The 144,179-nt window shown below is 40.7% G+C and overlaps 2 protein-coding genes across 2 annotated transcripts; both read right to left on the minus strand.

The window, feature by feature from the left end:
* Positions 1-14,358: 14,358 nt before the first annotated feature.
* Positions 14,359-15,132, minus strand: LOC145415006 (uncharacterized). Its single transcript, XM_080284424.1, has one exon. The coding sequence runs from the start codon at positions 15,130-15,132 to the stop codon at positions 14,359-14,361; it is 774 nt and encodes a 257-aa protein (XP_080140550.1).
* Positions 15,133-15,521: 389 nt separating this feature from the next.
* Positions 15,522-106,449, minus strand: LOC145415007 (uncharacterized). Its single transcript, XM_080284425.1, has 2 exons — positions 106,411-106,449; positions 15,522-15,965 (listed from the first exon to the last, which is right to left on the minus strand). The coding sequence occupies exons 1-2, from the start codon at positions 106,447-106,449 to the stop codon at positions 15,522-15,524; spliced, it is 483 nt and encodes a 160-aa protein (XP_080140551.1).
* Between the last annotated feature and the right edge of the window lie 37,730 nt (positions 106,450-144,179).

Here is a 144,179-nt window from a genome sequence, read left to right on the forward strand (position 1 = left end):
TTTCGTGGAAAAGGTTGGGGGTGGACTTGTTCGGCAGAGACCTTGCATTGGCTGATGATGATGATTATATATATCTTCGTTCTTGGTCAGCACAGGATTAAAGTCTTGAATCAGTGCTCACCCCCTTTCAATCCTCGGCCTTCCTTCAGTGTGATGCTTCTCTGATGATGGAAAAGATATACTTCGATGCTGTATATAACTTTAACCATTCATCTGGCACAGTGGCAAGCACCAGGATGCTGAAACCGTGTTGCACGGTAAAGTACACCACCCAAGACAACAATGGACAGTTCTAGCAGTTCTCGATAATCATCTCGAGGTTGGCTTTCTTGCAACTGTTACATACAGATAGTTATGAGCTCAGCACATTTCTCGCTATTAATCACCGACATTTCCTCTTTGTCTTTCAAGATCTGAAAGCGTGTTGTGCCAATGGTGTTCCACTTAGCTTTGAACCACTTGAGTATGTGAATGTCGGGACCAGAGGACGGTCCAAGGCAAATGGTGAAGCCCTTTTGAACAAGGATCTCAAATATGTGATGCCGACAAGCCAGGTGGAGAAGATCCTTGTGCAACTTGTTGAATAAGGGTGCGTGTCCCTGCCCAAAATCCGGTATTGCTCACAGTGGTGTCGAATTCCATTCCTACCACACGTTCAGATATACCAGAGTCATTCAAGGTTTCAATGATGACACTGGCCATGGCTTTTCCTGTCCATGATTCCAAACTGGATATATTAAAAAAACATTGAATCTCCATCACCTGAGACTAGAATTGGAAAGCGTTCAGTGACATTTGCTCCTGTTACATCGGGAATTAGTTTTCTTCTCCCAGTGCACTACAAGTAGTACAGTTGGATGGAATGATTTCTTCAGCCATTCTGCAGATGCCCTCCGACTCTTGATTCGATCTCGGCGGATACTTTGCCTGCTGATAGTATACATTTTTGGCCCTTGTCCACAGGCAGAAATGGCCGCAGAAAGCAGATGGACCGCAGCACGGTCTAAAGTCTTGGTCCGATCTAGAGCAGCAGTAACTAAAGAAGTGACAACAGTTTTTCGTTCTTGCTGGCGTTTCAGGGTGGGAGCTGCAGCCGAAAAGGAAGGACCTGCTATAACGGTATAATCGTCACCTGTTTCGTCTCCATCATTTGTTGGGCTTTCCTCCATCTCCACTATTTCCTCGCTTACTGCTCGATGACATTCCTCACGCTGTCTCCTCTCTTGTTCAATCTGTTGTTACTCTCTCACTGTCTCTGTCTCTGTCTCTGTCTCTGTCTCTCTGTCTTCGTTCTTTCCGGTGAAGTTTGACATCAATACCCAGCATAGAGCCTCGCCTCCCTTTCTCCCTCTGAGCCATAGAAGCTCCTTATCCTCACGATTTTTGATGAAGAAGGCATTCGTGTGTAAAGTGTCAAAGAGATCATTCATCTGTTCTTGGAAGTTCTTTCTCTTCTACTTCTCTCTTTCTGTATTCCCGCTCTTACTTTTCTCCAACTTTCTCCATTCTTTAAAGAGATTAGATTTTGGTGATACGACTCCGTGGTTCAGATGCAGGAATGTAAGCCCTTTCCCAGAATCCCCCTAGTTCCTCAGACAGGACACATGCTGAATCCCTCACTGTTTGTGTCTCCGTTTGCATCAAGTAGAAAAGTTGCGCTAACACTTCTCCACAAGCAGGTAACTTACTTCCATGTACTCTTTCACTTGGTTGGGCAACAAGCTAAATCTTGGTTTTGCTCCTGCTTTTCGTCAATGGCGCTGACAATTTCTAATGTCAGAGTAAATAAGTGCTTAATAATAAAAGGAATTTTCAAAAAATAAAAATACAAAAAAAAAAATTATATATATATATATATATATATATATATATATATATATATATATATATATATATATGTGCATGAAAGTGTGTTTGTATATATGCATGAAAGAGTGTGTGTGTATATATATATATATATATATATATATATATATATATATCTATTGCCAGACGCCTCAATCCCGTTTGGGGTGGCCACAAACAAATCGCCCCCAAGTCGCCCTGTCCCCCGCCATTTCACTCCCCTGCTCCCAACTCACACCCCCCTCTCTCATATACCTCTCCACCCCATCTCTCCATCTCATCCTCGGCCTCCCCCTCCCTCTTTCCCCTTCCACCTCACTCACATACACTCTCTTCGTCAGTCTTTGACCCTCCATCCTCTCCACATGGCCAAACCACCTCAGTGTGTTCCTCATAACACTTCCTATCACATCCACATCAACACAACGCTCCTTTATATCCTCATTCGTCAGTCTGTCTCTCCATGTGGCTCCACAGGCTCCTCTTAAATAACTCATTTCCACTGCTCTCACTCTTGACTTGTGTCCTTCCAACAATGTCCAAGCTTCACTTCCATACGTTAGAGTTGGTATCACAATACTGTCATGTAGTAACTTTTTCACTTCCATGCTCACTTCCCTGTTCCTTATCACTGCTTTCAAAGAACCAGCAACCTTTCTTCCCTGCTGTATCCTTTCAAGCACTTCACCCTCCAAACCTCCATCCTTACTCATCACACTACCCAAGTACTTAAACGTACTCACATTTTCCAATTCCTCACCATCCAACCTCGCTGTACATTCACTGACTTCACCTCTCTCAAAGACCATCACTTTACTCTTCCCTACATTCACCTTTAGATTCCGTTTCTTACACACTCTCTCAAACTCATCCATCAAGCCTTGCAGCTCCCCTTCGTCTTCACTCAACAAGACGGTGTCATCTGCAAACAACAGTACAGGGAGTTTCCAAACACTCTCCTCTCTCACCGGGGCCACTCCAACATCCACTACCCTACCTTGTACCTCTTTTATTACCCCATCCATGTACAGATTGAACAACCATGGAGACATGACACATCCCTGTTTCAACCCAACTTTCAAAGAGAAAAATTCACTTAGTTCACCATCCACACGCACTGCAGCCTTCGCACCATCATACATACTCTTCACAGCATTCAACAACTTCCCATATATATATATATATATATATATATATATATATATATATATATATATATGCATGAAATTGTGTTTGTATATATGCATGAAAGAGTGTGAGTGTATGTATATATATATATATATATATATATATATATATATATATATATATATATATATATATATATATATATACGGCCTTAATGACCAGGGGCTTTGGGCCCAATGGTCGATAAGCCAAAAAAAAAAAAAGCAAAATCCCTGAAAAAAAGAAAAGAAAAAAGGATACAGGTATTACTAAAATGTAGCCTCCAGTGAAGTAGGCCTAAAGCAAACAATATTTTCAAACAAAAAACATTATCACAACAGTATTTTTGCGTATTAGACTCAAACTTTGGGTAAGATGCGGCATCAGTAAACATAATGGAATTCGGCAAAAACTTGATTTTTAAGGGGTTTACACCTAAACTCACAATATACACTTCCAACAAACAATATATTCCAGAATTAATTTTTCCCACTTAGTAACAAGGGCCACCCCAGTATATATATATATATATATATATATAGAGAGAGAGAGAGAGAGAGAGAGAGAGAGAGAGAGAGAGAGATGTATACCGGGTATGAGAGAGGAAGGAAATTTATGGGAAACATGTAGAAGTTTAATTGAGAGAAGGGGAAGAGTGGGGGTTAGAGAGGGTATAAGCGAGGAAAGGAGAGGAGGGAAGGGAACAGGAGGCGAGGGACGATTACGAAAGGAAGGAGGGAAAGAAAGTGGATGAGGGGAGGGAGTGCTGATTTATGAAGAAAAAAAAAATGATAGGCAAAGTAAGGTGAAGTAAGTGAGGGGGAGGGGAAGGGAGGTGTAGTGCTGGAGATGTGAATAAGTGGGATCAGTGATCGGGGTGAGGGAAAGGGGAGGGTATATATAAAAGTATGATCAGCGACTCGGGAAGCGGGAGGAGCTGTTTATTAAAGAGAGAGAGAGAGAGAGAGAGAGAGAGAGAGAGAGAGAGGACATGCAAGAAACATTAGCAGTGCCCTACGCTCTCTTATTTTTTTTTTTTTTTCATATTTCCTGCTACCTACAAACGATTTCATACATTTTAAATGAAGTTTTAGATGAGGAATGTATATGAACATAGCACCATTAACTTTTTCAGTGCGATTATGTTCTTTCACTTTAATCTTGCGATGCAGGCGATTTTATTCAACTTAAGTTAGGCGTTCCGTGGTGAAAGACTTAGGGAAAAGAGGCATAGAAAGAACAAGAAGAAGATGGAAAGTAAATTAGGGAGGGAGGTATGTCGTGAAAGAAGGAGGATGTTATTGAATAGTGAGAGTTTCGCACATGTATATTTATATGTCGGTCAGTCCTCACACGATGTACGAGTAGCATAACGATGAAGACAAACACAAACGCAAATAAATGAATACATTAGTTAATATAGACAATAAATGATTTACTGACACAAATAAAACCAGAAAGATATAGGTAGACTGCTAGAGACTGAGAAATGACAGTGGCAGAAAGATATGCAGATAAACAGGGAAAGTAATACCGTACGAGTATATCATGACTGGCAAGATAACTTCATGCTGTGTCGCTACAGTACTCGTTGCAGTGAAAGTCTGAATGAAAATCGTTATTAACCCTTTTGTTATTACGATGGGTTTCTCTTAATGTAAGTAAAACCATGCAGAATGAATAAAAAAATAAACTAGTACGTCATTGTAACATAGGGGCTAGGATGTGATGTATGATGGATGATGGTGGCTTTGATTTAGTCTTGATTTCCTTAATAGTCAAACTATCATCAGGGCAAATGATCACAATATTACAGGGTTTCAATCTCTGTCTGTCTGTCTGTTTGTCTGTCTGTCTGTTTGTCTGTCTGTGTCTGTCTGTCTGTCTGTCTGTCTTCAGTCTGTCTGTCTGTCTGTCTCTGTCTGTCTGTCTGTCTGTCTGTCTGTCTCTCTCTCTCTCTCTCTCTCTCTCTCTCTCTCATTAACAAAATATCACCCTGGCCTCCACATCTCACTCATCCATTATAGACTCAGCCACCTTCCCTGTACCTTCTCTCATATCTCCTGTATTAGGAAGTACTTATTCTAGGTCATGTCTGTTCAGTTCAGATGTTTTTTCTAGATAGAGTTGATATCGTGTATGGCATTCAAAGTTTTTGTTTGTTTGTTTGTTTGTGCTCGAATCCAGTGTTCTTAATTTTGTTATTGTACCATACTGCATTGGATGCCTGACGACTTTGAGATTAGAACACCCCAGTCTCATTCCGCTTACTTGTATCTACTCTCTGTTTATCTGTCTGTCTGTCTACTGACAGACTTTGTATTCTGTGAAAGCTAATCTCTGTAGAAGGATCTTCACAAGTCTGTCTCCGCTCCACAACGAGGCCTGTTCCCACGACATTCCATTCTGTCCTACCTTATCTTCATCTTATTCTTGAACTTTCTCTTATCCACCCAGCCACCACATCTCTGACACTCCGTCTTAGTCAGTCTCTCAATCTCCTAACATTTCTCTCCACCTTCTGCTTAGTCTTCCTTTCCTTCTCCTTCCATCTATGACAGTCTCGCACACTTTCATAATCTGTCGTTAAATATCCAACTTTATCTCTCTGTCTTGTTCTTGGTGTTCCTCTCTTCCTCTTCCAATTACCCCGCTCACACAATTGTTAGTCATTCTCAAGACTCTCCTATTTTATCAGTCTTGTTCGTGGTCGTCACATATCTCACACAACTTCGAGCCTTCTCGCACACCCTCCAACAGCTTCCCACGACACAACACACTTTCCTTAGACACATTCGTTTTAAGTTTTTCTCTCCTCCTTCCAGTCAGCCCTCTCTCACAAACCCTTTTAGCTTCACTTATCCTTCGCTTTGCAATATCTTGAAAATATTCTTAAAAGTTCACTTGTGAAGGGTAAGGCAAGAACCCAGTATCTGATGATGTATGGAACGTTTGTGGTTGTGATTTGACCAACTTGCGTACCATATTGCAGAATGCAAATCCAAGTAATAGAGAGAAGTTTATTCCGTTTGTCTTCGTCCTGCTCTGTAATAATTTCATTCATAAACTAAGATCTTGTCTTCCACTTCGTGGTATAACATCTTGAATCCGATTACATATTTTGTTCGTATACTCTTGAAATTTCTACACGACTGTATTCGGCTTAGCAGAGTTGTTCCAACTGGAGTGATTAGACAGTGGCTTAATCAACCCCCTCACTGTTAGAGATCTTTCCAAAGTTTAGCAGACTCATCTGGGGGTAGGAGGAACGAACAGCGAAATGACGAGACCGAAATGAAGGACTTAAAAAAGGGGATTTAATACTATGAGCTCTCTGTGCCACATTCTCTGCAACGAGCCATATTCTGTACTGTGCGTTATGTGTTTGCATATTGTACCGCAGGGCCATTCATTCGTTATTCAACCACCGGCCAGCTAATGAACAGAACAATTAATTGAGCCAAAGTCAGTTCCCCTAATGTTGAGAGAATTATATTTCATAATTTTTTTATTCATGGAATAGAAAAAATGCGTACAAAGTATTTTTTCATCAACATACATTTTTTTTTACATCCTAATTCTGTATCAAAATAAAAATATTGTGTTATTATCATTTCCACCAACTTTGGTTCCAGTCAGATCAGATCTTGAGTTGACCTTACCATGTACCCTTGGTTCAGAGATCCTTTAATTCTTGCCTTATCCTCAACACTCCCACAAAGATTGCTCTATATCGGATATAATCTGTTTAACTTGACCTTATCCTGTGACTGTGACCACTGACCTATTTTTCTATTAAAAAAAAAAAAAAAAAAAAAAAAAAAAAATTGGTTCAATTCTTGCCAGACCCTCAATTCATCCACGAACTTTGGCTAAAATCAGATCAAAACAATTTGAGTTACTTTGTATATATCATCCTCACGGTTCGAAATTTGATCTTCTTTTGCAGCCTTGGCCTTTGACTGACTGTTCTCAACTCTGGATTGTTTCATTTTTGCCTTACCGCCAATGGTTTCCCCAAGTTTAGTCTAAAGTGAATATAAATTGTTTAAGTTAATTTTGCTAGGTCGACGTTTGGCCCAACCCTCTGACATTATCCTTTAATCTAGTGTTAACAATAATATAGATTTATTCATGGGCTACCCCTCAATCTTTCCATCAGTTTTATTTATTTATTTTTTTTTTTGAAAAATTTTTAAAGAAACCTCACCCCCAACCACCCCCCACCCACACGCTGATAAAAAAGTAAATCCCGCTCTCAATTCGCTAGTCGCCGATGTAAACTTGCGTCTTTAAGCTGAAAGTTTACACGGAAATAGTTTGTAGGTCGAGCTAAAAAATAAATAAATAAATAAATAAATAAATAAATAAAAATCCGGAGGTACCGATCAGGAAAAATAGATGTTGTTTAACTGGAAAGGTTAACATATATAGTTTCTAACACTTTAAAAAGGGCCATCTCCAAAGCTGAATAAAATAGTCCTGTTGTAGGAACAACAGTATACAAGACACGTCACAATAGCTTAAGGAATTAGTGGACATGAGTTAATCGCCTTCATCGTCTGGAGTGCAAGACATAAATAACAGTTCCACGTGGTAGAAAAATAAACACTCAAAGAAAGTACTGAACCCGTTTAAGGGCCAAACAAGAACAAAGGGATTCAGCTTCTTATGCAACAAGGAAGGATCCAAAGGCCAGGAGTCCGCAAAGTTGTTCCCTCCAAGAAAAAGAATGAAAACAAGATAACAGAGAGCCAAATTCAAGATCCGCTCGTTTCGAGAAGCATGAACACACTGTTTTTGATGAACTGGAGATCATGGGCAGTAGGAAATACAGACAGAGGGAGACAGTGCCATAGTTTACCCGTTGCATAAATGAAAGACTGGGAGGAACGGTTGACTCTTGCATTAGAGAGTTGCACAGAAAAGAGATGAGAGTTTGTTGCTAGACTGAAACTATGCACCCGTGTAAAGGTGATGGGATGCAGCAGACAGTCCAGAGTAGCAGTGACCATTGAAGTAGCGATAGAAAATAGATACTTATACATAAAGATGCAACAATGTAGTGAAGAGACAGAGGTTGAAGAGAGCCAGTACGGTAACAGGAGGAGAGTTAATGAGACGAAAAGCCTTTGACTCCAAATTACTAAGAAGAGATGCATATGGGAAGCCCCACCCACACATAAGAGTTGTACTCTACAAAGGGGAGAATAAAACCCGTGTATAAAGTCAGCAACTGAGAAGGGTAAAGAAGGTACAGAGTCGGCTTAGCACACCTAATCTCCTGGAAGCAGATTTTACAAGAGAGGAAATATGATCTTTCCAAAATAAATCCCGAGAGAATGAAACCCATGTTATGTTTAAAGAAAATGCAGGATTGGGTTAAATATTGCTAAAAATTAGAGGATACACATTTAGAAGATTTTGTCGGGTTGAAAGATGTAAGAACCTAAGTTTTTGATGCATTAAAAGCATCAAGATTCCTTTTACCCCAGGCAGAGATAGCCATGTCAGACATTAGGTGTGCCATAGCCTCATCTCTGGTTTGTTGAAGTAATTGATGAGATGTATGCTGCGGGAACCAAATGGAATGGTGAAGGAGGGAGTCATCAGCATATGAGTGGATAGGGTTAGATGCACAGCTTAGGTCATTGAAGAATAGAAGGAAGAGAGTTGTTGATAGGACACAACCTTGAGGAACACCACTCTTCATAGCTCTTGGAGAAGACCGGTGGCCTTCTACAACAGCAGCTATAGAACAACCAGCAAAGAATCTAGAGGTAAAAGTAGAGATAGAAGGACAGAATCCGTAAGAGGGCAGTTTGGAAATTAAAGATTTATGCCAGGATCGTTCGAAAGCCTTTGAGATGTCAAGTGCAATGACAAAGCTTTGCCTAAACCCCCGAAAGGAGGATGACCAGGAGTCTGAAAAATAGCTGTGAGAATTGCCAGTGAAGCGTCCCTGGCGTAACCCATACTGATGTTTGGAAAGAAGGTTGTGATAGGGAAGGTGCTTTAAATTGTTTTTGTTAAAAATAGACTCAAAACCTTTTGAAATACACGATGTCAAAGCTATTGGACGATAGAGGGTTGGGAATGGTCACCCTTCTTTGGGACAGGCTGAATGAGAGCAAACTTCCAGCAAGAAGGAAAGATACAAGTTGATAAACAAAGGCGAAAGAGTTTACCTAGGCAGGGTGCAAGCATTGAAATACAGTTTTTGGGACAACAGGGGGACAACTCACTATGATGTAAGGAATATACTTAATTAAAGATTACACCAATATTATATACATATATATATATATATATATATATATATATATATATATATATATATATCGTTTCGTTTTCGTTTATAAAGGCTCCAACATGCTTGCATGTGTCGGCCTTGGTCACCTAATGGCGGCTCTCCACGCTGCACGATCCATTGCAGCCTCCCTGTTCAGTCCCTTAACCCTAAGGTCACACTTAATGACCTCGTCCCATGTTTTTCTCGGTCTACCCCTCATAACCCCACCCCCAGTATTAACACTTCTCACCTTCCTCACCCAATTATCATCCCCCATCCTCTCCACATGTCCAGACCACCTCAATGTACCTCTCCTCATCACAACACCAATACACTCCAGTCCCATCCTACGTCTCAACTCTTCCATTGTAAACCCAGCCCTTCCAGGCCTTGGACGCAGGGACGCACTGCACATCCACCTAATCATTGTCATTTCTGTACGTCTGAGCTGGCGAATATCTTCCTCCTTCACTGCCCAGGTCTCACTACCATACAGCATTACACTCCTAACACATGCTGCATACAAAGACCCCTTAGCACGTAGGGAGAGTCCTCTCAATGTCAGGAGAGGCAAGAGCTCCCTGAACTTCTTCCAACCACTTCTCACCCTAGCAACAGAGCTAGCTCCAGCCCCACCTCCAGCACACAACATGTCTCCCAGATAACAAAACTCTTCCACACACTCAAGAGATTCACCAGCAAGTTCAATCCTTTCACGTCTGACAATCTCCACCTGCTCACCCCGGCACGCCATTCGCATAAAATCAGCATTACCTCGCAGTCTACCTCTGATACCACTACATCTCTTATGCACCCATTTATCACACACACCGCACAAGATGGAATTACTTCCCACGCCCTTGTGGCAAACTGCACATGGCCACTCTCCCTCGTCTTTGACAGTACCGCCACCAACCTTAGATATCATCACTTTTGTTTTATCTGCATTTACCCTTAAACCCTTTTGCCCCATACCATCTCTCCACTTCCTAAACCTTTCCTCCGCCTCCCTTTCGTTCTTTGCAATCAACACCAAATCATCAGCATACATCAACTCCCACGGGAATCCGTTTCTAAAGTCACGTGAAAGGGGTTCAAGTACCATGATAAACAACATGGGACTCAAGACTGACCCCTGATGCACACCAACATTCACGGAAAACTCATCACTCAAATCTCCATTCACTCTCACCTGGGTGTGAGCACCCACATACATGGCCATAACCACCCTAACCAGCCACTCCTCCAAGCCAAGCTTTCTCATTGCCCACTTCACCACCTCTCTAGGGACTTTGTCAAAGGCCTTTTCCAAATCAACAAAAACAAAATAAAGATCCCTTCTCCTACCAATATATTTTTCCTGAAGCTGTCGAACAATGAATATGGCATCAGTGGTCCCCCTACCTGGCATAAACCCAAACTGCAGCTCATCAATATTCACTCTTTCTCTAATCATACCTTCTAAAACTCTCTCCATTACCTTCATTATCTGATCTAAAAGCTTTATACCTCTATAATTTCCTCTTTCCAGGGCATCACCCATCCCTTTATACACACTTACAATTACACTCTTCAGCCAATCATCTAGGACAACACACTCATAAATAATCCTATTTATCAGGTCAGTGACTAAACTCACCCCTATATCGCCTGAGGCCTTCAACATTTCGGCAGTCAACCCAGACACACCTGCTGCCTTCCCACCCTCATCCTGCCTATTGCCTCACTCACAGTAGCAGTATCAATCAAAGGCCAAGGGCCAGACACTGGATCTGCTGGCTCCAAACCTTCCCTGTCCCAGTCAAACTCCTCATTCAACAACCGGTTATAATGCTCTCTCCATGCATCTTTAATATCCTCACTGTTCACCACTACCCTTCATCATTCTTCACACACTGCTCACCTATAATATCCCGATTATCCCTCTTCACCTGACCTGCCACCCTAAATATATTTTTCCTTTCCCCATGATTTAGGTTATCAAGTAATTGTCACTGTGACTCAGACTTTGCCCTGTATACCTCTCTTCTAGCCCTACGCTTGGCAGCCAAATATTCCTCTTTGCTACCACCCTTCTACCATTCCCGGAAAAGCCTTCTTTTCTCCTTAACTGCAGCTTCTACACCCTCATCCCACCACCAAGTTACTTTATGTCTTGGTGGTCCTCTTGTCCAACCGCATGTTACATCAGTAACTCTCAAGAAATTGTTCTTGAGGGCTCTGTACTGTTCATCAACGTCTCTGTCTACAGCTTCCTGTTCAGCCACCACTCACTTCAACTCGCTATAGAAGGCATCCCTTACTACTTGGTTTTTCAGCTTCCATATTTTCCTCCTAGGTATATAAGTCCTCTTTTTCATCACTTGTTCTTTAAGCACGGTATCACAAATCAATAGTTTGTGCTGATATATATATATATATATATATATATATATATATATATATATATATATATGGTAGGTGGGGGCGCTCACCATCCACTCACTCGATGTAGTGCTGCTCTCGGATGTCTGCCGTTTCCTCTCCTCCATCCTTCTTTCCTTCCATCCTGTTCTGTCTTTCTTTCCTTCAGTCTTTCCTCGTCCTTCTGCCTATGGGTGACTACAATCCCTCTTCTGTCTTTCTTTCCTTCATGCTTTCCTTTTCCTTCTGCCTGAGGGTGACTCTACACTGAGTGACAAGCCAAATGGGTTCCTGTACACCAGGAAACCATTTACTACGCAGGGTGGTAACATATAACCAAAATTTGGCGCCTGGTGGTTTAGTGGGTAATTATTGCGCTCCAATCGGATTCAGCCGGTGAAGGTTTATATCTAAGGGGTGGTTGGGGTTTATTGCTCACGTAATGCCACTCAGGGATGACTGAGGCTGGTCACTCTCATCTTAAATGTCAGGACCAACTGCCTAGTCCCGGGCTCCTACGCTTCTCATGGGGCAACGTAGGATTGGATGATGGATGGATATATATATATATATATATATATATATATATATATATATATATATATATATCATTATATATATATATATATATATATATATATATATATATATATATATATATATATATATAAATACACGGTATATGTATTGTCTCAGGTGGCCAAGGCAGAACAGGGCTGTAGAGAAATTACCAGGATTCTTTCATGACATTTTATTCCTTCTAATACATCTTGATAATTTGTTCAATCCCAGTCATTCCTGTAAAACTGAAAAGTAATAATTTCTTTGTCTAAGAAACAAACTCATATGTTTAACTTCTTATTTTACATAATATCAGTAATCAAACCTGTTAGGTCTTCTTCAATTATGTCTTAACATTATGTTACATCATTCACATATTGTACTACAGGCACACATAACAGAATACTGTAGATATATTGAAATATGATACTGTACCTCGGTCACCTCTCAGCTTGGCCCCTGAGTCCGTGTTATGACGAGGTGGGCAGTCGCATAAGACAAATCAAAGCAGATCCAGATTTGTTTACAAACTGCAAACAATTGAAGTGACACCTTTTGCACAGTGTTACTAAACTACAAATGAAGACAGTGTTCTTAATATTAGTATATACTAAGTATACATATAATGGCATGCACATAATGAATATGACATTTTCATGGCTCCCCTATATTGTGAGAGCAATTCACCTTGTAATAAGTATAAAAGTAAAAAAGTTAATACTAATATAAATGTAGAAAATTAACACTAATACTATGAGGAAGAAAACACTTTGGCACAGTTTTGGCACATAGGTAGGCTCTTTGGTGGGGATAACCCGGTCTCACTCTGCTTCAACTAACAAAATGAGTTGTGAATTGGTCTTTCAATGAAGGTGATGGCTTGAGCACGTTTACCCTGGTTATTTAACTTTGAGTTTGACATCGTTACCTTTACTTTTCTTACATGACCATCTTCATCAGGAAGGCCTTCTACTATTTTTCCCAACTTCTAATTATTTCTTGCGAAAGTTTCTTCTTTTACAATAACAACCTCATTTACCTGCAAATTTCTATGTGGCTTTACCCATTTATTTCTCAACTGGAGAGACTGCAAGAACTCCCTTTTCCTTCTTGACCAAAACTCATCTGCTACGTACTGCACTCTACGCCAGCGCTTCCTTGAATTCACATATACCATGTCATAGCTGCCTGGAGGGGGTAGTACAACTTTAGATTTCATGGTCAATAACATATTGGGTGTCAGTGGTTCTATGTGCTCAGAAGAGTTCAATGTGTCTACAGTTAGAGCACGACCATTTACTATGGTCTCTGATTCTATCATGAAAGTTCTTAAGCAATACTGAAAGTATATTTCTCACTGTAAGTATTTGTCCGTCCCATACAGCACCCATATGACTTGCGTGTGGTACATTCATCTTGAATTCTATCCAGTCAATGATCTTTCAATAATTCACTTCTTATTTTCTCTTGATCCATTTCTTTTAAACATGTCAACAACTCATTCCTAGCACCAACAAAGTTTGTACCCTGATCTGATCTCAACTGAAGTACAGGTCCCCTCCGTCCTATGAAGCGACGGTAGGCACTGAAGAATGAGTCTATGTTCATAGTGTTGGCTGTTTCTAAGTGAATTGCACGCAAAGTCACGCAAGTAAACAATACACCATATCTTTTCAGTTCCTTACGTCCTTCCTTACTAAAAAGGGGTCCAAAGAAATCAACAGCAGAATAAGTAAAAGGAGCAGTAGGTTCTAATCTCTGTAGGAAGATCTGCCATCTTTTGCTCCTGTGTACTTCCTCTAACCTGTCTACAAATGGCATACCTGGAAATGTTTAGTTACTAGAGAAGATCCTCATATAATCCAATACCCAGACTCTCTAATATCATTTAGTGTGATGCCTCTACCTTGATGTTGTACTTTTTTATGGCAGTAACAAATCAACAAATCAGTTATGCGAGATTTCTTTGTTAATATGTATGGGTGCTTTCTGTCTTTGTGATACTTGGTCTTTTGATCCTTCCACCTACTCTGATGGTCCATATCTTCATATATGAATGGATCAAGCTTAGACATCTGACTTGATTTCTTTTAGACATTTTTCTTGTTTCTTCCAACACCACAAATCAACTCTTCCTTGTTAACTTTGCTCATCAATGCTCTTTTTTCTTCTGGGAATACTTGTGCCTGAAGTTGTTTTAATATCTCATTGTCAGCTTCTTTCAGTTCTGCTGCAGTCACAGGAACATACTCAGACTTGACAAAGTTTTGTTTAGTTGTTTTTACATTTTGTTTAATTTGTTCTTTGCCATTGATTTTTTTCTGAAGTCTGAGGCATACTGCAGTAGCTCTGGTTGCACGATGCCAATCTGAGAAATACTTCAGTCTGTCTAGGAATGATGATGGCTCTTGAGTTTCTGTGAGACATGATACAACTTTCTTCACTTCAGAGTCATCTTCTGCAACAACGAAGTCTTCTACTGACTCTTGAGGTGTGACATGCGATTGCCAAAGAAAGTCTGGTCCATTCCACCACTTAGAATTGTGGATCATGGCTCGTACCGGCATGCCTCGTGATGCGTAGTCAGCTGGGTTATTTTCTGTTTCAACATACATCCAGTGTGCTGCAGATGTTTCATCTCTTATTTGCTGAACTCTTTTTGCAACATACACATGGAATTGCGTAGCATCATTACTGATACAGTCTAGCACTACTTTGCCATCAGTCCAAAAGACTTCTTTGACATCTTGGTAATTCAGAAGTCTTCTCAGAACTGTGTGAACTCTCACTGGCACAACTGCTGCTGCAAGCTCTAACCTTGGAATAGTGATGGCTTTAAGGGGTGCTACTATTGAGTTTGCCATTACAAGTGCACAATGCATCTGACCTTTGTCATTAATGAATCTAATGTAAGAGCACTGTCCATAGCCTTCCTGACTAGCATCTGAAAAGTGATGAAACTCAACTGCTTTAATTTCTCCAAATGCTTCAGGTTTGTAACATCTTGGTATTTTCACTTGTTACAACAAGTGTAGCTCATTTCTCCACTGTTCCCACCTAGACTTCATGTTTTCTGGTACAACATCGTCCCAAGTTACCCCATTCTTATACAAATCTTGGAGTATTCTTTTCCATTTAGAGTGAAGGGAGATAATAAAACTAGGGGATCAAATATGGAGCTTACAGTTGATAAAATACCTCTTCTTGTTACAGGCTTACTACTTAAATTGATTCTGAACTGAAATGAGTCAGTTCAACACACTACTCCAAGTGTTCTCTCAATAGGCAGTGAGTCCTTGCTGACATTTAAGCTATTGATGCTTCCGACCATTTTTTCTGGACTGATTGCTGCCAGTACCTCCTTGCTGTTGGACAAGAACTTATGAAGCTTGGAGCCTTCATTCATGCACATTGCCTTACTGCTATTAATCAGTTGGATAGCTTCAGCTGCAGTAGGTACAGACTTTAACCCATCATCTACATAAATGTCATTCTTGACAAACTTAGCTGCATCAGATCCAAACTCATGCTCATTATCATCAGCTGTTTTCATTAATGTGAAAATTGCAACACTTGGCGATGAAGTAGCTCCAAACAAGAGCACAGTCATTCTATATTCGATCACTTCTTTGTCCAGATCTCCATTTTTCCACCACAAAAAGAGTAGCAAGTCTTTGTGTTCAGGAGACACATGCACCTGACGATACATTGCAGAAATAACACATACAAATGCTATCTCGCCTTGGTGAAATCTACATAACACTCCAATGAGACTGTTTGTGAGGTCTGGTCCTTGTAATAAGTGACTGTTTAGTGACTGTTTCTTGTAGCTAGCACTACAGTCAAATACTACCGTACTTTTAATTTCCCTGGTTTCTTTGGATGTTACACCCCGTGATGAGGTATGTACCCGACAAACCCATCTGCTCTTGCTACCTGCTTTGATGGAACAGCTTCTGCGTACCCATGGGTTATCATGTATTGCACAGACTTCACATAATCTTGATAATATTTCTTGTCATTTTTTAGCTTTCTTTTCAGTCTGTGTAGTCTGTAAACAGTTAAGTTTTTATTGTTTTCAAACTTGACAATTTCATTCTTGAGAGGAAGTGACATCTCATGCTGTTCTTCTTCTGGCTTGTATACTTCCTCTTTCAAATTTGTTATGAAAAGTTTGTCTTCATATGAGATGGGAACGTCATCTGTCTGACTGTCATTAAAGTCCACCTCAAACATTTTGTTGATTTGATGTGGGTTGACAACTTCCTTTACTCGAGTTTGAACAACTATGAAGCTAACTTTCCTTTCATTGTTAATGGTAACTTCTTGGGCCATAATTCTGTGTACCTGTACAATGCCATCCTCTGTGCTTCTGTCACCACAGACCTTTCCTATTATACCCCATCCTAACTCTGTCCTTCTAGCAAAGGGATCGTTTTCATTTCCTGGGATAATTTCCTTTGGCTTCAGTGCTTTAGTACAGCTAAGTCCTATGATGAGACAAATTTCTACGTTAGAGTCAAATGACATCAGTTTGTCTGCTATTCCTTTAAAATGTGGCCAATTGTTTGCAATCTATGGTCTTAGTATCTGATCTCGTCTGGCTGGTATGTTCTCTAGAGTATGTATAGGGAAGGAACAATTCTTTCTGTTCATAAACTCCCTTTACCACAAGCCCTTGTACTTTGGTACAAAGCACAGTATCTTCTCCCATCACTGTAGCTAATTGAAGATGTGCCTGTGGTCCTGTTGCTCTAAGTTTGTCTAAAGTAGGCCCTTTGATAAAGCAGATGTCAGACTGATTATCTAATGAAAACCAAGACTTTGATACATCACCGCTTTGGTACAGCCACACTGGAACAATCATGCTGTGTGTATCTCCTACGAATGACCTGTTGATTTTAATTCTATTGGAGACAGTATTGTCTTCTGTTGTCTTGGATTGTTGTGATTTCTCAGTTTCTCTTTGATTCTTTCAAGTATGGCCTCATGAGGAGATGTTGGATGACGTCTCTTACATACTGTACATACTTTCCTTCTTTTGCAGTTTTTCATGATGTGTCCATACTTTAGACAACCCCTGCAGATAAATGACTTCTGTACATATTCTACCTTTTCCTTATTGCTAAGCCCACTGAACCTTTTACATGTGTCTTGTTTATGTTCTTCTTTGCAGTAGATACAATATGGCCTTTTGATGTTTTGATTTTTGGCATCCTTGTCATTTTGGTTCTTTTGTTTCTTGTCACCCTTGTCCCTTTGATCCCTTTGTGCCTCTGTATCTTTCACTCCAGTTATGTTGGCTACAAGACTTTTTACCTCAAATCTATTTGTTTCTGCTTTACCTTCCTTCTTTCCTTTTGAAGCGGCTGTGTTATGCTTTTGACTCATTGCCATTACTGCACTATGATATTGGACCACAAGCTTTCTTTGCCTCATCTGCTACGAATTGACAAAAGTCATAAAATGGAGAGTATTCTAAGCGTTGGAGAACCAACTGTGGACTACCGAATTCCATCTATCACTTAAAGGTGGGGTAACTTCTGGAAGACTTTGCTATTTCCTTGAGGATCCTTTAAAACTAAGGAAATTTTGTTGAGTTCATTATTGTCAAGCAGTTCTGCAAGAAGTCAGATAATTTCTGTAGTGCTTGACCATCATTAATTGAGATCTTTGGCCACTCACTCAGTTTTCTTCTATAAGCATTTGCCACGATGAACTCATTACCAAATCCATCTTTCAGTATACTTTTAGCCTTACTGAAAGCTTCTTCATTATGGATACACAGAAGTCCTCTAATAGCTTTTTTGGCTTCCCCATCAGTATATCTTCCTAGGTAAAAAAGTTTCTCTGCTGCATCAGTGACTCGAGACTCTATGAATTTTTCAAAATTCTTTATCCAAGCTGGAAACTCTAATAAATCTCCTTTGAAAAACTCTGGCTCCGGGCAAGGCAATTCACTTGCGTTTTTGGATGACAAAATATCTACCACACTTCTTAATATATTCATGTCCACTAACTGACTTGGTTTATCATGCTTTCCTGATGACTGTGACTGTGTTAATTCTGATTCTAGTTCAAAACTCTTAGCATGTGGGTTAAGTTTTGGAATCACTTGCAAGAAAGTCTGATTTATTTTGGACACTTCTCTTTCTAATTCACCCATGCCAAAAACAGATGAATCATTGAAAGTCACTTGCGGTTCTGATACGCAAGGTCTGACTTTCTCACCTTCTGTCAGTCCTTGTGATTCAAAGAGTTTTTGAAGATGCTCTTCCTTACTGTCTAGTTCATCATCATTCTCAGGCAAATATAAGGGTTCTTCCAATGAATTTACAGCCTTTAGCTCGGCTTTAGTAGCAGCCAAATCTTTACTTAGAAGTAATCTCTTATACTCTATTTCCTTTTCTTGCAAGGATTTCTGGTATTCTATTTCCTTCTTTTGAAACTGCTGCTTAACTTTCAGCCTTGCTAGTTTAGCATTTAACTGTTCTCTCTTTGTTGTGCTTTAATATGATCTACTAGTGCAGTGAGAGTGCCTTGAAGTTTTAGTACTTTGTGACTGAACAGACTGTGAGCACTTGGGAGCTTTACTACTTTGTGACCTAGCAGACTGTGAGCACTTGGAAGCTTTACTACTTTGTGATCTAGCGGACTGTGAGCATTAGGGAGCTTTACTTACTGATTTTGTGTTCTGCATCAACTCATTCATTTTGTTGTCAATCCTTCTTATACAGGTGGTGTGCCCTTCTTCCTCTTCCACTAACTCCTGTGACAATTTTACTTGTAAGCTTGGATCTGCTTCCATTAACTTGCGAAATGCATTTACTACTTCATTAAACTGCAATTGCTCTGCATTTGCGTGATCTTTATGCTGATCCAAACTTACATCATTCATACCTGACAATATTTCCTTTACCACTTTTGCCCATGCTTGCCTTGATGATGATAACCTCTGTGCGCACTGTGTTATTTGGTACCTATGCCCATTCTCTGTTAAAGACCCTTGTCTGGTACTCTTCACTTTCTCATTTGCCTCAGTAGACTGGGGACAGTCATTTACGGCTTCCTCATTTGCCTCAGTTAACAGGGGCAGGTCACTTACAGCTTGTTCAGTATAACTCCTTGTTGCAACTGTTATTATACTGTACCTAATTTGAACTCAAGACTAAGTATACTTATTTGTAGTCGAAAGTTCCCTCTGGCTGTAGGTGAAGCTTCGAGAATGAAGAGTTTTCAGTGGTGAACACAGACCAGTTCTGCAGTGTCAGCAAATTGCACAAAGAAGTTCTAGAAATCACTGCCAGGTGCCAGGAGTGTTTTATTCTGCCTCAGAGATTGGCACATTCATCAGGAAAGTCTTTGGCACTTATCTGCTGCTTTTGTAGCTTGCAGGAATTCTTGTGGTCATCTCATTCTTTGTTCATACTGCATGCCCCCATGTGCTGCTAGCTTGCAGGTCGAATTTTACCTTGAGGCTGAGCCGAATCATACTATGGACCGAGTTTTACTATGAGGGCGAGTTTCAATGTCTCAGTTGTCCAAGGCAGAACGGGGCATTACAGGGAAATTACCAGGATTCTTTCTTGACATTTTATTTCTTCCATTATGTCATGATATTCTGTTCAGTCCTAATCATTCCTGTAAAACTTAAAAGTAATAAAGTCTTTGTCTAAGAAACAAAAACATTTAATACCTTATTTTGCATAATATCGGTAATCAAACATGTTAGGTCTTCTCCAGTTATGTCTTAACATTATGATGCATCATTCACATATTGTACTGCAAGCATACATAATCTAATATACTATAGCAGTAGCCGTGTGTGTGTGTGTGTGTGTGTGTGTGTGTGTGTGTATTTCGGGCAGCCAAAACTACACATTCAAATCGCACCAAAATTGGCATAAAAATCGCAAAAAATTCGCTAATGTAAAACAACTTGGTTCCATTACGATTGAAAAACTTTTACGATGTTTAATGAGCGATCACATTATGACCAAAAAACGCTGCTCCCGAAGCCCGGCATAGGATCTCCGTAGAATTGTTTGCCCAGAGGTAGAACTAATTAAACGTGGGTTTCATTCCCGAAGCTGCAAATAACACGATCAATTGGTTAGCTGCAAAAAATCGAAGTGACAACGTTACGCTAGAACAGCACATAAAAGCGAGAGCCCTTCGCAGGAGCAAGTGCGAGGGGCCTGAAGGGCCCACGAGCACTTGTAGAATACTATAGATATACTGATATGTGATACTGTACCTTCATCACCTCTCAGCTTGACCCCTGAGTCCGTGGTTGTGATGAGGTGGCCATTCACATAAGACAAATCAAAACAGATCCGGATTTGTTTACAAACTGCAAACGATTGAAATGACACCTTTTGCACAGTGTTACTAAACTACAAATGAAGACAGTGTTCTTAATATTAGTATATACTGAGTATACATATAATGACATGCACATAATGAATGATATTTACATATATATATATATATATATATATATATATATATATATACATATATATATATATATATATATATATATATATATATATATATTCGTTTTTAAAGGCTCCAACATGCTTGTATGCGTTGGCCTTGGTCACCTAATAGCGGCTCTCCATGCTGCACGATCCATTGCAGCCTCCCTGTTCAGTCCCTTAACCCTGAGGTCAAGTTTAATGACCTCGTCCCATGTCTTTCTCGGTCTACCCCTTGTAACCCCACTCCCAATATTAACACCTTCCTCACCCAATTATCATCCCCCATCCTCTCCACATGTCCAAACCATCTCAATCTACCTCTTATCACAACATCAATACACTCCAGTCCCATTCTACCTCTCAACTCTTCCATCGTGAACCCAGCCCCCCCAGACCTTGGACGCAGGGACGCACTACACATCCACCTAATCATTGTCATTTCTGTACGTCTGAGCCGGCGAATATCATCCTCCTTCACTGCCCAGGTCTCACTACCATACAACATTACACTCCTAACACATGCTGCATACAAAGACCCCTTAGCATGTAGGGAGAGTCCTCTCAATGTCAGGAAAGGCAAGAGCTCCCTGAACTTCTTCCAACCACTTCTCACCCTAGCCACAGAGCTAGCTCCAGCCACACCTCCAGCACACATGTCTCCCAAATAACAAAGTTCTTCCACACACTCAAGAGATTCACCAGCAAGTTCAATTCTTTCACGTCTGACAATCTCCACCTGCTCTCCCCGACACGCCGTACACATTTGAGTTTGTGTGTGTGTGTGTGTGTAAAATGAGCTGAAAGGATTTTTCTGATCCCTTCAGTTCAAATAGTCTCCCTTAAACTGCATAAAGTTGTTGAGAAATATGAATTAACTAGCACAGTGTAAAATTGTCCAACGACAATTTTTATATAGAAAAGTGTCCCACAGCCACTGCCTAGCCCTGTGGCCCCACTAGAAGCCGATCTATAAAGGGACCTTGAGGTCAAGGTCACTGATCTTGTGAATTTCACCTTAGATCACCACAGTCTATCAGTCCACCAAGTTTGAGGGATCTACCGGGTAGTTTTAATCTTTCATGGAAAATTAGGCGACATCCGCAATATCCGGAAAAGTCCCAAATTTTTATCCCAGGCGATCTAAGAGAATAATTAACCGGCTGGCACCATACACCTTTCTGCAAGGCAGCTGCCTTAAAACATCTGTAACCATGACCTCAAGATCAAGGTCAGCCATTATTGCATGTCACCTCAGGTCATCAAGGTCTATACATGCATTAAGTTTTGTGGCTCTAGCTTTGTAGTTACTTGTAGAGAAGTTATCTATTAGACTTGTGGACGAGCGGTTGTTATACTTGAGTTGTTTGTAAGTAGATAATCATGGTTTCCCTTTGTCATGCAATGACAGGAGAGGTAAAGAATAGTATGGGACTATTTATATTTGTCTTGGAAATATTAACAAAGTCTCTCACACACGAGTGAAGTTAAGTAGTCCCGCTAGCTACCTCCCTGTCTCTCTCTCTCTCTCTCTCTCTCTCTCTCTCTCTCTCTCTCTCTCTTCCAAGTTGCTAAGCCTTTCTCCCCACTACCTGCCGATTCTATGGCCTCTCTCCTTCTGAGCTCTTTTTCCTAAATTCTGATGAAACAGGGGTCGTGTCACGTGTGTTACACTGTGGTTGGAAAGTTCTAGAAGCCTGTGTGTGAGTATGTGTGTATGTGTGTGTATGGTCACGAGGCGCTGCCGTGTGCCTATAAAGCATTCCTTGAGTTAAGAGTGTGTAAGCATGTTTAGCATTGTTCGATTCTTGCAGACACAGTACCTTCTCATCATCTGACTTCCTGCTTCTATCTGTCTCTCTATCTATCTATTTATCTATTTATCTATTATGATTTGTAATTATAATATGGAGTCCTAACATATGCTTGGCACACGCCGCTGGAAGTCCTCCGACAGCAATCATCATTGACATATGCTAATCTATTAGTACATAATATTGATTATAATATTGTATACATATAACATTCATAGTAAATTGCCTTGATCTAGTAATAGTACATTTTAAACAAGTTGTATACATATTTGAATAAATGCAATGGTAATACTGCTAGGTTATACATTACATATTGAGTTATCCCTTTAGTAATGTCTAATATTTCACCTAACTTGTAAGATGATTCAGGTAATACAGAATTGTGGTATAATTGTATGACTTTACATAACATTGTAGTAATATTGTGGTAATACATAATTGTAACATTTTATGAATTGTTACATAATATTGTGGTAATGCATAATTGTGTTGGCCTTATAATTGTAGTTACATTTTGTTAATGCAACTGTTACATAATTGTGTTGGCCGTATAATTGTAGTTAAAGGTACATAAAAGTTACATCTTGTTAATGCAACTGTTACATAATTGTTACATATTGTTTGTAGTTACATAATTGTAGTTAAAGTTACATAAAAGTTACATCTTGTTAATGCAACTGTTACATAATTGTTACATATTGTTTGTAGTTACATAATTGTAGTTAAAGTTACATTAAAGTTACATCTTGGTAATGCAACTGTTACATAATTGTTACATATTGTTTGTAGTTACATAATTGTAGTTAAAGTTACATAAAAGTTACATCTTGTTAATACAACTGTTACATAATTGTTACATATTGTTTGTAGTTACATAATTGTAGTTAAAGTTACATAAAAGTTACATCTTGTTAATGCAACTGTTACATAATTGTTACATATTGTTTGTAGTTGCATAATTGTAGTTAATGTTACATAAAAGTTACATCTTGTTAATGCAACTGTTATATAATTGTTACATATTGTTTGTAGTTACATAATTGTAGCAAGTGTAACATAATGCAATCGTTTGTCGTTACATAATTGTTACAGATTGTTTGTAGTTACATAATTATGGCAAGTGTAACATAATGGAATCATCTGTCGTTACATAATTGTTACATATTGTTTGTAGTTACATAATTGTAATAATTGCAGACCTGACATTGAATCCGGTAATGCTGCGGTTGATGATAGTGATGATGTGCCATGCCACTTGCTTGTGGAGACAACCGTTTGCTTTTTGTTTCACTTATAGAAGGAGTTTATGTGGTATTTTGGCATTTGTAGTAACACTTACACTTATTTTCGTTTGTCTGTTATGTGATCTTACTCTATTCCTTTTTTCATTTCTTACTTTTTTTTCTTTTTTTGTATGTATTGATTTTCTATAGTTTGTTTTTCTTCGCTTGTGTACGCTTTTTCTGTGTTGTTCATAGTTGCATAATTACTGGCTAATTTCCTAGGGACCCTTTTTTAAGGTTTAGTTTATATTGCACAGATATTACTGAAAATGATATTATATAGTCCCATATTTTGTTATTTTATATAAAAAATATATATACAGTAATAACTATATACACTGACTTGTTGTTCACTTGTACCTATCGTGGGCAATATATGTGTCAGCATTGTGTGGAAATCTTTGTCTTCACGATTGTGTTGAAGATGTTCATTTTTGCTAACGTCATTTGTGTTGGCCATTTTTTTTTTTCTGGTTTTCCTTGTAAGTTAATTTATCTGTTTCCACAAGGTAGCTTTAATTAAATAATGTTTGGTACAGTTCTTTTAATCGCTCACTGATTAACGGTGATAGTATATTTTCTTTATTACTCTGTAGATGTAATAATGTATAGCTGTATGTATGAAACACGTATTTAATGTAGGTATTAATGGTAAACCTCGTTGGTAGTAAATATATGTTATAATAAATGAATGAATATATACAGTGTAGAATATTTATTGTTGGTGCAAGTATTTAATGATTGAATTATGAAGATAATTGAAGTAGGTATATGTATTTAAGTTGTAACTATACAGCAGGTTTTATATGTTTGTGCAAAATGTGTTGTCTATCACTGTGTATCGTATAAATGAAGTAACTATGTAACTCACTAATTTTTACCGTGGTGGAAATGGTGTGAGTGGTGTTGCACATGGTGATAGCGTTGTTCTTCACGCGTTGATTGACGTGTTGTGGGGTGTCAGACACACGGCTTGGCGTCGTTTCAGCAAACACGTATGGTTACGTCGACTTCCCACACTGGTAGCTGTGGTGAGTAAATGAGTAGCGATGAGTAACTTGAGTGAAGATGAGTAAGATGAGTTGTGAATAAGGGCTTGGTATTTGCTTCGTCGTCTTGACCTCTTCACTCCTGCATCAGCGGTGGAGGTTGGGTGGATGTAGCAGAGGGAGGAGGGTGAGGTCTGGTGGTTGTGAGTTGAGTCGTATCTCACTCTTCGTTTGTTTGTTTTGTTTTTCTTTCTCGATGTTTTCTCAGTCCTTTTCTCTTGTGATTTACTTGTTGTGGGATGAAGACTGCTGCTACTTGTAGGAGCGTGTAGAAGATTATACAGACGACTCGTAGAGTTGTTACTTGTAGTTGATTGTAGATGGTTGTAGTTCACTGGTTCGTCGTAGAAATTGCAAGATTGTTTGTATCAATATTTTGTTAAACTGCTTGCAAGGCATCCTGTGACCTCTTCACCTCTACATCAGCATGATGATCGGGGAGACGGAGGGGGCTGGTTGGAGAGAATACTGTCAGGAGCTGGTTGTGAGTTGTTGGTTGTGAGAGGTATTTTTTTGTTTTCAATCTTGATATTTTGTAGGAATTCACTGTAGATTCGTAGACGAGGTTCGTATACGTTCGCTGCTACCAAACGTCACAAAAGAAAGGACTTTGTAGTTACTTGTGGAGAAGTTATCTATTAGACTTGTGGACGAGCGGTTGTTATATTTGAGTTGTTTGTAAGTAGATAATCTTGGTTCCCCTTTGTCATGCAATGACAGGAGAGGTAAAGAATAGTATGGGACTATTTATATTTGTCTTGGAAATATTAACAAAGTCTCTCACACACGAGTGAAGTTAAGTAGAGTCCCGCTAGCTACCTCCCTGTCTCGCTTTCTCTCTCTCTCTTCCAAGTTGCTAAGCCTTTCTCCCCACTACCTGCCGATTCTATGGCCTCTCTCCTTCTGAGCTCTCTTTCCTAAATTCTGATGAAACAGGGGTCGTGTCACGTGTGTTACACTGTGGTTGGAAAGTTCTAGAAGCCTGTGTGTGAGTATGTGTGTATGTGTGTGTGTATGGTCACGAGGCACTGTCGTGTGCCTATAAAGCATTCCTTGAGTTAAGAGTGTGTAAGCATGTTTAGCATTGCTCGATTCTTGCAGACACAGTACCTTCTCATCATCTGACTTCCTGCTTCTATCTGTCTCTCCATCTATCTATTTATCTATTATGATTTGTAATTATAATATGGAGTCCTAACACTGTCAGGGGAAATCAGGTGACATCCAAAATATCCGGAAAAGAACTAATTTGTTATTACCCCTGACGATCTCAGAGAATAATCAACCGATTAGAACCTTTCCTCACTGCGTCTGCCTTAAGGCTATAATATAGTAAAAAAATCAGCTCCACTGGTTAAGCACTTCTTGAGATATGTCACTAACTCAGTTTTGTGTGTTCCGGACAATATCTGGAGATCCAGTAGACGAATTGCCACCATATTTGGCCAAAATTGGGGACGGCTATCCGACTAAGTCGACCAAGTTTGAAGTCTGAAAGCCAAATAACGTTTTAAATATCACAATTTTAAAATAAGAATAAAAATAATATTGACAAGAATAATAAAAATTCCCATAGGGATATGGGAATTTCTAATTAAAACAATATCGCCTACGTCATCGGATTCTTGAGGTTAATATTTTACCATCTCTGTTGCATGCTTAACTCTATGAATCTTTTATTCACTCTCAGCTAAGCAAACTCGTCTGGCTTCAGCTGGAATAGAATGTTGTATCTATCCTCGTCATGAGGGGGTGAAATACGAAATCGAGACAAATAAGTGATGAACGGTTCTTTCCAGATGGTGTTGATCTTCACTTAGTCAAATGTTATGAACAGATAAAACAAATGAAGCTCCATTGGAACACCCACTGTTTTGTACAGTACATAATGAGTGCATATTCTATGAAAACCACAATAACTAAGCACAAGGCTTTGGCAATGTTAGTACCCTCAGTACGGTGACGTGTTATGATTATGTTCTTGTTATTCCAGGATGATTGTTTCCTTACATTGTTACTGCTATCCCAAAATGGTTTTCTTCAGCTTAGAGGAGACTTCTCCTATTGAAAATGTTAGAAACATTATTCGCATTACAACCTCTGAGGAAGGCCTGTCTATTTTTTTTATCGTCTATTTTGATGCAAAACGATATTATTCCTCAATGAGAAACATCCTGATTTTTTTTTTTTTTTAATTTACTCTTACTTTCCTCGTAGTTATTTTCTCCTAAGAATACCTGTCGCAGTTTTTCATTTCTGCTACTCCAGGCGATTTTACTCGGCTCATGTCAGACGTCCCATACAGATGGGGTTGCCGGCTCTTTAAATTGGACTTTCATGTTTCCGGAAAGCAGTGGCCTGCCTTTAACAACAGACGCACCCAAATCCCACACACGTTACTGCCAATGTTCATAACCCTCTATACACACCGTACTCACATCCACGTAAAATTTTAGCGCACGCATAATCCTTTACGGTGGAACGTACCCACAGTCGACCAAAACCCTAGTACAAACCAATATCCCATTACAGTCAAACGTAGTCGTGGCGCCGCGAGATTTACCGGCACTCACAGAACTTCATATATGATTACGGCCACTGCTACTGACAGCACACAACCACATCTCTAGGAGTGGCAAAAATATAACATATGACGTCATCGTACTGTCGAGGCAGTATAGTCTACAAATTTATGCTGGGTAACTTCTGACAAACGTATTCAGCCAAGACAAATCCTACACAAAGAGCTATGTTCTCAAACACAGAAGGTCCGCAGAACCAAACGTCCTTAATCAAACGCTGCAAAGAAATATCACAGCCAAACGCACTCGTAACTCATCGAATTCTAAACTCACATTCACATTTCTGTGAACCTGAAAATACTTGAATTCTTCCACACTATCCCTTCAGTTTTAACATTAGTTCAGTAATAGCAACTTGGATTCTTCCATACCTTCGCCACTCAAGGTAATGTAGTACATTGTCTTGACAAGTACTCAGGTCTACACAAATGACTCCGAGTAAAAATACACCCAGGTTTAAAACCCATAACTATACAGGAAAGAATACTCAGATTCGCATACACGACATCTTTTAAATGAGACAAACGTATTCATATCTATAGCAAGTGTTCTCAAATCCATATAGGCCGCAGCAGCAACAGTCTTGTCGTGAAATGTTCCTCATGCAGTTTACCAATGCTTCAAACTACCATTTTAACAAAGAACAATTTTTTTGGGGGGGAGGGGGGGCGGTGTGAAACCCTGGCTACAGCTTCCCTCCAGCCAGGGATAAGATTACAGGTGATCAGAAAACTACAGCACACACACACACACACACACACACACACACACACACACACACACACACACACACACAACCAAACGTATTCCAATCCACGCCAAACATCAGAACATGATCAGTTCCTTGCACTCCGAAGCACCTTGGTACGTGAAGCGTGCCGTTTCACAACCGAATTGCAGTCCCCTCGCTACGATGGCGTCCTTTTCATATTGAAGTGTTGTTTCCAGGAAATTTAAGTCTGGATAGGAGAGCTTTCGAACTGCAGAGTTAACGTATACAGTAGCCTTCATCAGTCCACTTCCGGCGACGGGTCTCTTCTAAACTGAACACAGTCATCTGATGGCAGTGAACATGAAATACTCAAGACGTCCTTTGGTAGAAAATCTTAAAAACTCGCATGAACACTAAGTACTACTCTGTATTCCAGTAACACTCAGCTTCACGCAGCACCTCATCAAAAATCAGCATTAGACACACCACAGTCAAACCCACTCATAGACAAGCGAAGCAGCTCACACAAAATTCACACAAAATTACTCCTCACAATCAATTTACTTATGATCATTCACCCTCCCCCACACGCTTAGTGCCACCTAACTCTTCACTGCCACCTATCCTGTGGTTCGTTAACACACACACACACACACACACACACACAGAGTACCACAAGCTCACCATCATCATTTTATCCTTTTCCCGCTACTCTTCACAATCAAATAAACTCTGGAAAATTCACCCCCTCCTCCTACACACACACTGACACACATACTATACATGTACGCCTCGAACATATTCAAACCAAAAAATAAAAAAGTTAACACATTCATAGCTTATTCTCTCTCTCTCTCTCTCTCTCTCTCTCTCTCTCTCTCTCTCTCTTTCCCTCAAATGGCAGGCAAATAAATTCATTTGTGAGAAGGCCGTACCATGCTTTAGTAACTGTTTGTATGGGCGGAACACAATTTACGTGTGCATTTCATCTGGGTACCAGAGCAGATGCTACTGAACCGTGCAAAAATCCTGTCTTACAATGAATTACAGCCTCGCAGATGCTACTGAACCGTGCAAAAATCCTGTCTTACAATGAATTACAGCCTCCTGAACCATTACTATAATCCCCTACTCTGTTTACATAAACTTCCCCCTCCCCATTACCCGCTGAATCCTACAATCCGTCCACTCCCACCCACATTCTTACAACCTCTTTACCCTTAAAACCCAGAGCACACCGAGATATTGAGTATAATGAAGACATTTGTGTCACCGTTACTCAGTCCCAGTCCACCCGTCCATCACCGGCCCCTGTCAGCCCACCCCAGTCTGTCCGGAACCGCCCGTCTCATTCCTGCCATTCCCAGCCCTGATAAACGACCATTGTGACGACACTGCCTCATGCTATATGGGCGGCCGCACGTTTTGGATGCGACAATCTGGATGGTGTGGGGAGGGGGACGTTTGACTGTATGAGAAGGGTTATCCGAGCGTTTTGTGTGTGTGTGTGTGTGTGTGTGTGTGTGTGTGAGAGAGAGAGAGAGAGAGAGAGAGAGAGAGATTGAAGTAGGAGGAAGTGAGGGAAAGGAGGGGAGAACGAGAGGAAGGGACAGAAAGAAGGAAAAGAAGAAGAGAGAATGAAGGAAAACGAAGACAGAACAGGAGAAAATAATGTAGAAAGAGAGGAGAAATAGAGAACGGTGAGTACAGGACAAAAGAGGTGGCGAGGGAGTAGGGAAAAGTTTAAAAAGTAGAAGGCAGGAAATATGTACAAAAGTATAAAAGACGATGGAAGGGTGAGCAAGATGTAAAAGGGAAAAGAGGAAAAGGGGGAACAATAGATAAAAGGGAGAGGAAGGCAGGATGAAACAGAAAGGGAGAGTAGGGGGAAGCGGAAGATAAGGAGGAGGAACGAGAGAGACGGAGATGAAGGGGAGAGAAAGGAAGTAAGGGTGAGCAAGAGAGGAAAAGAAGCTAAGAGGAATGTAAAGCTGAAACTAAAGTAAGGAGGGAAAGGAGGGTGAATAAGAAAATGACAAGATGGAGAAGGGGAAGTGCAGAGGAGAACGCGATGTGCAACAGAGATGATGAAACTGTGGCTTACAGAGTGGGAGAACGGATAAGAGGAGAACAGGTGGAAGTTAGGTGGAAGGGAGAGGAAATGAGAATAAAAGAGACTGGGGGAAGTGAGAACGGGAGGGAGAGAGGAACGATGGAAAGAAAGATGATGATGAAAGAGTGACTGAAAGAAAGAAGAAAAGAGGAAGAGAAAGAGCCAGCAAGAGGACAGAGAGGGAGTCAGTGAGAGGGGGAGATAAAGAGAAACAGAGCGAGAGGAGAGAGTTGGAGTCTGAAGTTTGGAAAAAATATATATGGGATTAGAAACGATGAGAAATCATATATGAACACGAAAGTACTCCAAAGTAGGCCAGAAAAATCGTAACAGGGAAAGTTCAATTCTCTCTTGAATCCACCTGCCAATGCGAATCCAGCTCCTGCCCATCCTCCTTTGCTGGTGTCCTGTAGATCAGCCGGACGGAGAAAATTTTGTCATGTTTTCCAGCACATATCCCTCACTTTTCATTTTCATCAGGTACCTTTTCCTCAGCTTGATTCCAACTTCTGGCCAGCCTCCCTTTGGTAGTTGATGTTCTGTGCCTCTCATGTACTTATTGAAGTCCAGCACTCTTTCCTGTATCTTTTCCTTTAATTTTCTGGCCCTTCTTCTTTGCTGATGTTCTGTTTCAATTACGCAGAAAATAATCATGTATGCATCTCAGCAAACAATTCCCTCATTCCTCTGCTCTTTCTGCCAGCTTCGTTCCAAGCTACTTGAACTCCTGGACATCCTCCTTTGCTGTGATTCAGTATTTCACCTGCACAAAGAAAAGTCAAGCATACTTTCGTTTATTTCTTCCCTCACATTTCTCATAAAATCTACAAGTACTGGACACTTTATACTCTTTATTTCCAGAAGGTGGGCCTCTTTAGTGCAAAGATATATTTTAGTTTTCTTATTATTATTATCTAAAGGTAAATTAGTTTAGCTTGGGAAAGTCTTTGCAACATGTAGGGGTGAGATATTTCTTATATTAACCCCTCCATTAGTAAATGGTTATCCAAAGTTGAATGCTTATCAGAGAAAATTTAATGAATGCTAGAAGAGTCATCTTAGTAAGGAAAAGGTAACAGTTCCCTAGAGCAAGGACCCTTGTTGTAAATGATCCCTCTATACCACTGTAATTTTCTTCACTGAGAGAGCTTCCTGAAAAAAACTGATTTAACTAAAATCTCAACTCATCCTCTCTTCTGTATCAGCTATTGATTGTGCGTTAATTTTTTGCATTAGTCTCACTTGATTGCTGGTTCCCCAACTTAAGTTTTGGGAATGCTGTGGCATTCCTTCTTTGGTACATTACATCTATCTTGTTTATCTCCCATAGGTCTATACGCTACCCTGTGCTCTTTGATTCTCTCGTTTCAAAAGTGATAATTTTTTTCTTTAACATAATTTCACAAAAGGGTAATATATAATTTTTGGTAAGTTCAAAGCCACATAAGTTTTCATCCCCATTCAGTATACCAGTGGTACATAAGGTTTCAACTTTCCTCTACTAAAGTAACGGTGAAGTGCTTGGATACCACTCAGGTTATAAACAAGGCGGTCTTACAGCAAATTCAATGTACCTGATTTCCATCTAAATGCATATGTACCTGCCTGCTGTCAATCTTTCCTTCGGTCGTGCTACTCACATCACAGCCTTACTTAATTTCAACTACGAATTGGTGCAAGGCCACCGAACTCTCCCAGGAAGTGTTTTGAGGGACTAAAGCACTAAGCATTGCAATGTCTTGACCATGTACCTTAAAAAAATTATTACTCTCTACGTAGTTGTGAGCGCTCTGCGAGAAGTTGTTCTTTCTAATTTTGAAATGTACTTAGTTTTTCCATACTTGTAGTCTGGGATTATAATTCTTAGTCTAACTACAATGACATTTCATGGCGAATACAATAAAAGGCACATAACATATGGTATATTTTGATACCAGCTGAGCCATGAATCCTGTCAATTTTGCACTTGTGGCTGAGAGCACGTCATACCTACACTTCGACTTGTCAGAAACTTTTTAGAAAAGTTTAAGAGTCATTCATTTTCTAAGCTTACTTATTTCGTTCCTTCAGGTTATTAATCTAAGATATTCCCTGTAGTCTTGCTTCCTCCTCTTTCTCCTTTTCTTTTCCATTCAGAGAGAATATTTTGCCTTATTTTATCCTTATAAAGTTGACCTCACATCGTAAGGTTAGTTCTTCCTTGGTAATTCTGGTTTTGTTGCTCCCTCTCTCCTCCCCCATTTCACAACTGTACTATGCTTGAGATTAGAATTGCCCCATGTGGAGGGAGGGCAGCCAAATGATTGGGGACAGGGTCACATGGAGGCGATTTGTTTGTGGCCACCCCATATGTGATAAAGGCGTCTGGCTATAAGTAAAGCCTATAGATTGTGTTTTCCTCCTTCTCCAAGGGTATAGTTTGACTGAGTTTCACTGCTGTTCGGAAATATGATATGCCTTGTCGTCCGTCCATTCGATCATCAGTTTCTTTGTCTATCAGTAGAATCTTTCCTTAGTACTTGAAGCTTAAGCTCATTCATGTAGTTCAGAGAATGATAGTTGTTCCTTGTCTTTCGACCATCATACTTTTTTTTTTTTTTTTTCGTTTTTGATGTCTCTTACCTGCAATATCTTTCAGATGGTTTCTATCACGCTGTACTTTGCAATCGCGTATGGCTTTGGCCAGGTTGACTCCACTAGTTACGCTTCAACATCTTTTTATTTTTTTATTCATCTCCATTCTCCCTTCCGGGTTTTGGTAATCTTTTCTTGCTGTGTTGCATGCTAGTGTTGTTGACAAAACTTAACAAATATTTCTAATTTCTAAATAGTTCCTTCAGTTTTGTCCCTCCATCTGTACCTCCTGTTCAGGCTCTCTTTCCCGGTGGTCGACGACAGGTGTAATGACAGCCACTTTTATTTTTTTCCGATACTAACAGTGGTGCTCCTTAATTTTCTGTCCTTTTACAAACATTCATCTGCATTCTTTAGCGACACATCTTGTCCTGTGTCACACAGACTAACATCCGTTTAATCGCTCATGAAATGAAAGTTTTAGCTTGTAAACTTTCATGGAAATGTCGTATTAATTCCAGACCAAATAGTTTTTACGAGATCATTCATCGTAGCCTCATATTACGTTTTTAAACCCCCTCTTAGCTACTAATCTTATACACGGACCTTATTCGTTCCTCACTGTTCTACAGCGCTCATGTGTGAGAGCATACTATATACAAATCCTTTTAATAGAAGGGAATAAAAAAAAAATGTCACATTAGCTCCCATCACTTACATCTTCCAGTCTCTTCCTTGTACCACAGTACTTCTTTCATTCTCTCTTTACTGTTCTTCTAAAATGGACACTGCTTTTCGATGCTGGGTGACTGCAAGCCTTCTTTGAGTTGGGTGGTCGTCAGACTACCCACACACCAACATACCAGCATAACTTACCACGTCACAGTCCTCCTCCTCCTCCTTTTTTTTGGTTGTTCTCTGTCCACACCACAGCAAGCACTCTTGTTTATCTGCCCACACGTCCAAATTATAGGAATCACTCTTCTTTCACAAATCACAGACCCAGTTCTCAATGGCCCCTCTTCTTTCCCTACCTGCATATTCCCACCGCACTCGCAATTTTTATTATCCATACCAGTCAGCACTATCCTTTCATTACTCACACACCCAGGTCACAGTCACAACTCTGCTTTCTCTATCCACATATCCACATCAGAATCACAACTCATCTGTCACTGGCCAAACAGACACTTTAATGCGATTCCTGCTATTTCAGGACACAGTTATTCAATTTAGGAGAGACTTTTCGAAATGATGAGGATAAATATACAGTTAAATTTCTTTCTGTACTACGAGAGGGCGCACCTAAGCTGATGAACGTCGTGTGGTGACAGCAAGAATATTTAAACAGGATACCATCGTAGTAAAAGCGTAAGCCCTTTAAGGACACAGACGTATAGTTTATTGTTGGTATTGTCACACGATTTTATGTAACTTAAAGAGACTCCTCAGGTTATATACGGAATATTTGAAATTATACACAATATCTATAATTCGACAAGTTTCCCCTAAGCCAAGTGAAATTCATGTGTTAAAAGCAAGACCGATATGGAAAAAGGCGTTGCCTGAATGAAGGAGTTGATAGGTCGCTCAATTTTTCATGAACACAAAAAGTCAGCTTAGTCTAACACATTCAATTTTTCCTTTTCTTTACGACCTCCAGGCTTTCAGATGCAATGTGTTCAGGAATATCGAAGTGAACGGACCATAAATTTGGTTCAAATGTAGTATTCCTTTTCCCCACATTGGAGAAACATTTTTTTGAGGTTTTGCTTGCCTTGAGCCAAGATCCCATCTCAGCAACAAAGAAATAAGTAAATAAATAATAAATAAATAATACAGCTAAATAGATTGGCAAAAACAGAAAAAATAAGTATATTAACATAATTCATCCAAAAGAGAGAGGAGAATTTAAAACAGTAAAACAAAAGGAAACAAAAGAAAGGGAAAGAAAAGGTAACAAACAAAGGAGAGAGAGAGAGAGAGAGAGAGAGGAAGCTGAACATACATGCCTGAGAATTATATTATCGTTGTTGCGTTCCCAGAATGCTCGTTTATTTCAGTCCGTTCCTCACCGTTTCCTTTGATCCGTTCCTTCCTTCCCATGTCTCCTGGCTTTAGTTCTTTGAGTTGCTAATTTTGTTCTTTCTCTCTCTCTCTCTCCTTATTTTTTTCTTCCTATAGCATCCGCTCCAACCAATTCTCACCTTTCCCTTTTTTTTTTTTTTTCTTGTAGTCCATTCTCCTTTGTATCTTCCTTCATGTTTACTAATATTTTTTCCCCGGTTCATTCTTTAGTTTCTCTATTTCCTTCCTTTCGCCCTTTTTTCTTTCATTCTATACAACCGTTCCTTTTCATCCGATTGCATCTTCCAGTTTCAGTTTACCCTGAGATTCACGTTTACTCGTTTCTGTTCTTTCTTTCTCTTTCTTATGTCTCATTTCTTACCATTTGTTTCATCCCATTTTCTTCTATGCATGCTTTTGTTTTTGTCCTTCCACTTTTTTCTCACTTTTCTGTTATCTAAGTTCTGTTTTCCCCTGTGGCGGGGGGGATACAATCTGGCCGCACTATGGGGTGGTACTACTACTCTGCGGCCAGGTTGTGTTAGGAAGAATACTGCCACCGTATTCCCTGTGTGTCGTAAAAGACGACTAAAAGGGGCGGGGTGAGGGGACTAGGGACCCCCTCCTTTGTCTGTTAGTTCCTAAAAAGAGACAGGCCAGAGAAAGGGATGGGGGATTGAGATATTCACGTATCCTGAAGATTGGTTCTATGAATGTGCGTGGATGTAGTACGATTGAGGCCAAAAGGGAGGAGATTGGGAGAATGTTTGTGAGAAGAAAGTTGGATGTGTTAGCTTTGAGTGAAACGAAGATGAAAGGAAAGGGTGAGTCTATGTTTGGAAGTGTGAATGGAGGATTGTCAGGTGTTGATAGAGGAAGGGCAAGAGAAGGTGTGGCCTTGTTAGTGAGTCCGGCAATACAGCATTGTGTGACTGAATGGTAGGAGGTGTAATCGAGACTGATGTGGGTGAAAGCGAAATTTGAATGTGAGGTTTGGGTGTTTGTGAGTGGGTATGGGCCTAGTAGTGAAAAGGATGAAGAGAGGTAGTCTTTCTGGAATGATGTTGAAGAGTGTCTGCAGAGTTTTGGAGCGAATGTGAATGTGGTAATGATGGGAGATCTGAATGCTAGAGTGGGAAATGTAGCAGTTGAAGATGCATGGTGTGCTTGGAAGAAATGAAAATGGGGAACGAACGATAGGGATGTGTGTTGAGCGAGAATGGTGATTGGAAATACTGTGTTGGAAAGAAAGATATTTATAAGTATACATGGGTGAGACAGAAGGGTGGAAGGGTTGTTGATAGAGCATTGATGGACTATGTGGTTGTGTCCAGGTATGTAATAGGAAGATTGTTGGATGTGAGAGTTCTGAGAGGGGAGGGTGGAGGTATGTCTGACCACTACCTGGTGGAGGGAAAGTTAAGAGTAGGTACGAGATGGGTGAGAGCTAGGAGGGTTAGGTGTAGCAGGGAGGTTTTGAAAGTGAGTGAGTTGGATAAAAGAGAGAAAATGATAGAGTATCAGGAGAAATTGAAAGATGAGTGGAACGCAGTGAAAGATCAGGAAAATGGCAGTGTGGAGGAGGAATGGCAGATGTTTAAGAGAGCTGTGGTGGGGCATGTGGAAGAGGTGTGTGGTGTGAGATGAGTTAGTGGTGGTGTAAGAAAAGGAGGTGAATGGTGGTGCGAGGAAGTAAGTATGACTGTGGCTGAGAAGAGATGTGCATATGAAGTGTAGCTGCAGAGGAAGGATGAGGTGTCGTATGAGAGGTATAAGGAAAAGAGGAATAGGGCGAGAAGGGCTGTGCGTGATGCTAAAGTGGCAGCAGATGAGAGGTGGCGTAGGCGGCTGACTGAGAAATTTCAGCAGAATAAGAAAATGTTCTGGAAGGAGGTGAAAGGCTGACTGAGAAATTTCAGCAGAATAAGAAAATGTTCTGGAAGGAGGTGAAAAGGGTGCGAAAGGGAGAGTCTGGGAAGGAAGAGCGAATAAAAGCAGAGGATGGAAGAATGTTAATTGAGAAGGATGCAATAAGGAAGAGATGGGCAGAGTATTTTGAAAGATTGTTAAATGTTGAGGAAGAAAGGGTGGCTGAGATTGTGGTGGATGGAAGGGTGCAAGGAATAAATGTGTCGGGAGAGTTGAATGATTCTTTTATCACAAAGATCAAAGAATCATTCAACTCTCCCAACACATTTACTGCCAGAGGCAGTAAAGGAGATGAAAAAAGGGAAAGCTGCAGGTATGGATGGGTGTGCTGTGGAATGCCTGAAGGGTGGTGGAGCGACTATTGTTGACTGGTTAGTAAGATTGTTGAATGTGTGCTTTGTGAAACGTATGGTGCCAATTGACTGGGCAAGTGCTTGTGTGGTCCCGTTGCATAAAGACAAGGGTGATAAGTATGAATGTACTAGCTTTAGAGGTATAAGTTTATTGAGTGTTGTAGGTAAGATGTATGGTAGAGTGTTAATTAAGAGAGTTAGAGAGGGTACAGAGGGAGTGATTGGTGATGAGCAGTGCGGCTTTAGGAGAGGGATGGGATGCGTGGATCAGGTGTTTGCTGTGAGACAAGTGTGTGAAAAGTATTTAGCGAAAGGCAAGAATGTGTTTTGGGCATCCAGGGATTTAGAGAACACATACGATAGAATTGATAGGGAGGCTTTGTGGACTGTTTTGAGATTGTATGGATCTTGATGGTAGGTTACTAAAAGGGGTGAAAAGTTTTTATGTAAATAGTAGAGCGTGTGTAAGAATGGGAAATACTGTGAGTGATTGGTTTCCTGAGAGAGTGGGGCTGCGGCAGGGATGTGTGATGTCGCCTCGGTTGTTTAATATTTATATGGATGGTGTTGTAAGGGAGGTGAATGGAGGAGTTTTAGGTGGAGGTCTGAGTCTGGTGAATGTTGATGGTAGGGAGTGGAATCTGAAGCAGCTGCTGTTTGCAGATGATACTGCATTGGTTGCTGATTCAGAGGAGAGATTGAGACAGTTGGTAGAGGAGTTTGGAAGGGTGTGTGAAAGGAGGAAATTGAAAGTAAATGAGAATAAGAGTAAAGTGATGAAGTGTTCGAAGTCGGTAGATGGTAGGGGGATGAATATAGTTTTGAATGGTGAGTTGCTTGTGGAGGAAGAGTGTTTTAAGTATTTAGAGTCACATGTTGCTGTGGATGGAGAATAGATGCAGAAGTGAAGTTTAGAATGAATGAAGTAGGAAAGGTGCTGGGAGGAATGAAAAAAGTGTTTAGATATCGTTCGCTTAGAATGGATGTATGAGGGTGTTGTGGTACCGACTGTATTATATGGGGCTGAAACATGGAATATGGGTGTAGCAGAGAGGAAAAGTTTGAATGTAGTGGAGATGAGGTGTCTGAGGAGTATGTGTGGAGTGACGCATATGGATCGAGTGAGAAATGATGAAGTGTGAAGGAGAACTGGAGTTGTTCGGGAGACGGCTGATCGAGTTGAGCAGAGGGTGTTGCGATGGTCTGGGCATATGGGGAGAATGGATAATAAGCGATTGGTGAAAAAGATAACTAGATCTCATGTGAGAGGTGTAAGGCTGGGAGGAAGACCACGAACAGGATGGATGGACAGTGTGAAGAGAGCACTGGATGCGAGAGGGATGTCTGTTGAGCAAGGAAGAGTGGCTATGCATGAGAGAAATAAATAGAGAGAAATTGTGAATGAATAAATGATGACGCAGCCCTGAGGGGATATTCTCCCGCATTTGGTCTGATCAGCTAATCAGGTCAGGTGCAGGTAAGGGCATGGGTCTATTATGATGTGGCAGGGATAAACCAGCTCTGCTGTCGGGCCCTGCTGCGGATGTCAATGATTGCACTGGCAGTTGGCCCTCGTGCGGTGTAGTGTGGTGAGGATCTGTCCCTTCTCCCCTTTGGGGCTAAGATGCGAATGAATGTGGTTGAATGGATGAGTAAAAGGGGAGTGTGTCGTCCTGTCTCAGCTACCTCCCTTTCCATGGGGGAAGCAGCCTAGGTATATAGATAGATAGATAGATAGATTCTGTCAAGGTTCTCTCTTTCTTTTCTTCCTTTCTTTTTCTTCTCTCCTACCTTGCCATCTGCTTCATCACATTCTCTTTCTTCCATGTCCTTTTAAAATTCGTTTTGATTATTTTTCTGTTTTTTTCTTTTTTCAGTTTTGCTATCGTAGTTTTTTTTTCCCTGTTTCCCTTTTTTTCTCTTCTTGGAATTTCTTGCATTCCATTTTCTTCTATGCAGGTATTTTATTTTTCCATTCGAGTGTTTATCTCTTAGTTTCATTTTTTTCACACTTTTATACGTTCGTGATTCGCTCTCTCTCTCTCTCTCTCTCTCTCTCTCTCTCTCTCTCTCTCTCTCTTTCCCGTACTTTTTTCTTACCACTCGTTGCTTTGTTTTTGTTTGCATCTGTGTTGTTTCTATTTCCTTTTTCTCTTGTTTCCCTTATCTTCATATTTAATTATTTCCCTAATTTGCTCAGTCTTTCTCGTCCTTCATTTTTTTTTGTCCATTCATTATGTTCCATCGCTTTCAAACCAATATTTTGTGTTTTCCAGTCAATTTCATATATTGCTTCCGTTATCGTTTCGTTTTGGAATTCCTCTGATTTTTCTCTTCTCTTCTTCCTAACGGTTTTTCTTTTTCTTCCTTACGATGTGGTTAATCCTATTCTGTTCTATGCAGTCATTCTGTTATTGTTCATTTGCTCTGGTCTTTTCCAACCTTTATATTCTTATTCCTTTAATCCTTCCGATATTCAACTCTCTCTCTCTCTCTCTCTCTCTCTCTCTCTCTCTCTCTCTCTCTCTCAAACATCTTTTCATCCTACTCTTACCTGCATCTGTATTATTCTTGTGTATAATCGGTATCCACTTTCATTACCTTGTTCCATTGTCTTTCAGTTTTGCTCTTCCCTGATCCTCTTCCTCCTTCTCTTATCTCCATTGCAAGCATCAATTTCATCGAATTTCCCAGTTTGTATCTGTTTTAGTTTTGTGTATATTTTTTACCCACTTAAACTGTTTACTTTCGTTTTCATCCAGTTCTATTACTTCCTAAGTAGAGGTGTCCACTCACTCGATGAAGTGCTGCCGTCAGGTGACCCTACACTTATTGACAATTTTTTTTTTTTTTTTCTTATTACCCAGGAAAAATATTGGAGGTTTGGTGGATACAAATAACTAAATAACGCCTACAGGTATAGTGAGCCAGAGCTATCCAACCGAATGGAACTCGTAAGGGTTTACATTCAAGGGTTAGTTGGGTTTGACTGCTGACGTAATATCGCCAATCCCGGACTAGAGAGGCTGGTCACCTTCGCCGTCAATGTTGGCACTGAGTTGTCTAGTCCCAGACCCCTACACTGGATAACAGTCAGATAGATTGACAGACAGGCAGACTGAAAGAGGCAGACAGACTGGGGGAGAGAGAGAGAGAGAGAGAGAGAGAGAGAGAGAGAGAGAGAGAGAGAAACTCTTCTCTTCATTCTTACTATTTATTCTATCCACTTACAGACTGGCATGTTTGTGCCTGTCCAGTTACTTTCATTTATGCAGTTTCCTTCCGTCATTCATGTTCGTATTCTGTATATGCTTTCCTTTTTTCTCTTTCATGCTTTACTTGTTTCTTTTATTTTTACTTTTCATCCTCGTCTCCTTTTTGATCACTCTAATTAGTTTCATCTGTTGCATTTTCTTCTTTTTCCCTGCTTTTGTTCTTTCTGCTGTTGCTTTGTTTAAATTCCTTTTTTCTATTTCTTCTTTACCATTTAATTTATTTGTTTTGCTCCCTTCCCTTCTCCTGAGCGTGATCTCTTCCCCCGCATTATTTTTATTGATATTCACATCCATGATTCCCACTTACTTCGATTTCTCTCAAGCTTGTTTTCTGATTTTAGTTCACTCTCTTCTCTTTTATTTTCACTGTTTCAATTTTCTGTTTTTTATTGCTTTTCCATGTCATTTCCGATCTATTTTTCATTTCATTCTTGCCCCTTGAACCCTTCCTTCTGCTCTATTGATAATGCTTAGTTTCTCCTCCCTTTTTCACATTCCCCTCCACCTGCATGGTTCCCTTTGTTTTCTGTCTTCTCTCCACTCTTCGTTCTCTCCTCTCTGCACGTCTGATTCATTCCCTTCTCTCTACTCCTCGCCCCTTGCCTTCCTTGCACTCCTCGCCGCCTGTCATCCTTGCACGCATCACTCCCTCATTTTCTTAAACTCCTCGCGTCCTTCGTTCCTTGTAATCCTTGTTTCCTCCTTTTTTTTTTTTTTTTTTTTTTTTGTACTCCTCGCTCCCGCCCTTCCTTGCACTCTTCGTCCCCTCCTTTTCTTACACCCATCGTCCCCTTCCTTCCTTGCACTTCTTGTTCTCTCCCTCCCTCCTCTGTACTCGCTTCCTCCTTTCCTTGCACTCCTCTTTCCCTCCCTTCCTTGTACTCCTCTTTCCCTCCTTTCCTTGCACTACTCTTAATTTCCCTCCCTTCCTTGCACTACTCTTTCCCTCCCTTCCTTGCACTCCTCTTTCCCTCCCTTCCATGCACTCCTCTTTCCCTCTCTTCCTTGACTACTCGTTTCCCCCCTTCCTTGCACTCCTCGTTCCCTCCCTACCTTGCACTCCTCGTTCCCTTCCTTCCTTCCGCTCCTCGTTCTCTCTCGCTCTTGCACACCACGTTTCTTTCCTTTCCTACACTCCTCATTCTCTCCCTCCCATCCCCTCATTGTCCCCTAACGTCCCTGCACCACTCTTCCCCTGTATTTCCTGCCGTTGTCATCGCTGCTGACGTTGTGAGGCAGTCCCAGTAGACCTGCATTACCTTCAGGCTACATGTGTGATGTGAATCATGGTGTTGGTGAATATGGTGTGATATGTACTGGCAGTCGGTGTAACTGGTAATACTGATATTGCTTTTATATATAACTAACACATGAACTCAATCTGGCATCGGTTACTCAGAATAACTGCATCAATGGTAAAATAATATAATCGCAGCGTAACCACTGACACAAACAAATTGAAAGTTTCATCACTGGAACATCACCTCCGATCAAAGTGCCACCTCCCAAAGTAAATAACCTCAAGGAAGCATACACAAATATCCACCTATTAGTAAATGTTCTTTTTGAATATACAGCTTGTCTTCTGATAATGCAGCGTGTTTTGAAAAGTTGTTGTTTAAAACTTAACACTACCTCATTTCACTCTCTCACATCTCGCACAGCCACACTTCTCTCTTGCATGCTTTATATTTCGCAAAGACACGTAACTTTGTCATATTTCTGAAACATTCTTCGTACTGTCACAGCATATTCTACCCACACTGTACACTACATTTCATATGCATTTCCCACTGTCACACCTTACTCTGCACATGCATGTACGAACGAACGAACGAACGCACACACACACACACACACACACACACACACACACACACACACACACACACACACACACACACACACACACACACACACACACACACACACACACACACACACACACACACACACACACACACACACACACACACACACACACACACACACACACACACACACACACACACACACACACACACACACACACACACACACACACACACACACACACACACACACACACACACACACACACACACACACACACACACACACACACACACACACACACACACACACACACACACACACACACACACACACACACACACAGCAGCAGCAGCAGCAGTTCACGTACACTTTACGCTGCCACATCTTCCGTCACCTAAGCTGAGACTTTCTTTGATATTTTGTATTCGCTGTACACGATAAAGTCTGGCAGTGATAAGATAAAGAATCAGAACAAATAACCCAAGTATTCACAGAAAGAATAAACTGATTGGTCAGGATATGGCATCTCAGTGATTAAAATAGACTAAAAGACAACCCACATGGCACTCAAAACTAAAAAAACTTGATCGATACTACAGATATTAATTTGGAATGGTGAGGGTATTTGCATGGACATCAAGCCAGATGGGATACAGCAGGAGAGAGAGAGAGAGAGAGAGAGAGAGAGAGAGAGAGAGAGAAGGAAGGAGATGGGGAAGAGTAACGGGTGAGGGAGTGCAGTCGCACACATTCATAAGGTACGATACGGACCAGTTTGGTTACCTCCGCCAATGAAGTTGGAGGAGGTTATTTATTCACCTATATTTGTCTGTTGGTTGGTTTGTCTATAGGATATCTCCAAAAGTTCTCAAAGAATTTCATTGAAATTTTGTGGACGGGTGGACCATGGTCCAAGAAAGAACTGATAATTCCTGGCGGATCCGGAGTATTCCTTGCAATATCTCCAAAAGTTCTCAATGAATTTCGTTGAAACTTTGTGGAAGGGTAGGCCATGGACCAAGAAAGAATTTATTAAATTTTGGGGCTGATTCAAATCCGGGTCCCGACCATATGTATCCTCCATAATATCTCTAAAAGTTCTCAATGAATTTCAGTAAAATATTGTGTAATAGTGTGTCATGGGTCAATGCAAATTTTTTTAAATTTCGGGAAGGATCCGGATCCCATGTATTCCACACAATATCTCCACGGATCCGGGACCGAATCCTTTTTTATGGCAATGGCATTGGCGAAAGTATGTGCTCTCTGAGTGCTTTTTAGTTTCTGACTGCGCTCCACTTCATTCACACAACCTTCTGCAAATAAATCCCAGCCACTGCAGTCATAGATTAAGTCACGAAAGGCTGAATGAAAATCGACTTGGAGTAACAAGAATGAAATATTTAAGATTTCTCACGAACTCAAAGGGCCACTGAAAACTGTTTTAACCTCTAAACGACTAGACGCCACTCCTAAGATGAACGTTATTATCGGTGAGCGGCAAGAATAAAGCCGATAAGATTTCTCAATGCCGAAGTTTAAATCTTCATAAGACGTCCATATTCTACGTTTCCACTCTGCGGTATATATTGTCTTGTTTTAAATACTGCTTAACTTTAAATTATGTTTTAATTACTTTAATTTCCGACAACTTGACAAATCCGAGGCCTGATGACAGATATGGACAAACATGGATTGAATAAAGTTATCTGACCTTGCCAAAATGTGTCCATGCCAGAAATCGAGTGAGGGCCTATGTGGGTCAGGGTATAACAGGTCACCCGAACGTGAAAATACAAGAACAAAAGTACGCATACACCAAAAGGCCTGTTGATTCTTTCCAGTCATTCTAATACAGAGTAAGTTATGAATGTGGTAATCGTCTTTCAAGTGGTGTCTGATTATCATTGCCAGAATTAATGCAGCAAACTGTGTATCAGATCATAATCTTGTTAACTACATCACATTTACTCCTTCAGACTTACGAACTTTTTTTTTTTTACAGTGTATTTTTGTTACCTTCGTAACAATGAATACAATTTTGGAAACTTTTCATTGTGAACTAGTAAATGAAGGTTGTTGCTAACTCCTGTAGCTCAATAAGCATATCTTCAGATAAATAACACCACATGGTTGTAGCAGGAATATAAAAACCGTTCCCGAAGTGAAGGGGTTAAAATAGATTCCATCAATCACAAGCATCTCATCCAAGTTTTCATGTTATAAAAAGTCAGAATGTAAAATAAGGTGCCATTAGTAGTTCTTTGACGGGCAGGAGTTTCACTCACATGAATAAAACAGTTTACAGTCAGTGAGAATTTGCCATACAAGTATCAGTGTAATACAAGAGTTTAAAAAATGTCATTTTTGTTAACTCCATCAATACGATGACATCTTTCCATACTGCACTATGGGTGCCAGACGAACTTTGTTTCACTAGAAGTACGTATTTGACAAGGGGTTTAATGAAAATTAATGCAAAACTCTCCAGCTCAATATATCTACCTTGTCTATTGATAGGAAAAAACAGCTAAAAGAGACATCCACGTACTCAAGAGGTTTATTGGAGGCGACGGCTCCTTCCTCCTCCCAAGGGAGCAATTATAGTTGTTTACATCCTGCTTCATAATTTAGTTAGGAACCTAAAATTTATTACATGCATATGCTAGCAAACGTTCTGTGTGTGTGTGTGTGTGTGTGTGTGTGTGTGTGTGTGTGTGTGTGTGTGTGTGGAGAGAGAGAGATGAAAAGGAGGGAAAAGAAGAAAAGAAAACAGAGGAGAAGGGAACGGAAGGAAAAGGAAAAAAAAATGAAATGGAATGAAGCGGAAGGGATGTGAAGAGACGAGTATCTAAGTGAAGGAAGAAAAGAGAAAGGGAGACGGGATGAAATGTGTGAAGAAAGGAAAAGGATGAAGAAGGGAAGAGAAAAAAAAAATAAGAGGAAAAACAAGAGAAACGAAATGAGAGAGAGAAAAAAAAGAGGGAAATTTGAAGAATAGATAAGAAAGAAGAAAAAACAAAAATATATTACATTTGGAAACAGAACCATATAATTAGGAATAAAAGCAATGGGAAGTCAAATTTACTTATGAACAACACGTGGTAAAGAAAAGGTGAGGAAGGAAAAGAAATGTATTGAGTGTACAGAACAGTAGGAAAACAAAGAAAAGACTTGGTAGGAAGCGATTGAAAAGGGAAAGAATGGGAGTGTATGTTACGTTGGCGCATGAGAGAGAGAGAGAGAGAGAGAGAGAGAGAGAGAGAGAAAGGTGAGGAAGGAAAAGAAATGTATTGAGTGTACAGAACAGTAGGAAAACAAAGAAAAGACTTGGTAGGAAGCGATTGAAAAGGGAAAGAATGGGAGTGTATGTTACGTTGGCGCATGAGAGAGAGAGAGAGAGAGAGAGAGAGAGAGAGAGAGAGAGTTACGTTGTTACATAGATACGCAGAACACACAGACTTTACGGTCCCTACAAGGAAGAACACGAATAGGATGGATGGACAGTGTGAAGAGAGCGCTGGATGCGAGGGATGTCTGTTGAGCTAGGAAGAGTGACTGTGCGTAACAGAAATAAACGGAGAGAAATTGTGATTGAATAAGTGATGACGCAGCCCTGAGGGGATATTCTCCCGCATTTGGTCTGATCAGCTATTTCACGTCAGGTGCGGGTAAGGGGATGAGTCTGTTATGATGTGCCAGGGGTAAACCAGCTCTGCTGTCGGGCCCTGCTGCGGATTTCACTGACTGCATTGCACAGTTGACTCTTGTGCGGTGTGGTGCGGTGAGGATCTGTCCGTTCTCCCCTTTGGGGCCAAGATGCGAATGAATGTGTTTGAATGGATGAGTAAATGGGGAGTGTGTCGTCCTGTCTCGGCTACCTCCCTTTCCTTGGGGGAAGCAGCCTAGGTATATAGATAGATAGATAGACAAGGAAGTTCGTCGTTAACGCTAATACAGTACTCAAGTTACAGAAATGATGGCAAAGACTAGCACATTAGAAGACTCTTCCTGTCTCCAGCTTATGCCGTAAGGGAGGAGGGAAGTAAGAAGTAGCAAATGGAATGGTTTAAAAAGCCTTTGGCAGAGTTTACAGCCAATCTATTACCTACACAATTTATTCATTGATTTATTCATATTTGTATTTACAAAGATAACAGGAAATTTCAACTGTATACTTAAATGCTACTATTTACGCAAGAATCTACAAACCCATGCATGTGTACATAAACGCATGTGCTCATACACGTCTATCAGTGTTGGGACACACATTTACACTTACGTACAAACATCTACGGTATATACTTATCCTTCCTTCTTGTTCCCAAAGAAGAGACAAGGCTACGGATAATTTATTGAAGGTGATGGGCACACCTGGTACAGCATATTTGATCAGGTTCGGTCAAGACAGGTCGATTAAGACTATCGACTGCCACCCTACTCTTTTCTCCATCTAGATAGGATATACCCATACTCGTACGCATATACATACATTGTATTAATAATCATATACATAAAACAGATATGCTCACTTACTTTAGCATTTATACAATACCAACATTAGGATGTATATCTGATATTTTAAAGCAATTCATGATTCTCTTTCGATCATGTTCCTAGGGATTTTATTCCAGTCATTGACAATGGGGAAGGGGAAAAAGTTTTGGGTTGTATCAAATTAGCCTTCTTTGATTACAACTTCATGCCATTTCCTCGAGTTGTGGTCTCGGAAATAACCTTAAATAGATTGTTTGGATTCATTATTACTAAAGTGGTTGAGTATCTTAAACCATGCAATGAGCTGACACTTAATTCTTCATTTTCTAGGAGAGAATCAATCCGATTCCTTAAGCCTCTTGAGATATGGTTCATTTCTCAGGGTGGGGATTAATTTCGTGGTCATGCATTGTACAACTTCGAGTTCTCACTAATTTCGACCAAATTTGATGCCCAAAACGGAGCCCAAAACTCAAAGTGTAGCTAAAGTATGCTTTAGTATAGAGAGATCACTATATGTTTGTTTTCATATGTAAAATGCCTTCTGATGGATCCAAGGGATTTGTTGGCTTTATTCGCGGCAAGGATACATTGATTGGAAAATTTGAAATCATCTGAGATTATTCCTAAATCTTTAACTTATGAAGACTTCTCAATTATCTGGTCTTGTATTCCGTAATCGTTGTTTTAGTCCACATTTCAATGCCTGACATTTACTTACACTGAAGAGCATTTGCCAGTTATTTGACCATTCAGCAATTTTATTCATGTCATTTTGAAGGAAATTCTACTCTCTTCAGTTTACAAAGCAGTGCCGATTGTCGTGTGTTATCAGAAAATTTATATTTGAAGTTGTTTAACCCAGCATTGATATCATTAGTATACATTTTGAACAAAACTGGTCCCAACACCGATACCTTAAGAACACCTCTATTTATGGGAGCCCAGTCTGACTTGACTCAATTTATTATCGCTCGCCTAGCGAGGCGATATTGTAATCGTCTGAGTCTGGGCGTATCTCAATGTGTCTGGCTGTTACCATAATATCTCATAAACAACTAGGTAAATTGTATCCAAACACTGTGGGCAAAATCCCGGGATATATGGCTTGTGTGTTAAGTTGGCTAAGCTATGATGATATGCCTCTGATTGCCAGTGAATTTTGCAAGAAATACCTTAACTTTTTCCTTTTGCTTGCCATTTTTCACAAATTCGTACTCTCAACGAAAGGAATGGCAATATAAAGGGTAACTGTTAGAAACATTTTGAAGGCCTGTTATACACAATGACCTTCAACAACATAATGCCCATGACTTCAGGCTTCTGAATGCTAGCATTGATATTTTACCTTAGTAGGCGCAAACAGTGACATCTTAAGACATTTTTTAAAATTTTATTTTGTTGAAGCTGTGATGATATGCATCTGATTGCCAGATCAGATGGCGGCAATATGCATTCGTGGGCGAATGCTTTGGCTTTTATTATGACACACATTGTGTTACTTAGCCAGGAACCTACCTACTTAAGAATGGTTCCATCGATTCCAGGTAATCCTATCTTTCTCATTAGTTTATAATAAGAATGTAAGAACATAAGAGGAGAGGATTAATGCACTAAGCCAGTTCGCCCATGCAAGGCAGCTCTTACAAGAGTTAGTAAACTACTACAATAACACAAGGATACTAAAGAAAAAGGCTCTCCCCGCCCACAAGTCCTTCAGTCGAAACCGGCAGGAAAAAGTGAGAAGGAACACCACCCAGAAAAAAAAAAAAAAAAAATGGCGAGGACGTTTTATAGGAAAGTGCAAAAAAAAAAAAAAAAAAAAAAAGGAGTGACTATCATAGTGTAAGGTGAAAAAAAAAAGAAAAGAATGAATTAGAACTGATAATTAGATGATTTTTGTTTTTTTAATCAAAGCCTTACTTGTCATATGGTTATCTAGCCTATGCCTCAAATTATAAATGGAAGGGTTAGCTACTATTTCACTAGGCAGCTTATTCCACTCGTCTGTTACTCTACTCTCAATCAGTGTGTACCTATTACCATACTAAAGCGGAATTTATCTTGTCTGAAACCATTACCTCTAGTTCTATCCTGTATGTTCACTTTAAATACCATGCAAATATCTCCCCTATTTATTTCCTTCATCCACTTAAACACCTCCAATTAAATCTCCTTTTACTCTACGCCTTTCTAGTGAATGCAAATTTAGTCTTATCAGTCTGTCTTCAAATGAAAGGTTCCGAATATCATGTATAATTTTTGTCATTTTTCTCTGCACATATCCAGATGAATTTTTATCCATTTTATAGTATGGACTCTAAAATTGCGCAGCATAGTCTAGATGTTGCCTTATTAATGCCAGATAAAGTTGTAATATTACTTTAGATGTCCTATTGCTCACGCTTCATGAAATAAATCCTAAGAGGTTATTTGCTTTCCTTCTGGCATTTACACACTGTTGCTTTGGTATAATATTCTTAATATCCATGACTCCTAGACCTCTCTCGTACGATTTATTATTTTCATTATCATCTAAGTTGTATCTAATATCTACGATGGTGTTGCCAACATTAAGTACTTAACAGTAATCAATGTCGAATTTCATTTGCCAATTTTTAGCTCATTTGGACAATAAATCGAGGTCTTTTCGAAGACTAACACAGTCGTCGGTTGCGTTAATGATACGTCCTATATCTGTGTCACCGACAGATTAGCCAATACTGACAGTGATTCCTAAGTCTAAATCAGTTACATATATTAAAAGTAGGTAGGTGATGACGGACAACACTGAGCAGGGAAGCTTTGTCAGCGACCGGAAGTGAGTTTCGACACTAAAAGTCATTTCTATGTGGAGGTATTCCAGTGCAACATTCCACCCAAGAAGCATGGCCCTGGTTTGGTAATCTTTGGAGCCTTAGCATTTTGCTCAAGTAAGGTAATAATTTTGGCGATTTTCATATTTTCTATGCTTGATGACCTTTGACCCCTAACCTGGCGGATATAGGTCATGCATGTACGAAGCACACATGTAGTATTCATTTACGCCTATAAGCATGCAAAGTTTCATTCGATTCCATCCACCCACTGTGGAGCTAGGGAACTTGAAATTCATGCAGTAGCCCACCAGTGGTACAACTTCTAGGTGGCGCTGCCAATGACTGGAAGTGAATCTCGACACTAAATGTCATTTTTGTATGGAGGTACTCCACTGCGACATTCCATCCAAGAGTCATTGTCCTGGCTTAATAATCTTCGAAGCCTTAGTATTTTGTGCGAACATAGTAGTGATTTTAGCTATTTTCACTGATTTGCATTTGATGACCTTTGACCCCTGACCAGGCCAATGTAACACGCAGGTATACAATAGAGAGTTGTAGTACTGGTCAACATTTATAAGCATGCAAAGTTTCATTCAATTGCATTGAGCTGCTGGGGAACTAGGGGGTCATTTTTGAAAACCTGTACTGGTTGCTAGGGACGCTGAGGCCAATTTTCGCAGGGTTTCCATTCGAGAACTAGAGGATGAAAGGAAAATGGAAGGAACACCTCCAATACGGAATGATCTCAAGATTACACCTAAACAAGTCACAGCTTTCTACTCTCATTATTAATGCTTCTACAACTCAAAACTTGAAAAGTATGAAAAAGTGGGTTTTCGACCGTTGCTAGGCAATGAGTAGTTGCCTGGCAACCAAAACCTTGTAGACACAACTGGGTCATAGGCTGGTCATTGTGTCCATGTTTGATCGGAATCTAGAAAAAAATCTGAAGAGTAAAAACGCCTACCACAAGTAAACAAGAAAGAATACAAGAATGAAAGAAAACACGACTAACAATAAGGGCAGCATGAAGCTGGCCAAAAGAAAGAACACCAGAATACAGGGAAGAAAGAAAGAAAGAAAGAAAAAAAACACAGCTAACAATAAGGGCTGCATGGAGCTGGTCAAAAGAAAGAACACAATAATTTAAGAAAGAAAGAAGCAAATAAAACAGAACAATAAGGGCAACATGGAGCTGCCCAATTAATAATAAGGGACCGAGTACTGACCGCTGTCTTACACCACAAGACTCTAATCCCCAATCTGACTTAGTGCCATTCATTAAAACTCCCTGCTTTCGTCCTCCCAGCCAAGACTTTATCCACTTTAAGATAACGCCTGCTATACCTTGTACTCTAACCTTGATGATTAACCTTTCATGTGGAACTCTTTCGAAAGCTTAACTACAGCCAAGATAAGTAATAATGTAAGCTTTATCGTTACCTCATAGACCTCCGAGATAAATGAGAGCAAGTTTGTGAAACAGCATCGGAACAAGAAGAAAAAAACATAAGAGAGGATAACTGCAGTAGGCCTGTTGGCCCATGCTAGGCAGCTCCTAGAAGAGTAACTGATCTGTTAGAATGAGATAAGCATAGCAAAGAAGGCTCTCCCCCGCCCTCCAAACCCTCCAGCCGAAGCCGGCAGGAAAAAGTAAGAAGGAACACCACGCAATATAGAAAAACTGGCGTGAACATTTTATAGGAAAGTGTGAAAGGAGAAAAGGGAACTATCATAGGGTTATCTGAAAAGGAAAAAAAATGAATTAGTACGAAGTACTTGCATTAAAAACATGAAATACTAGCATCATGTTCAGTATTAATCTAAAGTTAAAACTCAGCATTCAAGTTGGAGAGTACTTACATAAATCCAGGCTGACATTCGTTTATGACATTAAATTTATCTAGGTGCTCTCTAATTATGTTTGCCGAGAATGATTATTATTTTATCAGCAATTGATGTTAGCCTAATCAGACGATAAATCTATGCAACTGATATAGCACCTTTTTTTTTTTTTTTTGATGGGCATTATATTTGCTGTCTTCCACGCCTCTACGTCTCCTGGCCTTAAAGAATCTTTAAATAACGTTGTAAATGGCCGACATAATTCCTCTGTGGTTTCCTTTATAATATTTGTATGTATATTGTCCGGATCTGACGATTTGGGGGGCTTTAACTAATTAATTTCTTTTAATACTTCGTCCTTATTTATGTTTTCTTTACCAAGATTACTGTGCGTATTACCATCGTGAATAACTGTTGATCGCGGAATCGGGTCTTGATTTTTGTTGGCAAATACTAGTGAGGAATAACTGTTTAGGATAGAGTACATTTCTTTACCTTCACTGCTAATGTTACCTGATTCTGTTCTGATAGATCCTATCCAAGCTTTGTTTTTTGTACAGTACAATTGATAGAAACCCTTTCTTTCGATTCTCAAGCAAACTTAATTTCATAACCTCTTTTCAATCCGTATCTCCCTCTTTATTTCCCTGTTCAAAATTGTTATGTAGTACTTTGTCAATGGCTTTCTGGAAATTTTGAAATATTATATCTAGGGACCTGGTACTATCGTTACTTGTAAAAAGCCTGTCATAAAACTTCATTTGATCCGTGAGGCATGATCCCTGAGACCTAAAGCCGTGTTAGCAAGACTTGCTGGTAAATGGCCTATTACATATGATGCTCGTTTTAAGACATACTGGAATAAGCTAACTACAATAATCCGACAAGCATGGAAGCAATATTTTAATAATAAACTTAACAACGAACAGGGAAATCCTAAGAGCACGTGGAATTTGAATTAAATTTTGTATAGGAATAACAAATGAATCCACAATAGTTCTGACATGAATGTTGACACACATCTCGAACATTAGTAATGTATTCAGTCAACATTTTGTAAACATTGGGAGGTCAGTATCACAAGATGTTCGTCAGGAAGGGACAAGTTTCACCAAGTATCTACCACCACCACCAGACTTTACACTCTGGTTACCCCCTATAACTCTACAAGAAATGCTAGTGTAGATATTATTAGTTATTTGAAGTATACTGCCGCAGGTTATGATGAAAATCCTGTTTCTATGATTAAATCTTGCTCTCATATAATAAGCCTTATTATAGTCCATATTATTAATTTATCTTTTAAAACTGGTGTTTTCCCTGACGCTTTGAAAATTGCTCGTGTTACTCCAGTTTACAAAGCTGGTAAAAAGGAAGACTAACAATTATATACCCATATCAGTTCTGCCAGTAATGAGTAAGCTATTTGAGAGAATTATATGTTCGAGACTTGTCCCTTTCCTTCTTGGTAATAATCGTATTAATCCTCAGCAGCATGATTTTCTTCAGATCAACAGAAACGGCTTTAGTAATTTTCATAAATACAGTCAATGTATCATTGGAAAGAAAAGAACATGTTGTTGGTTTTTTATAGATTTTGCCAAAGTTTTTGATTTGTTATATCATGATATACTACTTGGTGAACTGAAATATAATGGTGTAATAGGTATTGCCCTTAAATAGTTTTCATCCTACTTAAGTAACAGGAAAAAATATGTCGTTCATAACCAAGAATGTTCCAATTGCTTAAATATCACAACAGGAGTTCCTGAAGGGTCAATCTTGGGCCCTTTGCTATTTTCAGTTTATATTAACGATCTTGTCAATGCTAGTGACAAAATATATTATGTATGCTGATGATAAGAATATTTTAATGTTTCGTGAAAATGTATAAAGCTTGTTTAGTATATTAAATAATGAACTTGAGAAATTAAACAAGTTGCAAAGAAATTAGTACGGAACATAGCCAAGACTCATTATATGCATTTTTATAGAACGACTAAAGTAGAAACCTTACAACAGTTAGTAATTGGAGGTCATAATATAAACAAACAATTAATGACTGATTTCTTAGGTGTCACCATTGACTATAAATTAGAATGGAAGGAACTTATACTGAGGGTAAACAGTCAGACTGCCAAAACATGTGGTATATTGTATAAAACACGTGAAATGCTTACCTCCTCTGCACTTCGAAGTGTGTACCATTCCTTAGTATATCCATATCTTATATATGGTATTGTTGTATGGGGCGGTGCAAGTCAAACTTATAAAAATCCCTTGGCTGTAATGCAGAAGCGGATAGTAAGTACTATTTCTTATTTTTAAAAATATGATTCGACTAGTAATACATTTAATGAGCTGAATATTTTAAACTTTGATCAAATATATAAATATTTCAGCATACTTTTTACATTTAAGGCTCTAAATGGATTGAATTGCTGTAGCAATATGTTCCAATACGTAAGTCACAGTCATGATACAAGAGGCCGTGAAACAAATCTCATTTATCCCAACAGTTACAACACTTACAACCAACGTCACATCTACTGTGCAGGACCAGTTATGTGGAACTGCCTGCCTTATCACTTTAAAACTAATAATCATCTTAGGTTCTTTGAACAGGCAGTTAAACAGGGTTCTTAAACATTAAGAAATCCGTTGTTTGTAAGTTTGTTTCATAAATTAATATTGTCAGAGACAGATGAACCAAGTTATTTTTGAAAGCTCTTTAGGTTAGTAAAAGAGCCATCGGCTCAACAAACCTGGCCAGTATAGTTTCTTCTATGTATGTACAATGTATGTTTGTATGTTACTTTGGCTAATAAAAAAATGACTTTGAAATTGACTTTGACCATTACCTGTCCCCAGCCCGGAGGGGCTCGAGGACGGGTGTTGTTTTCACTCGGTTTGTCTATTTGTTCATTTGTTTCTCTGTCGGTCCGATAACAACTTTACACGAACACTACAGGTGCAAGTTTGACAAAAACTACGGAGATGATGGGCTATGGCCTTCTGATCACCCGATTAAATTTGGGGCCAAATTCGGCCAAGGCCCAGGCTGCAGGCCCAAAAAATATAAAAAAAACATAAAAAAATATCGCCATAACTCCTTTCAAATTCATCACATCGACATGAAAGCAAAACCTAGAGATGTATCTTTCAAATCTGCATCCTATAACATGCCTCATTACATCAGAGTGGTCACCCCCCCAGTTAGCGTTAGGGGGGTCAGTGTCAGGTGGGTCGGGCCTAAAATTTCAAACTGGCATAAAATCGTTATTTTTCAACCGATTTTCTCCAAATTTGATATGTGACATCACTGACTATTACCCTGTTGTGTTCATACGTCAGCACAAAAATGACTGCCGGGAACGGGTTTGCTGTGCCTTGGCATAGCTTCTTGTTAACTCTAGGAATTCAGCTGCCATATCCATTATTAATGATTTATGGTAATCATTATTTATGATTCCAAGACAGAGGGTAAGCTAACTGGTATTGTTACCTGGTTGGTCTGTACTGATTTTTTTACCAACAGGAGTTACATTTGGCTGGTCTCCAGCCTTCTGAAACCTTTCTTTACGGTAGAGATTTATTATCAAAAAATGTAATTGGGTCACATATTACATCCACTACATTTTCTAATGTTCTAGGGTAGAAATTGTCTGGACTAAGGGTTTGTACTAATCAATTCATTAAGTTTATCTTTGACGTCATTACTGCTAATATGCATATTACTTAATACGTTGTGGTGTATCTGTCGTTGCTCTTTGGTGATTACATTAGTGTCTTTTGTGAAGACTGAACTAAAAAAAAAAAAAAAAAAAAAAAATTGAAGTAATATCTTTAAAATCCGAGAAAAGCACACCTTCCATGCTAATGAGTGGATCTGTACCGGTCTTAATAAGTTTATTGCCGTTTATGTATCCACAAAAGAGCTTAGGATCCGTTGAGCTTGATTTAACAATGTTTATTTCAGACTGACGCTTACCTATTCCAATAAGGTTTAACTTTCTTCTAGTCTCCTTATATTGTTTCTTGACATATAGCCTACGCTAATGTGATTTTTAAGTTGCCTAAAATGTGAAGACGATTTCTTTCTTTAATTGTTCTGCTATTATTTGCATTATACCATATTGGTTTGTTTCTAACCTTTTCTTGCTTTGACTTCACCAGTACATACATGTTTTCAGCAGACTTTTACATATGGTTAAACTTTGCCCATAAGTAATTTAAGTAATTAATTATTTGCAGATGTTCAGATAGTGAACTAAGGGCGTTGCTGAGGCAATGAATATTGGTGCTCTTATAATCAGGCACCTTTGTTTTATTTACATCATGTGGAAGGGTCATGACAAATCTTATGAGATTATGGTCGCTCGAAACTAAATATTCACTCACAGTGAGGTTTGATATCTTCTCTTCGTTTTTGGTAATGACAATATCTAACATAATTTCCCCTCTTGTCGGGTTCTGTGCCACCCTGACTTAAGTTTTTCTCAGTAAAATCCAACATATCTCTGTCATCATCACTTCTACCCGTTACTATATTCCGGGTAGTTGTTGGCAAGTTAAAGCCGCCAGTTATCAACATTTCTTCCTGATCTAGGATTTCCAGCATGATACTGAATAAATCTACGTAAGAACATAAGAAGAGAGGATAACTGCGGTATGCCGGTTGGCCCATGCTAGGCAGCTCCAAGAGGAGTAACTGAATTACTAGAATGAGATAAGGATAGCAAAGAAGAAGGCCCTCCCACGCTCTCCAAACCCTCCAGCGGAAGCCAGCGAGAAAAATTCAGAAAGAACACCACACAGTCTAGAAAAACTGGAGTGGACACTTTATATGAAAGTGTGAAAGGAGAAAAAGAGACTATCATAGTGTAACCTGAAAAGGAAAAAGAATGAATTAGTACTGGTTATGAGATTTTACTTTTAATACCCACTCCTTATTTGTCATATGCTTATCTAGCCTTTGCTTGAAACTCTCAGTGGAAGGGGCAGCAACTACATCGGTGGGCAGCTTCTTCTATTCCTCTATTCTATTGCCAAACCAGTTTCTACTTATTTCCTTATTAAAATGGACTTCATCTAGTTTAAAACCATTATTTCTAGTTCTATGCTCACCTTAAGTACCTCGCTAATTTCTCTGTTATTTATTCCCTTCATCCACTTAAACACCTCAGTTAAATCTCCCCCTTATTCTACGCCTTTCTAGTGGGTGCAGATTTAGTCTTTTTAGTCTGTCCTCATATGAAAGGTTCCGAACATCATGTATCATTTTTGTCGTTCTTCTCTGTACATTTTCTAACGAATTTATATCCATTCTATTTTACGGACACCAAAATTGCACGGCATAGTCTAAATGTGGCCTTACTAATGCTAGATAAGTTGCAGTATTACTTTATAATATCTTCTTGCTCACGCTTCGGGAAAGAAATCCTGGGTCCCTATTTGTTTTATATCTCGCATTAATACGCTGTTGCCTTGGCTTGAGGTCTTGACTTACCACAACTACTAGAACACTCTCACACTCCAAACTGCTAATTTCTGTGTTATCTAAGTTGTTTTTATTACCTCCAATGGTCTTGCCTACATTTAGTACTGTCCATTTTTCAACGTTAAGCTCCATTTGCCTATTTTAAGACCATTTGAATAATATATCGAGGTCCTTTTGTAAGTTAAGGCAGTTATCAGTCGAGTTAATGATATGCCCTAATTTTGTGTCATCGGCAAATTTGCTAATACTGCTAGTGACCCCTAAGTCTACATAAATAGATATTAAGGGACCAAGTTCTGATCCCTGTGGTACACCGCTAGCTATTAATCCCCAATCCGACTTAGTTCCATTTATTAAAACTCTGCTTTCGTCCCTTCATGCTGCATTCTATCCATTTTAAGATGTCGCCGTCTATTCTGTGTGCTCGAACTTTTCTAACTAGCCTTTCGTGAGGTACCCTATCGAATGCTTTACTAGAGTCCAGATAAATAATATCGTAAGCTTTATCGTTATCTACCGCCTCATAGACCTCCGAGAAGAATGACAACAGGTTTATGAGGCAGGATCGTACTTGCCTGAATCCGTGCTGCCTTTCATTTATAAGATTAAATCTTCCTAAGTGTTCCCTAATTTTATTTCTCAAAATTGACTCTAGCATTTTCCTACTATCGACACCAGATTTATCGGACGATAATTCGACGCAACTGCTTTATCACCCATTTTTAAAATAGGCACTACGTTTGCGGTCTTCCACGCCTCTGGAACTTCTCGTGAAGTTAAAGAATCATTCTCTAACGTAGAAGTGGCTGACATAACTCTTCTTTCGTTTCCTCTATAATTTTTGCATATATATCGTCCGGACATGCCGGTTTTTAAAGTTTTAACTTCTTAATTTCTTTCAATACGTCGTCCTTACTAATGGTTATTTTATTCAGAATATTGTCCGCATTATCATAGTAAATATTTGTGCTTCATTGTTAATATTTGTGCTTGAGGGACCAGGTCTACATTTTCCCTGGTAAATACCGATACGAAATAATTATTTAGGATATAGCACATTTCTTTATCTTCACTGGAAATGTTACCTGATTTTGTTCTGAGAGGTCCTATCCTGTCTTTATTTTTTGTACGGTACATTGGGTAAAAACCCTAGAGGTTTTCTTTCCATTCACTAGCAACCTTGATTTCATAACCCCACATTGCTTTCCGTATCTCCCTCTTTACATCCTCATTCAAAATCGCTTACCGGTTACGTAAGTGTTCCTCTCCACATTATTGTTTTTCATATATTCCTTTAGTTTGGCCTATGAGAGATTTTATTCTGTTGTTTAACCAGCTTGGTTCTGAATTATTCGTTCCAAATGATTTTGAAGGGATAAATCTATCTTGCCCTCCGGACAATTAACTCATTATATATTTCGCAGACCGAAAGGCTGCTTGGTACCGGACCTGAGTTGATCTCCGTCACATGAACTGCACTCTCACCTACATCGTGTCCCTTACCAAGTGACCTGACACACATTTCCACACATTTCCTACACCTCACCAACGACCTGGGATTCTCCACTAACAGGACTCTTCCTAAAGTTTTTCTTTTTTCTTTTTATGTTAGGAAGTAGGAACCAAGGGCAGCGAGCCCGCAAAATTGCTCCTTCCAAGAGAAAAACAAAATAGAAGAGAGAGCCAAAATCGAGATCCGATCATTTCGAGATGCCTGAACACACTGCGTTTGAAAGACAGGAGATCATAGGCAGCAGGAAATATAGACAGAGGGAGACAGTTCCAGAGTTGACCTGCTGCATAAATGAAGGACTGGAAGTAACGGTTAACTCTTGCATTAGAGAGCTGGACAGAAAAGGGATGAGAGTTTGCTGCTAGACAGGTGCTACCGCCCGTCGTAGAGGTGGAGTAATGCATGCAGACAGTTCAGAGGAGAAGTGATCATTGAAGTAGCGATAAAAAAGAGATAAAGGTGCAACAGTGCGGGGAAGAGACAGAGGTTGAAGGGAGTCGGTAGGAGGAGGAGAGTTAATGAGACGAAAAGCCTTTGACTCCACCCTATTAAGAAAAGCTGTATGTGGGGAGCCTCCCCACACATGAGAGTTGTACTCCACACAGGGGCGGATAAAACCCCACAATAGAGTCAACAATTGTGCAGGGATAAAGAAGAAACGGAATCTGCTTAGCACACCTAATCTCTTGGAAGCAGATTTTACAAGAGATGTAATATGATCTTTCCAAGATAAGTCCCGAGTAAATGAAACCCCAAGCATGTTCAAGGATGATGCAGGATTAAGCTGAATATTATCAAACATTAGTGGGTATACCTGTGGAAGATTTTGTCAGGTTGATAGATGTAAAAACTGAGTCTTCGATTCGTTAAAAATAACTAGATTATTTTTACCCCAGTCAGAGATACGAGCCAAGTCAGACATTAGGTGAGCCATAGACTCATCCCTTGTTTGTTGAAGTAACTGCTGAGATGTACGTTGTGGGAACCGAATGGAAAGGTGAAGGGTGGAGTCATCATCGTATGAGTGGACAGGGTTAGATGTACAGCTTAGAAGGTCATTGATGAATAAAAGGAAGAGAGTTTGTGAGAGGACAGAGACCTGAGGAACACCACTGTTAATAGATCTAGGAGAAGAACGATGGCCGTCAACAACAGCGGCTATAGAACGACCAGAAAGGAAGCTAGAGATGAAGGCACAGATAGAAGGATAGAAACCGTAAGAGGGCAGCGTGGAAATTAAAGATTTATGCCAGACTAGATCGAAAGCCTTTGAGATGTCAAGTGCAATGGCAAAGCTTTCGCCAAAGTCCCGAAAGGAGGATGACCAGGAGTCTGAAAGGCAGGTGAGAAGATCGCCAGTGATGCGTCCCTGATAGAAATCATACTGACGATTAGAATGAAGGTTGTGATAGGAAAAATGCTTTAAAAATTTTCTGTTAAGAATTGACTCAAAACCTTTTGAAATACAGGATGTTAGGTTAATTAGACGATAGTTATAGGATTGGTAATGGTCACCCTTCTTTTGGACTGGTTGAATGAGAGCACACTTCCAGCAAGAAGGAAAGGTACAAGTTAACAGACAAAGGTGAAAGAGTTTTGCCAAGGCAGGGTGTAAGCACAGAAGCACAGTTCTTGAGAACAACAGGAGGGACTCCATCAGGCCGATATGCCTTATTAGTATTGAGGCCTGTGATGGCAGAAAATACATCAGCTGAAGAACTTTTAATGTCAGCCATGAGGAAGTCAGAGGGGGGGAAGTGATGGAGGAACAGCACCGGAATCATCCAAGGTGGAATTGGAGGAGAAAGTCTGAGTGAAGAGATCTGCTTTATCAGTAGAAGAAATAGCTACAGAGCCATCAGAGTAGAAAAGAGGAGGGAAGGATGATGAGGTACAGTTGTTAGAAAGGTTTTTGGCAAGGTGCCAGAAGGAGCAGGAAGAATTCGAGTCAGAGAGTTGAGAGCATTTAGTACAGATGAAATTATTTTTAGCAGAGCGAAGAAAAGACTCAGCACGATTCCGGGTAGAAACGTATAAAATATGTGATTCAGGGGTGGGTTACCTCCGGTACCTTTTATAGGCCCTCTCCTTGTTGTGGACAGCATTGGAACAAGCGCGATTAAACCAAGGCTTTCTTGGATTAGTCAAAGGATATGAGAAATGAATGTATCCTTTCAAGCCTGAGAGAATAACCTCCATAATGCGCAAGGCACACCCAGATGGCTCCCAGCAATGGAAGCAATAATCATTCCAGGGAAAATCAAAGAAGTACTGCCTGATGGCCTCCCAATCTGCAGCTCCAAAGTGCCACAGACGACGTTTCTTTGGAGGGTCCGCAGGCCGTCCCGGAGCGATAGGACAGGTTAAGGTGATAAGGTTGTGATCGAAGGAGCCCACTGAAGAGAAAAGATTAACAGTGTAAGCAGAAGGATTAGTTGTAAGGAAGAGGTCAAGTATGTTGGAGCTCTCTCCAAGGCGGTCAGGGATACGGGTAGGGTGCTGTACAAGCTGCTCTAGGTCATTTAGGATAGAAAAGGTGTAGGCTTGTTCACCAGGTGGATCAGTGAAAGGAGAGGAGAGCCAAAGGTGGTGGTGAAGATTGAAATCTCCTAGAAAGGAGATTTCAGAGAAAGGAGAAATGGACAGAATGCGTTCCACCGTAGAAGTAAGACAGTCAAAGAATTTTTGATAGTCAGTAGAATTAGGAGATAAGTAAACAGTGCAGATTTATTTAGTCAGAGAATGACAGGAATGCCGAAGCCAGAGTGTAAAGAATTCAGAAGACTCGAGTTCAGGAACACGAGAGCAAGATAAGTTGTTGCGTATTTATACACAACAGCCACCTTTGGCTTTGAAATGAGTATAGAGAAAGTAGGAGGATACAGAAAAGGGTCTGCTGTCAGTTGCCTCAGACAGCTGAGTCTCAGTTAGGAAAAGAAGGTGAGGTTTAGAGAAGGAGAGGTGGTGCTCAACATAGCGAAAGTTAGAGGAAAGGCCGCGAATGTTGCAGAAATGAAGAAGAGAGTCAGACAGTGGTTCCAGGCACCTCGAGTCGTCGCCATGGAGTACGGTTCTAAAAAAAACTTAATTAATCAAAATCCCGTAGGCGAAAATTAGGAACGGTCGAGGGGTTTTCAGTAGACCAGACATCCCAAAGTCCTCCTGAGCATATTCATTACATAAAATTACACTTTCCAGATACTGGATATTTTCTTTGGCCAAGCACAAGAAGCACTTGGCATCTGTCCTACCGAATTTGGGAAACCAGTCACTGTAGAACTTGCTCAAACAAGAGGGGTAACGAGATAGTTTACAGAACACGTTAAAGGTATTTAATAAGTTTTTGAAGGGACACGTAATAACGAAATAAAAAAAAACATAACTGAGTGAGAAAAAAAAAATGGGGGTTAAACTTAAGGATACTACTTACATAAAAAGTATTATGAACTTCCCTTTGGATGTTGACGAAAACTGACATTGCCTGAGGTGGGAGGGAGGAAATTAAGATCATGGGAGAAGTGTTGCCACGATACAGTTCAAAACACATCAGACAGGCAGACAGACAGAGAGCAAGGGTAACAAAGCGACGGGACACATTCGTACCCCCAAAGCAATCTCAGCATCGTCCCTACTGTGCTCGATCTGTTCTCCCTTACCCTCCCCTCTCGCTCGTTCTCTTCCTTTGAACGTATCTGTCTGTCTGCCTAAATGTTATCTATCTATCTGTGTGTGTGTGTGTGTGTGTGTGTGTGTGTGTGTGTGTGCAGTTATATATTTCTCACTGCATACATATACTTTCACATATTTTTAAAACTCTACAATTTCCGAAAAATCTCCTTCAGGAATCATAAATTTCGCACGGTGCTTGATTCTGTTGTCTGGCACTGGAGGGAAATTATGGTGGAGAGGTGCCTGAGAGTTTACAGTTGTCCTTGCTACTGCATTTAATCAGGGCAGTCTCTCTTTTTAGTGACAATTAGGTAACGATACTTAGTTGGGATGAAAATAAAATAGTCTATTTACTTAATAGGATAGCTTTAAGTTTGTTGAAAGAGGATTCACAGTTATCGGTCCAGACAAATTTAACTCCCTTTTTCAGTAGGTCTGTAAGTGGTGATACAAGAACTGAAAAGTTAAGAACAAATCTCCTGTAATAACCTACCATTCCCAAAAATCTTTGTAGCTCTTTCCTAGTTTTAGGTCTGAGAAGATCACTTAAAACCTGAACCTTAGCTGCTGGTGGTGCAACATGTCCATCATCAATTACGTACCCAAGGTACTGAACTTTAGCTTGACGAAACTCACACTTTGATAAATTAGCTACAAGATTAGCCTGAACCAAACGCTCAAGAAATTTACTGACCTGGCATAGGTGATCTTTCCAGTTGTCACTGAAGATTAATACATCATCAATATAAACAACACACCCTGCCAAACCCTCGGTTACAACATTCATGAGCTTCTGAAATGTGGCTGGTGCATTCTTCATACCATATGGCATTACAGAACATGCAAAAGTCTTTCCTAGTGTTACAAAACATGAGATCTCCCTAGCACGTTCAGTCATAAGTACTTGCCAGTATCCCTTTAACAAATCAAACTTACTTATGTACCTAGCCTTTCCGATCTTGTCTATGCAATCTTCCACACGAGGGAGAGGGTAAGTGTCTGTTTTGGTTATCTGATTAACACGTCCGTAGTCAATGCAAAGCCGCTGTGACACACCTGGCTTAGGGACTAGAGTGACAGGAGAACTCCACTCGCTCTGACAGGGCTCAATCATCTTGTGGTCCAACAGGTAGCCAAGCTCCTTCTGGATGAGAGGAACTTTCATTGGGTTCACACGGTAAGGAGGCAGTTTAATTGGCTTTGCGTCTCCAACATCGACATCATGCATCAACACAGTGGTTCTTCCTGGAGTGGCACGGAACACTTGCGGGTACTCCTGCAGTAATGCCGAAAACTCCTGCCTTTCCTCGGGAGGTAGATGAGAAAGCTTAGTCTGGAGATCATTCATGATATCAGGATTCTTCCCCAAACTATCACTCAGGCTCATGCTGCATGGGAGAACTTCACTTGCAGACTCGGGTGGAACAGCTACAGTGCAGACTGGGTTATTTTCGTCCCGCCTGTGATATTACTTTAGTATGTTGATGTGACAAAGTTGCTTGTTCTTTCTACGATCTGGTGTGGCGATGACATAGTTGACATCACTGAGTTTCTTCTCCACGAAATAAGGACCACTAAACTTGGCTTGAAGAGGTTGCCCATGCACCAGTAGCAGAATCAAAACCTGATCTGGCTGAAAGTGGCGTAACCTGGACTTCTTATCATACCAAGTCTTCATCTTCTCCTGAGCAGCTCCTAAATTCTCTCTCGCCAGCTGTAAAGCAGTGGACAGCCGTTCTTTGAACTTCATCACATACTCCAGCAGGTTGACGTCATCTTCCTCCGACAGCCAGCATTCCTTGAGTAACTTAAGGGGTCCTCTTACTTCATGGCCAAACAGTAGTTCAAAAGGTGAGAAGCTCAGTGATTCATTTGGAGATTCTCTTGCGGCAAATACGACGAATGGAAGACCTTTATCCCAGTCTTTCTGATGTTCCAAACAGTATTTCTTGAGCATCGATTTGAGTGTTTGATGATATCTCTCCAACGCTCCTTGGGTCTGGGGATGGTAAGCTGAAGATGTGATCTGGGTGATGTCCAACTCTTTCAGAGACTGCTTGAAAACATTTGACATAAAATTACTTCCCCGGTCTGACTGTACCTCCTTGGGCAGACCAAACTTTGTGAAGAACCCTAGCATTTCCTTAACCACGTTCTTTGCTGAGATATTTCTAAGTGGAATGGCTTCAGGATAACGAGTAGCCATATCAATCAGGGTCAACACATAAGAAAATCCTGAAGAAGTCTTAGGAAGAGGGCCCACAATATCCACCAACACACGGGTGAATGGCGCCTCAAATGGAGGAATGGGAACTAGAGGTGCAACCTTTTTGGTCTGATTACACTTCCCCACAACTTGACAGGTGTGACAAGACTTACAATACCAGGAAACATCCCTGAAGATACCTGGCCAGTAGAAGTGTTTCAAAATGCGTGCCACAGTCTTCCTCACTCCAAGGTGTCCTGCCAAACTGGAATCATGAGCCACTCTAATGATATCCTGCCTACAAACACGAGGGATGACAACTTGATGTACAACCTCCCATTCACAGTCGGCTGATCCTGTTGGGGGTCTCCACTTTCTCATAAGTGCTCCTGACTTTATATAATAATAAGTAGAAGCACCAGCTGACTCTTCCTCACTGCAAGCAGAGTTAGCTAGACCTTTCAACTCAGGGTCAGCAACCTGCAACTCAACCAACTCTTGACGAGACAAATTATCAACACTACGGGGTACTGCCTTATCTGGTGAGTGGTCCAAATTATCAAGAAAAGTGTCAGCTAGGATAACATCATCATCATCATTATCCTCTAAGTCACCAGTAACTTAGCCCTAGTGACAGCACATGCAGGGAACACATCAGGGACATCACAATCCTGGGCCGCAGCCACTGGCTCACTAGACAACTGAGGAGCTGGACACACTTGACTTCCACCAATATCATTTCCAAGTAAGAAAGTTACACCTGACATTGGGAGTGTCTCAACCAACCCAACCATAACGGAACCATTAACAAAACCAGACTCTAACTTCACTCTGCACAGAGGGAGAGAGAAGTAATTATTCCCTACACCTTGTAAGATTACAGTTTCATCAGATGAATTAACATTAGAGCCTAGAACACTGGTCAGCATAAGGGATTGGCAAGCACCTGTATCACGATATATTTTAACTGATTTCCTGTCATTACTGTCCAGAGGACTGACAAAACCATCAGACAGGAAATTAGCACATGAACTCTTGAGAGTGTCACCCACGTTACTGCTCAAAAGAGGAGCTTCATCATGAGGATTTAATTTACCCCTCAAAGCAGGTTCAGTTAACTCAGTTAAAGAATTCTGGGAACTCTCAAGGGTGGACACTAGACCAATTGACTGAATATTTAAAGACTCCTTTTTGTTCACATCACGCTGTCTCCTGAAACATTTCTCCGTAGTATGACCAAGCTTACTACAATAAGTACATTTACTTTTCTGAAACCTAGAGGTGAAGCTGGTATTTACTTCCTGAGAAACATCATCTTTATTCTCTTTCCTGTTACCTGTACTCTGAGTAGAGGCAACGTACTTACTCTCAGCTTTCCTTTTTTCTCTAGAATATCTCTTGTGAGTGAAAACATATTCATCAGCTAAAACTGCAGCATCAGACAAATTATCTCTCCTTTTCTCATCAAGATATAGGCTTACATCTTTGTAAATACACCTTTTGAAGTCCTCCAGCAAAATCATCTGCTTAAATTTGTCAAAATCAGAATCCACATTCTTAGAATTTAACCACTGCTCTAACAGATCTTCTTTGATTTTTGCATACTCAACATGGGATTGCTTATCTTGCTTATAGGTTGTCCTAAATTTTACTCTATAGGCTTCAGGAACAAGCTCATAGGCCTTAAGAATCAAGCTCTTAACTACATCATAATTATCAGATTGATCCTGAGGCAAAGATGCACAAGTTACTAGAGCTTTACCGGTGAGAACAGTTTGAAGGAGTACTGGCCAATACTTTTTGGGCCAATTAAAACCTGTAGCTACCCTCTCAAACAACTGAAAATACTTTGTTAAATCAGATTCATTAAAAGGAGGGACAAGTTTAACATTTTTAGCCACATCAAAATCATCAGAGCTAGATGATCCAGTTCCACCTTGTTTCATGCGATACTCATGGTCTGCCTGAATCCTAGCAAGTTCAACTTGTGCGTGAAATTCAGCCTCCTTAACACGAGCCTCCTGCAGTGCTAGCTGTAACTTAGCTAATTCAATCTGCGTTTGCTCATTTGGAGGAGTTACATTAAACAAGCTTTCATTAATCATGTCAACAATTTGATCTTTAGAATGATGAGAGCGAACAGCAATTCCCAATTGTTGAGCAACAAGCTTAAGTTCATTCTTTGTTCTGTTTTCTACATCACACACTGTTTGCACATTTGACAAAAAATCTTTGGCTTCATCAAGTGTAGTAATAGTAGACATCATGAATAAATCAGTCACAAAATATCAAGCTATATCCTTATGATAATATCTTGAATATCCTGATAAGAGGTCGCCAAATTTATGTTACGGAACAGAGAAAACTGTCCCGCAAAGTTCCAGGTTCAAAACAAAGAGTTAGGTAAAATTACAAGTTAAAGTTTAATGCTCAAACTAACAACAAAACATTCAGGACTCATAAGGATAATGTAATGGCAAAAAACAGGTTAAATATATGGTTAACTGCAATAGCCTCTATTAACACGAAATTAGCAAGTGTAAATTATCTAAGTCAGCCCTGTTAAAATGAGATACCAGTGAATGCAAGATATATTATTACAGATACAAAATATTATCAAAAATGACTGACAAAAACACATGAATCACAAAAACCTCACTAGGCCTAAGAATTAACAACTTATGCTACACAGTACAAGAAAAAATGCAACAACACTTATACACAAATTACACAGCTGCTAGATGGAGACTTCCTGAGCACTCACAATAATAAACGTACATGGGAGGACAGAGATGTGAACATAATAAGAAGTAGATCTAAGTGGCAATAATGCAGAGACTGAGCTCACAATATAGGGGCCGGCAGAGCTTGATACAACTTGTAAGAAGGACGCGCAAATGAAGCCATGGGGACAAAGAGTTGACAATCCTGCTCTGAACAACAGAACGAACGACTTACTCTACTATAAGGGAGAAGGGGGGGAGTGAGGTAGAACACGCTCGTGATCAAACATGCAGCATACTGTACGTTAGAATTACACAAAGGATGATGAAATCATAGGCTCTGTAACAATATATATATATATATATATATATATATATATATATATATATATACCTAGGCTCCTTCCCCCAAGGGAAGGGAGGCAGCCGAGACAGGACGACACTCCCAATTTACTCAAGCTCTCAAACACATTCATTCGCATCTTAACCCCAAAGGGGAGAAGGGACAGATCCTCACCGCACCACACCACATGAAGGTCAACTGTGCAGTGCAGTCAGTGACATCTACATCAGGGCCTGACAACAGAGCTGGTTTACTCCTGCCACATCATAATAGACCCATCCTCTTACCTGCACCTGACTTGATCAGCTGATCAGACAAAAACAGGAGAATATCCCCTCAGGGCTGTGTCATCATTTATTCATTCACAGTTTCTCTCCATTCATTTCTGTCATGCACAGCCACTCCTCCTTGCTCAACAGACATCCCTCTTGCATCCAACACTCTCGTTACACTGTCCATCCATCCTATTCGTGGTCTTCCTCTCAGCCTTATACCTTGTAACTTGCAATACTTTGGTAATAGAAACTCCGTGTACAAACAGCTAGATAAGGAGTTTATTACAAGCTCACAGTAAAATAGTCTGCCCTTCTCGGCTGCCTGATATCAACTGATGCAAAAACGCCGTCTTCAGGCGTGGGAAAGCATGCTGACCTAGCAAATTTAGTGGGGGCATGTATGCACTTGGGGGAGGGGATATATATACATCGGGGGTAGATATATTGTGGAGGGGGTACACTACTCCCCCGGGTAGCTGAGATGGTGTCTCCTGACACCGGGAGGTAAATGGTGTTTGATTATAGTAGGAAGGCAGGACCGGGAGGTTTGTACAAGGGATAAGTATGATACAGGGGCAGTAGGGGAGACATGGCCATGTTGAGGGGAGGGAATTAGAAGGATAGATACATATAAGATATACAAGGATTAATAGGTACAAATCCAGGAAGGGTTGAAGGTATATATAAACATAATGGGAATTACACAATAATAGTTTGATACATGATAAACAAGGAGTAGATATGAGAGTTCTATTGGTGTTCTTCCTTCATTTTTTTTTTGTTTTTGTATTTTCTGTAGGATACACTGTCACTCAGCAATGCATGAAAGAAATACCATCATTTTCTAGTAGGCAGAGTGCTGTTCACAGTGTGGTTAATTGTTAGATGGCAATGGTAGTCACTGAATGTGAGGGCACTAAGTACGGGGAGTTTCTACGTCGTGTGTAGGGCGTACTATGCCTGTAGCGACTCTGATTTCCTGGAGTCGACGTTCCATTTTTCTGACACAACAATGCACTGCACAAATGATGAGTAGAAAACCTATGAAAGCGATAACCACAGGGGGAAACACAACTGTTGGATGAACCCATGAACGGCTGAAGGCCAGAGAGAATTGATCCATAATGAAATCACTGTCATTGAGGAAGGTTAGCATGTGCAAGTTAGGGGAGGTGATGGTAATGTTGGCAGATGGTAGGGTAGCAGGCATGTCGAGTGGTTGAAAGATGTCATGGGAGTGATTACGGACAGCTTGGTGATAGCGAGTGGCATAAGTGATGACGGACTCTGATTTGACGGTACAATAGTCAGGTGCTTTGTAGAGACCACTAGCTGGGACGGAGTGAACGGAAGAACCAGGACACATGATTGTGACAGAGATGGGAACAGCAAAGAAGAAGTACTGGACATGGTTGAGGTGAGCATGGTGGACCGGAAGGTCAGGAGCTGGGACAAAAGAACAGGCCGAGTAGATGGAATGGCTGCGAACTAAAGCAGACTCACAGGGTGTAGCACTGCTAGGGAAGATAGCGAAAAGGTGGGCAGCACAGAGACGAGAGGTCGGAGTAAAGGAGGAACATTGCTGGAGGTCTGTGGAAGAAAGGAAGGCAACGGAAAGATGATCATGGGAGAGGAGGAAATATTCTGAAGGAACAGATACCTGTAACAAGGAGTTGTTGAGGCGGAAAGGGAAGGGAATGATGTGGAAAAGGTTAAAGGTTATGGCAGAACGGAGAGGAATATGGACGACGACGTATGTAGTGAGAAGAGTGGCTTCGAGAACAGGATAATAATATTCAAGGGAGGAGTAAGGGAGGACTGGGGAGAGACCGAAGGTGGAGTGAGCCCAGTCCAGGACAGAACGGAGAGCTGAGACAGGTACTAAGTTGGCAGTGACACGTCCATTGATAGCATCGACCAGGATACGAACCAAGGTAGAGACTTGAGACAGGAGAGAGTCAACGGCCAGTTGGAGATTATCCATGTTGAGTTTGAGGTAGAAGAACTGAGAGATAACGTTGAGATCTGAAAGGTGGCGTTGTAAGATATCGGTGAAATCGTTTAGAGTGGACGTGACGTCATTGAGTTGGGTTTCAGTGAATCTGTTACTTATGTATTGCAATTGCCAGGAGAGTGGGAGGAAAAGGTTATAGAGATACTCATTCGGGTTGTGTGTCCCCATGAGGGCGTGAGATGGTTCCTGATTCCGTGGAGCTGGTGCGCGTAGGCAGGTAGGGCAATGGCTACGTCGGCCAGGGGCGCAAGATGGTAGCGCAAGGAGACCTCGCCTCCTGAGCCGACCAAGACCCCGGGACGTACTCCACCATCGTCCTGACCTGACCCAGACCCCAGGAGGGTCAGCACTGCCAGCAGGGAGATCGCTAACATTGTACCTAGAAAATCAGGATAGAGTTAATGGGGGAGGTCGTGAAGAGGTTGATGGGCAGAGCGCAGTTTGGACCAATATTGATTGGTTGATGAATGAGCAGGTGGAGATGGAGATGAAGGAGACGGAGGGATAGGTGGAGACAAGGTAGACTGAGGGATGGGAGGAGGGGAAGAGGGGGCAGGAGGTTGTGTAAGTGACTCTTCCAACACGAGGCCACGGGGTGCTCGCTTTAAGTCATCGACGTGGACCCATCTGGTGTCCCTAGTGGACAGGTCCTGGAGGTGAAATTTGTTGCCTTGTTGAGTGAGGACGCGGTGGGGCCCTGTAAATTTGTCATCCAACTTAGAGGAACGTGTATGGGAATGAGCAAAGACAAGATCGCCTACATTGATGGTGATAGGAGAGGCGGACTTATGTTGGCGCTGCAGCATGTCCTCCTGAGAGGAAGCCAAAGTGGATTGGACATACTGGTGGATTGTCTGGAAGTTGGCCAATTTTAGTTTAACATAATCATCCATGTTGTAGATGGGTTCTGGCTTTGAGGATAAGAGAGAGTATGGGAGGTCCTTGTCAAAGCCAAGGAGGACAAAGAAGGGAGATTCAGCAATGGATGCATTGATGGAACTATTGATGGAGGATGCCACTTGGGGAATCCAGTCATCCCAGGACGAACTATAGGAGCCTAGATGTCTGAGGCACTCTAAGATTTTTCGGTTGTGGCGTTCTACAAGGCCATTGGAAGCCGGATGGTTAGGTACGACATTGCACTTACTGATACGAAAGTGGCGACAGATCTCATCGAGAAGGCTATTGTTGAACTCTGTACCGTTGTCAGTAAGAATGGTATGAGGGGTACTGAACGGGCAAATTACGTGATCTACAAGGGCACATGCAACGCTCTTCGCGGTCTTGTCGGAGAGGGGAACGAGGACACAGTAGCGGGAGAAGTGGTCGACCGCTACGAACAAGTACTCAGCACCAGATTCTGTGAGAGGAAGCTTTAAGAGATCGATTGAAACAGTTTCCCATGGTCGTGATGGGATTGGGTATTGTAAGAGAGGTGCTGGTATTCCGGTTGATCCTTTGTGGCGGTGGCAGGAGAGGCAAGAGTCACAGTGGGCATTGATATCACGGCGCATGGTTGGCCAATAGTATTTGAGACGTGCTTGGCGCAAGCATCGGTCTTTACCTGGATGGGAAGCTTGAGGAGTATTATGAACAATATGAAGAACCTTTGGTATCAGGGCAGTGGGGACAACAAGTTGGCGTACTTCGCGATTGGGCATATCTTTGCCTGTTAGCAGTGTTTTCCTGTACAAGAGAACATCATCTAGCATGAACTCATCTAGTGATACTGGCAGAGTAGGTAAGGTCGAGGCATCGCCAGATTCTAGGAAATAAATGACTTTGGACCACATGGGGTCTTGGCGTTGAAAGTTTCGAACAACTTCTGACGTTAGTGTAGTATTTTCAGTTACTTTAGGCTGCAGTGATGTTATAGCTGCTGCTACGTGACGTGAGAGTGCATCTGCGACTACATTCAACTTGCCTGGTACATATTGAAAAGTGGGATTAAAGTCCTGGATGATGACAGACCATCTAGCTAACCTACCTGTTAGGTTGCGATTCTTGAACAAATCACATAGTGGAAGGTGGTCTGTTTGGATATGCACTGGATAACCATAGACTATATCTCTGAAATGTTTCAAGGACCAGATTACCGCTAGCGCTTCAAGATCTGTGACACTGTAGTTACGTTCAGCGGTTGTAAGGGTGCGACTAGCGTACGCTATTACGCGCTTCCTTGATGCTTCATCGAGTTGCATCAAAACGGCACCAAGTCCAGTGCCTGAGGCGTCTGTGCAGAGAAGGAAGGGTGTAGTATAATCAGGGAATGCTAGAACAGGGGCATTTACAAGAGCTGTCTTTAGCTTTTGGAAAGCCTGTGACTGGTCGTTAGTCCAAACAAAGGGCACATTCTGCTTGAGTAGGTGGGTCAGAGGAGCGGCGATCTGTGCATAATTCCGGGTGAAGCGACGATAATAGCCACTGAGGCCCAGGAAACTTCGTACAGCTTCGGTAGTGGTAGGTTATGGGAAGGTAATGATCGCCTTAGTTTTATCCTCATTAGTATGAATGCCTTGTGCATCTACGACATGGCCTAGGAATATGATTTTCTTTCGCAGGAAGTCGCATTTACTGAGATTGATTTTCAGGCCTGCGAGCTGGAGGCGTTCAAAGACTTGCTGGAGTTTGGTAAAATGATCAGGGATGGATTTACTCACAACAATGATATCATCTAGGTAAGCAAAAAGAGAGTGTCCCATCATACCGCTGAAGACTGAATGGATAAGTCGCATGAACACGGAAGGAGCATTTCTCAGACCAAAAGGGAGTCTCTTAAACTGAAAATGTCCGGAAGGGGTGCTAAAGGCTGTGACTGGGCGAGAGGACTCTTCCATTTCGACCTGCCAGTACCCACTGAGGAGGTCTAAAGATGAAAAGACTACGTTATTTTCACCAAGGGATTCTAGCAAATCAGTGAGGACAGGTAACGGGAAACGGTCTGGAACGGTGACAAAATTGACCTTACGATAGTCGACTACTGGTCTAAAGTTGCCGTCCTTCTTTGGTACTAAGAAAAGTGGGCTATTCCATGGACTGACAGAGGGTTCAATAATGTCCTGGTCTAACATGTTCTGTACCATTTGATCTGTTTGCTTTCTCTGGCTGTGAGGAAATCGATACGCTGGTATGTAAATCGGTTGAGTTCCTGGGAGTAGTTCAATCGTATGTTTGACAAGGTCTGTTCTACCCATCGGTTCACCGGGTAAGGCAACCACGTTTCTGTACGAGGTCAGAAGGTCGAGGAGTTGAGGCGTATTTTCTGGGAAATCTGTGCAAGTGAGATGTGAGAGCATATCGGGTGAATGCGTTGGCGCAGATCCCGTAGAGTTAATAGTACATACACCGATTGGCGTATCATCAGTCTGAATAGTAGGAATTGAGGAATCCTGGCACACCTTTACGGCTGCTGGGTATACTAGGAAGTCTCCAATCTTTACACCACTTTTAAGTTTTAATGGAGCATTTGTGACATTGAGCAAGTACAGGTAGCATAAACTGTCCTCTAAGACTGTACACCACGCTGACTCATAAGTCAAGCCATTCACACAACACGTCTCAGGTAGGGTTAGTACATCCACTCCTTCTTTCACACCGGCCACACAAACAGAGACTTTGGTGAACTCATGCGGTAACAAAATTGTGCATGTATTCGTTACTGCACGTTTCGTCTCTGCGTGTTGGAGAAGATCATTCAGACTGTGTGAGGTAGGTAACTGAGACATGTCTGAGTCAGTGATAGTGTTGTCGGGAGAGGATGTAAGAGCCATGTTCGAGGGCTGAGATGATGTATCAGGAGACATTGAGGAATTTATGTCCTTGCTCGCAGTCAGTAAAGGAATGATCTCTGTATTCTCAGATGATGATAGTGGTGGTTTGGGCTGGGTTGGACTTTTTGGTAGTGATAGGGACAGAGGTAATTGAAGGACTGATTTGATCGTAAGAACAGGACGGGGACATTCCATAGTGTAAACCGGGAATCCAGAAATGTCTATACTACCACAAGCAGGTAATAATGCAATGGAATGTTGTGCCATGGTGGAGAAACCAATAAGGGCATCTGCGGGATACTGCAAGTCATTAGTGACATGAAATTCAATGAGGATAGGGGGCAAATCTCTGTGGAGTTTGACTTCAAGGGTGACTCTTCCCTTAACCTTAAACTCTGAGCCGTTAACACCACATAGGCGAATGTCTGGTGGTTCTAGGAAACTGACGTGGCTGTGATGGCGATGAATAATTTGTAAGGAATTTTCGGAGATGAGATTTACTATAGATCCTGTGTCCAAAAAGAATGACGTTGGTATGTCATGACTGCTTCCGAGAATGACTAAACCCGAGGATGTTATGGGACCTACATGGCGGATGGGGAGTTGGGTTTCTGGTTCTAGGTGATATTGGTCCGATACGGGCGCAGCGCTTCCCCCGACTGTGGGCGGTTGAGGTAACGACATTCCTCAGTGGTGTGAGTTGTGCTTGATTTGTGGTATTTGCAGTGTGGACGACGTGAGCGGGAAGGCGTACGCTGTCTGGTTTGGGAGTGAGGACGTCTGTATGTACGGTCGCAACTGGATGCTCGATGTCCAGGATGACCACAGTACCAGCAAAGAATCGAATATTGTCTGTTTCGTCGGGCGCTAGATTGATCACGACCTGCGGTAGGAGAGCGATGTGTGGCAGGTCTGCCGCGTGTGGTGGGACGGGAGCGAGATTGGTCTGGGGTAGTGGAGGTGTGACAGACTGAGGAGGCCAAGGGTTGGGTGGTGCCCTGACGCGTGTAGTTCGAACCTGTTCTTTCATGAATGGCTTTAGTGACCTGAATAATTTTATCTCCTGGATTGAAACCGATTTTCAAGGCTAGCTCTCGCTGTTTAGGAGTAAGCCAGTGAAGGAATCTAAGGTAACCAATTAAGTCAGCAAAGGAAAGCATTGGAACGCCATTCTTGTCTTCTAACCATTTCGTGCCTACCAGTAATTGGAGCATCTCGCTACTAGTTGCTTTCATGGCGGCGGCAGCTTCGCGGAGCTTGGCATATTGTGCTGGGACGCGCAAGTCCTCATCTAGTTGGTTTAGGAGATTAATGAATCCCATGAGAGACGTGGTATTTGAATGCTGGCAACAAAGGCTGATGAGTTCCGTACGAAAATCAGCAAAGGTACGAATGCTATCAAAATGTCCTGCACGGATCGCGGATCCGATGTCTGATTTACCGTGGTGCAAGCGACCGAGGAGGTAAGCTACTTTGAGCGATTCCTCGGTAATTTGTCTATTGTTTATTTCTGTTTCGACTTCTCTGAGGAAATCATAGACAGACCAAGTTGGGTCCTGGCCGGTAAATTTGGGACGATTGGCATTGTCGAGATAGATAGACTGTGGAGGGATGGCCATGGCTGGAAGTGTAGAAGTGGCAGCAGGAGAGGTGTGGGAGAGAGAGAAGGTAGTGGCAGTTAAGGGCGAGCAAGACGGGGTATGAAGGGAGGCAGGAGAGGGAACGACAGGGGAAGAAGTAGAGGAAGAAGAAGGGAGTGTAGAGGCAGGAGTAGAGGAGGAAGTATCTGGATTTACGAGGGTAGGACGGGTAGTAAGTGATTCTGCGTGAAGTGAAACGGGAGTCTCAGGTACAGGGCGGTGGTACTCTTTGCCACTTCGTAAATGAGTGATTGTGTTAGAGTCGGCAGACGGGGTATGAACAGGTGATGTTTCCGGGTCGAGAGGGCTGGTGGTAAGCAGTTGACGTGGAAAGTATGACATTTAATGCGGCAATGGAAGATGAAAGGATGAAGATGGATACGTAGGTGGAAATGTATAAATAACAATGAGAGAATGGAATACACGAGGTGTGAAAATGAATGAAGGTGCGGGCATGGATGGTTTAAATAAAATGCGAAGGATGAGATGGAGTATAAATAACGTAGGTGAAGATGAAAACGGGGTAATGAAAATGAGATGGAATATTTGCAATAACCAATCTGTAGAGAAAATCGAGGAGAATCTCTATAGAAAGGAAAGATATACTATAGTTACACAGTAGAGATGGTAGTGTTGAGATGGATGACGTGCAGGGGTGGCTGGGCGTAGCTGGGCTGGGGCGGGGCCGGGCGGGGCGGGGCGGGGCGGGGCGACGGGGCGGGGTGGGGCAGGGCGGCGGTGGAGAGACAGCTGGGTGGAGAGGAGAAGAGACGCTGCGATGAATCACCAGCAGGGAGTGGCGGTCTTAGGAGGCTCCGTAATGCAGACCAGATGCAGGCAACGGCGGAGGCCGGTGGTGGGTGGTGAGGGCAGATGTCGGCGCAAGGCAGGTGTAGGGCTGGTGAGTTGCAAATGCAGAGAATGGTGGTGGGCAGGCAGCGGGCAGACAGTGATAAGTGGCACCGTGGGGGCAGGAGCTATGATGAGTTCGGAACAGGTGCTGGGAACAGGTGCAACAGGTGCGTAGGTCGGCGATGGCGACACATGCGGTCAGGAACAAGGCGTATGGGTGCGGTTGTTTGAGAGGTGAGCACTGGTGAGAAAAATGGTACACTCGAAAAGCACAGCCAAGGTATAGAGGCAAGGAGGAGGGGCGAGGCTGGCAGATGCGAATCGTCGTGTATCTTGTTGTATCACTAAAAATCCAAGGAGGCGGTCAGAATCTGATGGTTCGAAACACTGCTGCTACCAAATGTAACTTGCAATACTTTGGTAATAGAAACTCCGTGTAAAAACAGCTAGATAAGGAGTTTATTACAAGCTCACAGTAAAATAGTCTGCCCTTCTCGGCTGCCTGATATCAATTGATGCAATAACGCCGTCTTCAGGCGTGGGAAAGCATGCTGACCTAGCAAATTTAGTGGAGGCATGTATGCATTGGGGGAGAACATATATACATCGGGGGTAGACATACTGTGAAGGAGGTACAATCTGTCACATCAGACCTAGTTATCTTTTTTCAACAATCGCTCATTATCCATTCTCTCCAAATGCCCAAACCATGGCAACACCCTCTGCTCAACTCGATCAGCCATCTCTCGTACAACTCCAGTTCTCCTTCGCACTTCATCATTTCTCACTCGATCCATACATGTCACTCCACACATACTCCTCAGACATCTCATCTCCATTACATTCAAATTTTTCCTCTCTGCTATTCCATGTTTCAGCCCCATATAATGCAGTCGGTTCCACAACACAGTCATACAGCCTTTTTTTTACATCCATTCTAAGCGAACGACACCTAAACACTTTATTCATACCTCCCAGCCCCTTTCCTGCTTCATTTATTCTAAACTTCACTTCTACATTTATTCTTCCATCCACAACAACATGTGACCCTAAACACTTAAAACACTCCACCTCCTCAACCAACTCACCATTCAAAACTATATTCATCCCTCGACCATCTACCAACCTCGTACACTTCATCACCTTACTCTTATTCTCATTTACTTTCAATTTCCTCGTTTCACACACCCTCCCAAATTTTATCAACTGTCTCAATCCTCTGAATCAGCCACCAGTGCAGTATCATTTGCAAACAGCAGCTGCTTCAGACTCCACTCTCTACCATCAAAATTCACCAGACTCAGACCTCCACCTAACACTGTCGCATTCACCTCCCTTACAATACCATCCATATAAATATTAAACAACCAAGGCAACATCACACATCCCTGCCGCAGCCCCACACTCACAGGAAACCAATCACTTACAGTATTTCCCACTCTTACACAAGCCCTACTATTTACATAAAAACTTTTCACTCCTTTCAGTAACCTACCATCAAGTCCATACAATCTTAAAACAGTCCACAAAGCCTCCCTATCAATTCTATCATTCGTTTTCTCTAAATCCATGAACGCCCAAAACACATCCTCACCTTTCACTAAATACTTTTCACATACTTGTCTCACAGCAAACACCTGATCCAAGCATCCCCTTCCTCTTCTAAAGCCACACTGCTCATCACCAATCACTCCTTCTGTACCCTCTCTAAGTCTCTTAATTAATGCTCTACCAAACACCTTACCTACAACACACAATGGACTTATACCCCTAAAGCTAGTTCATTCATACTTATCACCCTTACCTTCATGCAAGGGGACCACACAAGCTCTTGCCCAGTCAATTGGCACCATACCTTTCACAAAGCACACATTCAACAATCTTACTAACCAGTCAACAATAGTCGCTCCACCACCTTTCAGCCATTCCACAGCACACCCAATAATAGTCGCTCCACCACCCTTTAGCCATTCCACAGCACACCCATCCATACCTGGAGCTTTCCCTGTTTTCATTTCCTTTACTGCCTCCTGCACCTCCTTTGTGATCAAAGAATCATTCAACTCTCCCAACATATTTATTCCTTGCACCCTTCCATCCGCCACAATCTCAGCCTCACTTTCCTCCTCTACATTTAACAATCTTTCAAAATACTCCGTCCATCTCTTCCTTACTGCATCCATTTCAGTTAACATCCTTCCATCCTCTGCTTTTAGTCGCTCTTCCTTCCCAGACTCTTCCTTTTGCACCGTTTTCACCTCCTTCCAAAACATTTTCTTATTCTGTTGAAAATTCTCAGTCACCCTCCTACACCACCTCTCATCTGCTGCCACTTTAGCATCACGCACAGCCCTTCTCGCCCTATTCCTCTTTTCCTTATACGTCTCATATGACACCTCATCCTTCCCCCGCAGCCACACTGCATATGCACATCTCTTCTCAGCCACAGCCATACTTACTTCCTTGCACTACCATTCACTTTATTGGAGAAGACTGTAGCACCAGTCGAGCTGGCAGTACTCTAAGGTGGATGGGAAGCTGATGACAGGGAGAGCTGGAGCTCCCGTTTCATCAGCCCTCGGGAGTAGTTCTTGACCATCCCCCTTTGCTGAAATTTGTCAGTGTCTCAGTAACACAAAGAGTAGGCCAGCATGCTCTCCAATACAAGTTTCTCTAACTATCAGCACCAAATTACATGCACAGTGCACACTACACTCCCTTTTCCAAAATTCAAAAAAGTAACCATGGCATTGAAATACATAGACTCGGAGTCCCCGGATGGGGGGACCATAAATCCCCCCACCTTCAGCCTCTCTCACAGTGACGACTCGAGCTGCCTGGAACCATTGTCTGACTCACTTCTTCATTTCTGCAACATTCGTAGCCTTTCCTCCAACTTTTGCTCTGTTGAGCACCATCTCTCCTCCTCTAAACCTCACCTTCTTTTCCTAACTGAACCTCAGCTGTCTGAAGCAACTGACAGCAAACCCATTTTTGTATCCACCTATTTTCTCTACACTCATTTCAAAGCCAAAGGTGGCTATTGTGTATATATACCCAATGACTTATCTTCCTCTCGTGTTCCTGAACTTGATTCTTCTGAATTCTCTACACTCTGGCTTCGGCTTTCCTGTTATTCTCTGACAATATATATTTGTGCTGTTTACTTACCTCCTAATTCTACTGACTAAAAAATTCTTTGGCTATCTTACTTCTACAATGGAACACATTCTATCCATTTCTCCTTTCTCTGAAATCTCCATTCTGGGAGATTTCAAAGTTCACGATGACCTTTGGCTGTCCTCTCCTTTCACACCTGGTGAACAAGTCTACACATTTTCTATCCTTAATGACCTAGAGCAGCTTATACAGCACCCTACCCATATCCCTGACTGACTTGGAGAGAGCTCCAACATACTTGACCTCTTCCTTTCAACTAATCCTTCTGCTTACACTGTTAATCTTTTCTCTCCATTGGGCTCCTCTGATCACAACCTTATCACCTTAACCTATCCTATCGCTCTGGTACGGCCTGTGGACCCTCCAAAGAAACGTGTCTGTGGCACTTTGGAGCTGCGGATTGGGAGGCCCTCAGGCAGTACTACTTTGATTTTCCCTGGAATAATTATTGCTTCCGTGGCTTGGAGCCATCCGAGAGTGCCCTGCACATTACGGAGGTTATTCTCTTGGACATGGAAGAATATATTCCTTTCTTATACCCTTTGACTAATGCAAGAAAGCCTTGGTTTTATCACACTTGTTCTAATGCTGTCCACAACAAGGAGAGGGCCTATGAAAGGTACCGGAGCCAACCTACCCCTGAATCACATCTTTTATACGTTTCTGCCCAGAATCATGCTAAGTCTGTTCTTCGCACTGCTAAAAATAATTTCGTCCATACTAAATGTTCTCAACTCTCCAACTCGAATTCCTCCTGCTCTTTTTGGCACCTTGCCAAAAACCTTTCTAACAACTTTACCTCATCATCCTTCCCTCCTCTTTTCTACTCTGATGGCTCTGTAGCTATTTCTTCTACTGATAAAGCAGATCTCTTCGCTCAGACTTTCTTCTCCAATTCCACCTTAGATGATTCCGGTGCTGTTCCTCCCTCACTTCCCCCCTCTGACTTCCAGATGGCTGACATTAAAATTTCTTCAGCTGATGTATGTTCTGCTGTCACAGGCCTCAATACTAACAAGGAATATGGGCCTGATGGAGTCCCTTCTGTAGTCCTCAAGAACTGTGCTTCTTTGCTTACACCCTGCCAAGGCAAATTCTTTTGCCTTTGTCTACCAACTTGTATCGTTCCTTCTTGCTGGAAGTTTGCTCTCATTCAGCCAATCCCAAAGAAGGGTGACCATTCCCAACCCTCTAACTATCGTCCAAGTGCTTTAACATCCTGTATCTCAAAAGTTTTTGAGTCAATTCTTAACAGAAAAATTTTAAAGCATCTTTCCTGTCACAACCTTTCTGATCGTCAGAATGGGTTGTGTCAGGGATGCTCCACTGGCGACCTTCTCACCTACCTTTCAGACTCCTGGTCATCCTCCTTTCGGGACTTCGGCGAAAGCTTTGCCATTGCTTTTGACATCTCAAAGGCTTTCGATCCGGGACTGGCATAAATCTTTAATTTCCAAACTGCCCTCTTACGGTTTCCATCCTTCTATCTGTGCCTTCATGTTTAGTTTCCTTTCTGGTCATTCTATAGCCGCTGTTGTAGACGGCCATCGTTCTTCTCCTAGATCTATCAACAGTGGTGTTCCTCAGGGCTCTGTCCTATCACCAACTCTCTTCCTTTTATTCATGAATGACCCTAAGCTGTACACCCGAAAGCAATAATCGGTAGCCCCCCCTTAGTTGCTGTAGCCAAGGGAAGCATAGACCGGGCGAACGAACACGGCCTGGCCTCCTCCCCCTCCCTGGCCCTCCCCACCCCTCCCCTCCCTACCCCTCCCTACCCAACCCCCGTCTAAACGTTGCCGGGTAGCATATTTCCGTTTTGTATGGGTATTCGTCTCAATACCACAGCCAGCCACCTCAGCCAAACAGCCCTAGTGGGACAGGTTAGGACAGGATGAATAATTTCGGTATTTTTGCCTGAGCATATTTTCGAGAAAATCCTATGGTTAGCTTTGAAACGATGGGGCGAGCGTCGTTCCTGGATAAGGTTTCACTTTGGTGAGACGAGTATGTATACAGAACGGAAATATACGGCCGGGTAGGTTTGTAACACTCGTGGCTGGCCATGTTACAGTGTGTCCATGTCTACATGACATAACACTGTGAGTTACCACTAGTGTTAATAACATACCATGAAGTGATGTGCGATAGTGTGTTACCAGCTAGCAATGTGATATAAATAAAGGCATGAATATGTAAAAAGCTGAGCGAGTAAAATTTTAATGCATTATAATCATATATTCTTATCGACATCAAGTAAATAATATTCCCATTTCAAGTGCATGAAGCTATTTCAACCACATTTACGATATGTGTTGTCATCTGGCTGTGCTCCAGGTTGTCAATCAAGTAAAAATCTTTTCTGGTATTTTATATTTATATATAGACACGAAATCAATTACGAATAATATTCTCTTTATATATGAAACTTTGCTTCAAAAATTGGAGCCATCCTCTGGTATGAATCACACACACACACACACACACACACACACACACACACACACACACACACACACACACACACACACACACACACAAGCACGCACGCGCGCGCGTGTTGCATAGTTGCACACATACGCCTACACACAGACCTGCAACACAGTGCCAATACATAGTCATTCGATCTAAAGATGAGGACTACAGTCCTGTTATTTATTGATTCAGTTACCACATCCCTCATTATCGTATCCTTTATCCTAACCACAGTAATAATTACATCAACATGTATAACTGTAATAACTGCACTGTGGAATTATGTTACTTTACAGCAAGGAGTTAGACGGCTGGTCCCATGAGAAACAATTTTGTTTGGCCGCTGTAATAAGGCCTAGAGCAAAATAAGTCATCCATGCCACGCATATAAGTCTTAGATCCGCGTGTGGTAAATGCCAAGTTGTTTTCTCTAAAGACAGGCAGCATACAAAGGTCGTAACCCCCAAACAATATGCTAGCAATGCACAACTTTATGGCCTTGTGACACTAACGCTGGAAAATTGTTGGCTGTATATTAAATACCAATTTAAGCCATAGAGAACTCACTCCTATACCTTACGGTATCATGTCCACCTGATTTCCAATATGGAGGTGTATAAAATGTGTGCTCAAAGCTTGTTAGATATTTCGTTCATGTTCTGGGATTTTTTGGTTCGCACTGCGGTGAAGCGGCAACAAAGGGTGCGGGTGGTGGGGGGGTGGAGTGGCAGATGGTAACAGATATCGTGAATGTGGGTGAAATAGTTTCATACACTCGAAATGTGAATATTATTTACTTGATATTAATATGAATGTATTAATAAAATGCAATAAAACTATACTCACTCCGTTTTTTTTTCATTCTGCCTTTATTTACATCACAGTGCTTCTCCACGTTCATATTCAAGCTAGTAACACATTGTTGCACATTACTCATGGTATGTTATTAATGCTAATATTAACGCATGTAAATATTAAATCATACAGACACGGACACAACGTAACATCACCAACCACATATAATACAAACCTACCAGCATCGTTTAGACAGGAGTTGGGTAGAGAAGGGTGGAGTAGGGCGGGGTGGGGGTTGGGGAGGGGGGGAGGCCGTGTTCGTTCGCCCGGTCTATCCTTCCCTTGGCTTGAATTACTACGAGTAGTAATGTGTTACTAGCTTGAATATGAACGTGGAGAAGCACTGTGATGGGTAAAGTTGAAAGTTGGAATACAAATGTGGGCGATTGTGTGTGTGTATGCGCCAACGCAAGATCGTGCTAGAAGAGTGAGAGAAGAGTTCTGGACAAATGTGGAAGTGTGCATGGAAAAGTTTGGAAGGAATGAGAGAGTGTTTTTGATTGGTGATATGAATGCTAAAGTTGGTAATGTGAAGGTGGATGGAATAGTTGGTGAGTGGGGTGTGCCTGCTGAGGTAGATGAGAATGGGAGTGCGTTAGTGGACATTTGTGCTGGGAGGGGGTTGGTAATAGCCAATACCCTCTTCAGGCATAAAATGATCCACAGGTATACATTGCGAGTGATGAGAAGGGTGGGTGGTGAACTGAATGAAAGGAAGGCAATGATTGATTATGTGTGTGTGGATGAAAGGATGCGAAGATGTGTAAAGGACGCAAGAGTGTATAGAGGTTGGGGGAGTGGACTTTCTGACCACTACTTGGTCGTGGCCAGAATTAGGATGCAAGTAAGATGGAGGAATAGAAGAAGGGAAAGACGAGAGGAAGGAGTAGTTGCAAGGAGAGTGGAAAGGTTAGAAGAGGATGAGAAAAAGGCAGAGTATAAGAGAGAAGTGGAGGAACGATTGGGCAAATATGAATTGGAGCAGATGGGAGACGTGGAAGGTGTGTGTAAGATATTTACAGAAGAAATATGTGCAGCATGTGATGTGGTGTGTGGAAGGAAGAGAAGACGGAGGGGGTGCAAGGAACAGCGTGGTGGACTGAAGAGGTGAAACAGGCAGTGGCACAAAAGAAGAAAGCATACAATGAATGGATGAGAAATAGGGGCGTGGAAGAAGTTGAGAGGCGGAAGAGAGAGTTATATGTGGAAAGGAAGAGAGAGGTGAAAAGATTAGTAAGAGAGAGTAAGAAGAGAGTGCATGAGGAATTTGGAAGGAATTTGAGTGTAAAGTGGAGGGACTGTAAGAAAATGTTCTGGAGAGAAGTGAAAAGAGTAAGACAGGGTGGAAGTGAAGTTAGCAGGGGAGTGAAAGATAAAAATGGTAGATTACTAGTGGAGAAGGGAGAAAAAGTGAGCAGATGGAGAAAACACTTTAAGGAATTGTTGAACGTAGAGGATGGAAGTAATGCGAGTATAAGTGGCTGGTGAATGGCTGGGAGAACTAGGAAGGTGAGAAGACAGGAAGAAATCAGTAGGATAGAAGTTGTGGAAGCAATGAAGAAAGTTAAATCGGGGAAAGCCCCAGGAATTGATGGAGTGTGTGGTGAAATGCTGAAGCATGGGGGAGAGATAGTAGTAGAATGGATGTGGAAGATGTGCAGATTGGCCTGGGAGGAAGGTAGAGTCCCGGAGGATTGGAAGTCAGGTATAATTATTCCCTTGTACAAAGGAAAAGGGGAAAAAGAAGTGTGTGGTAATCATAGGGGCATTTGTCTTCTTAGTATAATAGGAAAAGTGTATGGTAGGATACTTATAGACAGAGTTAGAGAAAGAAGAGAGAAATTAGTTGGAGAAGAACAGGGAGGCTTTAGGAAGGGAAGAGGTTGTGTAGATAAGATATTCATTCTTAGATCTTTAGTGGAAAAGTTTCTAGAGAAGGGAAAGAAGTTGTATGCGGCTTTCATGGATTTGGAGAAAGCATATGACAGGGTGGATAGACAAGGATTGTGGAAAGTGTTAAGAATATATGGAGTAGATGGGAAGTTGTTGAATGCTGTGAAGAGTATGTACGATGGTGCGAAGGCTGCAGTGCGTGTGGATGGTGAACTAAGTGAATTTTTCTCTTTGAAAGTTGGTTTGAAACAGGGATGTGTCATGTCTCCATGGTTGTTCAATCTGTACATGGATGGGGTAATAAAAGAGGTACAAGGTAGGGTAGTGGATGTTGGAGTGGCCCTGGTGAGAGAGGATAGTGTTTGGAAACTCCCTGTACTGTTGTTTGCAGATGATACTGTGTTGTTGAGTGAAGACGAAGGGGAGCTGCAAGGCTTGGTGGATGAGTTTGGGAGAGTGTGTAAGAAACGGAACCTAAAGGTGAATGTAGGGAAGAGTAAAGTGATGGTCTTTGAGAGAGGTGAAGTCAGTGAATGTACAGCGAGGTTGGATGGTGAGGAATTGGAAAATGTGAGTACGTTTAAGTATTTGGGTAGTGTGATGAGTAAGGATGGAGGTTTGGAGGGTGAAGTGCTTGAAAGGGTACAGCAGAGAAGAAAGGTTGCTGGTTCCTTGAAAGCAGTGATAAGAAACAGGGAAGTGAGCATGGAAGTAAAAAAGTTACTACATGACAGTATTGTGATACCAACTCTAACATACGGAAGTGAAGCTTGGACATTGTTGGAAGGACACAAGTCAAGAGTGAGAGCAGTGGAAATGAGTTATTTAAGAGGAGCCTGTGGAGTCACGTGGAGAGACAGGCTGACGAATGAGGATATAAAGGAGCGTTGTGGTGTGGATGTGGATGTGATAGGAAGCGTTGTGTTTAACACACTGAGGTGGTTTGGCCATGTGGAGAGGATGGAGGGTGAAAGACTGACGAAGAGAGTGTATATGAGTAAGGTGGAGGGTGGAAGAGGGAGGGGGAGACCGAGGATGAGATGGAGGGATGGGGTGGAGAGGTATATGAGAGAGGGGGGTGTGAGTTGGGAGCAGGGCAGTGAAATGGCGGGGGACAGGGCGACTTGGAGGCGATTTGTTTGTGGCCACCCCAAACGGGATTGAGGCGTCTGGCAATAGATAGATAGATAGATAGATAGGGGGGCTACCGATTACTGCTTTCGGGTGTACATCTAACCCTATCTACTCATATGCTGATGACTCCACCCTTCACCTTTCCGTTCGGTTCCCACAACGCCCATCTCAACAGTTACTTCAACAAACAAGGGATGAGGCTATGGCACACCTAATGTCTGACTTGGCTCATGTCTCTGACTGGGGTGAAAATAATCTGGTTGTTATTAATGCATCAAAGACTCAGTTCTTACACCTATCAAGTCGACAAAATCTTCCACAGGTATACCCATTAATGTTAAATAATATTCAACTTAATCCTGCATCATCCTTGAACATGCTTGGGGTTTCATTTACACAGGATTTATCTTGAAAGATCATATTACATTTCTTGTAAAATCTGCTTCCAAGAGATTAGGTGTGCTAAGCTGACTCCGTTTCTTCTTTACCCCTGCACAATTGCTGACTCTATACAGGGGTTTTATCCGCCCCTGTGTGGAGTACAGCTCTCATGTGTGGGGAGGTTCCCCACATACAGCTTCTCTCAATAGGGTGGAGTCAAAGGCTTTTCGTCTCATTAACTCTCCTCCTCTTACTGCCTCCCTTCAAACTCTGTTTCTTCGCCGCATTGTTGCCTCTTTATCTCTTTTCTATCGCTATTTCAATGGTCACTGCTCCTCTGAACTGTCTGCATGCATTCCTCCAACTCTACGGCGGGCACGTAGCACCCGTCTAGCAACAATCGCTCATCTCTCTTCTGTCCAGCTCTCTAATGCAAGAGTTAATCGTTACTCCCAGTCCTTCATTTATGCAACCGGTAACACTGGAACTGTCTCCCTCTGTCTGTATTTCCTGCTTCCTATGATCTCCAGTCTTTCAAACGCAGTGTGTCCAGGCATCTCGAAATGATCGGATCTTGAATTTGGCTATCTCTTGTATTTTGTTTTTCTCTTGGAAGGAACAGTTAACGGGCTCGTGGCCTTTGGTCCCTTCTTCCTCGCATTAAAAAAACAAAAAATCTTCCTTTTCTTATACCACCACCCACCCGTCTCATACCACACACCTCTTCCGCATGCACCACCACAGCACTCTTAAATAACTGCCATTCCTCCTCCACACTGCCATTTTCGCGATCTTTCACTGCGTTCCACTCATCTTTAAATTTCTCCTGACACTCTATCATTTTCTCTCTTTTATCCACTCACTTTCAAAATCTCCCTGCTACACCTAACTCTCCTAGCTCTCACCCACCTCTTACCTACTCTTAACTTGCTCTCCACCAGGTAGTGGTCAGACATACCTCCACTCTCCCCTCTCAGAACTCTCACATCCAACAATCGTCCTATTACATTCCTGAACACAACCACATAGTCCATCAGTGCTCTATCAACAACCCTTCCACCCTCCTGTCTCACCCATGTATACTTATAAATATCTTTCTTCTCAAACAAGGAATTTCCAATAACCATCTCTCGCTCAACACACATCCCTATCATTCGTTCCCCATTTTCCCTTCTTCCAGGCACACCCTGCATACCAACTACAACTGCAACTGCTACATTTCCTACTCTAGCATTCAGATCTCCCATCATTACCACATTCACATTCGCTCCAAAACTCTGCAGACACTCATCAACATCATTCCAGAAAGAATCCCTCTCTTCTTCATCCCTTTCACTACCAGGCCCATATGCATTCACAAACACCCAAAACTCACGTTCAATTTTCGCTTTCACCCACATCAGTCGATGACACCTCCTTCCGTTCAGTCATATACTGCTGTACTTCCGGACTCATTAACAAGGCCACACCTTCTCTTCCTCTTCCTCTGTCAACACCTGACAATCTTCCATTCACACTTCCAAACATAGACTCACTTTTCCCTTTCATTTTCGTTTCACCCAAAGCTAACACACCAACTTTCTTCTCACAAACATTCTCCCAATCTCCTCCCTTTTAGCCTCAATCGTACTACATCCACGCACATTCATAGACTCAATCCTCAGGGTACGGGGATAACTCAATCCCACATCCCTTTTTCTGGCCTGTCTCTTTTTAGGAACTAAAAAACTAGTCAGGTCAGGTGTGGGTAAGGGGATGGGCCTATTATGATGTGGCAGGGGTGAACCAGCTCTGCTGTCGGGCCCTGCTGTGGATGTCACTGATTGCACTGCGCAGTTGACCCTTGTGCGGTGTGATGTGGTGAGGATCTGTCCCTTCTCCCCTTTGGGGCTAAGATGCGAATGTGTTTGAATAGATGAGTAAATGGAGAGTGTGTCATCCTGTCTCGGCTACCTTCCTTTCCTTGGGGGAAGCAGCCTAGGTATATAGATAGATAGAGAAAAAACTGAGGAGGAGGTCCCTAATCCCCTCACCCCGCTCCTTTTAGTCGCCTTTTACTACACACAGGGAATACGGTGGCAGTATTGTTCCTAACACAACCTGGCCACAGAGTAGTAGTACCACCCCATAGTACGACCAAAATGTTTGTCTCTGTCTACATTTTTTTTATACATTAGTCGTTGATTCTGCTAATGGGCTCATTTCTTTTCTTTTCTCATTTGCGCCAAATATATTTCTCATCCCTAACATTGTCACTCCCTCCCTCCCTCCCTCACTGAGTTACATTCTTGAGAAATGGGATCCATGCCAAATGGGAAGAGTGTTAGGGAAGCGACTTCCTTCTGGGTCAGGTTTCAGGCAGGGTTGGACCCCCATGGGCCACTCCCCACTGGGGCTGCAACCCCTGGGTGCACCACCAGCGTTAAGCATTGCTAGTTCATTCACCTACAGTAGAAAGATAAATTTAGGCACTGTGGTAGAGATTCACTTGCACAAGGTTATAAGAATGATGGAACTCCTGCCGTCCGTCCCCCACAGGGAGGGGGGGGTCTTGACCACAGTCGTTATGCACGGCCAAATTTTTTTTTTTTTTTTACCTAAGGTCGTGAAATTTTGCATATTGATAGGTATTCACCTATGCCAGTTCTGGGACGGGGCGCCCCTCAAGGGACTAAAAAATATCCTCTCATAATGTATTAACCTGATTTTTCTTGCAACTCAGGTGGCTTATTTTTCATCATACCATGGTGTAGTGACACGGTGCCTCGCTCCTGTTGAGGAGTCTCGTTCGATTCCCGGCTAGAACGTTAAAAGCTTTCCACATTTATTCAAGATTATGTGTGTTTCTCCAACATACAGGAAGGCGCTTGTACTGGCTGGGATAGATTAAAACGGGTATGTCACCTTTTCAGTTGCTAGGCAAAAATCCAGGTAACTATGAACTACGTGTTATGTATTCGGGTTGAAAATTTTCCTCTCATTATGCATTTGCCTGTTTTTCATAAAATTCGGGTGGCTGCAGTCTCACTGGGGTTCTGTAATCATTCTTATTTTTCAGTCATTTCTTCTTTCGGCAAATATGATGCTGATGCTGATGATAATGATGATAATGATATTATATCGCTCAGTTAGCTGTTCTGTCAGTTTTTTTTTTTTTTATGCTGAAATAGCGCCCATATGTCTATTAGCTTTTTAATGATGATGTTATTATATCTCTCATTTTGCTGTTACGTCTGTTAGTTTTTTAATGATGATGATGACGATGATATATCGCTCATTTAGCTGTTCTTGCCAGTTAGTTCTTTATCGTCTCTACTAATTTACTACCGTGTACGTTTTACTTACTATTGTTTCTGTAGTTCTGTCTTCATTGTTCTAGATTTTGTTCTCCTTTTAACTGTTCTGTCTATTACTGCTTTCGTAACTTTGTTTTTAGTTCACGGAAAGCAGTGATCAGCAATAGGGAAGTGAACATAAAATTAAAAATGTCGCTGCATGACATTATTGTGACCCCATTTTAAAACACTAAAGCGGAGCTTAGAATCTTTTGCAAAAACACAACTAAAGAATGAGAGCAGTGAAAATGAGTTAATTGAGAGATAAATGTGAAGTTGCATGGAGAGACGAAAGACAAACGACATAACGGAGCGTTGTGGTACTGACGTGAATGTGTCTGAAAGTGTTATGAAAAATACTCTGAGATTATTTGGCCATGTGGAGAGGGTGGAGAATTAGAAATTGAATAGAAGAATGTATGTGAGTGAGGTGGTGGTTGAGAGGGGGAAGGGGCGACCAAGGATGAGTTGGAGAGGGGGTGTGAGTTGGAAAGAGGACAGTCAAATGACGGGACAGGTCGGTGAGAAGTGATTTGTTAGTGACAACTCCATATGGGATTAAGGGTTCTTCATATAGCCAGAGCGATAGATAGAGTTTTCCTAGTCTGTTCTACCTTTGCCATTGTAGTTGCTGTTGCTAATGTCTTTCTTTGTCCCAGTATCCAGCCTCACCCGGTATCTAGGTGAGAAAACGGATCAGGGGAGAGATGTTGATGGAAATGACGGTAATATTAGTGCAATTACTTGTAAATTTTAATCACTCATTATTGCTGTCCTTTAAAGTTTTACAGTACTACATACTTAGATATACCGTAAAGTTTTGACATGTATCAGATAATGTGGCAGAATCGGTAGAGAGGCGGCCTGCAGTCCAAATGGACCCAGGTTCGAATCCCGGCTGGTGCAAGGAACAGTTTAAGAATTTGAATTTCTTTAAAAACAGACTTTTTTGATCTACCAGATGACCCGCCGACATGTCAGAAAAGTACTCCGGCTAATACCAGTACACCAGTCCTGTATGAGACAGCCCTAGGATGTATTCAATATGGATGGTGGATGTTAGAGCCGAAGTGGTGAGATGTGGAGATATAGGAGGACTACTGGGCCCCAAGGAGGACTACTGGGACTTGGGAACAGGCCATGAAGCCTTTGCCCAGAGTCGGACACGTTAAAGAAAAAAAAAAAAATTGAGCCTTTGAAACAGAAAAAAAAATACTGATGTACAGAGAGAAAGAGAGAGAGACCATAAGTTAGATACACATTGTCTAAGAATCTGTTTCTAGTTATCTGTATATCTATCCATCTATCCATGTATCTTTCTCTCTCTCTCTCTATCTATCTATATATATGGAACCACAGTGGTAGGGTGTGCGTTTCGTACATGGGGGAACGAGAGTTCGTGCCCCGCCAGGGTAATAAACTTCGGGAGTGTTCACCAGGCCTCGTACTGCTTTGGCAGACTTAAGGGGTGCTGTGGTTGAACCAGTGTCGCATACTATAAAGTATGCTTGCACCCAGTCGGCCTGCGCTGGCCGATTGCACTTGCTTCACAGACTACACACACATCCAAAGCCACTCCAACACTACAATTACACATACAAGCACTTCTCACCCTACATACCATCTCTACCAGACAGCCTAAGCCACTTGGTAGAGAAACATAGGCCGTATCGTCTCCACTTGGGTCGGGATAAACCGATTCTGCAGTGGACATTCAACAGCTGATGATAGATAGATAGATAGATAGATATAGATATATAAAGATATAGATATAGATAGATAGATAGATAGACAGATAGATAGATATAGATATAGATATATATGTATATTATATATATATACACCGGTATACGAACACTCGACAAGAGTAACTCTTGCCGAGTGCACATGTGTACACACACACACACACACACACACACACACACACACACACATATATATATATATATATATATATATATATATATATATATATATATATATATATATATTGTTAGAAAAGAACTTTATTTCATTACCTTCCATTGATATCAGTCTGAATGTTTTCATACCCATGGGCTGGACAACTAATTCGTGGCAAAAATTAAAATCCTGCCCCTGACACGACCAACAGTTGCCTAAATTGAATGATTTGCATTCATTTATGGATTTAGTGTTAAACTTTTGACTACGAGGACGTCTTTTTCAGATTTATTTCGTCGCTTGAATGACGTAATTTCTGTTAAATACTTGTTTCTTTCACTGGAGTAATGGTGTTAGTACTTTTTTTTTTCTTACATGAAGTACTTGATATCCCCTTAACTAACCCCTTCATTGTTGCATATCCTTCCCAAACTAAACGAAATTGTCTGGTAGCAATAATAATAAACTGCGAATGAATTCTTACAAGTTAAAGTTTTAATCATCCTACCACTAGATGATTTTAACAATTTTACGGGTTAATGAAGTCTATCTATATCCCTAAAAAAAAAAAAAAAAAAAATAAGTAACATCATCTTGGGGTGGCACAAATAAAATACAAGTGCTGTCCTTTGTGTGAAGAAGTTCAGCTACCGTACTCAGCCTAACTTCCCAACGTTGTTGTTTTTTTCTTTATGGACAGGGTATTTGATTCATCATTTTATCGATCTATCAAAAGTTCATGTATTAGTTTATATCTCGGTCAATATAATAGCACATCCTGTATATCACTACAGCCTTCATACACATTTTTTGCACGTCCATTTATTGGTATTTATCTTCATCAATTTAACTGCCCGATTATTTGTATATATCTCGATCTGATTTACATTTACCAGTTTACTGTACACGTACATTTCAAAACTGCTAAATGCCCATCTATCTCTATACAGTACATCTCACCCTGTATATCTCTACCCTTTCCCATTCAACATATCGATCCACCTAATTAGACATCCACCAGTATACATCTGATGAAGCTATGTGACAATATGTCTATTATTATACATTTCAGCAAATACGTGTATGGTATGCAGGAGGACTAATGGGCCTTAGGAGCAGGCTGTGAAGCCTATGCCCAGAGTCGGACACATTATATATATATATATATATATATATATATATATATATATATATATATATATACTGTACAGTAGCCCATATATCCGTCCATCATCCAATCCTACGTTGCCTCATGAGAAGCGTAGGAGCCGGGGCTAGGCAAATTGGTCCTGACATTTAAGATGAGAGTGACCAGCATCACTCATCCGTGAATGGCATTACGTGAGCAATAAACCCCAACCATTCCTTGGACATAAACCTTCACCGGCTCACTCCGATTAGAGCACCGTAATGACCCACTACACCACCAGGTGCCAAATATTGGTTATATGGTTACCACCCAGCGGCGTAGTAAATGGTTTCCTGGCGTACAGGAAATCATTTGGATTGTCACTCAGTGCAGAGTCACTCATAGACAGAAGGATGAGGAAAAATTGAGGGAAAGAAAGACAGAAGAGGGAGTGTAAAGTCACCCGTAAGCATAAGAACGAGGCAAGAATGAAAGAAAGAAGAAGATGGAAGGAAAGAAGGATAGAGGAGAGGAAAGAGCAGACACCGGAGAGCAGCACTACATCGAATAAGTGGATGGTGAGCGCCCCCATCTACCACACTACATATATATATATATATATATATATATATATATATATATATATATATATATATATATATATATATATATATATGTGTGTGTGTGTGTGTGTGTGTGTGTGTGTGTGTGTGTGTTTATTGTTTGTCACAACATCCTGCACGATATTATTATCTTTACTCGGTAACAAATTCCTCGTATTCACTGTTCAATCAATCAATCAATCATTTCCTGTAGCACCCTCGGGGATGCATAGGGCCTCGATGAACTCACACCACCACATCCTATCCTGTGCTAACTCCTCAAGATCTCCCCAACACTCATCTCCAGCTTCCCGTCTCATTGTCCTTACCCACGTCTCTTTTGGCCTTCCTCTACCTCTCCTACCAAGTGCCACCCACCCTGGTGTACCTCGTACTATTCCCTGTCTCCTATACACATGTCCTAGCCACTTCCATCGTGAGAACCTAACATATTCATCGACCGGCTGCACTCCCGTTATTTCTCTAATTCTACTATTTGGTATCCTTTCCCACCACTTAACTCCTAATATTCTTCTAAGTGCTTTGTTTTCAAACACCAAGAATTTATTTTCCATAGTCACTGTGCTGTACCAAGACTCGTGTCCATAAATTAAGATACTCCTAACCATTACCTTATAAAGTTTGATTTTTGTATGCACAGAAAAATTGTTATTATTCCAAATATTTTTAAGCATTCCCATTGCCTGATTAGCCTTCTTTAACCTTTCCTCGAATTCAAAGTTCAAAGAACCATCCTTGGCTAAATAAGTACTTAAATATTTAAACCTATCAACTTGCTTTACAACCATACCTCCAATTACACATTCCTGCGCATTTTCCATATTCATATTGATTATTTCAGTTTTTCCACAATTAATAACCAAACCCACCTTGCGACCTTCACTCACCAAACAGTCCAACACTCTCTGCATCTCTTCTGGCCCATCACAAATCAAAACTATATCATCTGCATAATCTAAATCCAAAAGTTTCCTGTTCTCTCCCCAAAGTATACCTGCACCGGTTTCTGTTCCAACACGTTTCATAATGTAATCAATGACCAATCTAAATAATAAAGGCGATAGAACACCACCTTGAATTACTCCGGACTTGACTTCAAACGAATCCCTCAGACAACCATCAACCATCACTTTACAAAATGTGTCTTCATGCATGTTCATAATGACCCTCACAAACTCCTCTGGTATTCCATAATGTCTCATGATCTTCCCCATGGTCTCTCTCGAAACACTATCAAAAGCCTTTTCAAAATCAACAAAACAAAGACTTAACGGTACTCTCATTTCATTAACTTGCTGCATCAAATGCCTGACTATAAAGATCTGATCATTGCAACCACGTCCCTTTCTAAAACCAGCCTGTTCATCCCTCAGAATACCCTTAACCACCGGCTCCAACCTATTTAACAACACTCTACTGAAAACTTTCAAAGCTATCGGTGACAAAGAGATTCCCCTCCAATTACCACATTCACTCAGGTCTCCCTTCTTCGGAACTTTAACAATTACACCATTCTTCCAAACTGATGGTAGTAACCCCGTCACCCATATCTTATTGAATAGCTTGGTCAAGATCATTATTAATCTATCCCCCTCCACTTTAAACATTTCCGGAAACAAACCATCCTCCCCTGGTGCCTTATTATTCTTTAACTGTTTTACTGCTTTCTCCACTTCTGCAAGCCTCAACTCTCCTGTTTCTATATTTAAATCTTCCTGAGCAGACGGTATATCCTCTTCTGGTGGTATTGGTCTATTAAGAACTGTCTCAAAATGCTCTTTCCATCTATTTTTAATATCTCCATTTTTGGTCAATAAATTTCCTTCCCTGTCTCAAACTGGTATTTCCTTGCGTTTACCTGCATTACCACTCAGTTCTCTAAACGATTCATATGCTATTCTTTGACTCTGTCCATCATTTTTCTTTATTAAGATTTCAGTCTCTGCAACCTTTTCATCCACACATCTTCTTTTATCTCTCCTAGCTAACCTTCTTACTTCTGAATTCAAACTCCAGTACGCAGCTCTTGCTAATTCAATCTCTCGTTCATCAACGCATTGCATCTCACTCCTCAATTTAGCCTCACCTCTCTTTTTTATCATATCCCACGTTTCCTCTGATATCCATTTCTTTCTCCTGAATCTATGTCTCCTTCCAATCGTACATTCAGCAGTCTCATGCAAAACATTGTTCACATCCTCCCACATCTCATCTACACTTCTCTCCCCCTCTTCCAACGTTTCCAACACCAAAAACCTATTTCTGCATTCTAATCTGAATTCCTCCTTTTCTTCACCTTCCCTTCTAAGCTTAACAATATATCTAACAACACTGTTCACTCATACTTAATCAGTTAACTGTATAAAGGTTGTCTTAACTAAATAAAATCGACTGACAGTACTAAGGATAAAATTCCTATGTTCGGTGATGGTAGTGAAGGATAACTCAACTAGAAAATGTGTATGGGTGGCGGTAAACAACTTATAACTGCCGTAATCCTTTTTGTTATTCAACTGAATACAGTTATGTTATCGTAGAAATGTATATATACTCGTATTTTCCGGGGCAATTGTGTTACCAGTGATTTCGTGAAATCCCTAGTTAATTCGTGAAATGAGTATAAATTGAGATGGGTTGATTTAGGTTTAGGCTGCGGTTAGGTTAGGCTGGTATAATCAAGGTTAAGTTTAGGCTAGGTTACTTAGGCTAGGTTTGGTTAGGTTAATATGGATGAACGCTTAACATAACTTAGCAATCATCTAAATTATCCTAATCTAAGCTAACCTATCCCAGCTAACATGGCCTATCCTAAATTAGACTTAATCTAGATTATCCCAGTCTAACCTAACTGTAGCCTAAGTTAACCATCCTAATTAAACTCATTTCAAGACTTCACTAGGGATTTCATGAAATCACTGGTTACACAAATTCCTGTAATATATATATATATATATATATATATATATATATATATATATATATATATATATATATATATATATATATATATATATATATATACGATATACAATGCCGGCTGAAAGTTATGTGCTAGAGGGTCCACGCATAAAATATCAGCCATAACTTATTCACCCTTCCTGTTTAACTTGCATGTAGTCGACCAGCATGCTGTAGGTGCCACTGGGCACATCCCATACACAAAAAGTCAGTCAGTACCTTCCGGTTGTTTGCATGGGAAGGATATATGGGTTTCTGATGTCCCTTCCCTCCTCCACGCCCTCCCAAAATTGCCAAAAGTTACATGCGAATTTTATTAGCTATAATTAGAAATGGAAAACGAAGAGTTAACACCCGAGTAGCTGACACTTATTATTGCACTTTACAGGGCAAAACATCCAGTCAATGAGATTTCATAGATTGTAGGATTTTGTCCTGTACGAGCTGTTCATATAAAATAAGAATATCTGAACAAACTCGTTATGGAAAGAGCTACAGAACAGGACAAGACTTGCATCAGATGGCATCATCAGCTGTTCGAGAGCACTAATTATCTCATGACCACCCTTTTTCTTTGAATGACTTTCAAATATTAACAAAATTCAACATCTCATGGGGTGCATTACTAGGAAAAAAATCAATAGAAAAGTATGCACCTGAAATTACTGTAAGTACAAATAAATAAATGTATCTTTGTTCTAGCGCGCACACACACACACACACACACACACACACACACACACACACACACACACACACACACACACACACACACACACACACACACACACACACACACAGGATGATTCTCGCGCAAGGGAAAAGGGCAAACTCCCGAAAATGATAGAACCCTGCCTTACAGGACTGATAAATAAATATATGATTAAGATATAACGGTTTTGTAATTGCTTGAGTATATACCCCTAAATGGCCCTAGCCAACAAAATTGACGTCACGGTCCAGTACACCTATTAACAGGTAAAAACAGACGACGAGACTGTGTTGTGTTGATGGATCTGTTTACTTTGTGATGACCCTAAATATGTGTGTGTGTGTGTGTGTGTGTGTGTGTGTGTGTAATTATCTGTGTCAGTATGTGCGCGTGTGTATGTAATTATCAGTGTACTGTACGTGTGTGCCAGACTAAGCGTTGGTGATGTAGGTATGTTTGCATGTCCAGGCGTATGTGTGTATGTTCTGAATCACATGTTATTATCACCCACACCTTTTCCTTCTCTTTCCATGTGCGTGTTATTGTCTTTGGTGTTTCATCGTACCACAAACTCTGGCCAGAATCCTCCCAAACCCAACCCACTATTACTCACAGTTAGGGGCGTCATTTCAATTTTCCTTGGGGGGGGGGGCGTAAGTTATTTAGGAGGCCCCCCTACTCCCATCTCCCCACATGAGTGGGGTGGCGAACGAGCATTTTTGAAGTCACATGCAAAGCTGTATTTAGAGAATTAAAGCAGTAAACAAATATATATACTGTATAAAATTATTTGTAAAATCAATTACTTCCTGTAAGACACACTAATGGATATTCTAGCACCGGCAGTATTTCTATGTAAAGTTGAATATGTAATTTAAAGTGCATGGTAAGGTACATATCACTGCATTATATGCTAATGACCTTGGATAATAGACCAAATAGCAGTTAAAATATTTGTACTGGTAAAAGCTTAAACTGACTTTATTCTTACAGCGTAATGAAATGATAATTAATATAAAACTGAAAATGAAAAGATATAAACTTGCAATTGAATTAAAAATGGAAAGCTTTTAACTTACTAGCCCCAAAAATAAGTAATGTGAAAAAGTAAGCTCTACAATAAGAGGTGGGAGAAATAAAATGATGTTTTTTTAAATTTGGAAGAGGCTCACGTAAGAAGAATATATTCATTAAGAATTCATTAGAGGATATTGAAAATTAAACTACGTATCGTTCTTGCATTGAAAAATGAATAAACTACTGCAGCAGTGGATATCTCCGTGATCTCTGCTTTGCAAAGTTATCAACCAGGTGTTAAAGTTAAGATTTTTAACAAGTTCCTTTTCTGAGGCCATAAGTAGCAAGTCACTTAAGCGATCATTTCTCGTTGAGATTCTTAGATATGTCTTGACTAAGCTAAGTATTGAAAAAAGTCGTTCATTGCCTGCAGTAGTTAATGGAAAGATGAGAAGAATTTTGATAATTTTCACTGTTTCTGAATACGCACAATCTAATTGTTTGAGTTCATATAATTAAAACAGATTCTTTGGCTACTCACTCTTACTGAGAAAATGTCTTTTGCAACAGATATTTGGGAAACTAGAAGAATTTCATCTATGTATATATCTATGTAAGACTGTACTATAATAGAAAACTTCTCATATTCTATAACGTCTCTGGAACTGCAATCAAGTGCATTTTTTGCTTCTATTAGGGGCATGTTTTGTGTGAAGCGAATATCAAGCTCTGGGAGAAATCTATCAAAATAGGTTCTTTTGATTTCAGTCTTTGGAGCAATACAAGTATTCACCTCATTTCTCCCTAGAGCTGAATCATGCTCTTTAGTCCTGGTGATACCTTCTGAATTCTCTTAGGCTTAGGTCTGCTCAACTGATTTGAATTTCCAAATTGGTATCTGCCTCATATGTTGAAGCAAACTCTTTATCTTTGTCAAAAATATCAGAGAAAGCCTCGTCCGTTCTCAAGACCTGCAATTCATTAATAGTTGACTGTATGAGAGAGCAAGCTTCAGATAGTAAGGCTTCCTTTGCTTGAAGCTGATCTGACAAACTATTGGTAACTCTAAGGACATGTTCAGTAATATGTAGATCCATTACAAACGTGAAAGACTAAATTTTTGTACAGTCCATTTTGCTTCTGCCGCAGCTTCTGAATCAGAACCCTCTGAAACTGTATGAAGCACTGATAGCAAACTTCCATAGCGAAGCTTAACCTTTGATACTGACCTATAATAGTAAGATCATCTAGTTAGAGTAGGTCTTTCTAGTGTCAAAACCTGAAGATCTGCTTTCTGTGCCTGTGTGAAAAGTTGGTTCCCTGTGTTACTGTTTAATAAATGTGTAAAGTGTGTTAATAATCGAAAAATATGAAGAGAGGCCACTGGTATTCTTAATGCAGTCGCCCAGTACTAAATTCAGCCTGTGTGCAGGGCAATGAATGTATACTGCTTGGGAAATTATTATCCCGTATTCTTGCTTGAATCCCGCTAGAGTATCCACTCATTACACCAGCACCATCATAACACTGAGCCACACACTTATACCAAATTAAACCAGATTGTTCTATCTCTTTATATATAAAATCAGCTAAACTTGCAGCATCAACTTTTTCCATGTGATGGGTTCCAGTGGCACGTTCCTTCACTTTACCCTCACTAAAGTACTGCACAGGATTAGCCATCTGTTCATTTTTTGACAAGTCTTTCCTTTCATCAACCAGAACTGTAAAGTGCTTGGCTTCTTGTGCTGCAGCACAGATTGTGCCCTTGATGTGTCTTCCAACAACTGATATCAACTCATTCTGGATTTGAGGAGTTGTATAATGACCATATCGTCTATCTAACTTTGTTTTAGAGAGAGATTTGATTCAACAATTAGGTGAAAAATTTCTACAAAATTTCCTGAAATTAATGTATCACCACCCTCATCATATCCACGAAAAGACAAACCTGGCCTTCCCATTAACGCAGTCACTTTTAAAAGTAATCTACATGTTCCCTGTTGTCTCAGTTTCTTGTTGCCTAGCTGAAGATAGAGAAGATGCTGCACAATGAATGGACCCTGACTGAATATCCTTGACATCAGACCAAGGAATCACACTATTAATGTGTCTTTCACTTGCCTGATGTTGTTGAAAAGGGTACTTGTATCTTACCATTTCCTTGTTCCAACATCAATAAACGGTGTCCTACCTAATCCTTATTCCTTACGAACAGATGCTCCAGCATAGTGTCTATATGGCGAGCAGTATCACGCGTCTTGTGAGACCGAGTATTCTAACCAAGAATATATATCAATATAGGGACTTCTAAATTTCCTATTATTCTGATTGCTTGGTTAGCTTCGCAATTTTGGTTGACTGGGTTTATCATAGGGGGACTTAGATATATCAGCTGGTTGTCACTGGAGTTTGTGATGTGGATGGACTGTCTTTTGTATATATATATATATATATATATATATATATATATATATATATAGGATGATGATGCCTGTAGAGCTTCAAGTTCTTCAACCAGTAAAGCAACGTCCACTTTGGGAACCACTGATCTAAATGAACTCTTAAGACTCCTACCTACAGGTAGATACTTCCTAAGATGAATAAAAGCTAATAATGATAGCCAGAATACAATAAAAAAAAAAGTTAACTGAACAGCTGGCTAGGAACAGGTTTACAATGACCTCCTTTATTAAACCTAGTAAATTATTGTGATTATTACACACACACACACACACACACACACACACACACACACACACACACACACACACACACACACACACACACACACACACACACACACACACACACACACACAAGATATAATTCACTTAAAACGTATTGAGGCTAAACACAAAGTATTTTTAATTTCACGGTGTTAACCTTATATATATTTTTTTCATTAACTCCTTGATTTGGAGGCCCCCTTAGAAAGCTTGGGGGAGGGGGGCGAGCTGCCCCCCCCCCCAAATGACGCTGGATAAAATGAAGAAAGAAAAAAGAGAAGCAGGAAGATATGCAAAAATGAAAAAAGTAAGACCAAAGAGAAGAAAACAGAACAAAAGAAGGAAGAAGAAAAAGGAAAAGCGAGAGAAAAAGCTACGATCAAAAGAACGAAGAAACTGGGAAGAGAGAAAAAACACAAAGGAAGAAAATACAGTACGTTGAAAAGGAATATATATATATATATATATATGACGAAAGAAGAAAAGGAAAAAAAAGAATTACAATAAATGGAATAAGGAAAAAGGAGAGAAAAAAAAAGAATAAAGGCATTAAAAAAGAAAAAAAAAAGGAAGAAGAACAAAATGTGAAAATTGATAGACGAAAGACGACAAAATCAGGAAAATAAATAGTAAGAGAAGGATGGAAACAAGAAATTACAGGGACGAAAGATTGAAGGGTAAAGAGGAAGAAGGATGGCGAAGGAATAAAGGACAGAATACAAGAAAGAAAAAGTTAAAATGTTAGAAAGAGGAGAGAGAGAGAGAGAGAGAGTGAGAGAGCGAGAGAGAGAGAGAGAGAGAGAGAGAGAGAGAGAGAGAGAGAGAGAGAGAGAGAGAAGGACTAATAAGACATTTCATATTTTCCTTAAGATAATATTGCTTAGTAAGTATACTCCCACTGCCGCCATGCTAAGTACTGGAAGTTGCTAAGGGATAAGCTCTAATGACAGACATAAAAGTTACATAACTGTGATCCGTTCACGTCTCAGATCCTCCCCGTTCAGGAGCATCTTCTGGGCAGGTATGGTCAGTGCAAGGCGTGGCACCGCTTGTGACAGGTTGCTTCCCGGAAATCATTGCTAATGCAGTTGCAGGATATAAGCTGCAGTTATAGCTTATACAGTATATATACAGTGATACTGTATATACATGAACTCACATTAACTTGCAGATATGAATACTAGTGTATAAAAACATGCAGACATTATAAATAGACCAATACGAGTATCCTACACATTCACTTATACATACCGGTACATACAGACGCACATGCACACAGACGCTCGTGCATCACATACCTTCACACATACATAGGTACATACACATACCTTCACAGTGAAACACATACTGGTACATTCATGAGCAAATGATTGACAGGATTCCCTGCCAACGATTTTGAATCGTGTATGGCAGATTAAATAGGTTCACAAGCTCGAATCGTGAGTAAGACAAGGTGGAGGGAGATTTTGGCAATAGAGGCTGTGGCAAGGGTCCGGCTATGGAAAGGCAAAGGTCTTCATAATTTGAAGATTACTTAAGGTGACAGACATAATTAAGGTAGTAAGTGTTGGCGAACATTGGCCAGTAACTACAGTATTAGCGTTCAGAGATAACTGTGAAAACACATTAACGCTTGCACAGACCTTCACGCTCTCCCCTCTGTCCCCCAACACCCACACAAACACACGAATTTGGAGTCGCTCTTTTTTTTTTCATTCATGCATTTGCATAGTCTGTTAAGCAAGCGGTATAGCCTTTGATAAACGGACTGTGAAACAGCCGAACAGTAAACAGGATGGGATGGTCACCATATAACTGGTGTGTATTTTTTAATCAAATATCCGACTGAGGTTTTTAAAACAAGGACGAATTTACGGTTCAGTATAAATATGTTAGTAGAACGTAACGAATGGATACTAAATTTACGGTACGAAATTAAGGTACGTGAATTCTCTCGGTTCGAATCACGGTAAAGAAATCGTACTCTACTGTACTGACGCACTGGAAGCGGCGAAGGAAAAGTAGAAGGTAATGAGAGAGAGAGAGAGAGAGAGAGAGAGAGAGAGAGAGAGAGAGAGAGAGAGAGAGAGAGACAGACAGACAGACAGACAGGCAGACAGACAGACACAGGGGAAGAGAGAGAGAAAAAAAAAGTAAAAAAGGGAACTGAGGAAGAAAAGGAGTTAGGGAATAGAGAAGGGATTAAGTGAAGGCAGGCAGAGGCTGGAGAAGGAGGCAAGTAGAAAAAGTGGTCAGGATGGGAAGGATTAAACGATGAAAAGGAAGTACGTCGAGGGAGAGAGAAATAAGATGAGGGGAGAAACAATGAGGGAGAGAGGGAAAGGGAAAAAAATGAGGAAAAGTGGAAAGGAATGGGATAACTAAGTTGGGAAGAGATAGTGAAAAAGGGAGAGAGACAAAAGGAGAAAGAAGAAAAGAGAAAGAGAAAATAAAGGAATAAGGAGAGATGGGCAAAGGGAAGCAGAAAGAGATGGGTTAAAGGGAGACAGTGAGATTTAGGGGAAGGAGGAAACAGAGGAAGGCTAGTGGAGAGGTAGAGGGAGACGATAAAGAAAGAAATTAAGATAAGGATGAGTGCGAAAGGAAAGAATAGTACAAAAAAAAAAAAAAAGCGGGGGGTGGGAGTAAGGGAGGGAGGAAGGACGAGGGAATAAGATCGGCGAAAGAAAGGGAGGGAGAAAATGAAGGTTAGGTGGACATATGAAGAGGAAGCAGGAAGTAGTAGGAAGAGAGAGAGGGCAAGGTAAGAAGGAGGGGAAGAGGGGAGGGAAGGAGTGAGATGAGAGAAGGAATGAGTGAAATGAAGGGCAAAGAGAGAGAGAGGGAATCAGAGAGGGAGGGGTTGTGGAAAATTTTTGACGGCATTTGGGAAAAATAATAGAGAATCTTGGTATGTGATGTGGGTGGATGGAGAGGGAGACGGAAAAAAAAAAAAGCAGGAACAAGGTAGAAACAAGAAAAGACAGTAGAAGATGAGGCTAGAAGTGGCAGAGACAAGGAGATAAGAGCTAGGTAAGAGAGGGCGTAGTGGACAAGGCACATTAAGTCTGCCTCAGAGTGCTTTTCCGCCTCCCTACAAGTTTCACTGTTTCACATGAACTTTACCCAGGCGTCTTGAATTGATCTTGATTTTGGCTTTCGCTTCCTTCTCTATGTGGGAAAGGACGCAGTTACAGGCCTTTGGCTCTTCTTTTTCCTCCCAAAACAAAAAATTTAATCACTTTCTCCCAGAAGTACGATATTTGTAAAAGAGGAGGAACTGTGAAAGTAATGGAAGAGCAACTGAGAACAGATTAATCATTGGTCCCCTCCCCTCGCCCCGGCAAGAATAAAAGATGAAGATAAAAAGAATGGAAAACGAGTAGAAGCAGAGGAGGAAATCAACTGAACTGACTTGTATGGGTAAAGAAGAAATGATAATGAAATTTAAGCTGCTTATATTTATTTTTTCATGATGTTAATCATCGTAATATTGTATGTGTTAATCCACTGACTGGTAGGATGATCATAACCTATGGTATTAACCTGGCCAGAATACATTGTTGCGCTTGTAGTTATAAGGGATTAATTGAAATCTTTTCTAATTCCCTCGGATCGAGAGCCATTTTTTCTATTCAGGCTTTCGCCAGACGAATTTACTTAGCTTTAAAAGGACATCCCACACTTGACAGATTTATTTAGCTTAGGAAGGACATACTACAGCTGACGGATTTAACCTTTCAATGGATAGAATTATCCTCAGCTACTTAGGTACGTAGTATACCTAACATTAGTGTATCTATTATGGCAAATAAATTAATACACATAGTTTTAAAACTTTGACTACTTGGATATTTCTCCAGCAAACCAGTTTGGTTTTAGTCGCAGTAAGAGACGTAAGAGCGTCTGTAACAGTGAGGGCGTTTAATTTTACAGAGGAAAAACAGATTTAAATATATATATATATATATATATATATATATATATATATATATATATAGAAGTGAACCAAAAAACTTTTTGTTATACAACTTACCCGTACCTTCCATACCCACAGCAAAAAAGTCACTACAATATTAGCATATTTATCGGGGAAGGTAGGTAAACGCTAGTGTAAAAAAAAAAAAAAATGGCGGAAAAGAAGCAATGCGACTGGCACATTAGTGTGGGAGAGGAAGGAAATGAAGGAGGAAAAATTGGCCAGAAAAGACGGAGGGGAGGTAGAGGAAAAGAAGAGGGGAGGCGGAGAAAAGAGAGAAGCAAATGACGGGTAGGAAATGAAAAGAAAATATGGACGACAAAGGAAAAAAAAGGAGGGACAGAGTGAGGAAAGAATGATAAAAAGAAAAGGGAGGAGACAGCGAGGAAGAGATAGAAGGCAGAGAGAGTGAAATCAGGGAAAAGAGAGGACAGGGAGAAATTGAGAGAATGGAAAGCAAATTGGTTCAGAGGAGAGTAGCCGGAGATGAAGGTGAGGAGAAGAGAGAAAATGGAATGTTGCAGGAAAGAAAAGGAAAATGGCTCAATAAGGCATCGATGAAGAAAATGAGAGAGGAAATAAGAGGAGAGAGAAATTATGAGAGAGGTGATACAGAGAATGATGGAAGGGAGAAGAACACGAGGGAAAGGAGAGGAAGAACAGTGATGGAAATAAGGATAGTGAGAGAAATAGAGAATGAAAGGAGAAGAGGAGGGGAAAAGAGAAGGAAACGAAGGAGAGAAGAGGAGAGGAAACCAGGAGATGGAAGGAAGGCAGAGAGGGAGAAGGAAAAGGGAGAGTAAGGTGAAAAAAACGACGAAATGGGAAGGAGGGAAAAGAAGGAAAAAAGAACAATGAAAGATATGAAAAAAATGGAGGAAGAAATATGGGTTAGTTGAGGAGAGGAACGAGAACGACTGATGAAGCAGGAGTGGGAAGGTAATATTGGTATGGGGATGAGAAAATATTGATGTGGGAAAGGGAGATGGTTAAAGTGCGAAAGCTGAAGGGAGGAAAGAGGATAAAGTGAAGGAAAACAAAAGTAAGGGAGATGACTGGGCAAGGATGGAAGGAAGGGAGGGAGAAGAGTAGGTATGGGAAAGTAAAGAGGAATCCAGAGAGAGTGGACAAGAATATAGGAGACAGACTTGATGGTACAGACCAGGAGAGAGAGATCAGAGACAGCGTATAAGGATTCACCGGGAGGCAAATGGATACTTCGACAGAGAGACATACAGACAGGGAAGTAGATTAACAAGTAGACGGATATATATATATATATATATATATATATATATATATATATATATATATATATATATATATATATGCACACATACGCACGAGTAGAGAGAGAGAAAGAGAGAGAGAATTTAGATGACACGGGAAGGAGGAACAATGGACCTAAGAAATGATGAATACGAGCAGAATAAGAGAGAGAAAACAGGGAACTAAGAAACAGGAGTGATATATACAGTATGTTAACTATGTGTTCGTTCTCTCTCTCTCTCTCTCTCTCTCTCTCTCTCTCTCTCTCTCTTTGAGAAACATTATAGGTAGTGGAATTAAATGAAATATTAACTTCATTTTTAATACGGGTTGTCCTGATATGGACACAATCGACTGAATATGACACGTATAAAAACTCTCGGCTCACACACTCTCACCTGTCTCATTATTTTCACCAACCCCATGACTACACTTGCCCCATCTTCTCAGTTCATCCACCACACATCATTATAACAGCTTTCAGATTCACTCCAACACCCACCTGATATTCACGGTTCAGAAAACATAATTCCATCATTAATATCTGCACATTCACTCTTTGTCTTTGTTACCTTTTTCACTGCTCTGAGCACACTTAATCTTACTCTTTACTCTATTCGTCGTTCTGACACATTAAGCAAGGTTGGATGTAGTTCAGATACCGTAGTTCATAACAAAAAACAGAGATGACATACAGAATTCACGAATTTTATCAGGCTGACTCAAGTATCAGTATCTACATCTATATCTGTCTATCTGTCCTTGTATACATCTGTTATGTATATATCATCATCATGATCATCATCAGCAGCAGCAGCCACTGCAAGTCCACTACTGAACAAAGGCCATCTCCAACCTTCTCCACGAAGTCCTTGACTGAGCCCTTCTCTGCCATGTTTTCCTTGCAAACTTATCTATTTCTTCTCCTCAACTCCTGTCTGGCCTTTTTCTGCTACACTTGAACATACAGGATTCCAAGCGGATATTTGACTACTGATCATCTACACACAATGAATTAGCTAACTGAGAATACTACATAATATAATAAACCACTGTACTTAAGTTTTGTTGATTATGTTAATGCTTTTGACTCAGTGGAGCACATAGTAATTATAAACTCATTGCGACAACAAGGAGTAAATGAGAACATTGTAAACCTACTCGAAAACATATATAAAGAGGGAACTGCTACAGTTTAATTACATAGACACGGAAAAAAATAAGACTGCGAAGAGCTTGTGTCAGAGATACAATTTCACCAAAATTATTTACACCATGCCTAGAAAGCATTTTGAGAAAGCTAGACTGGGAAAACAAAGGAGCAAACAAAGATGGAGAAAAGCTAAATAGTTTAAGATTTGCAGATGACATTGTCCTAATCTCTGAAACGGCAGAGACATTGCAAGAAATGTTAAATGACTTAAACAGAGAAAGTCTCAGAGCAGGGCTAAATAGAAAAATTGGGGTAAAATAAAAGCAATGTTTAATCGAAATACGCCAAAAAGCGTCGTCAGAAAAAGCGAAGACATTCTTGAAAATGTCGAGAAGTACAGTTACTTGGGGCAAATACTAAAATTAATGAAACGACCATGATGACGAGAAAAAAGAAAAAAGAATTACTTTTGGATGGAAAGCTTTCGGTAAACATAGAGACATCATGAAAAGTAGCTTGCCAATATGTAGGCTATGGAACGAAAGGTATATAACGAATGTAAAATTCCAGCTATGACGTACGGTTGTGAGACCTGGAAATTGACAAAATCGAGAGAAAGTCAACTAATCCGTGCTCAGAGGGCAATGGGAAGGTCAGTGTTGGAAATGTCTTTTAGAGACAAGAAAAGAAGAGCTTGAGTGAGAGCACAGACGAAAGTCAAAGTCATTATAAAAATGGGATAACCGATGGAGCAAGAGGGTGACCGACTGGACTTCAAGAGATGGTAAGCGCAGCAGAAAAGGCCAGACAGGAAGTGGAGAGATGGGATAGAGAAGATGCAGGGAAAACCTGGCAGAGATTGGCTCAGTCAAGGAATTTGTGGAAAAGGCTGGGGGAGGCCTTTGATCAGCAGAGGACTTACAATAACTGATGATATATATATATATATATATATATATATATATATATATATATATATATATATATATTCATTCATACACACACACACACACACACACACATATAAATATATATATATATATAGATATATATATATATATATATATATATATAATTTTGGCGCCTGGTGGTTTAGTGGTAATTATTGCGCTCCGATCGGATTGAGCCGGTGAAGGTTTATATCCAAGGGATGGTTGGGGTTTATTGCTCACGTAATGCCACTCAGGGATGAGTGAGGCTGGTCACTCTCATCTTAAATGCCAGGACCAACTCTCCTAGCCCCGGGCTCCTACGCTGCTCATGGGGCAACGTAGGATTATTTATATATATATATATATATATATATATATATATATATATATATATATATATAATGAATGGTGATGGATGGAATAGCTTACATTTGTTGTATGCTGATGATGCAGTACTACTTGCAAATACCGGACAAGAACTTGGTAGACTAGTGCAGAGTGTTGCTGATGTCTGTGAGCGTCGTGCCTTGAAAGTAAATGAAGAAAAGAGTACAGTGATGGTTACTGAGAGAGAAGGTGACTCGTAGTGCTATACTACATTGAATGGAGAGAGACTGGAATTGGTAAGAAAGTTCAAATACCTGGGTACAGTGATAGAAAAGAGAGAAAATATGCAAAAGAAGTGGACAATAGTGTGACACAAGGAAGGAAAGTAGCTGGTGCAATGAAAGCCTTGATAAGAAACAGACGCGTGAATGTTGCAGCTGCACGAGGCTTACATGAAGGATTGTTATGCCAACTTTACCATGTGGATGTGAGACTATCGTGTGGCATGAAAAAGAAAAGTCAGGAATGACAGCACTGGAGATGGGACTGCTGAGGAATGTATGTGGAGTACCAAGAGTGGATAGGATACGAAATAATGTGATTCGTGAAAGATGTGGAGTGAGGAAGTCTGTGGACACCAAATCGAAGAGAGTGTACTGAGATGGTATGGTCATGTGGAGAGAATGGATAGCAGTAGAGTGGTGAAAAAGGTATATCTGAGTGAATTTGAAGGAGGGAGGAGACGAGGTAGGCCAAGGAGAAGGTGAAGGGATATGGTGGATGAGTGTGTGAGGAAGAGAGGTTTGGAAGTAAGTGAGGCTAGGGGACTGACAAGAGATTGAGCTGGCTGGAAGAATATTGTGAGGAGAAGCACATGATCACGGATTTGGCACCCCTTGTTAACGTGATAGCGTCCGGACTGACTATCGGATACGTTTATGTGAAGCTACAAAACTGGTGAATGTTTTTGGCACGTCTGATAGAGCCAGGTTTCCGGGGGCTTGAATGGTGAGCGAATGGAGGCGTGACCCATTGGATTGGGCAAATTTGGGCTGTCTGGACATTGCTACTCCTCACCCTGCCCTAGGGTGGGAATGGTGGTCCGGATTAAATATATATATATATATATATATATTAAGCTTCACTTCATCCAGTTTTGATTACTCATTATGTAAACTAAATTGTCAAAACATTACCAAATATATTTGTGTAGTTTATCGTTCCCCCAATGCTTCTTCGGAACCCAGTGTAATTGATTCCATATCCACTCGGTTGAGTAACCTTAACCTTGCTCTTGGCACCGAAATTACCATTTTGGGTGATTTTAACATACACAATGTTGAATGGTTATTGCATTCTGCCCGGACTGACGACGCTGGTCTAGAGTGCGAGCTGTTTGCGGAATCGTTTAATCTCACCCAGTTGGTAAAGCAACCAACCAGAATACCTGATAATCCTGATCATAATGCCCATCTCTTGGATTTATTCTTGACAAATAATCCATATCAATACAGGATAGAGGTACTGTCACCACTTGGATCCTCTGACCACAATCTCATCAAAGCCTCATTAGTTAACCCTCCCACACCTCCCCATTCTGAACCTGTCAGGGTGACCCGATGGCACTTTGATAGGGCAGACTGGGATGGATTTAGAAATTATCTTGCTGACATTCCATGGCAGTCTTTCTTCTCTAGTGATCCCAATTCTACCCAGTCCCACATTTGTGACTTAATACTAGCTGGTATGGACTTATTCATACCATGTCAACAGTTCACTAAAAGATCGAACTTTCCAAAATGTTTGATGGCAACTGTGCCAGAGCAACAGCCCAAAAGTCATTAGCATATAACTCTTACTTAAATCAAAAACATCTGAATCACTCTCCCAATTTAAAATTGCTAGAAATCATGCAAAAGCTGTATTAAATCTATCTAAATCAAACTTTCTTCAAAAGCAAGCATGAAAACTACTGAACAACCCTAATGACAATAGAATATTCTGGTCAACTCTTAATTCTTTCAATAATAACTTTAACAAGTCATCTTCCATTCCCCCACTAAAATCTTCAGATGGCAACATTACAAATGACCCGCGTGGGAAAGCAGATACCTTTGCCAGTACATTTGCCAGAAACTCTACCATAGACGATACCAGCCAGAATGTCCCAGTACTGGAACTTGATTCTCCCGAAATTGCCCCACTTAAAATATAGACAAGATACGTAAAATCCATCCTAGACAATTTACCTACCAACAAAGCTTCAGGCCCAGATGGAATTCCGCCAATTGTTTTGAAAAAGTGTTCCCCTGAACTTGCCTATGTCCTAGCTAAATTATTCAGACTATGCACACGTACTTCTTTATTCCCAAATTCATGGAAAGAAGCCAATATCCACCCAATTCCGAAGAAAGGAAGTTCGTCTGACCCCTCCATTTACAAACCAATAGCTGTCACATCTTCTCTTCGTAAGGTATTTGAAACTTTAATTATTAAGCACATTGTTAAACATCTTGAATCCAACAACTTAATTAGTGATAGACAATATGGTTTTCGCCACGAAAGATCCACCATTGACATACTGAATCTCTTAACTCATACCATCCATCAATCAATTGATCTTTTTGGAGAAACTCATGCAGTAGCTCTTGATATCTCTAAAGCTTTCGGCAGAGTATGGCACCGTTCCCTGCTGTCCAAACTCCCTTGCTATGGACTAAGGTCTTTTGTTCCTTTGATTTCTTCATATCTTAGTGACAGGAAAATAACAGTAAAAGTAGATGATGTATATTCCAATTTCCACTCAATTAACGCCGGCGTGCTGCAGGAAACAGTTCTGGCGCTAACCCTGTTTCTGGTTCATATTAATGATCTCTTATCTGTCACCCACAATCCCATTCATTCATATGCAGATGACTCAACACTACATAGTTCATTCACACTCAGACACCCATTTACAAAGTCTAATACCTCTACCTCTCAACTCAGTACAGCCATCTCCATAAATCAAGATCTATCTACGATCAGTGAAAGGGGACAAAACAACCTTGTCTCTTTTAATGCTAGTAAAACTAAATATATACAGTTTACTAATAGACAGATATTGCCAGATTCGTACATTACCTTTAGTGGTACTAATATTCCCATCTCTAAAAGTATTGAAATTCTTGGCGTCTCACTTAACAGTGCCCTCAGCTGGACCTCTCATGTCAGATCACTTGCTAAAACCGCCTCAAAGAAACTTGGATTATTGTACAGAGTCCGTACCTTCTTCGCCGATGAGCAGTTAGCTATAATTTATAAGAGTCATGTGCGGTCTCAGCTTGAATATTGCTCACCCTTGTGAAATGGTTGTGGAGAGGTTGCATTAAGACAACTAGCCAAATTCAGAACAAAGCTGTTAGAATCATTAACAACCCTATCATTACATATAAACTACCTCCCCTGCAAGTAAGAAGGAACGTTGCCTCCCTTGCATTATTTTACAGATATTCTTTTGGCAAATGCTCAGACGAAGTTGCATCCATGGTGCCACCTCTCCATGCCTTCCCTCGTGCTACACGGGCATCTGGTAGCGCTCATGACTGGAATGTCACTCAGCCATATTGCAGAACTTCTGCCTATCAGAATTCTTTCATTCCCTGAACTGCATCTCTCTGGAATTCGCTTCCCCAGAGTTATTTCCCTCCAAATTTCAACTCACAGCTGTTCAAGTCTAACTGTTACAGATATTTTATGAACGAAGGATGCCAGTAATCTGGTGTATGGATTTTTTTTTTTTTATTCATTTGTTTTTCCTTCCTCCTTTCTGTTATTAAAAAAATATATATATATATATATATATATATATATATATATATATATATATATAGATATAGATATATATATATAGATATATATATATATATATATATATATATATATATAAGATGACCCAGAAAAAACTCCCACATTTCAAAGGTAAATGAAAAAAAAAAAAAGGTTAAAGATAATCAAAATATTATTTGCACACATGAAACTTCATTCAGTACAGTTTTTATTCATCATGTTTTAAAGATGACATCCTCCAAATGGTGGCGTCATTGTATATACACACTTGGAGGCGATTTCTGAAGGCTCCCATGGCTCGACGGCTCATGTCGGGTGGAATAGCGGCTATCTCGTGCTGAATAGCAACCTTAAGGGCTTCAAGAGTTTGGGGTCGATGAGTATACATTCGTGATTTAAGGTAGCCCCACAGAAAAAAATCACAAGGGGCGAGGTCAAGGGAACAGGCTGGCCACCCAACATCACCACCAATGAGATCACCCGATCCGGAAATATTTCCCTCAGCACTTGCAATGATCTTCGAGCTGTGTGTGTTGTATCTTCATCTTGCTGAAACCACATATCGAGTTCTTCAAGCTCAAGGTGTTCGAGTTGTGGCCTTAGAAAGTTTTTGAGCATATCAGTGTAACAGTCAGAAGTTATGATAACTGTTACACCACCCTCTTTAAAGAAATAAGGACCTACGATGCCAACATCGGCAACAGCGCACTACACAGTCACTTGATCGGAGTGCAGTGGTCTTTTGTGTAGCATGCAAGGGTTGTCTTCAAACAAATAGCGAAAATTTTGTTTGTTTACAGCCACTCAAATGGAAATGAGCTTCGTCACTGCACAAGAGAACAGCATCTTCCGGAACATGTTGCAGAATGTTCTCACATAACTCCCTGCGGCTTATCCAGTCTCTTTCATTGAGTTCTTGCACAACCATCATTTTGTATGGATGGAAGTGAAGGTCACGGTGTAAGATTTTCCTTGCAGTTTCCCAGGATATCCCTACAGCTAAAGCATGCTTCTGCGCAGAACATCTCGGAGACTGCACAACAGATCGCCTCAATGCTTCAATATTCTCAGGCATATGAGCGCTCCTAGGTCGACCAGGTGATTGTCTTTTTAAAGCTGAGCCTGTTGCCCTGAAAATCTCAACCCACTGCAAGATGGTTTGCTGATCTGGAATGTTTTGGTTCCATGGAATACTGAAACATCTTCAAAAGGCCCTCTGCACAGCGATCATGGAATGGTTGTTTGTGAAGAACGCTTTGACAGCGAATGCATGGTGTGCTCCCGACGACGCCATTTGGCGACTGAGGACGGTTGAGGTTGGGCTACCATCAGACCCTAGCCCCACTCCTCCCGCCTCACTACTGCCAGTGCTACAACCTTTCGAAATGTGGGAGGTTTTCTGGGGGTCACCCTGTATATACAGTATATATGTGTTTGTATGTATGTATTTCACTGCTGTTCAACAACTGCCACCAATATAGTTGACCTTTATTCCAAAACTGCCACCATGGAATTTCATTGTTGTCCAAGTCCTGCCTAGGCGGAAATTCATTACAACCCCACCTTTGCTACCAAGGAAATTCATCACTATTCAACAACTGCCACCATGGAATGTCACTGTTACCTCACCCCTACCACCATGGAATATCACTGATGTCCCACTCTAGCACCAAGAATTTTCACTGTTCTACCATCTCTTCCATAATGTACTTTCTTCACTGTTTCACCGTTGTCAGCATTGATATTCACATGCGGCCTTCATGACTTGAATTACGCCCGTCTCTTACCTCTGACATCATGGAAGTTGATCGTTTGTGGACGGTGGGGTCTTCCTTAGTTTACTCGTGCTAACTCAAAACGAGTTTATTCAGCTAAGAGAGGTTGTCGAACTGGAGGGGTTTATTAACTGCATTTATTAACCTTATCACAACTCTTGAGCGTTTGTGAATTGAATAAAGTCGTCTGGGGCTAATACGGAACTTAAGACATCGTCGCATTGAAAGGATTTAACCTGCAGTTCTGTTAACGTGAATTTATTCCGCTTAAAAAGAGTTGTGAACGACATAGTTCTTATATATGGCTATACTCTCACTGATATACGAAACTTCATAACATGTCTCCGTTAGGCACACAGTTTAAACACAACATCTTCATATCTTGTATGTAAGACACGTTATTTTGATATTAAACAGGTACATTTCCCATGAGAGGATTAATACTTGTAGTACCAAATTAACCGTTAAGAAAGAGTTGTTAAAGGCCGCTTCCATCCACAGTCACTACTGTTTCCTAAGATGCTAAACAGCAAAACCTTCACTCTCGGTTTCCGCTTTGCTGCAATGCAATCAAATCATCTGTGAAAGCATCCCCTAAAAGCTAACTGGAACAGGCTGCTTGCGTTTCCATTTGTCTAGATTTCGAGTCAGTGTTCCTGGACTCTAAGCTTACTTCATTATTATTATTATTATTATTATTATTATTATTATTGACTCAATCGGATACGCTGTGTGAAGCTGCAGAATGTGGTGAATGTTTTTGGCGTATCCGGTGGGGCCAGGATTCCGGAGACTCGAATGATGAGTGAATGGAAGTGTGGCCTATTTGGATTGGGCAAGTTTGTGCTGTCTGGACATTGCTACTCCTCACCCTGCCCTTGGGTGGGAAAGGAGATCCGGATGATGATGATGATGATGATGATTATTATTACTAGTAGTAGTAGTAGTAGTAATAGTAGTAATACTAGTAGTAGTAGTGGTAGTAGTAGCAGTAGTAGTGTCTGAGGGTCCACAGGCCCCGCGATGTGAGATTAATGGTCTGAGCTTTGGCCTTGTTGATCAGTTCTGTCCCTGGAGAGTGAAAAATGTAAACCATACAATGTTTCAGGGAAGGAGAGTAAGTCTTCAGGCCACACATTTTGGCAGCCTTTTCTCGATATTAATCCTTCCATCCAGTGAGGCATTCGCTTGGTATACTGCGTATACTGTTAAACTATTTCATTCCACTTTGGACAAACCTCCAACAACAAAGGAGTTAGTGAAGGCCGTAACTAACTCCTCCTGCTCGAAAAGTCACCTCAGAGCTGAATGAAATCATCAACACATAGCAAAAATAATAAACATTACGTCATGAGATTGAACTATTCAAGTCCACATTTACAGTATTTACGGGATAAAATGCTTCACAATATTTCAGTACCACCTACATGCCAATTTTCCTCAGATAATACTATCAGCTATATGGAAAAACATGTGATATTTAAGAACACAGCCCTCTTTTATGAGGAAGAATGAATAATTTTCTCCCTATTTTTAGGTCTGCAAAGGTGGCACATTCCAGTTGTTGGTTAAGAGAGTGGGCGCAGATTAGGGGAGTGACGTCATAATTAAAGGCATCTTCCAGCTTAGTGGGTGAGAAATGAGGGAAACAGGGAGGAAAGAAGGCATGAGTAAAGGATCGGGTGAGGGAGCTAGAGGGAGATGAGGTGAGGGAGGTAGGAAGAGTGATGGAGTGAGGGAGGTAGAGGGAGGAATGGGATGAAGGAGGCAGAGGGAGAGATGGAGTGAGGGGGAGAAATGGGTTCAGGATATAATGTTACTTGTATCAGTAAGCTAGTGCATACTATGTAGGGATGGTCCGGAATTCAGTGACGTCATATTACATAAAACCGTGCACAAAAAAGCTTGCGAAACTCCGCCAATGCATACGGACTAACTGACCTTCGCTATTTAAGTACGAGTTAATCGCAAAGTCCCATTAACTTTTAAAGGAGTCCTGAACTCGGTTTGCAAAAATATAAATTCTTTTCTTTCTTCCTTCATCATTCATAACTCCAAAACGAAGAGATGCACACGAATGTGGTATGCACCAAAAAGCTTCGTAACAGCGCAGGATACTTCCTACATATTCAGGGTTGCATTCGAGCTACAGTATGTAAATTACAGTTTAAAAACTTTCTTAAGCACGGATTTGCGTTGCCTCATTCCACATAACGCCAGTGGAGGGGAAACAGATCCATGGTGGAACATCGATCCAGGGTGAAGAAAAGGTTTATGGAAATATTAGGTTCATGGAAAATTAGGACCATTGTAAAAATAGGTCCACGGGGACAAATAGATCCATGGCAAAAAAATTTCCATGTTTGAAAATAGGTCCGTGGGGGAAAATAGGTCCATTAGAAAAATAGATTCATGGGGAAAAACAGGTCCCTGGGAGATAAATTTCTCCTTAGTGGAAATAGGTTCATGAAGGCAAATAGGTCCAAAGGCGAGAATAGGTCCACGGTGCGAAATAGGTCACATAGGGAAAATGGGCCAACGATGGAAATATGCTGGTGTGGGGATATAGGTTCATGAGGAAAAGCGGTACATGTGACAAATTGTCCCAAAGGAGGGAAAATGGTCCAAGGGGGAAGAGGGGCCAAGGGAGAAAGTAGGCTTAAGGAAAAAATAGGTCCATGGGGGTAAAAGTCCACTGGGGAAAACATATCGATGGGAAAATAAGTCCATGGAGGAAGATATGTCCGGGGGCGTGGGGGTGGGGGAAATATGCCACAGTAGACGTGGATCATCCCTAGGGAAAAACAGATGTGGGAGTTGGCACCCAGGAGGCGTAGCTACAGACGGGTTTATATGGTAGCAGTATGTAATATGTATTTTTGACAGCTAGTTTCCAGGAAAACATATAAACAAAAAAAAATATTTGAAAATTTTTGTTAACATAGAGGGTTGAGATGTAAAAACCAGAGATGCAAGAGAGCATTTGAGACAGGAGGAGATTCACAGGTCTATACCCGTTACTACATTCCACCAGCTACACACATTATGTAAATACAGTGTTGTTGTTGTTGATGATGATCAATCCCCGTCTATCTGGCCGAGCAGATCCATCAACCGCAGGCAACACACCGCCCCTGCAGGGTCGTCTGGTCCGGTGAGTCGATATTCCCTTGCGGTTGACAGCTCTTCCCCATATTGAGGGGCGGGGAAAAGTGTTAAGGTTTGGATCCTGGGTAGATGCCGCATTTACATCTCACCATCTAGTTAACATGAGCACCATACTAGGCTCCACTTCACTCCGTGATCTGGTTATATGATTACCATCCAACACTGTAAATGTTTCCTGGGTTACAGGAAACCAACAGATTTGTCACTCACTGCAGAACCACCTTAAGTGGAAAAAAGAATAATAAAAAGTGAAAGGAAGGAAAGGGAGAAGTAAGAGGGGACAAGAGAAGACAAAGAAACAGAGTGGAAATGTTGAAGGAAGAACGAGGCAGTACTACATCAGGTGACTTGATGATGGTCGCCTCCACGTATCATGTGAGTACAAAGTGGAATGTAGTTGGGTATACAGCTCTGAATCTCATCCCATCCCAAATGCTCTTTTTTTCTGTGTTTTTACATCACTTGCTTCTGTACCTTTATCATCCCTACATGTCAACAATCATTTTAGAATAAAATATTAATTTTCTAGTCACTTATAATTCAGAAGCAGTACCAGAGATGGGCCTGTGTTTCCACCATTGGCTAAGAGCTTACTGGGAGGAGACTGCGTGGGAAACTTGCCCTTCAGTTTGCACTGAGTTATTAACCTCCTCGCACGGTGCCTCCCTGCTGTTTCTGAAGGCCAACCGAACCTGGAGTTTTTCTGCTAAAGGAACGAGAAACTATAATTTTATCAATTGTCAGTGATAAGTATGTGTGAGGTGGCATTTTTGCGCGAATCCTTAAAGTAGTTTAGAAACCCTATATGAGTCAGTCCCGTGGAGAGGGGGAGTGTTGGCCCCTAAGGGCCATTTTCGGAGAAGGGCATGCCCTAATAAGCATGAATTATAGAAGGGAGTGACGGAGTATTGGAAAAAGGAGCATGCGTGTGTGTGTGTGTGTGTGTGTGTGTGTGTGTGTGTGTGTGTGTGTGTGTGAAAGAGAGAGAGAGAGAGAGAGAGAGAGAGAGAGAGAGAGAGAGAATGTGTTATGTGACATGGAGTGTAGTGATGATATATAAATGAATATCCGTTGCTCTCATCTGTCATATTAAACTTGTACATGGGTCTCTTTCACTGCAGCTCGCCTCTCTCTCTCTCTCTCTCTCTCTCTCTCTCTCTCTCTCTCTCTCACACACACACACACACACACACACACACACACACACACACACACACACACACACACACACACACACACACACACACACACACACACACACACACACACACACAAATAACCATTTCTCGTCCCACATATATGCAAATGCATAACTATACTCACAGCCATATACACAATGATACATAAACAAAAGTATAAGCTTACCATCGTACAAAATGAACTAAATACATCCAAAAACAAACAAACAGTAAAAAGCAGTACATATGCCCTTAAACACAGCAAAATACAGAAGCATACACACTGTAGTACTCAGAATCATAAACAAAGCAGTACACAGAAGCATTAACACAGCACTACACAGAACCATATACACAGCAGTACATAGAAGTATTAACACAGCACTACACAGAACCATAAACACAGCAGTACACAGAACTATAAACAAAGCAGTACACAGAAACATAAACACAGCAGTACACAGAACCATAAACACAGCAGTACACAGAACTATAAACACAGCAGTACACAGAACCATATACACAGCAGTACATAGAAGTATTAACACAGCACTACACAGAACCATAAACACAGCAGTACACAGAACTATAAACAAAGCAGTACACAGAACCATAAACACAGCAGTACACAGAACCATAAACACAGCAGTACACAGAACCATATACACAGCAGTACACAGAACTATAAACACAGCAGTACACAGAACCATATACACAGCAGTACACAATCATAAACCCCGGACTGCACTCATTCTAAAGCACAAACATACACACAACCATATGCATACAACCATACATATCGAACCATAAGCACAACTCAACTATACACACACAGACAACCATGCACACAAAACCATAGACGCAATAGGAGACACAATTCTGCACAACGAACCATTAATCCAGAACCACACACAAAACACACACACACACACACACACACACACACACACACACACACACACACACACACACAAACACACACACACACACACACACACACACACACACACACACACACACACACACACACACACACACACACACACACAAACCCATGTACACAGAACCATAAACACAGTAGTACACAACTATAATACACAGTCATAAGCAGAAGTATGCATACCTGTAAGCCGGAATCATAAACAGAACAGAACATACAGCTGTGACTCGTATACACAGCAAAGGAGAAAACAATAAATCATAACCGAAAGCACAACAGTACACACAAAGGCGTAAACCAGAACGGATAACAGCAGTACAATCAAACGTTTACCAGAAACGTATATACAGAAGCACACACAGTCCTAAACCAGAAACATAGACACAATCCTACACACAACCATAAATCAGAAAAATAAACACAGCTATAGATAGATCCAACACATTGTCATACTCTCAGAATCATCACAGCAAATCACATAATTATAAATCGCAGCCGTAAATGCAGACTCGTATATGCAGAACAATAAAATCTGTATAGTAAACATACAGAAAGGGAAAACCGAAAATGCTGAACCGGAGTCACAAAAGCGAACATACTGAGTCTGACACTTGCTCCGAAACACAAAATAATCCTCACCATCTCCCCTTGATCAACGTTGACATCTGAATCTGAGATTATTTGATTTTTAGCTTTGTAATATGACAGTGATGGTGATGATAAAGAGGAGGGGTGAGAAGGAGCTACTGTATAATGATGGTGGTGATTATAATAGTGATATTCAAGATCACGAAGAGGACGATAATACTACTGAATTTGATGATGACATTGATGAAAGGCAGGAGGTTGATGATGATGATGATACTGTAATCATGATGATGATCATTCGTCCCAAATCCATGGCCTTTATAGAACTCACCCTCATCACAACCTGGGCCAGTTCACGATGTTAGGCTCGATACTATGATATACCCTTACTGCTGCCTCTTTCAGATATGCACTTAAACAGCAAGGAAGGTACAAGTACTACATACACAGCGATGCATATACAAAGCGATAGAGAACATTGTTCTCTCTCTCTCTCTCTCTCCTGTACGCGAGTATTGATTTACAAGTATATGTAGCGTGAACTGAGCTTAAGCCACTGTGTATATGTGTATATGTATATATGTAGGACACATGCAGAGAGACACATGTGCTGATATTTTTGCAAATTATATATTTATTTATGTGTACCATCTTGCATGCTCATGCGTAACCTGTGCCAGAGAGTTGGAAGCATTAATATGTAAGTGAATACAGCCATACAGAGATAAAATAAATGAGTCTCTCTCTCTCTCTCTCTCTCTCTCTCTCTCTCTCTCTCTCTCTCTCTCTCTCTCTCTCACACACACACACACACACACACACACACACACACACACACACACACTCACACAATATTCTTCATTCTATTTCATTCTTCATACTTACTTCAATGCAACACGTCCAGGCATCCCGAAATGAGCAATTTTTGGTTTTATCAATGTTTTTTGTTTTAATAATACAAGAAAAGTATGTTTTTCTCTTTTCTCAGCCTCCTTCTCTCTGTTTCTCTGTTATCCTCTGGCCATATCTCACCACATCTGCCAACTGGAACAAGAAACGAAAACAGTGCTACCCCACTCCACAACACAAGACTGTATTAAACCAAAGAAGTAAAAATGAATAATGCAATATTTCGCCCAATATTTCTACTGTAACACTGCCGGTTCTTGACGAATACAGTCATAGCCCTAAACATTTTCTGTAATGGTTCAGGTTGCTATGGCACCTGTTTGTTCCTACTCCTCCTTCTCCTTCTCCTCCTCCTCCTCATCCTTCTTCTCCTCCTCCTCCTCCACCTCCTGGAAAAGAAGCGAGTCTTTCTCGTACTGGAAACACTTAAATGGGAAACAGGTCAGGATGATGATTGTAAAGCTGCTGCTGTTGCTGCTGCTGCTGCTGCGGATGATGATGATGATGATGATGATAATGATGATAATGATGACGTAATGAAACTTTCTCTTAATTTTTTACTGAGTAAAGCGATAAGACACGCAAATATGATTATGGAGTGTTGTAGCAGGGACATTTAAATGTTAGACAACTTCTAGTACACACACAATTAATTTTCTGTTGTCGTAAAGGAAACAAAATAGATATGTCAACCAAGCACACATGGGAGCATATGCAAGTGGAAGCAAGTTTCTGCATGTGAGCACAAATGAAACTCGTGTGGTAATTGTAACTGCAAATGTACAAACACAAGCATAACGATGTTCATAACGACACTCAAATTTACACTTCAAATTACTGGTGATAGCAAACATACTACAATCGCTCTGTCTGTCTCTGCCTGTCTGTCTGTCTGTCTGTCTGTCTGTCTCTCTCTCTCTCTCTCTCTCTCTCTCTCTCTCTCTCTCTCTCTTTCTAAATCTATCTGTCTGTGTTTGTCTGTCATAATGAGTAATTACTTTTATGCTAGAACGACAAATAAAATTGCAAGTAGACAAATAAAATGCCGAGAGATATAATAATTACCAAGCACTGTTATACAAATGAGACTGAATGAACTCACATTTAAACAAAACATTCATACACACTTATGCATACAAGCACACATACACAAGCATTTGTATACACACACACACACACACACACACACACACACACACACACACACACACACACACACACACACACACACACACGCGCACACATGCACACGTTCCAGCAATATTAATATCATACACACACACACACACACACACACACACACACACACACACAGATAACATACATACATGCATAAACAAAAGCACCGTACATAAACATATATGCAGAGTTCGAAAACCATGAATTCTTCCTCCACTAAAATACTTGCACACACACACACACACACACACACACACACACACACACACACACACACACACACAATTATATACCGTGCACATATATACACACAAAAAATACACAACTTGACGTACGTCGATTACAGACACAGAAACACATAACAGTTTAAACGCACATTCGTCCTTTTGCCTCTCTAGTACACACACACACACACACACACACACACACACACGCACACACGCACACACACACACACACTCGTAACTCGCTGGTCAGTTTCAAAGGGGTGACTGAGTCCTCCCCCCCACCCCCCTGCGCTGTGTACTATGTTGTTGGCTCTACTGTTGACTTCTGCCTTCCTCATCTCTCTTCGTCTCCCTTCACCCTTTACCCGTCTCTCAACTCTTTCTTCCTTCTCTCTCTCCTTTCTTTTCCTTTCCTTATTTCAGCTTTTATCTTACTTTCTTTACTGCTTCCTCTCTGTCTGTCTCCAATTCAGTGCCCTCTTTCTCCTTTTTTTCTCACTATATTTTGTACTTACCTCTTTCCCTCTTCCACATAATTTCCTTGTCTCTCATTTCAGTCCTTCCCTCCCTTTCCCTACTCCCTCCCATCGTCCTTTCCTGCACTGTGAATTTACTATCCCCTCCCCTCCTCTACCGTGATATCTCACCAGCCCTCCCTCCCCTTTGCCTCCCCTCCCTTATTCTGCTGTGTACTCACCCCCTGTGCTCGTCTCTCACCAGCCCCCCACCCCTTGCTTTTCCCCTTGCCATCCCGTTCTCCCCTCTCGATCAGGCTTTACCTACCTCTGCTTTTGTTCTACTTTATCAGCAACGCCTACTGTTGTTCTGTCGGCTTTTTATATTGTAGTTTTTTCTTTCTTTTGTAAGCCTCCTTCTTTTGCTTTCTTTTTCACATCTGCTTGCTTTCCTGCTTACCTTCCGCACTTCCTAGTCCTCTGTCTATTTTCCAAATTCAGTCCCCCTTTTTGTCAGTATATATATATATACATACACAAGTACATAGATAGATAAATAGATAGATGGACAGATATAGATATAGATATAGATAGATAGATAGATAGATGGATAGATAGATAGACAGATAGATATGCATGTTATGTGTCCATTAATTTGTGTATCCCGATATTCTCTATGTGTGTTTCTGTTCCTTTTTAGAAGAGTATGTCAGTTAGTTTCGATATTTGTGGTTGTCTGTATTACGCAGGTGAAAATCATCTGCGCCTGTGTGTGTGTGTGTGTGTGTGTGTGTGTGTGTGTGTGTGTGTGTGTGTGTGTGTGTGTGTGTGCGTGTTTTGCTTAGGCCAAAAAAAGCTGTTTCCACATCTCCCTGTCTGTGCCAGTATGTGTTTGTTTTATCTACTTTGAGGTTGCTGTATTTCATTCTTTGTTACTCCTTATTACACAGCGTCAAAATCAGATGCATGGTGTCTACCTGTCTGCCTGCCTGCCTGTCCCGCGTTGGACATTAATTTTTCAGCAGCGCCTCGCAGTGCAGGTGAATGTCCAGCCGATTCAAGGTTACTCACGGAACCTGCACCAGTAATACACAGCCCTTTCCATGACATTAACCTTGGTAGTCTGGCCTAACTAGTATGACTGGACGATTTTTCTTCTTAACTGAACGATATCTGAGAGGGATTGTAATGTCGCATTCAAATCTTTATCACTTCTCTTTCATTTATTATCGGTCACCTTTAGCATGGCGAGGCAATGTAATTTTTGTTGGTATGTGTTTGTGTGCGTCTGTGTCTGTCTGTGTGTGTGCATGTGTATGGATCTCTTCAAGACATATCTCGAAAAGCTGTGGATGAATTTGCACCAAAACTTCAGGAAATAGCTATGTGGATGAGCAGAAGCCTATTACTTTTGGTGAGGATTTAATCAAAGATGACCGGATGCCAGCTGCCATATATTTTTATCGCCTACTTTTAGCAAGGCAAGGCGATATAGTTTTTGCCTGTGTGTGTGTGTGTGTGTGTGTGTGTGTGTGTGTGTGTGTGTGTGTGTGTGTGTGTGTGTGTGTGTGTCTTCCCTAAATATCTAGCAGTCGTGGGCGAATTTTCATCAAACCTTCTAGAAATATAAAATATGTGGATGTACAGTACAGAAGCCTGTTTCTTTAGGTGAGGCTTTGATCAGAGACAACTGAATGCTAGCCGTGATATAAATTTTAATATGGATTGTTTTTTGCGAAACGTGACGACAGATTTCCATTAGTTTTTCGAATTTTCTTCAAATTTGGTTTGCAGGTAACTTACGTTATCAAATAACATATTTTGGCTGGCATTTAGCATTAGGCCCGCGAATGCTTTTATTTCATTTACAGTTATGTGGATTTTTTTTTTTTCCGTGGTGACTGAATTCCGTAGGGTTTTGCGAATTTTCTTCACATCTGGTTCATAGTTTAACATGTAAGGTCAGCACACACAAAGAAAAAGTGTCACGCATGTAGGCTACGATGATATCCGGAATGTTCAATATAGCTCATGAATTCTCAGGAAGATTTATCTATTATCATCTTACTATACCGGTACATATAAAAAAGCAATACGGACAAGATAATGTAACAGGCAAGTCATATATATATCATCATCATCATCATCAGCCGTTTGAGTATCCACTGCAGGACCGGCCTATCCTGACGGAAGTCGGGACAATACAGCCAATGTATCTCTACCAAGTGGCTTAGGCTGTCTGGTAGAGATTATATGTAGGGTGAGAAATGCTTGTAAGTGTAACTGCAGTGTTGTAGTGGCTTTGGATGTGTGTGTAGTCTGTGAACCAAGTGTAATCGGCCCGCACAAACCGACTGGGTGCAAGCATACTTTATAGTAAGCGACACTGGTTCAACCACAGCACCCCTTGTGTTCGCCAATGCAGTACGTGGCCGGGTGAACACTCCCAAAGTTTATTACTCTGGCGGGGCACGAACCCTGGTTTACCAGTGTACGAAACGCACACTCTACCACTGTACCACAGAGGCTCAAGTCATATATATATATATATATATATATATATATATATATATATATATATATATATATATATATCATCCTTAAGAATGCAAGATATTTAGTGCGGAGAATAATCGTCATTCAGTTTCCAATTGCCCTCAACCGGTGTCACAAATTGCTGCGCGTCAAGTGGGGACCAATACTTTTTTGTCTGACTGTACCTTATCCAACAACATAGTTGGTCGGGCGATTAGCATTCAGCCTCCGCATACATTTGTTTCATTAATTTATTAATGAAACAAAAACATTCAGAGGCCGAATGCTAATCTCCCGCCAAAACATGTTGTTCACTAAGGTTCAAGCTACATTCACATTAAATTTAAAGAAAACTCGCAAAATTCAACGGAATTCGGTCACCGTGGTTCACAAAAACTCAATCCATATTAAAAAATATATGGCGGCTGGCACTCACTAATCTTTGATCAAATCCTCACCAAAAGTGATGGGATTCTGCACATCAACATAGTTATTATTTCCTGAAGGTTTGGTGAAAATTCGTCCACAACTCTTCGAGATATTTTGGCAACACACACACACACACACACACACACACACACACACACACACACACATACACACACAAATATATATATATATATATATATATATATATATATATATATATATATATATATATATATATATATATATATACATTGCCTCACAATGCAAAAGGTGGAGGATAATCAATATTTGACAAAAATCATATATAAGAGGGGTAAATCTTAATTATCCTCATAACAATTTTGTCGAGACTATATTGATTTTTTTTACAACGAGAAATCCCAATATTTGTAGGGTTATTAGGCTAACTGTCTCGATGAACCCTTCCACTACCATGAGCTTTGAGGTTTCGGTCCACTTTATTCCAGACGATTTTTTTTTTTTTTTTCTGAAAGTTTACGAATATTTGCTCACTCATAATCTTACTAGTGAAGGGGTTAATAAGAGCTTTGGTCAATCCTGTCCCATTTGGTTACTTTAATCAGGTGCGACGTCAGACGGTTTGTTTAGCTGAGATAAATCCTAGGAGAGGGAAGGGTAAAACAATCGTAATTAACCACCAGTACTTAGAGCGATTGTATGTGCGTATGCGCCGACAGAGGACCGAGTGGCAAGAGTGAAAGATGAGTTTTGGGCGAGTGTAAAAGCATGTATGGATAAGTCTGAAAGGAGCGAGACAGTGTTTTTGACTGGAGACCTGAATGGCAAAGTTGAGAATGTACAAGTGGATGGAGTGGTTGGTCAGTGGGGTGTGCCAGCTGAAGTAGATGGGAATGGTAGTGCTTTGGTGGACATCTGTGCTAGTAAGGGGTTGGCAATAGCCAACACCTTCTTCCGGCATAAGATGATCCACAGGTATACATGGAGAATCATGAGAAGGATGGACGATGAACTTGTTGAACGAAAGGCAATGATTGATTACGGGTGTGTGGATGAGCGAATGAGAAGACAAGTGTTGGATGCAAGAGTGTGGAGAGGGTGGCGGAATGGAATCTCGGACCATCACTGCAAAGAAAATGGGTGAAGAGACGAAGGGGAAACAGGAGGAAACAGCTCCTGTGAAAAGAGTAGAGAAGTTGCAAGAGAGTAAGAAAATGGCAGAGTATAAGAGCAAAGTGGAAGAAAGATTGTGAAGGTATGAGTCAGAGCACATGGAAGGGGTGGAGGAAGTATGCAAGATATTCACGGAAGAGATAGGTGCAGCGTATGAGATGGTTTGTGAGTGAGGAGGAGATGCAGGGGTGTGCAAGGGACAGCATGGTGGAATGATGAGGTGAAACGAGCTGTGGAACAAAAGACGAAAGCATACAGTGACTGGCTAGCGAGTATAGGTAGGGGAGAAGATGAGAGAGAGAAGAGAGAGGTATATGTGAGCAGGAGAAGGGAGGTGAGGAGATTGGTGAAGGAGAGTAAGAAGAGAGTGGATGAAGAGTTTGGGAGGAATCTGAGAGTGAGATGGAGGGAGAGTAAGAAATTGTTCTGGAAGGAGATAGGGAAAGTATGACAGTGTGAAAGGGGAAATAGTAGGGGAGTGAAGATAGGAATAATAGATTGTTGGTGGAGAAGAGAGAGAAAATGAGGAAATGGAAGGAGCACTTTGAGGATTTGTTGAATGTAGAGAGTGAGAGCAGTGCGAGTATAAGTGGTTGGGGAATGGCTGAGCGAAGAAGTGATGAGAGGGGGGGAGGAAGAGATCAGTAGGGCAGAAGTAGTTGAAACAATGATGAAGATCAAGATGGGAAAGGCCCCGGGAATTGATGGAGAGTGTGGTGAAATGCTGAAGTATGGGGGTGAGATTGTTGTGGAGTGGATATGGAAGTTGTGTGGATTGGCTTGGTATGAGGGAAGAGTTCCAGAGGACTGGATATCAGGTATAACTGTTCCTTTATACAAAGGAAGAGGGAAGAGAGGTGTGTGGTAACCATAGGGGTATTTGCCTTCTTAGTGTGATTGGAAAAATATATGGTAGAATACTTATTGATAAGGTTAGGCATATAACAGAGGAGCTAGTTGGTGAAGAACAAGGGGGATTTAGGAAGGGAAAAGGCTGTGTAGATCAGATATTTGTCCTAAGATGTTTAGTGGAGAAGTATAGAAAGGAAAGAAAATGTATGCTGCTTTCATGGACTTGGAGAAAGCTTATGACAGAGTAAATAGGCAAGGTATGTGGAAGGTTTTAAGAATATATGGAGTGGATGGAAAACTGTTGAGCGTCGTGAAGAGAATGTACGAGGGAGTTAGGGCTATGGTGGAGGTGGATGGTGAGCTGAGTGAGTTCTTTGATCTAAATGTGGGACTGAAACAGGGATGTATGATGTCTCCATGGCTGTTTACTATATTCGTGGATTGGGTTGTAAAGGAGGTGTAAGGTAGGGCAGTGGATGTGGGGGTGGCTTTAATGAATGAGGGTGAGGTGTGGAAGATTCCGGTGTTGCTGTTTGCCGATGATACAGTATTGTTCCGTGAAGATGAATGGGAGTTGCAAGGTTTGGTGAATGAATTTAGGACAAAGTGTAAGAAGGGGAATCTGAAAATCAATGTAAACAAGAGCAAAGTTATGGTGTTTGAATGAAGTCACAGACTGCACAGTGGGGTTGGATGGTGAGGGTATGGAGAATGTGAGTGCATTCACGTTCTTGGGTAGTGTGATGCGTAAGGATGGAAGTTTTGGGGATGAAGTACTTGAAAGGGTACAGCCAGTGGGTAGTGTGATGAGTAAGGATGGAAGTTTTGGGGATGAAGTACTTGAAAGGGTACAGCCATTGGGTAGTGTGATGAGTAAGCATGGAAGTTTTGGGGATGAAGTACTTGAAAGGGTACAGCAGGGAAGGAAGGTTGTTGGTTCACTGAAAGCGGTGATGAGAAATAGGGAGGTGAGTATGGAAGTCAAGAGGTCACTGCATGATAGTATAGTGATCCCTACACTAACGTATGGAAGCGAGGCGCGGACTTTGCTAGAGGGGAACAAGTCAAGGGCGAGAGCAGTGGAAATGAGTTACCTGAGAGAAGTATGTGGAGTGACAGGTTGACGAATGAAGTGAAAGAACGTTGTGGGGTGGATGTGGATGTGATTGAGAGAATTAGGAGAAATACACTGAGGTGGTTTGGACATGTGGAGAGAATTGAGAATGAACGACTAAGAGGGTGCATGTAGGTGAAATGGAGGGAGGGAGAGGGAGGGGGAAACCGAGGATGAGGTGGAGGGATGGAGTTGAGAGGTATATGAGGGATGAGGGGGTGGGTTGGGGGGAGGGCAGTCAAATGGTGGATGACAGAGCGACTTGGAGGCGTTTTGTCTGCGGCCACCCTTTGCGGAATTAGGGCGTCGGGCTATAGAAAGATAGATAGACTTGGGAATTTGTTCACACTAAAGACGATTTTTAGCTGAGAGTAATTTCAGCAGCCAGAGGATTAATTACTTTCTCCTTTAACCTTAACAATATTATATATTTTATTATTTGTATCTGCGGACGGCTTTATTCTGCGTAGTTGAGATATCAGACAGAGAAGGTTTGATATCATTTTGATAAACCACTTTAAAACAAAAGATTTTCCCTTAACCCAATATTAACGCCTGCAGGTAGTAAATTAAGCTAAAAGGTCATCATATTGAAGACGTTAATCCTTTCAACATTGCATGTGCAGTTAAGATCATATAGACATAGATATAGGTGGATAAACAGATATAGATAGATGGGTGGATTGATATATAGATAGATAGACCGATAGATAATTCTAAATACTAGGAGGTTAGGACTGCTGCAACAAAGCTCTCCATTCCAGCGACACCTTATATCAGTTTAATCATGGTGTTACCAAGTAATTTTATGCAGGATAAGAGCAGAGATTGCAAACCTCTGCGAAGGAGATTTTATCTTATAATTTTTGTGCAAGCACTGAAGGCATTATTCATCGAGTTAGAAACAAAAATGTTGAAATTGCCACTATCCTGCAATGGTAGATGATCCTTTAAAATAATTCCTGGATTCGATGATGATCCGGACCACCACCAAAATGTATGGTTCCTTGAGCCATACCCTACTGCTCCAGAAATTTTCATCCAAATCCGTTCATAACTTTTAAGTAATCCTGCTAACAGACAAACAGACAAATAGATAAAGAAGCCAAAGCCGTATGGTACTTAAGTACAGAATTTAATCCCTTCAAGCAGAAGGCATATTTTTTTATTTTATTCTTGCTAATTTCAGACCAATTCGTTCAGTTTAGGAAGGACCTGTGATGATGTAAGGGTAATGAGAGCATACCTAAGCTCTTCGGTTTGGAAATTCGCTGCTGTAATCACGCTGGTGTAAATTTTATATCAACCTGATTCGAGACGATTTATATTTATATGAGGAAAATCCTAAGCATCAGTGACTTAAACCTTCTCATGCGATAACGTAGTTTCCTTCCATTTTGTTTTTCTTGTTACATCCAGACAACATGGAGCAACATGAAAAAGATCTATTGCTGGAAAGGTCTGTCAGCCAAGTATAATTATCTGGAAACTGTAAGATTAGAAGGAAAATTACGCCATCGGATGGAAAGTGTTAAATAAATCGGACAGTACTTTTGCAAACACACAACACCTGGTGTTCGAAATAAATTTTAAAAAGCGTCATCAGATTGAAAGAGTTTAATTGTCTCGCTTAACTCTTTTACTTGACAGTAATTCAACCGAAACCTAGACAAGAGGACTTCGTTTTGTCGGGGAAACCTTAGCATTCCGATGGTTTAAAAGCTATCTTAATTATCCCTTTCACAGATATGGACGCACTTTGATATCTGATTCTTGTTAACATCACACGATTCTGCTAAACCGAGAGAAATTTAAGCAGTATGATTGCAAACTGTCTAGATAAATGGCGTTAGCGTACTGAAGGAGATACCTGGGGTAAATCCAGAAGCTTTGACTCACCATATTAAGTGCCAATGATCTCTTTCATATAATTTATATCTCCTCGGTATTGACAGAATGTGCGTCAGTAATATACTGAAGAATACTGAGATGTAAGTAAAAGGCAAAATAAATAGTTATGAATTCATCTCCTTTGACTCGCTCTCAGCTGAAGGAAATCATCTGGCACTGGCAGAAACAGTATACTCTTGCTCGAGGTTTTCCGAACAGGAGAAAGTTAATGGTCTTGTGACTCACTCTGAGGATAAATAAAATCGTCTGGCAGTAACTGGAACAGAATACAAGAATTCCTTTGCCATGAACGAATATATATAGTTCATATCAAAAACATACTTGATTATATGAACCTCTTCAGGCAAAGAACATAATTAATATTATTTTATTGCTAAACTAGATGGTTTTCTTAAACGCAGAAAAGACCCCTCGTTCCAATGGGCAAAATGAAAACTGTACTGTGTATAACACCATAATTTGTAACGCTATCCTAAAACTGCACAGTATCGTCTGTAAAGATGTAAAATATCAAAAATACATCATATGACTGAAGGAGCTGATGTGTAAATATAATTATATTCGTTAATAATCCAATATCAGTCCAGGCAATCAGACTATTTAATATCATGGAGTCAGCAGCTGTATGACGAGTGGCACAATTCAATATCATATCCTGGTACCCTGATCAGAAACGCTTAATAATCCCTTTACACACCTGGAGATTCCAAATAATGAGAGGATATACCAGTTGGCTTGCAACTGTTTCTGAAGAGTGCGGCAAATTATCGTTGGCATTGATACCATACCCAAGCACTGGATCGTATGCTCCATGTCATATTGGCAGCATCAGGCACAGCGGTTAGCAACTCCAATTATCGCCTGATGAATCGGGTGGGGTAGGGTTAAGACACACACACACACACACACACACACACACACACACACACACACACACACACACACACACACACAAAAGGGACAGAAACGTGGGAGTACTATCAAACGGCCTGTTCAGTAATGATGACAGTCATAAATCTTCAGTTTTCTTCATACTTAATTACTGATAGTAAAGCCACCGGTTAACCGTAATAAGATGAGAGTGGTTTAGGAAGTAAGGAGGAAGGGCGTAAATAAAGTAATAGAGAGTAAATAATATTTCTTTTACTACTAGCAGCAAGCAGTTTCACACAGTCAGGGATAATTAAGTTCACCTAATATTTTATCACTTCTCCGTCATACTGTCTTTTGGTGGTTAGACTTCCTAGAATGAAAACTCGTTGGTATATTTCTCTGTAGATAGGTAATTCTGTAAGATATGATGTTTCCAGGAGGAAAGTGATGGACGTCTCACATGTGTCAAGTAGTCGTGGTGGAGTATTACCTGACTGTACCTACCAGCTGTTTCCTATGAACGATAGTTTGAGTATCCCCTTTAATGAAAAAGTGCGTGTGCTCACTCCGTAATTTCTGTCATTTGTTCCCAACTTCTTTGCATAATCGCCTCCGTCACGCCACACCATCGGTTCTGTATTAAAATATATGGACACTAACTTCATTTATGTACTTCGGAGAAGGTAGACATCGCCTTAGCACACAGACTGACATCCTGTTACCATTATCCTGCGCCGCTTGACCGAATCTGTGAGTATTGTAGTATTCCTTGTAGACCCCTCCGCCAACTCTGCATGAACAATTACGTAGCCACCATTCATCATCTGTGTCGGTCAGAAAAGGTAAAAGCCAATTTAAAAGCACTACAGCATCTTTTTTTTTTTTTTTCCTTTACCCTCTCACTGTCAGCACAACTCTAGTATATGTGCCAGCCAACTCCAGACATCTCATTCTGGTGAGGAGTCGTAGGACTCAGAGTGTTAATACTGTCACCATTTACCTTCTCATAGTCAATTCCAGCATTCTTGTCCCTAATCCCACACGATTATTTTCAGGCGAAGGAGAGTCACAGGACCTTGAGAAAGTTAACCTTTCAATTTTCACGTGAACTAAATCAGGCGATCCCATATGAACAAGTAAATAGCTAGTCACATCATATACTAAGATCGGATAGTACAAAAATCATCCTAAACATCAAATTAATACAAGTTCACCTTATTCCGTGTCATTTTTTTTGTATGTTATAAGACGTTATTTCTTGCTACTGCGGCGATCGCATATGAAAAAAAAAAAAAAAAAAAAAAAGGCTAGTCTTACGTTATATGCGAAGGCCGGAAAAGGCAAAAATTACCCCCAGACAAAAGTTCGGCGCCTGTCCTCCATATTCCTTTTCGCTTTTCGAACAATTTTCTTCACAACTCAATTTCCACTGGCTACTGTGGCGACCATTTAATAAGAATTAACACCCTAGTCAATATACAAGCAGTGACAGGATTTTCAGACCCTGTAAAAGAATATTAATCAAAGTTTCACCTTCGTTTTATATTTCCAAGCTACTCCTGTTGTCTTACATAATAAAAAATATTTATCCAAAATTCATGTAAAAATGTATAGCCAAGGAGGAAAAAAAAAAATCATTAGGAAGCATAAAACAAGATTAGAGGACGGGTTGTGGTTACCTTGAAATCTCCACCCGTCGCCACAATAACAAGAATGCTAACACAAATAACTCTCTGTCTGTCTGTCTGTCTGTCTGTCTGTCTCACACACACACACACACACACACACACACACACACACACACACACACACACACACACACACACACACACACCAAAGCACACTATTAATTTCCATAAATCGAAAATTCATGTAATCCTGAACACACACACACACACACACACACACACACACACAGACTGGAACAGAGTTAACCGAAATCAAGAATAAGAAATTAGTATTTACGTAGGAAGATATGAGAAACAGGAAAGAAAGAAGAGTACGAAGAGAAGGTTTAAAGAAATTACAGAAAATGGTTCGAGGTAATTGGAGGCAGATGGAGGATGAGATGGGACAAAACTAAGACCCGTCACTCTTGAAAAATGAGAAGGTATAGAAAGTTGATAGGAGGGAAGCTGGGATGGCGAAAGTGAATTCAGATATAGCGTAATAGGTGTATATAGAAGTAGAAATATAACAGGCTGGATGGAAATATGGATGAAGACTTGTAGGCGAGAGTGAGTTTAGAAAGGTAGAGAGATGGGTGTATAATTCTGATAACAGATAGGTGGACAGAAAAATAGCATCATGGTTTTGCATTCCCCCCCCCCCCCCTTAAAAAGGTATTCATCATCTATCAGTAGAGAAGTACCATCATTTGTATATTACGTCGATTGAAGAGAAAGATTTTTTTTTTTTTTTTATGCGAGGAAGAAGGAACCAAAGGTTGTTCCCTTCAAGAAAATATAATAACAAAATGGGAAGGTTCTCCTAGATAAACTCCTCTTCCCCTATTCTTCAACCTTCGGTCAGTTCACCAACCAAGCACAATCGTTCATTAACCCTCTCATGGTCGGGACTCTAGTATTCTATTCTGGATAACGATGACGATTACATCACAGCTGAGTAAGTCGCAGGAACCTAAGAGCATTAGCCTATGAATTCCTCTACGCTTGATATTATCCAGTTGAATCTAACAAGGAAAAGAATGGAACCATTTACCTAAACCCTAGACGACCAGAATCAGTGGCGAGTTCCTAAGGTCATGCTCAAGTCTAATCCGTGTGAATATGAAACCAATTACATGTTCTTCAGGTTTCGTTCAGCACGCCAGAAAAGAAATACCAACTCAAAAATTAAACAAGAACTCTTCTAACCCCGGCATTATCCAGTTCAACACAACCAGTAAATACTGAACTCTCTGCCTAAACTGCAGAATAGCCAATATCAGTGAAAGGTGGGTATGGTGGGGTCACGTACGGGTCTGATACATGGCCACAATTGGTATGCCAATGGGCGGTCCCCTGGTTGTCCATTTGCCGGAGTCATGGTGCTGGACGATTTATGTATTTCATCATCTCCATTATCGTTCTTTTCCGATTTTTCACACACAGCTTTTGATCTTCGAGAATTTTATACGATATTTTTCCTTGTCGATGTTTTGGAAGGCGTGACATGAGTAACTGCGTTTTTTTCTATGTACCCGATTCTAGGTATAGAGCAGATAATCATTTTGCTGATATTCAACAATCCCTCCTCGCTTAACGGCTATTAATTGATACATTTCGATAGTAATTAACGGATTATACACCAGCCAAACAAAAGGTAAGTGTATGTAACAAACCAGGAACTCTCTTTGTTAGCAGAAATACATACTGACTTCTTAAGTACAATGTGTCTCTTGTAGACTGAATAATATCGTCTGGCGGTGACAAGGACTGAGTGAAAAAGGCAGAATCATACTGAAGGTGTGTAAAAAAGAGTTGCTGTACGTGGCTGGAAGCGATGGCACAGTGATTAATAGCTCAAATGGCTATTCATATAAGTTGGAAATATAATGCCGTCACAGCGGCGTCTATACTGCGAGCAGAATTTTGTTTTTTACAGTGGTGGAGTTCATTAACGTGGTTCTTTGATGTCCACCACTCATATCCGCAACAAAGTTTGTCACTGAGCTCATCCCAAGCGCCACATTTAACCCTGTGTCTATGTTTAACCCATCACTACTACAGGCGGTGATGGAGACGGACGCCTTCATGTGGTAGCACCGATATAACCCAGCAACTCTACTGCTTAGTATTACATACATCCCTCAACATCCCTCCTATCCCTGACAGGTTGATACTGGTCTCCTGGAGAAAGGCACATAGAGCCTGCAGCCTGCTGGGTTCACTGTAAGCTGAACCCGAGGCCACAACAACAGCAACAACCAATGGCCCATCATGAGCTGAGTAAAGTCATGTAGCGGCAACAACATCTCAGTATGTGGGTATAATTCATGTTGGTAAGTGGCGGCATTCACGGTCCATTCACTTGAAATTCTGCGTTCTTAATGTAACCCTACACTGAGTGACAAGCCAATTTGTTTCCTGTTAGCCTATCCAGGAAACCATTTAGTACACTGAATGGTAACTATATTAACGGCAAATGGAAGCCATATGGTCTAGAGAGTTAAGGCCTTCGAATGGATGAGGTTTATAATGATTCAAGTTTTGTTTCTCATAGGAAAGCGGCTGACCACTTGCTTTAATGTCTACAGAGAGTAACCTTACTCTTGGGGGCGCAATGACTTTTGAATTGAGGTTTGATCTTCCAAGAAGGGAATGTTTTATCTGTCCGGAAATCTTTCACATGAGGAGAAAAGGCAAATCATCATACTAAATGATGTAACATCTTTAACATGCTGTCGTGTCATAGCCAAATTACATATATATATATATATATATATATATATATATCTATATATATATATATAGAGATATATATACAATCCACTGCTCAATAAAGCCTTTGCCCATCCACTGCTGAATATAGGCGTCTCCCAACCTTCTTCACGAATTCCTTGATTGGGCCAATCTCTGCCAGGTTTTGCTTGCAAACTTCTCTATTTCATCACTCCACCTTCGGTCTGGCCTTTTTCTTCTACAATTGCAGTCTCTTGGAATCCACTCAGTTAGCGTCTTGCTCCATCAGTCATCCCTTATTTTTGCTACATGACCTGCTCACCTCCATTTCTGTTCTATTATAATTTCTATTAAGTCTTTGACTTAAGTCTGCTCTCTCACCCAAGTTGATATCTTCCCATTTCTCAGATACACCCAACACTGGCCGTTACAGTACTCGTTGGAAAAGCATTAGTTTGTTTTCTATTGGTTTTTCCAGGTCTCACAACCGTACGTCATTGTTGGGATTATACATTTGCTATATACCTTTCGTTTCGTACATACTGGCAAGCTAATTTTCATGATGTCTCTGTTTACCGAATGCTTTCCATCATACATACAGTAATGCTTTCTTTTATTTTCGTTTTCATAGACATTTCGTTAGTTTTAGTAATTGCCCCAAGTCATTGTACTCCTCGTCTTCAAGAATTTCTTCGTTTATTTTGATGACACTCTTTGGTATATTTGGATCAAACAATAGTTTTACTTCGGTACATCTTTTTCTCGACTTTGAAACTTACTCTATATTGGTCATTTAAAATTTCTTGCGATGTCTCCGCTGTTTCTGGTATTAGGACAATGTTATTTACAAATCTTAAATGGCTTAAGTTTTCTCCATCTGTGTTTGTTCCATGTTCTCCCATTCCATTTTTTCTGAAAATACTTTCAAGGCATACTGTACATAATTTTGATGAAACTGTTTTTCCCTGATGCACGCCTTTCTCAGTCTTAAGTTTTTCTGAGTCTTCATGTGACCTAACTGCACCAATTCCCTCTTTGTATAAAATTTCGAGTAGTTTTACAATGTTCTCATCTACTTGTTCCCACAATGAATTTATAATTGCTAAGTACTCCACTAAGTCGAAAGCCTTCTGATAATAGACAAAACCTAAGAGTAGTGGTTTATTATATTCAGCGATTTTCTCATTTAGCATATTCATTGTGTGTAGATGATAGTAGTCAAATACCCGCTTCGTACTCCTGCCTGCTCATGAAGTTGGTTTTCTTTCCTATTTCTTGTTAGTCTGATCGAAGGGGCTTCAGTTAAGTGTTGTGAATAACTGATACGCGAACAGGTCGATAGACGCTTAGATCGTTTGGATCGCCATTCTTGTAAAGCAAAATATTTATTACATTATGCCATTTTATGGGAAGTTTCTTCTTCTGTATACATTGGGTAAATAAGTGGACTATTGGGTTTTGAACTTCTGCTCTTGCATCGGACAGCAAATCTGCTACTATTCCATATTCTCCTTGGCCGTTCCCTCTTTTTATACTTTTAAGAGAAAAATATACTTCATTTGGTGTTACCTCTGGTATTTCACTTGTGCCAACTAAGAAATTAGCTATCAGTACTACCATCATTGATGCATACGGTTCTTTGTAAAGTTCTCTCTTGACCATCTTCCCTCTACACTTAATGACTTCATTTTTGTCTTTCATAGTATGTCGCTTTCCTAGTGCCATTTTACTCTGACGTCTCGGAGTTTTTCCTTTTTTATATATATTTTTTTCTTATCTGATTCATATTTCTCTTTTTTCTTTTCTCTGTCTCTTGTCGATAAGCTTGTTAAATTCTGCTTTCTATTTCATATTTTTTTTTTCACTTTCATTTTCTTTCTCCCTTTCATGAGCTCGAAAGTTGTTTAGAATACTTTTTGGATATCATTACATTAGTTTCCTTACTACCTCCGCAGATTCCGTTATCGCTTTTACTAGTCTATCGTTCAACTCATCAATGTCACACTCAGCATAACTTAGAGCCTGAATTTTTTTTCTTTTTTTAAATAGCTGAAAGTCAGCTTTGTTTTCACATACTTATAACGGGTGTTTGTTTCCTTTTTTAATTTGCTTCTCTCACTTCTGAAGCTGAACCTGGCTGTGCAACCCACCATTCCACGGTCATTTCCTATATTTACTTTGCTGATCAGTGTGACACTAGTGACTGCGTTTTTTTTTTTTTTTTTTTAATGTGTGTTCTAATGAAGCTGATTTCTTTCTTTATCTGCTTGGGTTTCTCCAGGTCCATTTTTTCTTTGTTCTTCTGTGGAAGAATGTGTTAATTATTCTTCTGTTTTATATTTCAGCAAAATTTACCACCACATAACCCCTGTCATTCCTCTCCCCTATCGGAATTTTCCCATACATACATCTCCATTTTTCGATTTGCCAACTTTTGCAATAGTCTCCTATGAACATAGTATACTTGGACTTTTCTGCTTCTGTAACCTAGATGTTATAAAATGTCTCTATCTCTTCATATGCGCTTTAAGAAGTGGGTTCATAAACTACTGTAATATTGCTTTCAGGGTGTATCTTTTCATAGTCTAATTACAATCCATGCTGTTCTGTCAGATGCACTGCTGAAGCTAACAATGTTCCCTGCAAGATTTTTTTTAATATGAAATCGTACAACACTAGCTCCTTCATCCTGTCATCCTTTGTAGCAAAGTAGGTGGTTGTTATCTTGAAGCTAAATCATTTTTTTTTTTTTTTATGGATCTTACTCAAACCTATCATATCCCAGCTATTGATCTCTATTTCAATCATTTGGGTATCAGGTTTGTAATCTTCTGCGAGGCTCCTTACACTGTACGTGTGAATTTTCATGGATTTAAATTTGTTTAATGTCCTGGTCTCTGATTTGCCAGGACAGTGCCTACTGACGTTCAGTGGCACATTGCCCATAAGCACAGGAGGGACAGTGCCTACTGATGTTCAGTGGCACATTGCCCCTAAGCACAGGAGGGACAGTGCCTACTGACGTTCAGTGGCACATTGCCCATAAGCACAGGAGGCAGTGCGGTTGGACCTTTAGTAGACGATGATCCAAGAGGAACGCCCGCATAGAATTCATGTTTGATTTGGGGGATTGTGGCAAATAATTTCATCTCTCTGCCTTATAGTTTCTAGAAAGATGTTATTTTACTGCTACCTTATCCAGTATATTCAGTGGGGCTCTGTATATCTATACGGGGTCCCACCTAAGGTGGAAGCTCGTATATGTACGAAATGTTCGCTTATACTGTACGCCTACTGGGAAGCATATTTCCGTTCTTTATGGGTATTCATCTCAATACCACAGCCAGCCACCTCAGCCAAGCAGCCCTAATGGGATATGTTAGGTTTGGTTAGGTTGGGTGAGATACTGCACGTAATTTTGCCTGGGAAACACATTGAGCATATTCTCGAGAAAAAACAATGGTTTGTTTTGAAACCATGGGGCGAGCGTCGCTCCTGGCTGAGGGTTCCCTGTGCTGAGACGAGTGTTCATACAGAACGGAAGTATGCCACAGGGGATGCCCCAGGTAGCAGTGGGATCCTGCCCCTGGATATCTATCTTTCTATCGATATATATATATATATATATATATATATATATATATATATATATATATATGTGTGTGTGTGTGTGTGTGTGTGTGTGTGTGTGTGTGTGTGTGTCGGTATGGAGAAAAAGAAGAAAAAATCTAGGGAATGAAATAAAATTTATTGGACCTTTCGCCAACCAGGCTTTTTTCGACAATGCCATACAGAGGTAGTAATGTACGATTTAATAAGTCCAAGTCTGAGTCACCATCTGCAATACTAAACAAAAACTAGTGCTTCGAAGACAACGTAAATGATCTTGACTGACTGTCCTTTATTTAGAAAGATGCCTATGACATTACTGTCACAAAAGAAACGTTTTATCTTGGTTAGAATTAATTCTCAATGTATGCAGACTCTGCGCATCTTCTTTTGTACATAGTATGTTAAGGCCTTAAGAGCTTAGCTTCGTCCCAGTTTATTCTATGAACTCTATTATACTTGTGTTAAGCATGCATAATGCAGATTTAATTCTTTGTCATATTTATTGCTCTTTTTCCTTCTTCTAATCCTCTAAATGTTCCCCCCGTACATGATCTTCCACAGTCTTCAAACATTATTCGACAAACTCGTGCTTAAAGCTCACCTCGTTCGAACACCCGATGTTTTATGATCCCCTAGGCTTGGTGCAGCCAGTCCCTATTTCTTAAAACAGAAATACTCCAGTCTTACTAATAATTGTTCATTGAATGTTATGTGATAGGGGTACTGATGTCATGGGTGTATTAGGTGTGAAGAACTCTCTAGCAGGCACCTCCCTTCGGCTAATGATTGACCTTAAGACTCTGGTCCTTGTTGCTGCAGGTACCTTACCTGTACACTGAATGACAGTTCGTCAATTCAGACATCTAGGTACTGGTAGCCTGGAACACAGTCAAGGCTTTTTGAAAGTAATGGCTCTGGATTTGTGGACATTGATCTTCAGGCCCAGCACACAACATCGCTCATGGATAAGCGAGTATTGTTATTGTTATCTAGCTCTGTGGAAATAACTGCAACATTATTGACATAAAGGATCGTCACTCCTTGTTGAAGGAGTAGGTGAAGAAGTTCATCCATGAGGACGTTAAGAGATAGGGGATCATGATACTGCCTTGGGGGTTCTGTTTGCATGACGATGAATGGAGGAATGCCCCTGAAAGCAAACAAGTACAGTGTGTTCTCTTACAAAGTCTCTGAGCCAGGCAAGCGTCTTACCAGTAACTTCTCTACCTACCAGGATGGAAAGGATGGCTGCTCCACTGGCGAAGCCAAAGGTTATTTCAAAGTCGAGGAACATAGCAGTGCAACGACCATTGTTCTCTTTGTTATTAAGAAAGATGGTGAGACATAAAGCTGTTTTAGTGTTTTTGGTGTTGGAAAGAAGGGCAGCGTTCAGATGGCCAACCTTGTATGTCAATCTGTTTTAAACCATGTGCCCTCCTGTTTTCCCAGTGTAGCTGAGGAGGGAGATAAGGGGCCAAGTAGTTGAACCTCACGGCTTGGGGATAGGAACAATTTCTTCTTTTCTCCAACAGCTGGGCAATGTAGCTGTAGACCATGCAGCATTTGTAAAGAGGAGCTTAGCAGTTTGTCCAGCTGGGCCGACATTAGGGTGAATCATTTCTACACTTTTATTGACATTCAAAATCCATTAGTGTTCAAAAGCTGTGGACTACTGAGAAAAAATTACATTGAAATAAGCCGTTTCTGCAACGATATCTTCTGCATCCCCAGCGAGCTCAAAATTTTAAAGGGCCAAAGAAATATTATGGTATATTCAGGATTTTTTTAATATTACAAACCAGGTATAAATCATTTAGCAGTAGTAATAAATATCTTCTAATTCACACTGAAAACACAGAGAAATTTTTTCTTTTTTTATTAATATATTCATCTTCCCCAACATAGCAATTAATAATTAAATTTTCATAAAATCTAAGCTTTCTCAAAAATATTACTACAGTATACTGTATTTCACAAAAATGACAAATATGCTTCAAATAAAAATGTAATGTATGAGTGCATGAATAGCTGTGTTCATAGCCTCTGTGCTGTAGCATATCTCCCCACCCCCAGCTAGCCTACCCTCCGCTTACCTGCACTCTCCTATCGTATCTTATTTTACATGCTTCCTCTACTTCTCTCAGTTTCAGTCAGAATTCATTCAACATTTACCTAGGTAGGCTAGCAACACACAAGTTTGGTTCCTACAGGCAGCTCTGACTAGACTGATTACTTAAGAATGGCAGATGTTCCACGAAACAAGACTTGCGAGACTGTGTATCATTTCTGGGACATCAGAGGATTTAAATGTGAACAGTCTTCCAACATATGATGATGTATTGAAATACTGTATATATGTCTGGCAAATTTGAAGACTTTAAATGGGAGCCAACATTATCTGAGATAAGTGTATCCATCATTTCAAAGAAGAAGACTTTGTGACAGCAAGCTTCTGTTTCATCACTGTCTAATGAACGTTCTTTTGCAGATGCTGACGAGCTATCACAACAAATAGAAAATATTACAGAAGCCAGCAGGAGGAAAGAAGGACATGCAGAGTTTCAAAAGAAAGTTCAAACTTTTCAAAAAGATTCTCAGGGCAGATTATTTAATATTGCTGCAGGCAAATGAAAGTACTTCGAGAATTGCAATTGTGATAAGGGAAAATGAGTGCCACGAATGGAATAAGAATTTTAATGAACCGGAGAACAATGGTTACTAGATCCTTAGATGATACCACACCTAAAAGAAATGTACAATAAAATGTTGTGTAGAAAAGAAGCCACACCATCTCCTTTTCAAACAATGACTTCTGTGAAACTGAACTGTACTGCGGTACAAGTTCAACAAGTGAAGGTAGTGACGATGATTTTGCTTAAACACGTCCTACTTAGGCAAAACAGGAAGTGGATCATGGTGCATTGTCTAACAGAGTTGGTGGTTCTCTGGCAAGTGCTGTGCTAGATGACTTTGGCATTATAGGTCAGACAGAAAGATCTACTGACGAAAATAAAACCAGAAGAGCACTTACTGGAATTCAGACTGCAGAAAAGGCAACTCAACTGCTGATTAACATCTACTTTGATGGCTGTAAAAAGGATAAAGCATTGATAAGTGATGGAAATGGAAGAATTTAACGTAAAAAGACTGTGAACGAACACATTACTATTGGGCAAGAGCCTTCTTCAAAGATAGGGCATGTCAGGCAATTCTTAGAAACGGTCGAAAATATCTGTACTGAAATATTGTATTTCCTGCATTTGAAGATTGTTGACACATCAGAGATAAAGGCAATAGGACGTGATGGAACAGCGTCATATACAGAACAAAAGAGTGGTGTGGTAGTCTTAATGGAGAAAAAACTGAAAAGCCCACTGCAGTGGGTCATACGCCTCCTTCACTCATAAACTACTTTTGTGGCATTTGATCATTAATTTAGAAGGGCTTACAACTGAAACTAGAGAATTCACAGGACCAATTAGAAAACAGTTGTTAAATTGTGAAAACTTCATGTAGTGCGATCCCAAACTGTTGAAGCAGATGTTCAAAATGATACTGGGGATCTCTAAGTATTGTTCAGAGGTATTTGCTCGATGTATACAACACTGTGTATAGAGGTATGTGCAATGAGTTCTTGAACAACAAAGTCCATAAAAGTTAGTTCATTCGAGATGGTTAACAACAGCAAACAGAGTTAGTCCAAGCTGCAACCGAAGAACGATCAGGGACTCTTTGAAAAGAGCACGCATTAATGTGGCTCAAGATGAAGGACAATTCTTCTCAAAAGTTTGCAGCCAAACACCTTTGTGAAACCATCTCTTGTGTGAAGTTTCTCCCTCCTGAAGTTTTTGAGAGTTGGGCTGGCAAAGGAAATTCCACCATTGAACTTTAATACATAACAAACTGGCATGACAGCAATGACTGCATGTAACATCTCCCCTTCAACTCATTCTCCCTCTGGCCGTGGACCACCCATGAACCTCCAGCAGTTTTCAGTGGTTAGTGGAGTTATTAAAATTTATGACTACAATTTACGCATATTTGGGTAAGTATAAGTGGGTCAAAAGAACTCATGACATGACTTAAAAACACACTGCTGCAGCATAAGGATTAAATGACACTTAATGGAGAAACGTGCATAACCCACAGAGGGATGATGATGTCCACATTTGTCCTTTGTGTCACATTAATTCAAATGTTTATGAATCCAGCCATGATAGATAAGTAGAAGAGGATTACAGACTTTTGTATTTAACCTGCCACATCTCGACCAATTTTTCACCACTGACCGCTCCCAGTCCCCGGCATACTTTCGATTTTTTTTTTTTTTTTTTTTTGCTAACCTCCGCTTCTTATGAGAAACATTGGAAAATTCCCCCAAAAGTGCTCACCTGAGCTTAGACATGGTCTAAACACGTGACCCTTTAAACACCTGATACCGTGTTCTCTGGAGCCGTGCTGCAGGTGTCGCATTTTCTATGGTAGCACTAACTATTGCAAACCACTCAGAAGAGGTAGATATTTTTTCATTTGGTATGAATTTATATGTAGTACAATAATATATTGGTTTTCACACAATAATATAGGCGATATGAGCGATGTTTCACTCACTGAACACATCAACATACTGCACCTTCCATGGTGACGTTACCTCCTCGTCACCTCTGCTCATTTCTTCCTCAGGCGCAATGTAATCTTTGCCCTCCACATCGTCATTGAATGGGAAATCACTCTCGCCTTGAATTTCGTGCCATGGTGCGACGTGTCTTTACTGGCCAGGTCACTGGTAACAAGTGAGTTGCCGAGACAATGGCGCACGGGGGGGGGGGCAAGTGGGGTAATGTAGTGTCCTCGCCAGGCAGCAGGTAGAGGAAGGTGTCCCGCGTATACGTATCAAAAATCACTGGTGAAATTCAAAAATGTGCAAATGATGGACCTCGCAATTGCAAAACTTATGGGTACGTCAGTGGGAGTCACTGTGACAAAACATTGTGATATACCCATACATCAATGGGACGCCTCAGGTTAACTGCAAATAGTGTTGCTACCTCCCTTGCTGCAGCCATTGTTTAACTTCAGAGGAAG

The sequence above is a fragment of the Coenobita brevimanus genome, chromosome 101 (assembly GCF_032717465.1).
Source record: "Coenobita brevimanus isolate Jiangsu-jjx chromosome 101, ASM3271746v2, whole genome shotgun sequence".
NCBI lineage: Eukaryota > Metazoa > Arthropoda > Malacostraca > Decapoda > Coenobitidae > Coenobita > Coenobita brevimanus.

Coding starts and splice junctions, on each gene's coding strand:
- LOC145415006 (XM_080284424.1), bottom strand. CDS start 15,132: ATGGCAAACTCAATAGTAGCACCCCTTAAAGCCATCACTATTCCAAGG.
- LOC145415007 (XM_080284425.1), bottom strand. CDS start 106,449: ATGGCAGAGAAGGGCTCAGTCAAGGACTTCGTGGAGAAG. Junction 15,966..106,410: donor TCAAGGACTTCGTGGAGAAG/GTTGGAGATGGC, acceptor ATGTATCGTCAG/GTGCATGTGTCTCCTGAACA.